The sequence below is a fragment of the Thermothelomyces thermophilus genome, chromosome 4, assembly GCF_000226095.1.
Source record: "Thermothelomyces thermophilus ATCC 42464 chromosome 4, complete sequence".
NCBI classification, from domain to species: Eukaryota; Fungi; Ascomycota; class Sordariomycetes; order Sordariales; family Chaetomiaceae; genus Thermothelomyces; species Thermothelomyces thermophilus.
Window position 1 is genome coordinate 2872223 of NC_016475.1, and position 111719 is coordinate 2983941.

Below are 111719 nucleotides of genomic sequence, written 5' to 3' on the forward strand. Positions count from 1 at the left end.
GGATGGACCATAATCAACCTCGCAAGAGAAAGCGACGCCCCGTCTGAATTGCCTCGACGTTGAGGGCCAACCCCAAACGAGCACATTTGTGGTTTCTTTTCCCCGCCCCCACAATCCGGTGCGGAGATGGAGATAAAAAACAGAAAACAGGGGAACGCCCAAACTTACTTGTAGTATATACGCTGTACAGAGACGTCACGGGCCACCGAGATGGCGCCGTGACCGTTGAAGAAAAAAACGCAGCACACGAGCTCGACTTGTGGTTGAATCCTATACCGTGTTGAGTCGAATACCGCGATGATCGAAGAACAGGAGGTTCGGAACTGTTGCACAAATAACGTCGGAGTCTGCGGAGTATTGCCGAGCTCAGACCAGGTTTGGACAGGTCCAATGCTTCGTTGGAGGCACGCCTGTTTTTCTGTCTAATATGAACCATGGTGGGAAGTGGCGCAGGGATGTTTGGCCAGAAGCCGACTCGGACCACACGCAACATCCGGCCTTCCAGGATGACGCTCGCGCCTTCTCCCCATTGCAATTCTTACGCTACCGAGTGGGTGGTGGTCCTTCCCCGTTTCCCCATCCCTTTCCCGCGTTTTGCATTCTGCAACCACACCAGTCCCATCAGTTCCTCTCAAGCTCCCGCCGTCTTGATTCTTACCGCTTGGTTCTCTGACCTTATTGCACATTGCTTATCTCCACTCCGCTCTTCCCACATTTCTCTTTGGCCCTTCTGGTCAGATATCGCTTTTCCATCCTTGTTTTCCCTCCCTTTCGTCACGGGATGGCCTGTACGTCTGCACTTGCCCGATCCTGAAACATCGAGAACCACTCCCGACACGTGTGGGCAGGCGCCAAGCCCAGAAAGTCGAAAGATCCAACCTGGGTCCATCTTCAGTCTTTCTACCTCTAGGTACTACACTACAGTACCGCCATCACCCGCACAGCTCGCGGCCCACTGCTCGCATTCTGGTGGCTCTGTGGCCGTCATCACCAATCCAGCCTGGCCGCCCTCTAACCCCACTCTCAGGTCCCCAGCGCATGCGCGTTGGTTCGGGTGCACAGAAGTCTGCTGTTCGAACTAGGTCAGAGGGAAGTAGCAGATCGAGTCCCGACACTCCGGGCCACCTTTGTGTCTCCTTTGGTGCCGTGGTGCTCTAGGCTCGGTGAGTGGGTGGCGACGACTGCAGGGTGGCAGTCGTTTGGACGTGCTCGAGGATTGTGTTGCGAACAGAGAACCCGTCCTTCCCTTCCTTACACAAGCACAGCTCATAGGTACATACATACCGTACCTTAGCTACCCGAGGTGCCTAGAACTTCCCTGCACCCTTATCCGTGGCGACCCTACTACCTACGGGTGAGATCAACGTGGGCGCCCAAGTCTTGCTGTTTCGCGTACCAGGACGGGCGCTGGCATCTCCGGCTGGGAACGGGAACTCGGCCATTTTGTCACTGACCGACAACCCCGCAATACCTTGTTTGGCAGTATTTGGCTCCCAATCTTCCCCGTCTTGCTCCTCCCATCCCCTTCTCCCCCGCTCTCGACGGGGCCCGCGAGGTGGTCTATCCTCCGCTACACTGGAACGTCTCCGTTTCGATACCCCAACTGGCCCGGAAGACCCTCGCTTCTTGCGCAATGTTGCCGCTCCAGTCAATCGAGGCATCACCCCCGTCACACCGTACCGAGGAGAATGGGGAAACTCGGCAGCAAAAGCCCAAGGTGCTGCCGTGCAAATATTGCAGCAAGCGCTTCAGGTCAGTGTCTATCAGAGCCAGCCCCCCGTCCGGACCCTCTATGCCGTATATTGGCTTACATTGCCGTCCCATATTAGACGCGTGGAGCATGTCCAGAGACACGAAAGAACCCATACCAAGGAAAAGCCCTTTGCCTGTCTCTGGCCTCGTTGTGGGAAGACCTTTGGGCGACGGTGAGCGAGCCCTGTTCTGTCCTTTTTTGCCTTTCTGCACTCTGCACCCCTTCGTGTTTCTTGCCCCAGCCTCCGCATGGGATCTGAACCCCGGCCTTGTCTCGCACAGCTTCTCCAACTCCCCTCTTGCTACCACATAGGACGCAGGCCTTACACTCTCCTCCCTCCCACCGCTCCATATCTTGCCAATCTTCATCTCCGACCTCACCCATCATCATCTGTTTCAAGGACGACGGGCCGACCGAGGCCCATTTTGTTTTCCAAGTTGCTTTTTCGTTTATGTATTTCTCGCTCGTGATGAACATATGCTTATATGGACATCAGGGACTTACTTGTCCGCCATGAGAAGCTGGTCCATCTCAACGAAGGCAGCGGCAATAAGGATGGCACCCGGTCACGAAAACTCTCCTCGGCAGGAGTTGCTCCTGGCCCAGCCGAGGCCCAGGTCGACACCGAAATGCTCGGCATGCCGCAGCAGCAACATCAGCAGCAACGGCAACAACAACAACAACAGCAACAACAGAAGCCACGGCTGGTGCACGATCAGTACCGGACGGACCACGTTCAGCAATCTGTAATGTCATCGCTACCGCCCGACTCGCGCCTTTCCGCACGGGCACCCGCCTGCAATCTCGATCTCCTCTCGGATGCTGCTACCCATCTCGCGTCCGGTGGGGAGGTCAACAGCATGCAACCGAACATGATGCAAGGGCTCGCTCCGCCGCCGGCAGACTTGGGGCCGGTCAAGGCGTACCAAGACGCGATGCCGTACGGAGACCGACCGCGAGACCAAGATCCCGGGGCGTTGGCACCGGGCTATCCAACGCAGCCACCACCTCCGGTCTTTGACGACTATAACTTGTTCCTCGATGATTATGCAACCTCTTCTCACTTCCTGCCGCCATCGCTCGAAGCTGAGCAGGGTTTCGGTATGTGGTCGCGCCCCTCTGCAGCTGAACTGGGGCGAGGCCTGTCGAAGCCTCCTTCTGCGTTTCCGTCTAGGTTTCCCTCTCTTGCCCCCGATATGCGCGATCCGAACGGAGAATCGTCAAGAATTCACGAAGATGGGACACGAGCGCCGATCTGGAGGATATCAGCAACGGACCACACGGTCATTAGGAACCGGTTGGACGAGTTCTCCTCAGCCCTGCCTAGCGACTTTGTGTTCCCTTCGCGACACACATTGAGCAGGTTCCTCGAAGGCTATATCAGTGGCTTCCACGAGAACCTCCCCATCCTCCACTTGCCCACACTGTCTCCGACCGACCTGTCGCCCGAGCTGTTGTTGGCGATTCTGGCTGTAGGCGCGCAATACCGTTTTGAAACGAACCGTGGTCATGCACTGTGGTATGCTGCAAAAGCTGTAGCACTCGAGCAAATTCGACGACGGCATAGTCACGAGGTCCACGGGCTGCTGCCCACGCCAGCCGCCTACAGCCCGCACTCCACACGCCCGTCCCCCAGCGCTGGGTTCCGACATTCTTTCCCTTCCGTACATCAAGACCGCCCGATGACACAGGACACCCACCGCGAGCCATAGTAAGCTCTCGCTCTCAGAAAACCGAACTTAATGCTCCGAGATGCTGATATTCCATTAGTTCCGCAAACACACCCCAGTCGCGGCTCGAGACCATCCAAGCCCTCCTCCTTCTTTTTGCCGTCGGCCTCTGGGGAGCCAAGGCCATCCTTCACGAGGCGCTATCCCTGCAAAGCTTGCTTGCGCTTTTATTGCGCGAAGAGGGCTTGAGTGCGGAAGCTAACCAGCAAACCACCGACTGGGAAACGTGGATCCGGTTCGAGGCAAGCACACGAACCAAGCTCGTTGCCTACTGCTTCTTCAACCTCTGCAGCATCGCGTACAATACGCCGCCGCTGCTCCTGACGTCCGAGGTTAACCTGTGTTTGCCGAGTCCCTCACGGCTCTGGAGGGCTGAGAATGCCTGGCAATGGCAAGAAGCCAGGCAGTCACATCCCAATACCGAGGTCTCGCTGCAAGAAGCCTTTGCAAGGCTACTCCACCGCCCTCCGCAGCCCCCTACGCCCCCGCTTACATCGCTGGGCAGCTACGTTCTTATTCACGCCTTGATCCAACACATCTTCCTGTTGAAGCAGACCTCTTTCTCCAGCATGACGCCGTTTGGGATACAAAGGGGGCTGAAAATGGAGGACGTGGAAGATATCAATCAGGCTCTCCGCGCGTGGAGTGTTAGCTTTGAGCAGCACCGCCAGCTTCGGGCTAATGAGCTAGCGGCACATGGAGCTGGGGAGACCTACGCAGAAGGAGCGGTAGCGTTCAACTCGACAGCGTTGCTAAGGCTGGCGTACATCAGACTGCACACCGATCTGAGTCCTAGTCGGAGTCTCGAGACGCGAGACCATGTCATGATTGCGCAGGCGTTTAGCGATGCCCCGCTACTGGTACGAAGCCCGCGCCTCTGTCGCGCAGTGGTCCAGGCCATCCACGCCCTGTCGATGCTCGTCAAGATGGGAGTGAACTATGTGGCTAAGACCAAGTCGCTGGAGTGGAGCATGCAACATTCTTGTAAGTTACCCCTGGCAACCTCCTCCGCGTTCGGTAGGTGTCGATCCAAAGACGTTGACTTGACATTCATCCCAGTGTGCAACTTGGAATGTGCCGTTCTCCTGTCTAAGTGGCTCCTGACCTTGGCAGCTATCGGCCCGGCTGAGCCGCCCCCATCAGCCGAGGAGAAGAATTTGCTCGAAATGGTCCGCCGCATGCTGGACGAGACCGAGTTTGCCGTCCCGATCGATCCATCACTAGCAGGATCGTCGGGCGCCCAGGGCCAGGGTCACAATCCTTCACGGTCCACGGATGCGTCCGTTACGGACAGCACCAAACTCAGACAGCTGGCCTGTGCGGTTATCCGGCTGTGGGCGGAGACCTTCAAAGGCGCCCACATTTTTGAGATTGTGCGAATCATTGCGGCGGGTCTGGAAGGGTACGCGGATATGATGGAGAAGCCAAGGGATAGGACACCCCTCGGCAGAATGGTGCCGAACCAGGGGCTCGGTTGAGCGCCGGCCGGGCCCATGATGGACCTTGATAATTGATACCCGTTGTTTCACAACGGAGCAAGACTGTCCGCGCCCATGCCGCTGGCATACTGTTCTTCCCCAACGGTGCCCCCCACCAATTAGCGCCCCGAGAACTTGAGACCCGGTTCCCGCGACTTCTCTGTATGTATGTACATACATACGTTGGAACCATGGCACGAAAGATGATGGATGCATGATGGGTTCTAATGCGCCACGCACCCTCTGGGCGCGATGCATACATACCCAACTCGCGTCGCATCGAGCATCATGAACGGAGTGGCTACCAGGCCCAAGTTGTCCGACGGATGGAGCAGAAGACGGCACAGGTCCTTAACAAAGCTGGAAGCGCTCGGCAGTGAAGAACCCAGCATGATCGATCGACGGCAACCATCTGCCGCAACATGCGGCCGTGCGATCTTTGGCCGGCTCATCTTTGAATCAAGAACACGTCCTCTCCCACCCCAGCGCCAGGGAATTCTTGGATAGGGCAGTGTCCTTGAGCCTGCGTGCGAGGGGTAACCACCTATGTATGTACTTGAGGGTTTTGGTATTACGTGCTATTGCTTCAGGGTGACGCCGACGCGGAACCAATAAAAGCACATAATACCTCTCCTCTTTTGTGTAATCTCAAGTGTTGGATTCACGAACCACAGCCTGCTCTCCTTCCCCCCATATGTATAAAGGGGGGTTGCGGGAAGTTAGATTGAGTTGGAGTGTCGCAAACCGGACTCAAAATAGTGGGATAATTAGATGCCGTACTATGTGAAGTAATCACCATTAACCCTCATTGTCGACCTCTACGCTACTCCGTATCTCTAAGATAAAAGTAATCACGATGAAGCTCGCTAAGCTATTCGACTTGCCTCGCTTTTTGTGCAGGAGGAGGTGCCTTTGCCCTTGCATAAAGAAAAAGTACATAGTTACATCACAGTAAATGAGCTGCACTCCCGGCCCATCTTATGCACGATTCCTTGCCACGGGGTAATGCTAGTTCACATCAATCCGACCTTGATTTGATACATTGACCGCCAATGCTCGATATGCCCATCCACGCTTATACAACAAGAACCACCCCCTCGTAGGTCTCCGACCGAACCAACCGACATGCCAACTCACGTACACACCTTCGTTATTATTACGCTAATACGCGACGGTCCGATAATACCCTTCCGCCGCTGCCGGCGCACTCGGTCCATCATCGCCCGCCGGCCCCGACCCGGATCCGGATCCCGGAGCGGACGACCCCGGCGGCACATAGGCCTTGTACTGCGCTTGGTGCGGTGGCTGCTGCTGTTGATGCTGCTGTCCGCCCGGCCCACTTCCCGCAGGACCCGCCGGAGGACCACTTCCGACCCTGCTCGGCAGCGTCTGACGTGCATCGTACGCGAGCCCGCTCGGCTGCAGCGGGGGCGGGGACATGGTGGATCCCGCAGGCCGGGAGGGGTCGGAGCCGCTTGCCGTGCTTGCAGCGTCGTACGGGCCGCCCGGATAAGAACCGGGCTGTGCGTGGTACGACGGGAATTGAGCGGGACCGGAGCCGTGACCGTAAGATGGCTGCCTATGCTCCGGACCGGGAGCTGACGGGGCCGGGGCCGATGGAGGAGGAACAGAGGGGGGGGCTGGGGCATTGTGGTTGGATGCCGCTGCGGCAGTGTAGGGGTCCTCGTCCGGCAGGGTGTATGTGGACGAAGGGAAAGGTGCTGCCGCGTGAGCGTTCTGCGTGGCGATCGGGGAGTCATAGACCGAGGTTGAGAGCTCTTGCGGGCCGCTTCCGTAGGTGCTCTGTGGCCGAGCAGTCGTTTGTGATGCTTGGTACGGCACGTATTGATGTGTTGGGGGTGGTGAGGCGGATGTCTGCAGTGGCGTGGGCTGCTTGCCGCCAGATGGGATCCGCTGGTCCTGGGGTCGCTGTGGGTACTGCGATTGCGGGGGCTGCTGTTGTGGTGCCTGGGACGGCGGCGGGATTTGTTGGGATGGAACCTCGGCACCTGCTACGTAGAATGGAGCAGGAGCAGCTCCGGCGCCGGGACGCTGGAAGGCATTAGGCGGAGGGGATGACGGAGGGTATTGGGCTGGCTCTGTTAATATCTACATCAGCTTTCTGTGCTTCAAACCGCCTTTCTAAAGTCCCTAGTTCCGTCGAGGTCGTACCTTGAGCAGGCGCCGGTGTATAGAACCGCTGCGGATCTTGTTGTTGCGGAGGTGGGCCGTAGCTCTGTCCCGGGGGCGGGTAGCCCTGCGGGACTTGCGGGCGCATGGCGTACTGGTGATAGGTCGGTCCTGGCGGGTGCGACATGGACGACTCCAGTAGAGCCTCATAATCTCTCCTGGCTTTAATGAACTTCTCGTTAAGCTGAGTGAAGTCGTCTGCGACGCGTCAGTAAGGTCCAAGGTCGCAATAATCGGAGCAAATACCTTTCTTTTGCGAGTACTTCTCGATCAGCTTGATGAGCTTCGGCCGGATGGCCAACGTTTGGTGATAAAGTTTCTGTGTTTCGAGAGTCAGCGTTGCAAAACATGGCAGAAGAGTTGATGATGGGGGAGAAGACGGACGGATATCTCCTCGTTATCTTCCTCCCTCGGCGTCGTGTTGCTGGCACTTAGCAACGTCAACAGCTTCTCGACGTTCTTGATCTCGGCAAACACCTCGGCCTCCATCTGGGCCTCGCGCTGCAGCTCTTCAGGGGTGGGGTCCGTGAGTTTCTCGACGTAATTGAGCGGGAAGATGCCCGTCTTCCCCTTGAGCGAACCCCGCCACCAATCCTTATACACGCTCTCCAGAACGGCAATGACGTCGCCCTTCTTGAACTCCAGCTCACCCGGCTCCGACGGGACGAAGTCGTACAGCGCTCTCACGCGGGAGACTGTCGCGGCGGTGGTGCCCGACGGCACCGGCTGGGCGGGTGCCGTCTGCTGCTGGGTCGCGGCCCCTGCGCCGGCTGATGCCCCGGCCCCTGACGTGCCCGCTGCCGATTGAGCGGCTGCCTTCTTCCGCTCTTCCTCCTGCAAACTCAGCTTGAGCGCCATCTGCAACTCCTCCTCCTCCTTTTGACGATCTAGGTCCGTCAGGTTGTTCTTCTGCGGCGCGCTGGGCGGCTGGAGGGTCGGATTGCTCTGCTTGAGGCGATAGAAGGCATCGTACATGATGCCGAGGTCCGGGTCCGACTTGAACATGTCGGACCATTCCTTCATGCGCTCGAGGATCTTGACCTTGACCTGGTTGTGCGTGTTGCGGTCGTTCGCAAGCTTGAGCAGGGCCTCGGTGAATGCGCGGCTCGACAGCTCGCGGTGCATGTTCTTGCCGCAGTTCTGGGAGAGGGCGTTGGCGACCTAGGAAGGACACAGTGTCAGTCGTCGGCGACAGCGATACCCCGTGCGGCGCTGCGCTCACCTCGAGCGTGTACAGTTGGACATTGGCGTTGCGGTGCGCCAGGCGCTTGATCAGGCTGGCTACCGACTCCTTCGGCCCGTTCGGGTCGCTCGAGACACGGTCACAGATTTCCATGATGGCGCCCCAGTCCTCGGACGTCAGATTCTCGTCCGTGGCCTTGTCTGCGGGAGGAAGAGTCCATCCATGTCAGCTGTGCACCCCGACCTGTGCGGGACGTCGTAGAAACATACTGATGGCCTCATCGTAAGGCCCGGCCGCAGCCGCTCGAAACATGGTGGCGGCTGGCTGAGTGCTAACTCGTGGGTGGTGGTGTTTGTTGGGAACCGGGAGCTCGAAGCCTTAGAGAAATCAAGTGACGGATAGATGAATGAATGGGAGGATGGCCGCCCGGCGTTCGAAGCTCTGACGTCTGACGTTCTGTTGGTTGGTTGCCTGCCCCGCTCGGTCGGTACGGTAGGTAATGTAATTTCGCAGGTAAGGTATGTACCAAATACCCAAGACTCCTCGAGCAGGAATCCGGGCTTGAATCTGGAGAGGGATGCTGTTATTTGCGTCGGCACGCGGAAAGCCGAAGATCCAGTACTTCAGGGCTGCAGGTCTGGGGTTGCGTGAGCGCAGAGAGAGAAAGCAGGATGCTACGCAGAAATGATGAATTGGACGGCGGATGATGGAACTTCCGTGGAAACATCAGCGGGCAGGGCCCTGCCGCGTACTGCGTCGTTGGTGACTCCCTCGGTTGCCCCGCACCTACGCTACTGTTGAAAGCTGCCCAGCTCCCCAGCTCCGCGAACCCCTGTCAGCTGCCACCGCCATGCACATCATCCCCTGTTGGGGGGGGGGGGCGCATCGACACCGAAACCTGTCTCTTGGCACTGCCACGCCTCGTGGTCTTCGCCGCCGAATTGCGTATGAGCTTGCGCAGCCACCAGCTAGCGCAGCTGCTGGCTACGAAGGTACTGTACATACATACATACATACCGTCTCTCGATAGTTGCCTTGTACTCCGTATTTCCATTTGTTTTCAGTTTATTTATTTTCTTCTGTGGAAGATGGTACAGTACAAGCCATTGGTTAATCATGCCTCTGCGATCTGAGAGCCTACTAGTACATGGCCCCCATCAACGAATATCAATGGCGCGCAAAGACACACCTGACCTGACTGACCTATGCCCTTGGCTTTGGCTTAAATCACTCATCCTTCCTCCTACCTCTACCTGGAATGGTGCGCAGTTTGTCCGACCAATAACCTGGGCAATGTGAAGCTGCCCGTAGGTGCTTCGTACATTGAGGCACTTGGGCATACCTGGGCAGGTACCTATGGGCCAAGAGTTTGAGCCGGCGGTACAATACCCCATATCCGGCGACAGTGGAAGACAGCCTGGAAGACAGCCTGGAAACTCAACGGAAGTCGGGAGTAGGCAAGAGTAAAGGAGTCTATTGACAGCAACGTATGCACATGTTACCTTATTCCAATACTCTCCCTCTCACGATGAGGGGGTTGGGGGCATTGGCTACTCTGTACTCTGTACTATGTACAACACAATCAACTAGCCCATGTCCAGGCCTTTTTCTCTCTTATAGAGGAAAACAAATAGAACTGAGCTCGGCCAATGTACAACAATTGTAATAACAGCATCTAGCACGGGACAACTCTCCTGAGAAGGTCTAGTCTAAACGAAGTTAGCCAAAAGAATCTAACACCACATTGGCCCTTCGTATTCGCCCCGTATATACAAACTCTGTCAATCAACCCCCTTCTCCCCGTTTCACGCTCCCCAAAGCCTTACTCGGCCCCTACGCCTCGCCATCCCTAATCTTGCGGAAGAAGTCCATTACCCCGGTGTAGACGACGAGGAGAATGCCGCCGCCAGGTCCCAGCCGGAGAACCTTGGGGATGAAGCCTTTGTAGAGGGCCCCGAAGCCTTCCTCTTTGGCAACCGTCGCCACGGCAGGCCAGGCCCAGTTGTACTTGGGTGTTTGGCCGGCAACCTTGACGCTGTTCTGGATACGGCTCTTCACGACATCCATGGCTAGAAATAATGTCAGTTTTCGTTCTCTTGTTTCAGGGCTAGAGGAGGTGGATGCGGGAAAAGAGAGCCGGCTGCCCGGTGGAACTCGTGCTCATTCAAGGCGCGCAGGGAGAGTTAGGATGGCTTTCACGTACGGGTATTCAGAATCGTGCCGACAGTGCCGCCAATGGTACCGGCGACGATGTCGTTGATTGTTTGTCCCGACTTCGTCTCCGCCTTGGGGAGCAATTGCCGAACCTGGAAGATGCAGCCGAAGTAGCCCGAGTTCCAGAGAATGTGGCGCCAGAGAGTAGACTCGAGGCCGTTGTACATGGCCAGCAGACCTTCGTTGCGCACCGTCTTGACGACAACATCAATCATACCGCTGTACTTGCCGGCCGAGGCCTTGTCCTGGAGGCGGATCTTGACGAGCTCGAAGGGCACCACGACGAAGGACTCAGTCGCGCCGGCCGAAGCACCAGTCAGGACCGAGAGCGACTGTGTCATGGTCTGCTGGCCAAAGAGATCCTTGTAGAATTTGCCCCATTTGTCGTTGGCCGCGAACTTGGTCGCGCGCTTGGGCGCCTCCATGAGAATGGGAGCGGTAATGCCGCGGTAGAGCCTCGAGAAGCTACCCAAAATGTCAACACCACCACCCCTTCCATGTATCCGAGTGTTCCTGACGCATACCCTTCGTTGCGGATGATCTTCTGGAAGCAGTCGAGCATGCCACTGTACGCATCGGCACCGGAGCCTTTACCGGTCTGCAGCTGTCTTTTCGGTCGTCAGCCGGGAGAGAGGGTCGATATCAAATGAACGGGAGGTGCCGTCTCACACTCTTGTCTTCACGACATCCAGCGGGTACCTGTTTGAGCGTTCAGCATTAGCAATTGAGGCGAGGCGCGCGACCTCGTCCGAGCATGGCAGGGCTTACATGACCAGGATCTATGCGCGCCCTAGGTGTTAGCGTGAGAATTGACGCCCGTTGGAGCCATTGGTCAACGTGCTTCAGATACACCGGCAATGGCGCCTGAATTGAAGTACTTGGTTAGCTGACCGAGTCTCGGCGGCTGCTTCGGGATGCTCTTGGGAAACCGCTCACCGGCCATGAACGTATAGCGGAACGGCAGCGGCGCCTTCTCCTTTGCTGACGCCATTTTGTCTTGTTTTCGGGGCGGGTTGCTACGGGGAATATGCCGCAAACGGGGGGGGATAAACAAGGAAAGAATTGAACGAAGAAAGGTAGGGTATCAATAGACTGCAGGAGAGAAGTTGTCTTGTGTCACCGAATTTCAGAAAGCCGAAAGCCGCCCGCCCCCACCCCCACAGTTTGGAGAGACGACATCGGAGACCCGGGGCCCAAGCCCCCGGCTCGGATCATTCCATGCACTATCCGTATTAACTCCCGTTCTTCCCCGGCCCGGCTAAATGAAAGCAATAGCATGTGCAAACCCTAACCCGGACGCAGCCCGATTGTCGAAAGGCGACAACGAAACTCTCAGAGCCTTCTTTTTACGTAAAGGCGATATATATGGTGTACTGTACGAAATAGGTAGCTACCCAAGCACGGGATATGAGGTGGTGGACGAAGGTAATCCGTATCAGGCGCTTTTGTCAGTGGAGTTAAAGGTAGTGTATAAATCATAACGTATGTTGTTATACTCCATTTATACATCTTGAATCAAGAAGGTAGTGTAAGTTTAAGTCCGGCTTCGCGTGCGTTTGTGACACCATGTTTGTCAAGGTCAAATTGAGACTGCACAAATACCAATACCTGTTGTTATAATTACTTCCTGCAGGTCGTTCCTCATTCGAGCCCGCTGACTGCTCTGCAAGTTACTAAGGTAAGGTAATTCAAGCATGAGGGCGCGATTTGCGATCCCATTGGTGGGTGGGAGACGCCGGGCCCAGAGCACCGGCAGTGTTAGCGGGAACGCGGGGGCTAATTAACGTTATCGCGACAGTTGCGCACACGTTCCAGGAGATATGACCAGAACCCTTCCCCCACGTCAATCGAATCGTGCCTCTCGCCCTGAACTTAGCGGACGTTCCTCGCGCAAGCCCGAGCCTATACGAACCGCGAGCATCAAGGGAAAGCAAAAATCTGGTCCCAACGAGCAGATTTCAAGTCTAATCGACCTCCGCTGCACCGTCGAGCTACCTCCGAGGAACCCGCGTCCTTGCACGATATCGCCACGCACGAAAAATTGCTGCTATCGGCCGTTCTGCGCACGAGATCTTGGGGTCCCAGCTTGACCCTTCGCGTGGGGAAGTCTTTCTCGAGCTTCCTATCGCACCTTTAAACAGGCCGTGATCCGAGAGACCACAGCGAGGTGCATCTGAAGCTCTCGAAGGACGACCCGCGATTAGCATCCGGCACATGACGCATCTGCTGTGGAAACATTACTGGGAAGACGATGTCGACGGATTTCGACGCCTTCTCGCTCCCGCAGTCCATGGCGCGCAGAGTGGTCCTCGAAATCAGAACCTGATTTCGGGTTCGGCGGTGAGTCCCGCCCACGGCACCTCGCCCCGCGGCCCGACCAAGTCGCGCAAGCTTCCGGGCTTTGGATCAGGTCCGGGTAGTAGCGCACGGCATGGACATGGTGTCCTCGGACGGAACGAGGTTAATAGTCGCGACCACGCCGGTCTGACCATCCTGCTGCGCGCCGCATCTTCGACCGCTGAAAGCGCAATATCCTTCGTGGAGGCGTTGCTTGCGCACCCGGCAATCGATATATACGTTCAGGACCCCGAGAGTGGCTGGAACGCGCTCCATCGGGCGTTGTATGCGGGGAATATCTCCATTGCCCGGCTTCTGCTGGAGAAGGAACGCAGTGACCTGACGGGCCACACTGCTTCACTCCACCGAGTAGGACAGCTGATCAAGACGAAAGACCACGAAGGCTTCAGCCCGTTCGACCTGTATCACTCGACCATCGGCGAGCGTAGTTTGAAGGACCTGGTTGACCTGGCGAAGCCCGAGAACGAATCCGATAGTGATGAGGCCGAGGTCTTTCTGGATAAGAACCGGTAAGTTGGCTCGGTCCTCGTTCATGCTCGTCGCCGTCCTTCTGCGGTCCCCAATTTGACACACAAACAGGGGTGCCAAATGTGCCAACAACGCAGCCGGCGAAGATCTCTATGCTTTCGGCAGCAACAGAAACCTCTCCCTGGGTTTCGGCGACGAGGATGACCGTCAATTCCCGGAGCGCGTGTCCCTCAAGCGTCCCGACCACCTTTTGCGCAGGTTTCACAGAGAGTTCCTGCAAGCAATTGGCGAAGAGGGAACTGCGTCACAGGACCTGACCAAGATTCCAACTCTGGTCCTGAATCGGCCGCTGCTGATTCAAGATGTGGTCCTCTCAAAGCTGCATAGCGCCGTGCTAACGGCGGACCCCGTATCCAACCTCTATGTTTGCGGCATTGGCCGTGGAGGAAGACTCGGCCTGGGGGATGAGAACACGCGGTTTACGTTTACCCCCGTGCAGGGGCCGCTTGCCGACAGGAAGGTTGTCCAGGTCGCGCTAGGCCAGAATCATTCCATGGCCATCGACGACACTGGTGCACTGTGGACCTGGGGTAACAATGCCCACTATCAGCTGGGATATGCGCTTCCCGAGCCGGCAAAAAAGGATGAGGATCCCATCAGCACCGTGCCGCGCCAAGTGTTCGGTCCGCTAAAGAAGGAGGTTATTGTGGGAATTGCTGCCTCTTCGATACACTCGGTTGCCCACACCGGCACATCGCTCTACTGCTGGGGCAAGAACATCGGTCAGCTGGCGTTGATGGACGCTGATTCCCGGTCGCTCGAGTATCAGCAAACGCCCAGGAAAGTCGCGGCATCTCTGTTCTCGTCCCCGATCGTTATGGTAACCGCAGTCGACAAGGCCACAACGGTCCTGTTGCAGAACCACACAGTCTGCGTGTTTACCGCATATGGCTATCACATCGTCAAGTTCCCCTTTGCGACTCTCGATTTGGTGGGCAACATCAAGCTGGCAAATCGCCAAGATCCCGCCTGGAACCAGATCAATTACATCACGTCTGGCGGAGAGACGATCGCTGCGGTTACGAGGCGCGGCGACTTGTTCACAATGCATCTCGATCATAAGGTCGAAACAAACCCTTCTACCGCATCGACCACGAACCCTTCCAAGATCAAGGGAGCAGTTACGCAGGCGCAGTGCATCTGGTCAGCCAGGCGAGACGGTGTTCGCTCCGTCGGGGTTGGTGAACATGGCTCCGTCATCATCAGTACCCAATCCGGGGCCGTCTGGCGGAGAATCAAACGAGCCAAAGCCAAGGACACGTCGTCTTGGACGTCGGAATCCAAGCGGAACGACTACAAGTTCCAGCGAGTGCCCTACATCACCAAGGTTGCTGCTGTCCGGGCATCCGCGTTTGGGGCCTTTGCCGCTATCCGAAAGGACTCGGATGTGATGAGGGAGCAGCTGTCAATCGGCCGCCAGTCGCTCTGGGAAGACGTGGCGCCACTGAACTGTCTTGCCGCTTTCAAGGCGTCCGAACCTAAGGATAAGAATGCCGAGGTCTGGAAGTTCTGGGGAAAGGACGACATCGGAGAGCGTATCGGCCCCGTCGCCTACGAAGTGCTCAAATCGGCCGACATTGAAAGTGACCTGGCACAGCACGTCACGTCGTGGTCGTACAAGAACGACCCGTTGGACGCAGCCGTCTGCACGTCCTCCTCGCCTGATATCCAGATACCTATACACGGTTGGCTGCTTTCCGCCCGCAGCCCCGTTCTCCGAAGTGCACTTGCACAGTTCCGAAAGGCGGGGTCATATGCTCACGAATTCTTCAACATCAGCGATGCAGACGGCAAGGCGCTGGTGTCGTTCCAAGGTCTAGACCTGGTGTCGGTTTTAAACCTCGTCCTCTTTGCATACGAAGATAAGGTCATCCCTGTATGGAATTTTACTGGACATGTTAGACCGCTGGCGTATCGGTATCGCCAGATCCGCCAAGAGGTCATGAAGCTTGCCAGCCGCTTAGGAATGAATGCTCTGGAAGCGGCAGCGAGGCTGCAGGTGGACCCCAAGAAGTCCATGGATCAGGATTTCCAGCTCGCCATCAAGGACCCTCGCTTCTTTGATGACGGTGACGCCTTGCTTCAACTCGAGGGAGCCGAGGTACCCGTCCACAGCACCTTTGTTTGCCAGAGATGCCCTTTCTTCCAGGGCCTCTTCTATGGGCGCTCTCAGGGGTTGTGGCTGGAGGGCCGTCGGGCAGCCTCCGCTGACCGGATCAAGATCGAGCTGGATCATGCGGATCCCAAAGCGTTCAAGTACGCGCTGCAGTTTATCTATGGGGACTCCGGTGCCGAGCTATTCGATCACGCTGTCTGCGACTCCCTGGATGATTTCCTGGACCTGGTCATGGAAGTCATGTCGATAGCCAACTACTTGATGCTGGACAGACTTTCGCAGATCTGCCAGCATGTCATGGGGAAGTTCGCAAATGCTCGTAATATCGCTCACCTTTTGAACGCCATCAGTCCCTGTTCTGTCACGGAGTTCAAGGACGTGGGACTCGAGTACATTTGCCTGCAGCTGGAGACAATGCTCGAAAACCACCTTCTCGACGAGTTGGATGCGGATCTGCTTCTCGAGTTAGACGAGGTGGTCAGAGACAACCAGGCCGCTCAGTCACCGTTCGTGAGGAGCGGCCGCGCCGAGATGCTGCTTCACGAGAACAACCCCTCGTTGGCCGAGGAGATTGACGAGGAACGCCAGCGCCGGATCAGAGAAATGGCATTCAAGGCGCAGAGGGAGGAGGAGAAGAAACTGGCATCCGCCTCCAAGACCAGATATGGGAGTCTTGACGACCCCGGCCCTTCCACACCCACCCCTGATAGAGCCAGGAAAGTGTCCAGGGCCGAGAGCAACGAGGCCCCCAGTCCAAGTCTCCGACCGAAGGCCTCGCAGGGAGACATGATTTTCGACATGGAAGATGATGAGGCCTCACTGGCTACTAGTCCATTGTCCAAGATGCGGAAGCCCGCCGAGGGGACACCCGATCTCGACCAGAACCCGTCAATGGGCAGCTCCTGGAAAGGCTCAGGCAAAAAGATACGCCTAAACCTTGGCGAATCGCCGGCCAGCCCAGCGACATCGCTTCAGACGCCAGTCAAGGCGGCAAAAGGATCTACTACCCCTGCGACCCCCGTGCAGAAAGGGCAGCCTTGGGGGACCACGGTTGCACCGATCACGAAGCTCGACCTCCGCGACATCATCCGGTCGGAAACGGCAACCCGGTCCAGTCTCTCTGAGGGCCTAGCAGCGCAAAGGGCCAAAGAGTCGTTGCCAAAGGCACCTCCACAGAAACTATCACAAAAGGAGAAGAAGCGGCAGCAGCAGGTGGCACAGGCAGCTCAAGCTGCACTGCTGGCGGCCAAGGCAGAGCGGCCCAAGAACGTCTGGGAGCGGCCAGCCGGCGAACTCCAGGCCTCCCCATGGAAGACAGTCGGCAAGGACAAGACGCCGTCCAAGAGTCTACTATCCCCCGACGTCACAGGGCCAATACCGATTTACCGACGCACGGCCTCCCCCGACACCCGCTTCGCAGGGCAGCGCACGCCGAGCTCATCGATCGTCGCCGGGGCCAAATCACCACAGCCCCGCACCCCAGCAGCCAACCCTAGCCACGCCGAAAAGGCCACCTCGGCAACGTCAAGCATCATCGTCCCGCATTCCAGAGTGTACATCCCCCCGGCGCCCAAAACCGAGCAGCTCCTGGGTCTGAGCATGCAAGACATCATGGGCCAGCAGACGCGCGACAAGGAGCAGGTGAAAGAGGCGGTCGCGAAGCGCTCGCTCCAGGAGATTCAGCAAGAACAGGAGTTTCAGGAGTGGTGGGACGCGGAGAGCAAGCGGATGCAGGAGGAGGAGAAGAGACGGGCGGCGGCGGCGGCAGCAGCAGCAGCAGCAGCAGCAGCAGCAGCAGCATCCGAGGCGGAGGGCGGTGATGGTGGTGGTGGAGGTAGTGGTAAAAGGGCTAGGAGAGGTAAGGCGGCCGGTAGGGGGCAAAGAGGCGGGAGGGGTGGAGGTGCTGGGAGCAGGGATGACAAGGCAGGCGAGAGCCGGGGAAGGGGAGGAGGAGGAAGAAGCGGGACTGGTGCTAGTGGGGCGGGAGGTTCGAGGGGCGCTAAGGGGAAGGGGAATGGAAAGGGGAGAGGCGGCGGTGGTGGTAGTAGTAGTGGCGGTGGGAGAGGAGGGAAGGAAGAAGGCGTAATGGGTGTTGCTGCTGGTGGAGATAAGTAATAGTCCCATCCCTTACGCTGTGCAGTAATATGGGCATACGGGTTCGAGAAGTGGTATGTATACATAGAAAGAGCCGACCGGACATGGCTGCATGGTCCCCGCTAGGGATTGGAGTTGGAGGGCCTACCTGCTTCTACTGTCTTATCAGCTTTTGTATATTCGCAGCTTCCCTTTTATTGTACATGGAGATCGAGGAGTTGCTTTCACATCATTGGCTATCTAGATCCGCGATAACTGGCAAAGCTCGAATCCGTAGACGAGCCAGCGGAGAGTATCGACAGATGCAACTAGGTCTCACATAAAGGAGATGGCACCGGTATTGATGTGGCAGGCTCAGGGACCGCCACATGGTGGCTCGACGGGAGCACCCAGTGTCGTGCTCTGCTCGCTTGGGGTTGCTCTGGTGGTTGTTGTCCACGTGTTGCTGCGGGCATTCAACGGAGGGGCAGGAAGTGCGATGATTGAAAGTGCGTCCAAATACCCCAAACCTACCTTACAGACATTGGCCTTCGTCCGGAGCTTTGATGTATCCAATTCGTCACAAGAGGCACACCATTGCACGGCGCGGATCGGATCGGATGGGATAGCCCTGCGGATTGCCCTGTTTGTCGACAAGCCGATTGCCGCGACCAACCACGCGCTCTCACCCCCGTGCTGTGTAATCGTTGCGTGGTGTGTAATCCGTACATACATACATACACGCATGCATACAGAACACGGGATCAAGCGAAGCGTTATCATATCAGATCCGGAGTCGTCTTGACCGACCAAGTGGATGAGTCGCTTTCCGCACTCACCTAGCTGCGACAGACAAACTGCCCCGAGTTGGAGTACTTTTTATTTTGTATGTGTGCCCCTACACATGGAGTACGGCCTTTGATGAACGCATTCGATGGCGCTATCGGCATAAACGCCGAAGATCTAAGTTGCAAGCTTTTCAAAGAGACTTGCCACTTCCCCGCTTGTGATAACTTCTACGGAGCTAGGCAGCTGTCACCCCATCATCAGCCTGTGCTGCCTAGGGCTGCCTCGGCGATTGATCTTGATGCTGAAAGCGAGGAAGGAACTAAGCGACGTGACTTGGTAGCTGCCTTGCCCCAACCATCCCATAGTTACATGTATTGCACATACATATGTATGTACATTCTACGGATTACATACACACAAATGCCAGGCTGCGTCGTGCTTCATTGGCGCATTGTTTGTTTGCTGAATGCATGTCCTGCATTCCAGGCTCCCCGAGCACCCTCTGGCTGCCTGCCCGCTTCAGCCACTGGGGTGACACTGCGAACCTCGAGCTCGAGTGCGGAATGTGACCAGCTTTTCTCAGAGCACTTCCAGGTTCTCCATCGGTCGCCTGAGCTTCCCACCTCAATTGCAGGTGGGATCTGCACTGCACCTTGGGTCTTGTTCTTCAGATTACGGATGAACACTTCGGTGCCTTGTTGACCATGCCAATTGTGCCGATCGTGACGTTCTTCTTTTTCTTCTTTTTCTTTTTCTTTTTCTTTTTTCCCTTTGTTTTCCCGATCTACTATGGCCTAAAACCAGTGCATCTTGCGTTGCCGTGGCTACGCATTGCACCATACAGGTGAAGCGACTGGTGTTGAGCCGATGACGGAAGATTGGCCAGCGAGCACGAGTCAGTACTGAGTCGCCGAGTCGGACATGCACAAGAACAGAGTTGACGAACTAAAAACGGTGATAGTGAACACAAGGCAAGGGGCAGCAGACCTCGGCCGCTCAGGCAGTTGTCCCTTGTCCGGTTCACGGGGATCGCTTACGTACAGCGGAGCGTTCCTGAGCGTGACTCTTGAAGTCCCGCTCTTGGCCTCTTATCTTCGCATCCGTCATTCCGCCAAGCATTTCTTACAAGCATCAGTATCAATCCTCAGGCCTACCCTTCCGACGTCGCTGGTGCGGAGCTAGAGCATCACTGGTTGCGCATTGTGTGGCCGCGCAGCTTTTGCATCACGCCCCGTTGCTGCATGTCTGTGAATAGTGCAGTACATACGTAAATACTTACATACAGTGCATGCCGACTACGTTGCGCAGCACGTAGTGTATGTATGTATGTAAATATCGAGAATATGGAATTCAAGGCGTCGGCCTAGTAGAACTCGAGGTCCAACGCATCACTTTCATCCATCCGACCGACCATTCACAGGCCAAAAAGCCCTCGCACAGAGCTTGGACACAAAGCGCATCGAACCCCCCCCCCCCCTGCACCGACTGGAGCCCCCTGAGCCGCTCGTCACCCCGGCTCTCCGGCAGCGCGCTGGGATCCCCGGTAGCCGCTGCATGCTTCCAGGTTGCCATCGGCTTGTCTGCCTTCCCGGCGAGCGTCACCGCCAACCAGCTGCGGAATCATCCCAACTACCACTTCATTCGGTCCTTAATTGTCGAACTTAGGGGTCCGCAGAGAAAGTCTGCCTTGAACAACGTCAACGATCCCCTCCCTAAGGTTCCCCTCATTCAGTTCTTTTTTGGTTATCCAGAAGGCTGCCGCCCGAACGATGGATGCGCAGGTTCGCTTGCCTCGACCACACCCTCCCGCCTAGTGACGCATTTCGACATCCTTTGTCGCCGCCGCATCCTGGACCGCCTGTCGTTCCTCGGCCTCGGCCTCGGCGAACCGTCGACCTCTTGGACCTACGGATCCGACACGTCAGAACCTCGAAAAGGCCGCTGGTGACCGTTGCGCCGCCCCGGGGGACCGATGTGAATTCCTGCCGAACGCCTCCTTTCCTCCTCCTCACCTCAATCCCCCAACCTCGCCGCAGCGATGCATCAGCAGTCCCGCCACCCCCCGCGGGTCTCATCACCCGCTTCTTCCCCCCAGACAAACCCTGCGCGGACAAATAACCCGAGGGATCGCGTCCGATCTGGTTCGGCCGCCACGGGCCTCGATGGCGGCAGCAGGCCTGAGAGCACCGAGAGCCCCGGCTCCACCCCGAGCAGGGACTCGATCAAGAAACTGGACCAGATCATCTCGGTGCGCATTTAACCATATCTCGGACGTAGGCTTGCGGGGCGATGGGCTGACTGCCGCCAGAACTTCTATGCCAAGACCGCCGTCATCATTCTCCAGTCCCGGCTCGACACGACGCCCGTTGAAGGGAAGAAGGCGGACCGCTGGGTGAGCAGATTTTCTGAGAAACGCAATCCCCTCCCTTTGGCAAACAAAAAGGTCTAACAGCGCGCTCCGCTCTAGTTCGGACTCGATACGGATGAAATCGAAGAGTTTAGAGATGAGCTCCGGTTGTATAAGCAGTCGGGGAGCTTCGAAAATCGCCCTCCGCCCATGATCATCGAGACGTATATCGACGCCTCCCGACTGACCAGCAGTCAGAGCTTGGTTGTCGTGGACGAAAACGGCAAGAGATGGGATGTGCTCGAGGCGCTGAACTCGTCAGAGTCGTCCGACGACAGCCCCAGGCGCAGCCACGCCCAGAGGCGCAACACCGAGGTGATACTCGAAAGGTGGAGGCTCGAGCTCAAGTGCCTGCCCGACGTCCCGCGAGACGAGTTCGGCCCTGCTCTGCCCACCGTCTACAAGAGGAGCATCGTCTTCATCCGGTCGCTCTTCGTCATGACCCGCATGATGCCGTGCTGGAAGTACTCGCAACAGGCGCTGGCGAAAGGGATCCATCCGGCGCTCGAGGTCAAGTGCAGGATCCTGAGCGCCGAGACCGAGTACCTCACCTACGACCCCTTGCGGCAGCCTCTCCACGACGGGAGGGACGCCGTGACGGAGTACGTCTTTACCGACCTGGAGGTGCCCGTGGGCCGCTTCTATGCCTCCGTCACGTACCGCAACGACTGCAACTTTCGGGTCGAGGACGCCGAATCGCTGCTCAGCTCCCGGTTCATGGGAGTGGATGAGAACTACTTCAGGCCGTCTCTGCCACCAAGGCGAGCAGAAAACGGAAGGCCGGATGCATACGCAGAACCGGGCTCTTTGCCGTCGCAACGCCAGGGCCGCGGATACCAGGAGGCGCAACAAACGTACGGCAGCTTGTCGACCTTTCACGGTCCGGGCCCTTTGGGGACGAGCCCGATCTCCGCGCTCAGGTCGGTGCGCCCCATCGGCTCCGATACCAGCTCCCCCTCGGACTCCCCGTCCGGGAGCCTTGGACCGCCCGACCCCCCGCATTCGTTGCCGATCCGCGGGGCCTCAGCTCGCCCCATGCCAAGACCCCACGACGCAGGCAGTCGGCGGCCGTCTGTGTCCTTCCAGCCGTTCAAGGCCGGCTCGCTCTCCGGGTCTCCCAGGATCGGCGACCAGGAGACGCCGTCGTCCCCGCAGTCCCTTACCCGCCCGGGCCTCGCCGGGCCGTCGCGCACGGGAAATAATCGGTCCTCACTCACTATGGGATCCGCAGCCTCGTTGCGCGGCGGACCTCCCGCGGCCCAGGACGTGCCACCTCTCTCGGCCTCGCCTCGACCCCCCAGCCGCTACAGCAGCAGCTTCACGCATCGCCGGAGTCGGCCGTCATTTGGCGGGCAGAGCAAAGCCGACGACGACCAAGCCAGCAGCGGGAAGCAGAGCCTCTCATCTTCGGCGCAGCCGGGCTCCGGTCTGCTCGCCGAGGCTGGTGCCATCGCCAGCTCGGGGTCGTTCGCCGCGGACGACGATAACATCTCGGACTTTCTCAAGGCTCTCGACAGCAAGAAGACGCTCAAGAGCTTCGAGCCAAACAAGAGGGGCGAGTCCCTGGCCTCCAAGCGCACGGCGGCCCAGCTCTCGAGGTTTCAGCAGATGCGCGAGACCAACAACGTCCTCACCGATTCCATGACCTCCTCAATTCAGCTACATCGCTCGTCGAGCTCGTCAAGCCGTCAGCTGGCAAACGTTCCGGGCATGGTCAACCCGGCATCCATGTCCGTCTCGTCATCTCCAGGAAAACCCATGTCGCCTCACACGCCCCACACGCCGGCCATACCATCCCGGCTCAGCGAGAACTCCATCATCGATTACCAATCCGAAGACCGGCCGCGTCCGGGCCGGAACCGCTCCGACACCACCACTCCCGGCGACCTCACCCTCGAGGAGGGGGACGACGATGGCGAGACGCCGATGGTTACCCAGCAGGACACTTCGGAGAGAACAAGACCGTCTCCGTCCTCCATTACTGACACTACCACTACCACTACCACCACTGCCGCCACCAACACCGCCACCGCCGCCGCCGCCGCTGCTGCTGCTGCCACCAAAACCACAACCACAACCACGACATCTACAGGCACGACAGCAATTGACATACCCTTGTCCCCGCGCCTTCACCACCACAGCAATAACCACGCCATCGCCGCCATTCGCCGCCCCAGCTCCGCCGCCCACCCCCACCACCAACAACAACATCAACGCCTCCACCAACAAGGGCACCGCTCCCTCGCCGGCGAAGTCGACGCCGCCTACCAACGCAGCGCGAGTGCCGAGGGCGTGCCGTCGGCCTCCCGCGGCAGGGAGGTGCCCAGCCTGAGCACCCTCCTCGCGTACCAGAGAGAGATCCCGGCCATGGCGGGAGAGGTCGCATCCGGCGGAGAGCAGAGACCGGCTGCGGGAGCGGGGGCGGGCGCGGGAGCCGGCGACGGAGCGCGGCCTGCCACGGCGGGAGGAGCGAGCGAGCGCAGGGCCCTCCTCGGTGGTGGTGGTGGTGGTGGTGATGCTGGCAGGTCGACGCCGAGGTACCGGCCTGCTTCCTCTGCCGCTGCCGCTGCCGCGCCGGAAGGAGGAGAAGAAGGCAGGGGTGCGCGGCCGGGGTCGTTTCCGTCTGTTGGTGGCGGCAGGTACGCGGGGAGCATAGAGGGGGCGGACGAGGAGCCGCTCTTGTTCGCCATGAGCGAGTTGGAGAGGGATTCGAGGAGGAGCCTGGACGAGACCGGGGCGCCGCAGCAGCAGGGCCAGGGCCAGCAGCAGCAGCAGCAGCAGCAGCAGGGGGCGGAAAGCGGGAGCGCGAGGACGAGTGGTCCGGCGAGGTACGAGCCGCCTAGGGGAGTCCTAAGAAAGGGCTGGTGATTTTTTTTTTTTTTTTTGGGGGGGGGGGGCGGGTTGATTGGTTTTGTTGTCGTCTTTTCGCTGCGTTGCTGGATTGGCTGCAGTCTTAACATACACGCCGGCTTGGCTTGCATTCATCAGATTGGGTTTCTGCGCTTGGGTTTCTTGCGCTTGGGTTGATCCGGTGACGATAAATATGCGGGCACCTGTCAACTGGGGGAGGGTGTGTGGGGAGGGAGATGAAGAGAGTCACAGATTGACTCTGGGTTGTTTTGTTTTCTTTTCTGTTTTGGCATCGGTGAAGCGCAGATAGTATGGCGACGGACGGATCGATTTTTACGTTGGGTGTCACGACGGGCTGAGGTCACTTAAGGCTAACCTCCATTATTAGTAGAGAGACGTGAGAGGTACGGGGCGTCTGGATACCGGGGCCGGGATCGGATCGGTTGGGTCTTCTGGAGCTGGGGCCGGTTGGCTTTAATATAGTGTACATACAATACATACTACCATGACCACCACCACCACCACCACCACCACCACCACTACTACTACTACTACGACGACGACGACGACGTACTAGGTGCATTCGGCATCATTCAAAACACAGGGATGACTTCCCACTCTGATGACACCAGCTTGTTGATTGCCTGACGGCTGGACCACCCCCGGGTCCTTTATTTAGTCCGAACTTGTGCGGCTGGCGGCTCGGGAGTTCGGAAGCTGAAGATCTTATGCAAGTGTCTCGTCTAACCTTTCTTCTTTCCTCACTCCTCCAACGCCATCCGTGTCTTCCCCCGAGTCAGAGTTTTTGCTTGGTTGACCAGATTATTCTGCCGATTTTGTCAGTCTCCACTGGGTTAATTATCACAATTCCTCGCGGCGCGCATATACTAATAGGCTTTTTCAAGTAATTATATTAAGACTGAACCTAAAGAGTGCATGAGGAAATGCATCTGTTTTTTCTCCAGTCCCGTTCCACCAGATGCAAACCAGTTAATTCAATCCGTTACAGGCTTCCTCTGTTAGAAAATTTACAAATTTTGCAACCGGTCAACTAACATAGCCGTTTCCCTGTTAGGAAGCAGCTCCTCAGGTTTTCAGGAATCCCTAAAGCCGCATAACCTTGTTGACATCCATCTCGGGAGTCGTCATTTGACCAGGACGTGAGGCATTCAATTCAAGATCGAGGCAGTTCTCTCCTGTTTCCGCCACACGAATTCATTCTTCTCAAATCACGTCTTAGCAACGAGGTTCATCTTCATCCTTTTGCCTGCGTCATTCTATAACATCACTCATTGAATCTCGAGGAGAGGGTAGCCGAGACACCCTCTTTGCTGCACCGTCGAGCGATATCTTCGTCAACAGACCAGGTCTCTCGCCCGTTTTCAGTCCTTCAAGCCAAGATTTTCTCTCTTTCTCATTTTTCTCGGCCCTGTGGTTTCTGACCACGAACGCCCACCCTCACAAGCCGCACTAATTAATTAGCTCAGGCTCGTACGGCCTGCTTCACCCTCTTCTCACTCCTTTCGAGTCGAGTTCTCTGACTCTCATTCCGAATGGCCCTCCCGTTCCCTTACATCAACACCACTTCTGAACTAGCATTGGCTTTTCCCCCCATGTCCCGTATCCCCTAATTGATCAAATCAGTTTTACCAAGACTAAATAAAACAATCACCTTGCTTCGGCTGCTTGGCATCATCTTTCTTGTTAATATTCCAAGGTTGCCTACATATCTTCAAGAACTCCTGGAAAGGAGCTTCAACACCCGCAGCCTTCCCCCTCAGCTCGTTAATTAATTATTTATTTTCCTCCCTCGTTCCTCTTCTCAGGTGTCTATCCTTTCATCACCACTTGCTCAGTCCGAGCGAAGCACAGCACAGCTGCTGCTCCATGAGTTTCCAACACCTTCGGGGCTTGATCTCAACGCTACTACTGTCTTCTTTCCCAAACGTCTCAAAACTATCAATACCTCCAACCAAGCACAATGGTCAACGATGAGGGAGCCCGAGGCGGACCGCCCTTTGGGAGCCGTGCCGAGGCCCGCTCATGCATCAGCCCTCAATGCAGACGGCGCGAGGGGATGCTGAAAGCGGAAATCGACAGGCTGACCGCAGAGATTCAACGACTGGAAGGACAGGCGGGACGCAAGGCAGAAGAAATTCGCCAGCTCAGTCGTGACAAGAGCGCCCTGGAGGAGGCAAACAAGGCGCTGAGAGACGCGCTGACAGCCAAACTAGAAAGGGCACGCAAACACCATAAACGTGTACGTTCAGATCCAAACCCTTAATTAGTTTTCATATATCTCACGACGGCCCTGGATCTGGAAGGAGCTGACGCGAGGGACGATGGTGGCAGACTTGGCCTGATGCCCTCCGATCATACTTGCAAAACTTCCATGCAGACCCCCAGCGGTATAGCGAAATCTATCGGCTTTGCTGCAAAGAGGAGAATATGAGTACCAGGAAGGAATTCGTGCACCCGAACCTCAAACTCGTCCCGCCTCGCGGACGGCAACTGGAGGATTCGGATTCAGAAGCTGACGGGTCCATTATCGAGAGGAACGGAGGCCCCGTGCACGCTCTTGTCGAAGACAGGGGTATCCAGGGAGACGAGGGCGGCTTCGTGCCGTTTTCTTTTGAGAAGCTGCCATGGGAGCTCCAGGCCAGGATCCTGAAACTGATCCTGCACAAACGAGACAGAATCATCCATTGCCTCTCGAGGCTGGACCCTTTTGTCCAGCCCGATGACTTCCCCGGCGCCGAGGACCTGGGCCAAACCAGGAGCGGGCTGATGAACCGCTTCTTCTGGGGCAAGAGGAACTGCAGTTTGACCCACGACGGGGTCGAGCCTAACCGCCTCCTCGCCATTCTCAGCGTCAGCAAGCGGCTCCATTTCCTCGGCGTCCACATCTTCTACGGACTCAACACCTTTGCCTTCTCCAGCCTCGGAGAGTTGGGACGGTTCTGCCAAGGTTCCGGGCCCGCCCGAGTGGCCCGGATCCAGCACGTCGAGCTCTCCCTCACGGGCAGCCAGTACCTGACCGCACCCCCGGACACCCGGGGCAAGACGCCCTTCTCGCGCCGGACCTACCCGTTGACATGGCTGGCAGACATGTACCGGCTCAAGACGCTCGTGGTCCACCTCAACGAGACGGGCAGGTTCCACACCCGACGCAAGTACGAGCACCCGACCATCAAGGAATTTGCCGCGGCGAAGACCGCGGGACAGCCGAACCAGAGAATGGCCCGCTCGCTTCGCTGTGTGCAGGGCATCGACTACATCTACTCGCTCCGCGGCCTCGACTGGATCCGCTTCTACGACTTCCAGAAAGTCCTCGAAGCCAAACGCGCCGTCCGCGTGCCCGTTCGGGACTGGTCGTTCGTCGAGGACGTGACAAACACGACCACGATGCCCAAGCCACCCCAGCGGGCCGCCCACGCGGAACTCGAGAATCTCGAGCCGCTGTTGCCGGCCGCGGAACAGAACTGGACGCCTAGCCTCGACGACTGGCAGCTGGTAAAGAGCGTCTACGTCAAGAACAACGGCCGATGTTCATAAGACGAGCTGAGGACCCAGAAAGAGAAGAAGAACCGTGATCGTGACATCAGCTCGCTCCTCAGCGCCGGAGGCGCCGCGCCACTGGCCGAGCTCACCTCGGACCCGTCCGATTCTGAAACCGAACCGACTCCTACTGATGATGGCCCGTCGGATCCCGACACCTCGCCCACTTCTAGTAGCAGCCCGTCCGACTCCGATAGCTCATCCGATTCCGACGGCCGCCCATCCAATTCCGGTCGACCCGCCTCGTCTTTGCGGCGCCGACGCCGACGTCCGGAGCCGCCGATGTTCGTATCGGATACAGAGGTGAAAACGGAGTCGGACACGACCTCCTGCTCTTCTTCATCATCGAGTTCACCCGGCGAGTCGTCATCTGAAGACTCCGACCAGGAGGAGGACCCTCACCACAATCCAGACTCGATCGATTCGGACACGTCCGGTTCCGACGACGCCTCCGACTCCGACTCCGACTCCTCTGATTCGAACTCGTTCGGTTCCAACTCGGAGGACTCGGCGACCGATCGCCATCGCTCCTCCGACAACGAGATCTCGAGCACCCTCCCGCGCAGGAGGAGGCTTCCTTCCGTATGCCGTCCCGGAAGCCCCGACCGCGCCAGCATCCTCCTCCGGGATCTTCCCTCTCGCCCCAAAGGCGCAGTCGACCAGAGCAAAACGCCCGACGGACCGTGCCCCTTCCGCACACCCCAGCAGCCCCCGGCCGCGGCCGGCCGCCTTGCTAATAATGATCTCTCCGCTGATCCTCCTCTCAGCCGTTCCGCCCCTCCCCCGTTGCTCTGGCGCGCGCCGACCGCAAGCGGCCAAGTCTCGGTCGCGCCCGGCCCTCGCGGCCCCTCCTCGGCCGCCGCCGGGACGCGCGGAAGGGGAAGGGGAAGGGGATCGTCGCCGACGGGCAGCGACGGCAGCAGCGGCCTGTTCGTGACGCCGGGGCCGTCCTCCTCCTACCGGAGACAGATCGCGCGCCGGCCCGCGCCGTCCTTGTCGATATCGACATCGCTACCACTGCCCCCTCCCCGTCGGGCTACCGCCGCCGTTAAGGTGGGTGCGGGCGCCGAGCTCATCGAGCTCACGCGCCATGACGATGATGGTGATGATGGTGATGATGACGATGATGACGATGACGATGATGACGATGATGATGATGATGATGCGGCGCAAGAAAAGGGACAGGATCGAGGCGGAATCTCCATACCGCGAAACTCGCGGAGAACCGCTAGCGGCGGGGGCGGCAGCGGGAGCGGGGGATCGGGGTTTAGAACGCTACGGGAGATATTCGGGGATGACTTGACCTCGCCTGCTTGTTCCTCTTCTCATTCCTCTTCTTTCTCGTCGTCTGGTGACGAAGAAGACGGCGGCGATCTCGAAGACGCGGAGTCGGCCGACGGCTCTCTGGATTCCACCGACGTCGATGACAGGGACGCGAACAACGTGGGAACCGTGATGGGAACGCGAAATCTATCTCCCGGCTTGGAAAGCGACCTCGGCGGTGATGCGGACAACGCTGCCGCCGCCTTGCAAGACGGTCATGCGGCTGCCGACTCGGATGGGGTCATGGTCATCGGGCTCGGTCTCCGTGGAGGTGGGGGGCAACTGAAGCGGTCACGGAGTCGGGAATCGAGGGGTAGCTCAAGGGTTGGAGGTTCGGCGGTCGTCAAACGTCCCCGCTGTTTCTGGAACTGAGCGGAAAGCCCGGGTCAGTGTCTGTCGAGGCTACTCCAGCCCCGGACGGTTGGTCGGTCGATGCCCGCGAATTTGACGAATCGGGGGGGTATGGAGTCTTGCCTTCTGCGCGTCGAGTTCGCCAGCGATTCTGAGTTGCATCGTTTTTACCCGTATCATTACTGGCTTCTCACGTTGCCAAACTCTCCTGAAAGGCATTCGAGCAGGGTGGTCACTAGGAATACCAAGAGGATTACGGGCGTTGGAGTTGCACGGAAGGATGGCTTCGTTGGTTGAGGGCATATACCCCCCTCCCTCCCCAGAGATTGCTGCTTTATTATTAATCCACCCTCTAGCTCAATCAAAGACGATCTTCTTCCCCTGAAACGGAGCACTAAGCTGTTGTTTCTCCTTGGCCTTTCGTTTTGCCTCCCAGCTCGGGTGAAGAGGCCCCGTGTCGTCCCGCTTCCTCGGAGCCGGCTTCTTCTTCTTCTCGTCGGTTGGCTGCTTCTTCTCATTGTCCGCTTGCTTCTTCTCGTTGGTCTGCTTTGTCTCGTTTGTCCCCGATGCCTTGGCCTTGTCCTTATCCAGGAGAGGATTGCGGATACCTCGTTTCCACGGCTTCGATTCCCCATTGACGGCACCCCGCTTGGGATCCCAACCTGCGTCGCGACCCTTGGCCGCCTTTTGCAAGTGCCTTGCCTTGTCGCCATACTTCTTCTCCCAAATGGCCTGTCTCGCCCGCTGGCCCCGGCGGTTCTTGCGTTTCGGGGCCACGTCGATATCGGATGCTGATTCGGAGCCGGATATATAGCCGCCCATGAGCGTAGGGAGAAATGTAGAATCTGTCGGTTTGAGAGCACCCTTCGCCTTCTTCGCCTTCTTTGGCGGGGGGGAGCGGGATTCTGACGAAGTAGAGCTCTCGGCCTCCGAGACGCCCTCGTCGTCGCTGGCCGAGCTCTGCGGGCCCTCCGCATCATCGCTGAAGCCGTCAAACTCGTCTCCGCTGCCGCTGCCGCTGCCCCCTTCCTCGTCAGAGGTGACCTCCATAGGATCCAAATCCTCCTCGTCGCTGCCGTCCTCGTCGGTTGTGATCTCCATCGGATCGAGCTCTTTGCCAGACGGTTTTCTCGTCCGGCCTTTCACCAGCACATCATCTTCCTCTTCGTCACCGCTCTCCTCGCCAGAATCCAAGCCTAGCATCTTGTCCAGCTGAGAGACCGCCTTCTCTTCCTCCTCCTCGTCCACGTCATTGTCGCCGTCCTGATCAACTCCATCAGCCTTCTTCTGACCCTTTTCCTTTTCCGTCTTTCCCGACTGCTTGTCCCGTTCTTCGCGCCCTTCCCTCTCCCCGGCTTGTTCAGCCTTCTTTTTCTCCTTCTTCTTTACCGCACCATCAGTCCTAGTCCCGTCGGTCTTGTCTTCCGTTTTCTCTTCCCTCCCCTTCTTCCCCTTCCCCTTCTTCTCCGGTACGGGCACCCCGATGCCTCTACAGACGGCCTCAATGGCCTTCTCGACCGCCCGCTTCACCTCGACCCGGTTGTACAGGGAGCTGGTCACGTTGTGCAGCGCGACCCTCTCCTCCTCGGTCACGTCCGGCTTGGGCACACCCGCCCGGATCTCCTCCGGCAGCTTGTCCGAGTGCTCGGCGATGGCCTTGATCTTGAGCAGCGACGTGCAGAGGTGCGCGTGGGCCGTGTGATGCAAGTCGAGGGATTTGAGGACCACAATCTCGTTCTCGATGCGAGCCTTCTTCTCAGCGGGCGTCTTCGGGTCGGCGAGGCGCTTGGATTGCCTCTGGCGCTCGAAGCCCTTGGCCTGTTTGAGCGCGTGGAAGATGTCGGTGCGGAGTCGGGGGACGAGGGCGTCCAGAGGGACGTCGTCGCGTTTACGCTTGGGCATTTTTCTGCTCTACTCTTTTTTTTTTCTTCTTCTTCTTCTATCGCTTTGTTTGTGACTTTGTGGAATCAATTGGCAGTGGAGGTTTGTGGTAATTCGGCGGAAAACCACTTTAGCGACGGTGGTTTTGCGGTTGCACAAGGTGTTGTTGTTTGACAAACGGGTCCATTGAAGGTTCTCCCCCCCCCCCCCCACCTGAAAAATTTAGTGGGTCGAAAGCCCGAGTTCCAACGGTTCCCCACTCTTACAGAGATGGCCTGGGCGCGCCGCGAACGAGGTCAGTCGCGTAAAGTGGACAAGGGTCAGACGCGATCGTATCTTTTAGTCGGGCGTCGATGCTCTGGAACTCTTGAATCCGGGAGGTGGAGGGGCCTACGCACGCAACCCAGCCACCGGAACATCCAACGGCTCAACAATGCGCAACGGCGTTTTACAGTATCATCCGTATCGATTTTTCTGCGAGTTTCTCTTCGAGTAGCCCCTCAGACCGCATACCTGCCTCGTCGCGCACGGTTTTTTTCTAATTGAATCTGGTTTATGTTTACCGACTGCTCCTGATCGTATCGCATCACCGACCGCTCATCCCCGTCGAGCCTCTGCGCTCGCGCGCTGATTGTAGCAAGTCTTAACCGCAAAAGAGAGAACACACAATGGCGTCTGCAGGCCGCGGAATACAATACACCATTCCAGCAAGGGAAGATTTTAATAAACTCGCCGAGGAACAAAAGACACGTATCAACGAGGCGGTAGGTCTCTCTCTCCCCAAGAGCCAGGAGCATTGCGCATGACAAAAGCCGTCCCTTCCCGTATCCCCGCCGGGTCTCTAACAATGCTTGCTCCGTCCAGTTTGACCTCTTCGACTCCAACAAAGACGGCCTCCTCTCGTACGAGGAATTCCGGTTCGTGCTGCGCGCGCTCGGGTTCGAGCTGCCCAAGCCGCAGACGTACGACCTGCTGATCCGGCACGGGCAGAAGCCGGCCAACTGGCCGCACGACCAGGAGTGCGCGCCCGTGTACCGCCTCTTCAACCTGCCGACGGCGCAGGCGATCGCGGGGACGCTGATCCGGGCGCGCGACCCGCGCGAGGAGCTGCGGCGGGCGTTCCGGCTCTTCGACACGGACGGCAAGGGCATGATCACGCAGGACGACCTGCGCAAGGTCAGCAAGCAGGTCGGCAACAACATACCCGATGCGGATATCGTGGCCATGATTGAGGAGTTTGACGCGTCCGGGAAAGGCGGGGTGGACGAGGACGAGTTTTTAAGGTTGATGATGTCCAAGAAGTAAGGGGAAGAGGAAGGAAGGGAGGGGGGGGGGGGTGGGGGGAGGGGGCCGGGGGGCGAGGGGAGTGCTGACCCTGAGGGGTTCGCGTTTCTTCTGGGGTGGTGACAAGCTTGATACCCAGGCGGTTTGTGTTGTTGAGAATGGTTCCGCTGTTGGATCAGGGGGCGGGGGCGGACGCGCTGTCCAAGAGAGGCACGATCAAGAGAGGGAGCTTCGAATTCTGGGTTACGATATACAGCACCACTGAAAAGAGCATGGGCATTTTGGCATCTAGCAATATACTCGGCTAACCACCAACACCCACTCCCCACTCCCCCGTCCCCCTCCCGCGGTTTCTGCTGCGCCGCCCTCTCTTATTTTTACCTCTTGACACAGATGATCCAGTTCACTCGGCCGACGGGCCACATGAACATCTCGCTGCCGCTCTTGACCTCCCATTTCGCGATTTCAGCCTCGCCACCCTCGGCGCCGCAAGTCCGGAGCAGCGCCTCGACCTCATCCGACGTCCGCGTCCGCAGACACGACATCCACCCGTCAAACACCAACACGGCCGGCAGGACGGGCAGCACATAGGTGAAAAGCAGCGCCAGCGGCGCCCCCCAGAGAACCGCGTAGTACGGTGCCATGATCAGCGTCCCGATGCCGAACAGACAGCACGAGAAGAAACCCGCCATCCCGCGGTCCTGCAGCTCGAAGATGCTGTTGCCGCGTCTTGTCGTCAGCCTCACGTTTGTTCCCAGGCCATATGGTAAGGGGGGAGAGGGAGAGGCGGGAGAGGGGGGGTTGGGAGAAGAAGAATATAGAAGGAAAAAAAAGGGAAAGAAAGGAAGAAGCGAAAACGACTCACCCGAATCCGTCCCCGCCCCCCTCAACAGTATCCCTCAGGATCCTCCGGGCAAGGGCATCGTCAAAGTGATGGAACGCCAAGTTGAACAGCCGGAACACCTTCTTGGTGCCCTCGGGCCCGCGGTAGCGCCGCACCAAGTCCCGCGGCACGTTCGCCGCATCGACGGGGTCGGGGACGTACGAGAGGTTGGGGGACCGGGCAGCGGCCTGGGCCCAGAGGTCGACGTGCGGGTGCAGGTCGGTGAGGACGAATTGGAGGGGCTGTTTCTCTTCTCCCTCTTGCTCTTCTTGGCCTCCTTCTCCTCCTCGTCTACTCACTTGTTCGTCACTCGCCGCCCCGCCGCTCTCTGCGGGTCCCTGGTTGGAGGCGATGGGACCGTTCAAGTGGCGCTCGATGGAGGGCGTGGGGCCGCCGCCGCCGGCGCAGAAGTCGATGAAGGTGTAGGAGTGGAGGCCTGGCGAGAGGTGGGTGCGCAGGAGGCGGGCGACGAGCTGGGCTGGAGAGGAGGTTTGCAGAAATGGGATCTAGTGGTTTGTATTTCTCTTTCTTCAGTACTACAAGACGGAACGGATAAGATAAGACTGCAAGGGGCGAGCCTGCGTACGTGTGTTGTCCATGCCGCGGTGAGTGCGGCTTGCATATAGGCGCGGAGGAAACTGGGGAACCTGTTTGTCGTTGTTTTCGATCGTGTGAGACGGCGACTCTGGGACTGAGGATAGAATCTTGTTGGAGCTCTCTCACCATGGAGAATCCGCAATCTCAAAGACATGCATCCGCGGTACCAGATGCGCCATTGCGGTTTGCGAGTTTGAGTCGCTGGTGTGTGCGACACTTAGTATCATTAATTTGAATATTCGCGAATTGTGTGGTGACCTAGATTGATCTGTGTTTCAACGAACGTCTTAGGGCTATGTTTCTGCATTAGATGACGTTGTACATACATAGGTGTGTTATACCGTTTGCTGTAGAAGCATAACTATGGGGTTGCGAATCCGAGCTGAGATCATGACAGCATCCCGCTTTTAGTGCAGCTTGGCGCTCGAGTTGGTTCTGTTTGCCAGGTTCCAGGCCCGGGCCAGCAGGGTAACGTAGTGCGTAAGAACTTACAGTACTGTACCTCCCTACGGACACTTTGAGGGTGCGGACATGGTAGGTAACTACCTTTTATATGTCAATACACTCCGAGCCTTTTAACATGACCGATTGAGTTAGCGCTCACTGTTCCAGGGGAATGAAGGCACTTCTGCGGTTTCATTTTTCATTCACGCATCAAACGTCGCCTGCCAGGAAAGCACAGAAACCGAAGCAGCCATTGGCTCGCCTAAGGTGCCTTGCAGGGGTTTCGTCGATCTGCGCCAGGCTGCCCTTCATCCTAAACGTCACAGCTGAGCCTTCATACACCACCAAAAATGCCTTTTGTTTGGTCCTTTGTACTCTTGTTTTGTCTTCCAACCAATTCGTCGCCATCCCTTCCAGGGTTCCTCTACATTACCGCTACGTACGAACTCTCCCCGACATGCTCGCTTCTGCGGCCAACAGATAGAATCCCAGCACTTCCGACAGCCTCAGCCTCAATTTTTGGGCAACCCCAATCAACCCAACGCCATGGGGCTGCTCGTCGAGTATGGGCATTACATCCTTGCTGCCGCAGTCCTGGCCATTCTCGTTCGCGCCGTATCCGCCTCCCGCAGATCCATCAGAAGAAACGGGAAACCATTGAGGTAAAGGAGCAGCATACCGCATGTTCCTGATCACCTCTGAATCTCCTGCTGAGCAACCCCAGAAACCCCCCAGACACTCTCCCGTTACTCGGGAACGGCCTCAAGTTCCTCCAGTCCCGCTGGGAGCTGTTCGGCTGGTTCGACAGATGCCAGCGCCAGTTCGGTTACGAGACGGTCGCTCTGCACGTACCAACCCTGCCTCCGGGAGTGCTCATACATGACCCTCGGAACCTCGATTTCGTCTTCAAGAGCGAGGGGCTGTTCACCAAGGGCGATTTTGTGAAGCGGCGCTCGTGGGACTTGTTCGGTCGGCCCCTTCCCAGCCTCGTCAGTGTGCCTGGAACCGCTCTGACACCAGATAGGAAACGGCATCATCAATGCCGATGGAGATTTATGGAAGCTGCAGCGAAAAGCAGGCTCTGCTTTCCTCAACACCGCCAACCTGAGGGTGCTCACCGAAGTCGCGCTTCCTCAGTACCTGGCAGAGGCGGTCAGGCACCTGCGATCCAACGTCGGCAAGGATCCTGTAGACTTACAAAATGTCTTCCACGAGATTACCACCAAACTGATGGGAAAGATGGCCTACAACGTGCGACCGAACCCCCCCGTCCGTAGGCAAAGGTATTAATATTCTCGCTGACCAAACTGCAGATGGAGATGCACGCCGACGATGACTTTTCCAAGTGCTTCGACTACGCTTCCGGTGCCACAGCAGAGCGATTCCAAAATCCCCTATGGCCTATCAAGGAGCTGTTTGCCGGGTCCGAGATGCGCAAGTCGATAAGAGTGGTCAAAGATTTTGGTCGTCGCATTGTCACGAGTGCGGTACGGGACCGAAATGAGTTGAAATCCAAGAGAGAAAAAACGGCCGACTCTCCAGACGGGGACAGCAAGCTTGACCAGATCTCAGGCTCCCTGATCCAGTCGCTCCTCGAAGCGCTCGGCGACGAGCAGATCGTCGCCGACGCCGCCCTGACCTACCTCTCCGCCGGCCGGGACACCACAGGCCAAGCCCTCACCTGGACCTTCTATCTCCTCCTCCAGCATCCGTCAGCCGTGTCCAAGATCCGGCAGGAAGTCCAAGATCTCCTGTCTCAACATGCCGCCGCCGAGGCGGAGGAGGAGGACCCGCCACATCCAACTAATAGTTCTCCTCCCACATCAGCATCTGCGCCGAAACCGGAAGTGGATCCAACCCTCTTCACGCCCGCGGCGCTCCCCTACACGACGGCCGTCTTCTACGAGGCCCTCCGCCTCTTCCCGCCCATCCCCTTCGAGATCCGCCAGGCCCAGGCCGACACCACCCTGCCCGACGGCACCTTCCTGCCCAAGCACTCGGTGCTGGTCTGGTGCCTGTGGGCGATGCATCGCTCGCGCCTGACATGGGGCCCCGACGCGGACGAGTTCCGCCCGGAACGCTTCCTCACCCGAGAAGACGGAGATGCGAAAGAAGGCGAAGTAGTAGAGAAGGAAGAGGAAATAGAAGAAGAAGAAGATGATGATGATGATGATGATGATGATAAAACAAAACAGGAACGGAAGATCGGGAGGGAGAAAGAAGAAGTAATAGCAGCTGCGGGGAGGGCTCGTCGGACAACAAAGTTCACGCTGGGCAAGAGCTCGGCCGAGTTCCCCGTCTTCTACGGCGGGGCGCGGGCGTGCCTGGGCCGCAAGATGGCCGAGGCCATAGCCGTCCAGGTCATCCCCACCGTCTTGGTCGCGGCGGGGGTGCGGCTGGAGGGCGCTTGGGAAGGCGAGAGGAGGAGCCAGCTGAGCCTCACTCTGCCCATGGAAGGGGGCTTACCTGTCCGGGTTGTGAGGATGGGGGATGGTGGTGAGAAGAAGGTGGGAGCACATGATGGCAATGATAGTTCATGACGATTATTAATTATGAGGTGTTGAAATAGCAAGGCGCGTGATATAGATGTAGGTCTGCGTTCTTTTATGTTCCACAGTGGGCTTATATTAGATCACGGTGTTTTCCTGGGTTCGTCGAGCCTGTCGGATTATCGAATTACCAGGTCGGGAGAGTTGGGGATGTGCCTTGTGACGTTCACGGCCCGTGGCCTGCCTCATCTCTGCCTGATAATACGGAATAACCAACTTGCTTCCCATTTGTTCACGTCCCAAAATTTGAATTAATAGGGCGTACTGAGCAAGCTTGGTAAGGAGTAATTAGACCCGATCCAACCTGCATCGCGGAGGCTCGTTCAATGCGAGTGTGCCTCATATACAGCCCACAGTTCTCGAAGGTTGCCTCACGGGAGCTGGTTCTCGGTTTTGGGATCCATCACAACTAGTTGTAAGTCGAATGGTCAGCTCCCATATTCTACGGTTTACACGTACTAATAATTGTCGGCTGCGAGGTGCTAATTATTGGTTGCAAAGGTACTGTACTTCGGGTAATTATCTCTACCATGAACCAATAACACCTCTAGCAACACAACAACAGTGCTCCACTGCTCTTCGTTTCGTGTTGTAAGTCTCTAGCTGCAGAAGACTGAGACATGAAAGGTGGGCAGAATGAACAAAAAACAAAAAAACAAAAAAACAAGCTTTCCGCAGCTGCGTGTTGTCTCAATACATGTCTCACCAAGTCCAGGTGACACCCATCTTAGACGAACAGCAAAGAGAGAGTAACATTTTACTGTGGATAATCATATCATGCTCCCCGAGTGCATCCAGCGGGAATCAAAGAGTGGCAAGAGATCGCCGGGTCTCGGAGGAGGGGAGGGGGAGGGGAGGTAAGAAGAGGAAAGGAAAGGGAAAGGGAGATCTGCGCTGTTTCCATCTCCCATCCAAGGGCCTCCATGGGGCAGGCAATGCCAGGTTTGGACACGCTGCACCCGTCCGGGTTTAGAGAGGGAGAGGGATAGATGCTAACGGATAGGTGGTCAGGAAATGGCAACTCGCTGAGGATGGGGGAGGGTGAGTGGGTAGTATAGGTAGTATAGGTAGTAAGCGCCTAACTGGCAGCAACACGCGGATGTCACATTGTACATACAGGCGCTGGAACCGGCGGCTCGAGCCGTCTCGTGGGAAGCTAGGGAACGATGAACCGTCTGTCGAATCGGTCTAGTGTAGCAGGGCATCCCGGAGCAAAAGACCCTTCTGCCAAACCGGAAATAAGTCACGACCAATGACGTGAAACGACCGGCAACTGAAGGCTCGGACTAACGACGGAACCAGTTTTCCTGTTGGAGCGAGGTGACTCTCGGCGACTAGTGTACAAGCAAACTCCAGGCGGACGCGGCGAGGGCCATGTGGGACAATGAACACATACCTAGTGTAGTTACCGGGTACGTTCAGTGTCCAGGGTATGTGTGAGCATGCATGAATGTATGTACAGTATACTACCTGCCGGAGTCTAGTGGATTGTGTACGTCCGTATGTATGTACACTACAGTACGGTGCATGCGCTGTATGGTGGACCGGTCGCCCCGCCAGGCGAGCCCAGAACCGCCTTGCCTTTACGGAATACGGAATAACTAGACCTAGGTTTCTCGGGATCTGGGGTCGGTGGAGGAGTGCGGCCTGTCCCGTCTGGGCGCGCCTTGCCGAAGCGACCAATTTCGGTTTCATTTGTTGTATATTGGTACCACGCGTACTCATCGACATTTCCGTCCGTCAGCAGATCGCCCTGCGAATCCCTCTGTCGGTTTCGCATCCATACAGTTCTTTCCGGAGCACGCCACTGTGTATCCGTCTCGGGAGTGCTCTCCTTAATCGACGGGTGCCGAGTCCAGCGCAGTCGCTTAGGCATCGGGAATGGGGCGCCAACGAGGTGGGCAGGGCTCGAGCACGTTTCGCGGACTCGAGAGGCCTCCAAATCACCCATTTCAGAAACAATTGCAGCGCCGAGAGTTCTGGAATGGGAGAACTCGGCCATCGTCGGGTCCAACACACCAGCGCACGGTGAAGTTGGGCCGCTGCCAAGATGTCCCGAGTCGGCGGATGTCGGGGGATCGGCAGATGCCCCAAAACGATCCACACAACGGAATACACTAGGACCGAGACGGACTGCCGGCTCAAACGGGCTGCCTTTCAATAACGGGAGAACGGGGCTGCGTGGGTACTGCCCTCCCGTGTGCGACGGGTTCTGCTGCAAGGGGAGGTCAGAGGAAGGAAGAAACCGGAAGACGACTACCTTGTGTGCCGCACCCCCCGGGGTGAATTTCAGACGCGGGTTCCCCCCGTAATAATGATCCGCTGCACTAGCCAAGTAGTGCGAAAGTCGTTTCTGGAGATCTGGGCCTCCTCAGCGGCTCCGAGCGGCCCCGAGCGGCCTTGACCTTTTTTGGTGGTTTTCGCGGCTACACAGTAACTAGTAGGGTAAACAACGCATGCGGCAGGACTGTGCCGTACTTGGCGAACAACTTCTCGGTGCTAATCCACGGGGCCGGATGACCTTTTCGGCTGCACAATCTCTGGCCTTTCGTGATCCGACACGCCCTATTAGACCGAACAGACTCTTGTCACTCCGTTTTTTTTTTTCAAAATATCGAGACTTCCCAAAATGAGCTTTGCCTTTCCCCTGTGTACACTAGTTTCTCCCTTTTGTGTCCGCGTGACACCGCTGAGTTTGAGGAGCTGGAACTTGCACCGAGCATTGCCGTGCTCAACTCCGCCAGCCAATCATTGTATACGGATCTGGGGCAATCACATGTGGAACTCTTCGAAGAACCCGGCCCAGCGGCCGGCAAGGTCATGCTGCTGCCGGGTTACGTAAAGGCCCATGTACAACGCCCCAAAACTGATGTCACTCCCTAACACGTGGGTGGGGCGAGGAATGCCGCAGGTTCTGGCCGTTCCTGTGAGGGGGATTCCTTGTGTTGGTATAGAGACGCGCACGATCAAGTCCTGTGGTAATTCTGGAAGGTCGCATCCACTTCCCTGTTCATTGTAACTCTGAATGGATCTTGGGCGAGGTTTCGACGTCTTTCAGTCCTGAGATCGGGCAATGTCGGAGTGACTGTTGGTGCATAATGATTTTGCGGCTTCCCCGCTGGCCTATGACGGAATTGCATTCTCTCCCAAGGCGGCTGCTGGTGGGGCTTGGTTAGAAGATGGCGGGGCTGCTCCTTGAAGTTGAGAAAGTTGAGAGAGGTCGCTGTCTGTTGCCTGGCTGCAATTGCCGTTGGAGTTGAGGCACGGGAGGCATCTTTTTCTGGGTGCCTGGCCGTCCCAATGTTTCAAGGCGCGCCCCGTGGCCCGGCATTTGGCGACGGTTCCTGAGAGGATGAATACGTCGTGTACGGAGTGAGTAGTCCGTACATACGTACCTATGCGGTTGATTCGCGGGGAAAGGAGAATCTGGGCCACCGGCTTTTGGCTAGCGGCGATCAGAGCATGTCACCCGCCGGGGAGAGTTTTCATCATTGCGGGGTAAAACTTTGTCTCGTCGAAAACGGGAGAACAGGGTCGCCAAGGCCATGGGCAGCCTCAAAAAGTCGCCAAGATCTGGGCAGCCCCGAGGCCCTGGTCGCCGAAGCGATACAGGATAATTGCCCTTCGGTGTCTGGGATATTTTTGTTCCAGCGGACTGATGCGGCAGGAGCCCTGCAGGATCATCGTCCAATCGCAAAGGCCCGAGCTTAAGCCCCTCGAACATCAGCCATGCTCGGTGTAAGGAGCACGCCCCTTCCTGATCAGAAGTCCTCCGACACTAATACGGATAGAGGCCGAAGCAAACACTAGTAACCGTAAATGGACAGTACCGGCCTTGTATGTACACGACTACATGGGATACACAGGTACTTAAACGAACCGTGCCATGATAAACCTATGACAGGATCCTTAGTGCAATGGGTCATGTGGCTCTCTCAGCCTCTCAAGTCGAGGCCTAGTGTAGACGTTATCGTTGCTGTTGCCGGGGTAGCTCCACTTCCCGATCGGGTCGCTGAAACCAACATCTCAGATTGTCCCTGCTTTTCCCGGCCGGCCACTGCATCGAGCAAATGAGGACGGGTTGGAGATACTGGAAGGAGGGACGAAAACCCATGGCAATGGCAGGGCACATTGATTGCATCCTAAGCACGCTTTGTGTACGACTTAACTACAGGCAGGCCTTGATCCATGCTGGGCAGAGCGTCCAGCTGTGGCTGCCGAAACGGGTTTGGGTAACGGAAGCGGCACCCGAATAGAAGGCTCGAACGGTGAAGCGAAACCAAGAGTGGCAAACCTGGGAAGGTTAATGACAACAATGATTGTGTAGGCACCTACGTACATGTATGTACATACCTATGTACGGCGGTCAGCCTTTCCGTCTGTGCACCATCCAAACACGGCGCCCAACCGAGCGTATGTCAGACCTAAGGGCAACCCACTGCACGGCGGGACGACGACGGCTCGAGTTTTGTCGCATTCGACGCACACCCCAAGATCAATTCCATCCAGAGACTGTGTGATTGCATTATCGCCGCCGCCTAGCCAGCCCGTAACCGACCTATGAGACTGGGGCGTCGCCGTAGTCCTTCCCGAACGGTGACAGGGGTGCCGTCAACGAGCTCCGGAAACATTTCGTGCCCCAGCCGCCCAATCACCGCCCGCCCGACTCGTCATCCACCGGTATCCGGGCTCCGTTCCGGCCTGGCGCACGTTCAGTTCCCCGTGGAATGCTGTCGTCACTCGTCATTGGACGTGACTTCGCTCACGGCCCCACGGCTTTATATACTCTCGCTCCTCGACCTCGGGTGCAGCAGGACGGTCTAAACGGTCTATCTTCTGCTATCAGCACTTTGACATCCCGAAGCTTTTTATCCCCTGTCATCCCCAGCAGGAAGTGGATTTGCCGTTAGCCCACATTGCCGAACTGCGAAGCCACCCGAACTCGAGCTCAGCAGAAAGCACTTAAGAACCATGAACGGCCCCGTCGCCAGAACCGACTCTCCCTACACTGATCCCTCCGTCAAAGGTCCTCGTACCAAGCTTCTTAGTAACAGATCTCCCGCCGTCGCCGCCGCCGCCAACAGTGAGTCGTCCCGGTGGCCAAGTATGCTTCCAATCCTTCGTCGTCCATCGCTGACACTGGGGCTTCACCTCAACAGTGGTCAACACCGTCAACAAGACAGGCCTCCATCCTGGTGGCATTGTGTTAGTGCCCTCACGACCCTTCGTTCTTGATACATGTTCTAACTGGAAGTGATGCAGGCCCCACCCAAAGACTGAGCTAGGTATGGACTACGAAAGCATCACCGAGACGTTTCGACGTCGATGGCGGCTCTCGGAATTGCCCTTCTAACACGTGACGCAGAGGAGGAACTCCACGAGAAAGCTCACATCGACTACACCAGAGTCGCAATCGTGAGTCCCTTCGACTATGCCCTCGTTCTCTTGGTTCAAACCACTGACGGTATCTTTCACCAGATCCCAAACCCTTCAGTCGCCGCGCTCTACGAAGATGCACTCGTATACGAGACAGGCACTGCCATCACCTCATCCGGTGCCTTGACTGCTTACTCCGGCAAGAAGACCGGCCGGTCACCGCAGGACAAGCGCATTGTCAAGGAGCCCACATCCGAAAACGACATCTGGTATGTGCTCTTCTTTGCCCCCCGTCTACCTTTGCCTTTTTACCCAGCGGTAGCAAAATCGCACTGTCAAACAGCCTGCTGACGATTTTTCGATAGGTGGGGACCCGTCAACAAGCCTATGGACCCAGAGGTAAGAACAGCAGCAGTTCCTGTCACTTTCCTTTCCCAAGAGTCCCAACCCTCGGCCCGACTCTACCCGTTGAACGCTTCGGCGCCGTTCTTGGTCCCGAGTTGCATCGAGCGCAGTTTTGTCAGGTCGACTATATGCCGTCGCTCTCAATTGCGGCCAAAATCTGGCCCAATTGCCAATGGACGTCATTTGTCCTTGGCGTTGCGCACATCACGCGAGCGATCGGATAGCCGGATGCTGCGATAGCCGGCTGCGACGTGCGGCGACATCATCGTTTGAGTCGTGCGTTTTGCCGCGGCCTGCCGGATCCCCCACCTTTGTCGCTGTCGTCATACCCTGCATCCCCTCGTCCCAATTGGGTCTCCACTTCCCCCAATAGCCGATCGTCTCGTTCCGCCCCCGCAAAATGCCCACCCTACCAATCACATGTCATTCTCGATCGTGGAACCAGTTTCGCTAACCACAAATGGTCTCGCGTATAGATCTGGAAGATCAACCGTGAGCGCGCCGTCGATTATCTCAACACCCGGAGTCGCATCTACGTCGTTGATGGATATGCCGGCTGGGATGAGAAGTACCGCATCAAGGTGCGCGTCGTCTGCGCGCGCGCCTACCACGCCCTCTTCATGCGCAACATGCTCATCCGCCCGTCACGGGAGGAGCTCGAGCATTTCCACCCCGATTACACAATCTACAATGCCGGGCGTTTCCCCGCCAACCGCTACACCCACGGCATGACCTCAGCCACGTCGGTTGCTATCAACTTCGCCGAGAAGGAGATGGTCATCTTGGGTACCGAGTACGCCGGCGAGATGAAGAAGGGCATCTTCACCGTCATGTTCTACGAGGGTCCCATCAAGCACAACATCTTGACTCTGCACTCGTCCGCCAACGAGGGCAAGGACGGCGACGTCACCCTCTTCTTCGGTCTGTCCGGCACTGGCAAGACCACCCTGTCGGCCGACCCCAACCGGCGCCTGATCGGCGACGACGAGCACTGCTGGAGCGATCGCGGCATCTTCAACATCGAAGGCGGCTGCTACGCCAAGACGATCGGCCTCTCGGCCGAGAAGGAGCCCGATATCTACAACGCCATCCGCTTCGGCTCCGTTCTGGAGAACGTCGTCTTTGACCAGGAGACGCGCGAGGTTGACTACGACGACTCGACCCTGACCGAGAACACGCGCTGCGCCTATCCGATCGAGTACATCAGCAACGCCAAGATCCCCTGCCTGTCCAACAACCACCCGTCCAACATCATCCTGCTCACCTGCGACGCTAGGGGCGTCCTCCCCCCCATCTCTAAGCTCAACAGCGCTCAGACCATGTTCCACTTCATCAGCGGCTACACCTCCAAGATGGCCGGTACCGAGGACGGCGTGCTCGAGCCGCAGGCGACCTTCTCGTCTTGCTTCGCGCAGCCCTTCCTCGCGCTGCACCCGATGCGCTACGCCAAGATGCTGGCCGAGAAGATTGAGAAGCACAACGCCAACGCCTGGCTGCTCAACACCGGCTGGGTCGGCGCCGGCTTCGCCCAGGGCGGCAAGCGCTGCCCGCTCAAGTACACGCGTGCCATCCTCGACGCCATCCACAGCGGCGAGCTCGCCAAGGTGGAGTACGAGAACTACGAGGTGTTCAACCTCCAGGTGCCCAAGTCGTGCCCTAATGTCCCGTCCGAGCTCCTCAACCCCAAGAAGGCCTGGACCGCCGGTGCCGACAGCTTCAATGCCGAGGTCAGGAAGCTTGGCGCTCTCTTCTTGGAGAACTTCAAGAAGTATGAGAGCGAGGCGACCGAGGATGTCATCAAGGCAGGGCCGGTTCTTTAAACGAACTTGGTTTTCGGGTGGTTCTTCATTTACTGGTATAGATTTCTCTTTTTCTCTCTCTCTAGCAGCATTGGTCACTGGCGCTCTATTTGGTTATCTTTTTTTTTTTTCAGCCCTCCTTATGCTCGTTTCAGCTTGGAAGAAGCTGGGATACATTCATGCGTTTGGGAGAGGCACATGTGGTTCGGTAATGGCTTGCCGCTGTCGAGTTCAGCGAGAGACAAAGTTATACATGAGTCATGGAACTTAAGGAAGTCAGTGGTGAAAGTGATGGGGAAAAATAGCATTCTGCCTGTTTCTACCGGCAGTACAGTCCTCAATTGAATTTTTTAAGAGTTTTGGTTCGATTGGCTAATTAGTTTCCTTGGTACCTTGTGTCGTATGTCGGTCGATAATTAATTATCAGATCAGTGAACTTGCAATCCTTGCAATCAGGCAACTCATCGGGGGAACAGAAAGGCCACTCGATGTGTTGGTCCGACTGCCCCGACCAACTGATTATTCTTTAAGGTATTAGTATGTACTTAAACCAGGTACTGTATTTCATATGTACGCCATCTTGCCACAGATATGCGTCTTCGAAATCGACTGCAGGAGGTGTCGCAACTTGCTGTTCGCTGCGGTGTTCTTGAGCGTGTTACTGCACTTTTCGACCGCTTTCCCCTGCAAAGGGCGGAGGAACTGAAGCGTGAGCCGGAAGTATAGTCCTGGAAACGCCGTGATTGAAAAATTGGGTTGCAGTTCCTCTGCGGTTCCGCGTTATGCTTAGGTTTCTGTTAATGCCTGACTCTGCGGAACAGTGCTGGGCAGCCCCGAGACTTGCCGCGCACGTCGCCCTTATTACGCATCGTCTGAAACCAGCTGCAACGAAGAAAGGGCCTCGGGAATGCATTTTCAGCGTGTATTACTTGATACTTCTCTAAGTATATGTAGCCGACTGGCCCCCGCGTGCACTCTGCCTTCTGTCCCTTCGAATCGATGACTCTAATTTATCCTTGTGGAAAGTGGAACAAGAGCGCTTTCTTCCTCAACCTTGACCAACTCCAACTCCGAAGCCTTTGTTCCCCCTTCTTCGATCGCAATAAGTTATTATCGACACCCGAGTCACTTAAAGGCTTGCTCCCGAGCACACAACACCACGCGTTACCATCATCATCGAAATCAACACGACTAATTAATTACACCGAGAAGAGCTGAGCACAAGGCAATCGCGTTCGCCCGCTATAATTAATTAGCACAAAACAAGATGAGCAAGCCAGCGAACAACCCTACCATCTCAGCACCGACAACGCCAGCCAGGGCCAATGAGAATGGCACCAAAACCAAAAACTGCAACAGAATGCCACCACCCTCTTCCCCCCGGTACACGTACAAGCCAGCGATCCCGTGGGCCTACGCGTCTTTGCCCCCCTCCCAGCTGACCACGTACCTCGACGACAAGAAGAAGCCGGCCAAGAAGGCGCACCTCGCCGTCCGCATCGTCCAATCCCACTTCCTCCTCAAGCTCCCCGCCATCCTGGCCGTCACCCTCGCGCTCGCTTACCTCCAGGCGGCGATACGAAACGGCCACGGCAACGACGGCAACGACGGCAACGCCGCCGCGCCCACGGCGTTCCTGCGCAACCTGCTGCACGGCCTCTGGGTCGCCTTCGCCTTCCAGGCCGCCGTCGCCGCGCCCTCGGCCCTCCTCCGCTCCGAGCTGCTCTTCGATCTGTCCGGGGCCGCCTGCTTCGTGACCGTCGTGGCGGGCGCGCTGGGCAGCACGGCCTCGGCGAACAGGGCGGGTGCGGGTGCGGGTGCGGCCGCGGGAGACTGGGCGGCGGCCGCGGTCGAGGGGGCCAGGGCGATCGGGCGGGCCGTGGAGTCGTGCGACGGCCGGGTGTGGGAGGAGATCGGGGTGGATTGGAGGCAGGGGTGGGTTAGTGCTCTGGTGTGCGTCTGGGCGGTGAGACGTAAGTTAAACACACACACACACACACTCTCTCTCTCTATTTCTTTCTCTCTGTTTCTCTCTCTCTCTCTCTCTCTCTCTCTCTCTCTCTCTCCTCTCTGCTCTTCCCTCGGGGAGACATGCTTTGGGTTGTTTGTGTGGCCGAGCGAATCGCTGATGAGAATGCCGACTCAACAGGGGGCATCTTCACCTTTGTCCGAGCGCTCTGCCGCAACGGTGACTCGCGGTTCGACGAGTTCCGCGCCAATCGTAAAAAGTTCTTCGCCGCTTTCATGATGCAGAGCGTCTGGGTGACGTTTTGCGCCATCCCCGTCGTTGCACTGAATTCAATTCCGGCTCAAGGTTTCATCGGCACTAGCTGGCAGGCCTCCGACCCGATCCTGTCAGCACTCACCAGTTCGGGCGGCATGCTTTGGTTCTGGCTCGGCGTGTGGGCCTTCTTCAGGGGCTTGATGATCGAGTGCGTGGCCGACTGGCAGCTGACCAAATGGCGCCTGGACAAGTATCGGAAGAGACATGACGAGGTCTTCTGCCGCAGGGGGCTCTGGGAACGGAGGTGAGCTTTCTTCCTGACCTTGATTCTCTGGAAGTAGCCTCGCTGACCGGGATCGTAGCCGCCATCCCAACTACTATGGCGAGTGGCTGTTGTGGTCCGGAATCTCCATGTGCTGCTCTGCTGTCCTCCTGTCGTCTGCTGCGCGGAACACGACCGGACTTGGTCTCGGTACCGCGTCGGTGCTCTGCGCCGTCACCCCGTACTTCGTGTACAAGACGTTGCGCAACATCAGCATCCCATTGATCGAGGAGAAGTATGACAAGATGTACATGGAACGCAAGGACTACCGCGATTGGAGGAGGAACAGAACATTCCGTCTCTGGCTGGACGGTTCGGGGATTATCTGGGGTTACTTTTGAGGTTTAAAAAGCCGAGTAGAGAATGGCTTAGGTCTTGCCGGAAAGATTGCACAGAGTCTCGAGAGCTTGATGGAACCAGCGGTGGGGGAAACAAAAGCAACAAACATACGGCCTTTATTCCCGTTGCCATTTTGGATTGTTGCCAACAGAGCTGCCGGATTGTTCACATAGCGTCCTGGGATAATAAGAGTCTGCGAGTTGGCTAATTAGCAGTTAGCTAGATATATACAGCGTGTTAGTATTGGCGAAGAATGATGGTGAGCACACCGTTGCGTTCCACGGCCGCTTTTACCTCTCATCTTTGCTTTGCCGTTTATCAGCTTTGGCCGTAGCTTGCCTTTTCTCACCACAGTTTGCATTTTCCCTTCCCGGCCTTTTTCATTTCAATGTTCTTTGACCCCCTCTCCCACTTTGACCTAGACTAGTTTGGAAGGCAAGCGCACACTTCTCTGCATTAAACGTAGGGGGTGGGGAGCCTCGGGGTTTGGGGGGAGGGTGGCAGATGCTATTCGAGGTATCTGGTCCACGAGGGGCGCAGATTCTCCTCACCCAGATATTCCTTCCTTACGAGAAGGTCTGTGACTCGACAAGCTCGGGTCCCTCCATCGGAACCACCAGTTCACAGACACGTTCAGGTCACCTCTCTGACCGCCCGTGCTTTCGACGCTGTGCCACCATCCCTTGGGAATCAACAGCATGTCTCGGGCGTTTACCGTCGTCTCAAGAATCGACTTGGGCGCACCCGGGCCCCATACAGCCTCGTGCCACGCCCGGCGTTCTGCGCCATTCATCATTTCCTCGTCCCGAATGGTGGCGCTGGCGCCGGGCTTCCCTAGTTCTGTTGTGACCTTCCTGAACAGCTGCTCACCGGCCTCCGGCGGCAAGAGCCTGACCGTCTTGGAGCCGACTAGCTGGCAGAACAAGTTATCGTTGGGGTCGCGGTGCCAGGGCGTGAACGTCGGTTGTAAACCGAGCCAAAGGCTGCTGCTGTAGATGTCGCATACAAAAGGAACTTCCGGGGTAGTCGGAGCCGCGAGAAGCTTGGGAGCGGCGACGTCAGGTCGAAGACGAGGGGGCAGATCCGTCAGGGGCATTTGGGCGACGTAGAGCCTCCCGACTGGTTTGCACCCTTCTGGCCTGGTTTGGTTGTATTTCAGAACGGCGTCGAACAAGGCTAGTGGCGCACTGAATTGCATGAAGTCCTTTATGAGCCGGCCGTTCTCCCGCCGTATTTGAATCTCATGAGCGGCCCACGACTCCAAGGCGTATGAAAGCGCGGGGCTGTGTTGTTTCTTGCTGATCCAATGCCTGAATTTAATCCAGGACTCATCTTCTTCGAACGGCGAGCCATCCTCTTTGCTAATGATGAGTTCATAGGGGACATTGTGGTGCAGCTCCGACCTGAACTCGGAAGACAGGCATGTCCACTTCGTCACTTCGTCTCGTACGAACCATCTGGTCAAAGCTGAAAGTTCGGCCGCAAGATCGAAGGAGCTCTCGGGATCTAGTGAAGAGCGCGGGTTGGCTTGGTGCCGGATGACAATGGCGTTGACGCGGTCTTTGGCAGTAGCCGCGATGCGCCGAAATTGCGCCGGAGTCACCTGGAAGTCGATCTCCTCGACCCGTTGGCGGAGTGCCTGTCCACGTCTTGCGCTAGCCGAAAAATGTCGTTTGGCGGCAAGCAGCCGCATGGAAGGTGCATAATAAGAGCGGGTTGTGAGGTGGAGCATCGGCAACCTCGAACCGGCGTTTGGAAAGCGGCATCGCTGACGGATTCGATGCTTCATTGGCCAGGGACCAAGGGCCTGAGCGTGTCACAGCATTCGAGGTAGAATAACGCGGTAGCACGTGCAACCGTGTGCTCTTCCTGCAGCGAGCGGGCCAAAATAGCTTCCATGGAATAGTAATCCGTACGGAGTATGGATTATTTTACGGATTATTCACTAGTGTCTTCGTACATACCTGATAAGCAGTTATGGAGGAAGTACAGTACTTCGTACCTTACTTTATCTTTGCCAATCGAGGGGTGGTGGGTGCACGGACCAAGGGCGAGCCCCATCGAGCAGAAATCGGAACGCTCAAGCTCTGGACTGCCGAGCCAAGAAACGCTGGGTCACGAACACCACCACCTCGAATTATCTTCCAAAATCAACGATCTCCATCGTGGACTGCGCAAGCCAACTGGCGCCGCACCAATAGAATCCTACTCTCGGATTGATCATGCCAGCATCATAGAACGGCCCAGCTGTCTACGCGACGGTCGAGCAAGCGGAATTCCGCACCGAATCCCGGCTGAACCCCTCCATTTCGACGGACCCCCTTCTCGCTTCCCGCACCCTACGCAACCGAATCCGAACAGTTCGCGCCAACCGTGCTGGCTGTCCAGCGAGGAAAGATCTTGTCATTCCGACCCCAGCCGGTGTTTTTTACGTGCCGCTGCGCGAAGAACTACGCTCGCTCGGGAGTGACAAGTTCTTGGTGACGATCGAGGAAGCCATCAAGATGTCGACGTCTTCTGGACCCCCAGAATCGTGGATCTCGTCATTCTGCTCCCTGCTCGGCCACGAGTACTTTGCCGAGGTGTCGGAGGAGTTCATTGAGGATGATTTCAACCTCACGGGCCTGCAGAACCAGGTCGCTATGTACAAGGAAGCGTTAGAGGTATTCTTTGCCTTGGGCCCTGCCGTTTGTGAACAGTCTGCTGATGTCAACCTTGCGCCGCCGCCCAGATGATCCTCGATGTCGAGCCGGAGGAAGATGACGACGACGATGAGGAGGAAGAGGAGGACGAGGAGGACGCCTCGGGCGACGGGCGCGAAGGCGCCGGGGGGCGCCAGAGGAGGCATCACAGCCGCGTTGCGAGTGACTTGTCGGTGATTGAATCCTCCGCCGAGATGCTCTACGGGCTCATCCACCAGCGCTTCATCTGCTCGAGAGCCGGCATCCAGCAGATGTCGGAGAAGTACGACCTGGGCCACTTTGGCGTCTGCCCGCGGACCAACTGTAACCAGACTCGGACGCTTCCCGTCGGCCTCTCCGACATACCCGGCGAAGACACGGTCAAGCTGTTCTGCCCCTCGTGCCTCGACGTCTACGTCCCGCCAAACAGCCGCTTCCAGACGGTGGACGGCGCCTTCTTCGGCCGCACCTTTGGTGCGCTCTTCCTCCTCACCTTCCCCGAGTACGACCTGTCGCGGTCGGCCGCCGAGACGGCGTCCAACCTGGGCCGGTCGGCCGAGGAGCAGGGCATGGTCAATGGCATGTATGCGCGCAACATCGCGCCGGGCCTCGGCCGTGGCAAGATCTACGAACCCAAGATCTACGGCTTCAAGGTATCCGAGCTGTCGCGCGCCGGGCCGCGCATGCGCTGGCTGCGTGACAAGCCCGACGACGTGACGGTCCTGGACGAAGCCCGCCGCTTCGCCGAGGAGCACGGTGCCGATTCGGACGACGACGACGAGAGCATGACGCACAGCCGCCGGCCCCCCACCGCGAGGAGACGCCGGCCGGGGGGCAACCCGGCGCTGCGCCAGCGTCAGGGGCAGAACGGGAGTCCGATGAATGTCGACACTAACGGTGCCGAGTCGGAGCTCTAGGCGGATGACGGGGTATCACTGCAAAGGAGCACCCGTGGGCAGGCCAAGCAAACAAGATTTCTGACGCCTCTCGGGGGATTGCAATGGTTTTCTCTTGGGGCTGTCGTTTTATCCCTGTCCTCCTTCGTCCCCTCCTAACTTAGCATTATCGGCGTTCGTGCTCTTTGTCCTTGGGCTTCTCTAAGATGGGAAACGGTATGTCATTGCAAATGGTTGGGTGGGATCGAACTTAGCCAAGACACGGACGGGGACGATAGGGTGGACGCGTAGGCTTGTTGGTGCTTGATTATTTTGTCACTCTCCTCCCTTCCGCGCCCTACAAGCGGATGAATTGTCGAATGATACTTGGATGGTCGGTTCGAACGAGCGCCAAAATGAAGTAGGGCGGCGGTGGGGCGGAGCTTAGATCTGAACTTGATGCAGTAGACTGCGGGAATGCAATTGTGGATCAATCTTTTCTTCTTTACCATGTCTGCGCACGCAAGCGCGCCGTACTCGGTAGTGTACACCGAATGGTATGGAGATCACCCTCGTCTGGATCCTGCCTTCGAAGTGAGATTGCAGGGGAGCCGCATCGAAGGTGCCGTCTGGGACCGGGCACATGCAATACCGCAGCGGGCGGTTACTCAGTAGTAGTAATAGTATGTGCCCCCCCGGCAGAACAAATGGGTCTTTGCGGGGAATGTGTCTCTGCGGGAGCCCTGTTGCAGAACCACGGACCTGCTGAAGCATCATAATTATACTGCAATCTCGTGGTGTGGCTGACCCTTCCGTTCGCCGTATGCCATACATACTGCATAGAGGCGTATTCATTGTTTCACGTAGTGCCGATGTGGTCACATTGCATGCTTCTGTGCACGTGTAATCTGCTTCATACATACAAACAGGTAACCAACTGTCTCGGTTCTCGACCATAACGTACTTGATTGGATAATCAGCTACTCCGTGGCGTCCTTGTTTCTGCCCTTGCAGTTAAGGAAGGTATGTTTTTTTAACTCGCGTTTTGCCTTGAATCTAAATAGGTATGCTTCCTACTTGGGGTTCAAGAAGTCGAATTGTATCCCGCTTACTATACAGATACACGAGCATAGGAACGTACTGTTCAGCGCATACTTTGGATTCAATGCTGCATGCTGTACGGAGGTAATATAGTGTATACACTACTACAGTACGGAGTACTCCGTACTGTAGTAGTATTCCGTGCAACTGGGAAAGGCTTTTTCAGTCCCTCCACTGAGAAGTGGAATGTCGCGTGGTCTGGATCATCAAATAGTTAACTCGAAACCGCTTCTGATTGAAGGGTTTCGGTTAAACTCAGGAGGAATACGAAGTAGAGAGGAGAAGTGGTTTGTCAACTGTGAGTCACGACAAAAGAGGTCCAGTAGGGATCTCATTCCCCGCCCTTCCAACCACACCCGCCGTAGAGTTAGGCATGCCACTATACTAGAAACGGCTAGAACCTCTCAGCTGGCGGTTAGGGTCAGGGTCAGAGTTAGCGTCAAGGCTATAGTTTTTATTGATTGAGAAGAAGTTTGAATTGATTGAAGCTTTTTTTGGATATGGAAAAAGTGCGTAAGATCGAGTGTTACTTCGAAATACTGAGCTGGTTTGTTGAGATGAATGTTGACGTTGGGGGTATACGTACTCGTATAGGTATGAAAAGTCTCCACTGGACCTCTTTTTCCATAACCCAACTAGGTATGGATAACATGCCAGGGCGTGGCAATTCAGTCCGCCGCCAGTATGTTCCTTCCCTTTTTGGCAGTTATCATTTCACGCCGTCGAATGCGTTGGAGGATGCGGCTGCCGGGAGAGCCATTGGTAACCTGTGGTATGGGAGCTGATTTCAAGCCCACCAGCAGGAATCGGGCGCACACTTAGCTGGGAAACGTCTGTTCTCGGTGCCTTCCGATCGTGACCGAGCTCAGGCTGAACAATAATTTTATCCTTGCCCGACACCAGGCTCTCCCCCCACATTCATCTCCTTTCGGATCCTGCGCCGTGCTGAAGGTCCCACATTCTCAATCTCCCATCCGAACTCCGCGGCATGACTTACCGGCTTCAAAGATGGCCCTTCTTCAAAAGTGTACGGATTACTGTACGGAGTACGGATTACTGTCTACAGATTCCCAAGTACCATAGTAGACGCTGTCATTCGCGGTATACACAAGTCATCAACGATCAATAGTACTCGTACACCGGTTACACCAAATTGTTTCGCCAGTGACCCCGGTGGCGGCTCCCTCACCTGGACGCCTCAATCATCTTTCCTTGCAGTAACATAAACGGCAACATTTGCGATATGCGCTGCGTCTCCAAGCACATCCACAGACAACCTGCACTGATGCATGCCGTGCCGCATCCACATGCAGGTTCGCTCCGCCCCGGTTTCCGTTGCATCGACCGGGATGGCAAGGAGATGTCATGGCCCTCTGGGAATATCCAATGAAGCAACCATGGCCGGGACCCTCCCCCCACATCCCGGAATGAGTCGACGGCAGCGCCTGCATTCTCCAACGTTCGAGTGTTCCCCACCCCGCCCTTTCTCGTTCAACAAATTCCTCATTAATAACCTACAAGCACCTATGGAGTTCCTAGTAGCTCCCTCGCCACGCAGCGTCGGCTCTTGGGAGGAAGTCGGACCAACGAAGCACGGCCTGCCGATGGCACTTCTTGAGATGCTAGGTAACAGGTAGTTGCTAACGCACGTCACTTGCGGAGTTTCGGCTCTGTCCGTGGGATATCCGGGCTCATATCCGAGATCCGAACACGGGATGCCCCGCGACCAACAGGTGCCGGCCGGGGAGGGGGGGGGCAATGGCATTCTCGAAAGAAGCCTCAGGGGTCCCCCCCGAGATCTGGCACCCCATCCCAGTGGAGACCGCCCGGAGAAAACTAGAACGGAGATAACTTTGTTAGCGCCCTTCGACCACGAGCCGCAACCCGGAGCAGGTGATGCTGCCATGTAGGATTGGTAATGTCCAGGATTTGCCAAGAATCCTTCTTTGTGTGTTGGTTTTTCAAGCCCCATCTTAATATTCCCTACCCCCTCCCTGTCGAGACGGAAAAATATTCCGTGCCTCTGCCCTTCCCTTCCTCCAGAGCGTCTTCGTTTCCTTCCGTCGCAAGAGCACTGCAACCAGACCGACGACGCCCGGGGCACGGAGGAGAGGTACCCTACCCTCTTCATCCGCTCTCCACTGCGCGTTATCCCCCCTCCCTTCTTTGTAACATTGCCCGACCGGCCTATACTGTTATTTTCCATAATTTTGCCTCCTTACGGGATACCGCTTTTTATTTCCTGGCTGTGTAATTACATTACTTGGTAAAGATTTTCGGAACGTTGCTTCCAGATCGGAGCGGCCGTCGATCACCGCCTGGAATCACTACCGACCCTTACGGCTCGGTAAACATCGCGGCTGCCTCTCTGGAACGCCACCATGGAGACCGTTTCGGAAAAAGCGGGCATCGAGCCGGCGGCGAGGCAGCTCAGCACCTCATCCCAGTCTCGGCCTTCCACCTCGTCGACGGCTCGTAACGCGGAGGATCTTGTTGAAGAGGCTCGCCGGAGCAACCCCAATGGGACGACTCGGGCGACTGGCATTTCCGTCCAGCAGGCCGAGGCCGACTTTGCTGAGCTCCAGCGCGAGCTCTCTCACATGTCTCGTGTGAGCCAGAGCCGTGGACGCGGAGACAAGGACAAAACCCAGCTCGAGGATGGGTCCGCCGACTCTGAGGACACGTATGAACCGTTCGATCTCGAAGCTGTTCTGCGAGGCGACCTGGACGCCGAGAGGGAAGCCGGAATCCGGCCCAAGCACATCGGCGTCTACTGGGACGGTCTGACGGTCAAGGGCATCGGCGGGCAGACCAACTACGTCAAGACCTTCCCCGACGCCTTCATCGACTTTTTCGACGTCATCACTCCGGTCATGCGGATGCTCGGGCTCGGAAAGAAGGGGACTGAGGCTACCCTCCTCAACAACTTCAGGGGTGTCTGCAAACCAGGCGAGATGGTCCTCGTCCTTGGCAAGCCCGGGTCCGGATGCACCACCTTCCTCAAGACCATTGCCAACCAGCGGTACGGGTACACGAGTGTGACCGGCGAGGTCTTGTATGGCCCGTTCAACGACAAGGAGTTCCGTCAGTACCGCGGCGAGGCCCTCTACAACGAAGAGGACGATGTCCACCACCCGACCCTCACCGTCGAGCAGACGCTCGGCTTTGCGCTGGATGTCAAGACCCCGGGCAAGCTCCCCGCCGGCCTCGACAGACGGCAGTTCAAGGAAAAGGTCATCACGATGCTCCTGAAGATGTTCAACATCGAGCATACTCGCAAGACCATCGTCGGCAACTCGTTCGTTCGCGGCGTTTCCGGTGGCGAGAGGAAGCGGGTCTCGATTGCCGAGATGCTGGTCAGCAACGCCTGCGTTCTCTGTTGGGACAACAGCACCCGCGGCCTCGATGCCTCGACCGCCCTCGACTTCATCAAGTCTCTGCGCATCCAGACCAACCTGTACAAGACGACCACCTTCGTCTCTCTGTACCAGGCCTCCGAGAACATCTACAGCCTGTTCGACAAGGTCATGGTCATTGACGAGGGCAGGCAGGTGTATTTCGGGCCGGCTTCCGTGGCCCGAGCCTACTTCGAGGGGCTCGGCTTCCTCCCCCGGCCCAGGCAGACCACCCCGGACTACGTCACCGGATGCACGGATGCTTACGAGCGCGAGTATCAGGAGGGCAGGTCCGCCGAGAACGCCCCGCACAGCCCGGAGACCCTGGAAGCGGCCTTCAGGGAGTCCAAGTTTGCCAGAGACCTGGACGAGGAGATGTCCGAGTACAAGAAGAAGCTGGCCGAGGAGGCCCAGAGGTACGAGGACTTCCGCGTCGCGGTTCGCGAGCAGAAACGCCGTGGCGCCTCCAAGAAGTCGGCCTACTCAGTCGGCTTCCATCAGCAGGTGTGGGCGCTCATGAAGAGGCAGTTCCTGCTCAAGCAACAAGACGTCCTCGCCCTCGTGCTCTCCTGGCTGCGCAACATCATCATCGCCATCGTCCTCGGTACGCTCTATCTGAACCTCGGTCACACGTCCGCCAGCGCCTTCTCCAAGGGCGGCCTCCTCTTCATCTCGCTGCTGCACAACGTCTTTAGCTCCTTCTCCGAACTGGCCGGCACCATGACCGGCCGTGCCGTCGTCAACAAGCACCGGGCATACGCTTTCCACCGACCTTCGGCGCTCTGGATCGCCCAGATCTTTGTCGACCAGATCTTCGCCGCCACTCAGGTCATGGTGTTCGCCATCATTGTCTACTTCATGACCAACCTGGCCCGGGACGCCGGCGCCTTCTTTACCTTCTACCTGCTACTCCTCTCGGCCAATATGTCCATGACCTTGTTCTTCCGCATCCTAGGGTGCATCAGCCCGGACTTTGACTACGCCGCCAAGTTCGCCACCGTCGGCATCACCTTGATGATCACCACCGCTGGTTATCTCATCCGTAAGTCATTGATTTTGTGCATGCACTCACCCCTTGCCCACCTCCCCGCCCCCCCTTTTCCTCCCTTCGGCGCGGAAGACGTTGTGGTTTGACTGACCGTTTTCCCCCCCCCATTTTCCCCAACAGAGTGGCAATCCGAAAAGGTGTGGTTGCGGTGGATTTACTACGTCAATGTTGTCGGTCTCACCTTTAGCGCTTTGATGGAGAACGAGTTCTCGAGGTCCAACATGACATGCACGGCCGAGTCGCTGATCCCCGCGGGTCCCGAATATACCGACATCGATCACCAAGTTTGCACCCTTGCCGGCTCTCGCGCTGGTACGCTTGAGATTTCTGGCAAGGATTACATCGAGAAGGGCTTCTCATACAAGCCCGGCGAGCTGTGGCGCGACTGGGGTATCGTCGCCGCCATGATTGTCTTCTTCCTGTGCCTGAACGTCGTCGCGGGCGAGCTTGTCCGACACGGCATGGGGGGCAACCAGGCCAAGGTGTTCCAGCGGCCAAACGCGGAGCGCAAGAAGCTCAACGAGGAGCTGCTGCGGAAGAAGGAGGAGAAGCGCAAGGCCCGAGGCGAGGAATCGGACACGTCTGACCTCAACATCAAGTCGGAGAGCATCCTGACGTGGGAGAACCTCTGCTACGAAGTGCCCGTCCCCGGCGGCACCCGCCAACTCCTCGACCACGTCTTCGGCTACGTCAAGCCCGGTCAGCTCACGGCCCTGATGGGCGCCTCGGGAGCGGGGAAGACTACGCTGCTGGACGTGCTTGCCGCTCGCAAGAACATTGGCGTGGTCACCGGCGACATCCTGGTGGACGGCGTCAAGCCGGGCAAGGAGTTCCAGCGTGGCACCTCGTACGCCGAGCAGCTCGACGTCCACGACCCGACGCAGACCATCCGCGAGGCCCTCCGGTTCTCGGCCGACCTCCGCCAGCCGTACGACGTGCCGCGCGAGGAGAAGTACCGCTACGTCGAGGAGATCATCGCGCTCCTGGAGATGGAGAGCTTTGCCGACGCCGTCATCGGCACTCCCGAGGCCGGCCTGACGGTCGAGCAGCAGAAGCGGGTCACGATCGGCGTGGAGCTGGCGGCCAAGCCGGAGCTCTTGCTCTTCCTCGACGAGCCGACCTCGGGTCTCGACAGCCAGAGCGCCTTCAACATTGTCCGCTTCCTCAGGAAGCTCGCGGCTGCGGGCCAGGCCATCCTCTGCACCATCCACCAGCCGAACGCGGCCCTCTTCGAGAACTTCGACCGCCTGCTGCTGCTCAAGTCGGGCGGCCGGTGCGTCTACTTTGGCGACATTGGCAAGGACGCGTGCGTGCTGCGCGACTACCTCAAGAGGCACGGCGCCGAGCCCAAGGAGACGGACAACGTGGCCGAGTTCATGCTCGAGGCGATCGGCGCCGGCAGCTCCCCGCGCATCGGGAGCCGCGACTGGGCCGACATCTGGACCGAGAGCCCGGAGCTGGCCAACGTCAAGGAGGAGATCTCGCGCATGAAGGAGGAGCGCAAGGCGGCGGGCGCGCGGCGGAACCCGGACCTGGAGAAGGAGTACGCCTCGCCGTTCTGGCACCAGCTCAAGGTCGTGGTCCGCCGGGCCAACCTCGCGCACTGGCGGACGCCCAACTACCTCTTCACCCGCCTGTTCAACCACTTTGTCATCGCGCTCCTGACCGGCCTGACGTATCTCAACCTCGACGACTCGAGGCAGTCGCTCCAGTACAGGGTCTTTGTTATGTTCCAGGTCACCGTCCTGCCGGCCCTCATCATCCAGCAGATCGAGGTCATGTACCACGTCAAGCGGGCCCTCTTCTTCCGGGAGCAGTCGTCCAAGATGTACAGCTCCTTCGTCTTTGCCGCCTCGCTGCTCGTGGCCGAGATGCCGTACAGCATCCTGTGCGGCCTCTCCTTCTTCCTCCCGCTCTACTACATTCCCGGCCTGCAGACCGAGGCGTCGCGGGCGGGGTACCAGTTCTTCATCATCATCATCACCGAGATCTTCTCGGTCACGCTGGGCCAGGCGCTCTCGGCCCTGACGCCCTCGCTCTTCATCTCGTCCCAGTTCGACCCCTTCATCTTCGTCACCTTCTCCCTCTTCTGCGGCGTCACCATCCCCGCGCCCCAGATGCCGGCCGGGTACCGCACCTGGCTGTACGAGCTCAACCCGTTCACGCGCCTCATCAGCGGCATGGTGGTCACGGCCCTGCACGGTACCCCCGTCCAATGCGCCCCCGAAGAGCTCAACGCCTTCTCGGCGCCCGCCAACATGACCTGCGGCGAGTACATGCAGCCCTTCTTTGACCGCGGCGGGCCGGGCTACCTGGTCAACAACGCGACCCAGGACTGCCAGTATTGCGCGTACAAAGTCGGCGACGAGTTCTACGGTCCATTGGGGCTCTCCTTTGACAACCGGTGGAGGGACCTGGGCATTTACGTCGCGTACATTGGGAGCAATCTGATTATTCTCTTTGTTGCGGTAAGTATTTTGTTTTCGTCTTTCCATCTGACAAGAAAAAAAAGGATCTTAGACGAGGGAAGGAAGGGAAAGGGACAGTTATGCTAATACGTGTCAACTTTGTTCAGAGTCGGTTCCTCAACTACAACAAGCGGTAAATAATTGGCCGGGCGTTCTCGTTTCGGTAGTGGCCGCAAAAGCACACAAAAATCCAAAAGCGAAAAAGCACTTTCGATTTCCCCTCGGGGTAATAAAGGGGGTAGGGGCCCCTTGCCTGTCCATAAGGTGGCCTATTATCGTGCATTCCGAGCGACCCAACAATACGGGTAATAGACTAGGCAAGCGTTTATAGAGGTTATGGGGTATTGGTTAATTACGACACTCGATTCATTATTTTTTTCATTCACACACATACTTTCTCGAGGAACGAGAGAGAGTGGCGTGGTGATTCAAAAGTAAGATAATTATTGTTATATAGCATTAGATAGGTGACAGCGAAAGATGGTATTCTGGATCAAGTATGGGGACCATCAATGTTGCTCAAGGCTTCCACACTATCTCTCGCCTCTCTGTTCGTGATCACTTGCGATGATGACCTCGACTCTTGTGGGTGGTGCTCTGATACCGTGTTTTGCAACTGAGAGATGGAGTTTCTGAGAGGCCTTGGAAGATGCTCGCAATTGCAAGTGGGGAGATTCTAATCCGTCCTGCTATCACCCGGTTTTCTAATTTCTTTCTCGCACGATCTTGTTTTTTGATTGTCACGGACGGTGGCCACCTTGTCGTCCAGACGATTGTTGTCGGAAGCTGTGGAGCTTCCAAACGTATTAGCCACGCGTTTGCCACAGCTGTATGAGGCTGTTCAACGCTTTGGCCAGTCCCTTTGTCTATAAATACCACTCTTTTTATCTCCTTTATAGATAGCTTTAACAAGGCACTCTTTCCTTCGTACAGCCACCCACTACGGGCACTGCTTTCAACGCTCCCGGAAGCTTATCACTACGTTCGGCAGTTATGAGCCCGGCGCCTTGACTGCTCCTCTGCCGACGTATCTTTAATATCAGTGGTAGCTTCTTCTATTACGAACTCTCTTACCCTGCTTTAATACGCTTTTGACGACGCATCCGTCTATTATGTCTGAGATCCTAGTTAAGACTTCTATATACCTTATAGGGCCTAGTTCCTAGAACTTGTAATATATTGAACTGTAGTTATAGGCTAAATTTGTTAATATATAGGGATTTATTAACCTTAATAATAACTATAAGCTAGATCTAGAAGTTCTATAGTGCCTAACCTATAAGTAAGCTAGAGATAACCTTATCTTAGCTTCTTAAAAGTAACTCTAAGAAGGATTATTACCTTTAATATCTATAGATTTAATATCTTCTAATATAGCTATTATAGTTAAATTCGTATAATTATAAGACTCTTTTTATAAAGATATTATATATACTATAGACGTTAATAAGTAAATAGGATAGCTATAACACTAGCTAGTATATACTATAGATCTTAAGCTTTATAAAGCTATAAAAGTATATAGGAAGAAGGATATTTGTAACGAACCCAACTCAGACTTCTTCTAAAAGGGTTTAGACAAAGGTAGATTAAGCGGGATAAGCAGGCAGGTCGTCTAAGGGATTCGGTGAAGCCAAAGGGTTTACAACAACACTAGAGTTATCTCTTACAGTAATTAGCAATGCTTAGTATAGGTACTATAATTGTGATTGTTACCACTAGTAAACTCTTAGAGTCTACCTAACAAGTGACTAGCTAGCTATATATATACAATTATCTATCCCTCTTTAATAGTTATTACTAGTACTATTTCTCCTTTTACTCTATAATTCCGTGTTATCGACGGTAATATGTTATTATTACTAGTAAAGACCTTAGTCTTGGTAGTGATAATCTTCTGATTGGTCTGTCAAGTGATTAGCTGTCGGAATGTCCTGTGTCCTGGCTATAGCCTGCTAGGCCGTCTATGTGCTTATCCGTGATACGATACCCTTCCTTTAAGGCTTTTGACCTAAAAGCCCTCTTAGGCCGTTTCAAATAGTATTAACACCCTTTGCTTGTAAGTACTACATTTTTCCTATTTCTATGTTATAGTTACTATATTAATAAAATGCTAATAGAGAAACGGAAGTCGCTTTCTATATATTACTATACTTCCCTTGCTTAGAACATTGCTAAGAACGGTTTTATCGTTATACCTTGCTCTTAGTACACGTTATAAGGCCTTATCTATAAAATAATCGTATATATAAAGCGTTATAAGGCCTATATTTGTTAAGGTCATTCTTATAATAGCTCTAGCATCCTACTTTCTTCTTATAAGCTTGTCTCCCCTTTTTTTTTTTTTTAAGTGTAATTCCTAATGTTCATTCTAGTAGATTACATTCTCTAGGAGCAATATTATATTAAGGATACTAAACGTCGTACTAAACTTAAGCTAGATAAATCTTAACGCCATCTAGAAGAAGCCTAGTATAAGTTATCCGAAAAGCTTATATAGCTCTAGTATCTTTGTTAGTAGAAGGAGTTTTTAGTAAAGAAAGGTACTAATATAGTAGTATATAGTCTATTAACCTTAGACGAGTTAGAGGTAGTTAAGCGGTAAGAGTAGTAAGAGGCGCCTACTATACCCTCGTCAGAGATTAATAATGCCGTCGATACTATTAACTAAGGCGTCGTCTTTGGTTCTATCCTAGGTTTTTCTTTAGTCGATCCAGGTTCTACTAGTAGAACTATTCCAATTTCTTAGAGCAGTTTAGGTTTTTAATAGGTTCCTATAAGTTATCTTCTAGTCTAAAATCAAGCCATTTAACCAGATACTATAGTTCCCCGTTAATAGTATATAAATCTAGAATTTCTTTAACGTCCTATTCTTCCTCTTTGTCCTCTGCTTTGATATACGTGGTAACCTTAGCGTTCTTTAATGCTAGTTCGAGAAGTAAAATATAAAAAACATCTATCTATAGTCGTATAGATGACGGTAACGATAGTTGGTAGTTAGATGTCGAAATTCGTTCTTTAATAATAAAGGGTCTGACCTTTTTGAAGTCTAGCTTTATACTTAGTCGTTTGGTTTGTAAGTTTTGTATGATTAGGTAGACTTTGTCTCCCCTCTCTAGGCGAGGTCCCTTGAGCCTATATTTGTCGTAGTAGTTCTTTATTCTAGTCTTGATAAACTCGAGTTCCTTTTTAAGCTTTTTATATAGTATGTACATTTGTTCTGCTTTGACTACTACTCTCGGCACTATAACCTCTAATCCTTGCCTAAGGTCTGCTTTATATCTATAGTTTACGAAGAATAGTATAACTTTAGTTATTTCTATTAGTGTCGTATTATAAGCGAGTTATACTATTAGTAATAGTATAACCTAGTTATCTTACTAGTAGTTAACGTAAGAACGGAGATATTACTTAATAACTTAGTTTAGTTACTCTGTTTATCTGTCAGTCTACAGGTAATATGCTATTAATAGCTTGCTATTAATGCCTAATCGTTATATTAACGCTTACTAGAACTTCGATATAAACTTAGTATCTCTATCGGTGATCTATTCTTATAGCTAAGTATATACTAATATAACTTACTAATAGATTACGTCTGCTAGCTGTTTAGCTATCTAGGACTCCTTATAGGGAAAGAAGTATGCCTATTTAGTTAGGCGATCTACTATAGTAAGAATACTATCGTAGATTATTCCTATAGCTGTGTCCTTAGATTCTAGTAGCTTCGTAATAAAGTCTATTATAATTAAACTCTATAGTTTCTTAGCTATTAGCAATGGCTAAAGTAGCCTATATAGCTTATGTCGTGCCGTTTTGCTTCGATTGCAAATGTCATAGTTTTATATAACTTCCTTAACTTGTGCCGTTAACTATAGAAAGTTATAGTGTTTCCTAACTTGTACAATAGTCTTTGTAACTCCTTTATATCCTCCGAGTTTTGACTTATAGAGTTCTCGAATTATTTATAGCTATTAATCCCTATTATAGATATATACTTTGCCTTAGTACTAGAGTTTCCTATCTCTTTCTTCTACTCTATTAGGTATTAATGGTCTAGGTATTACTTAATATTATACCTTGTTAATTCTTTCTTCTTAAAAGATTATATAACATTCTAGGAATAAGTCAAGTAGATCATCTTCTATAGGTATCTACGTTTTGTAATATAGTATTTTGTCTATTTATTCCTTAAACAATAGTAGTATTATTTCTATTCGTCCTTCTATATGATCTGTTTATTAGCTTAAGATGTCCGTTCGTACGTTCTCTTTGCCCTTCTTGTAGCAGATCTTAAAGTTAAATTCCACGAGGAATTCTACCTATTATATTTATCATCTATTAAGCTCCTTTGTCGTCGTAAAGTATCGTAAATTCTTATAGTCTATATATACTTATACTAGTTTAATCGTACTACTAAGGTATAGTCGCCATTTCTTAAAAGCTTCGATAATCGTAAGTAATTCCTTGTTATAGATTAGATAATTAAGATATAGTCTATCGAGCTTCTTTAAAAAGAAGGCTATAGGATGTAGCTTTCCTTATTTGTCTTGTTATCCTAATTGTCCTCTAATGGTATAGTCTAAAGCGTCCGTTTCTACCTTAAATGGCTTCTTAGGATTTGGTAATACTAGTACTAGATCTTTAGTAATAGCGTCGCGGATCTACGTAAATGCTTGCTTGTACTATTCTTTCTATTAGAATTTAGTGTTCTTCTTTATAAGTTTATATAAAGGTCGTACAATTGCTCTAAAGTTCCTAATAAACATTTGGTAGAAGTTTACAAATCCAATAAAGCTTTATACTTCTATAACTAACGTCGGTTATAGCCAATTCTTAATAGCTTTAACCTTTAAAGGTTCTATCCGAATTTGTCCTAGGGATATTTTATATCCTAAAAATACCGTTTTCCTAACGTAGAATTCGCTCTTTTCCTTATTAATTAATAGTTTATACGTATATAGCATGTCTAGCACTACTTTCACGTGCTTCCGGTATTTATCTATCGTCTTAGAGAAGATAAGTATATTATCGAGATAATATACCGTAAATTTATCGAGAAAGGGTTAGATAGCTTAATTAATCAGGGCTTAGAACGTTACTAGTGCATTTGTAAGTCCAAATAGCATAACGAGGTACTCGTAATAGCTATAGGGTATTCTAAAGGCCGTTTTCTACTTATTGCCTTCTTTGATCTATATATAGTTATAGGCCAATAGCAAGTTAAGATACGTAAAATATTAGGCTTCTACTAACTAATCTCAGAGCCGTAAGATTAGTAGTAACGGGTATCGGTTTTTTATAGTCTGTTCGTTAAGTTACCAATAGTCAATATATAACTATAGCTTTCTATCTTTCTTAGGCATAAATAGGACTAGGTAGCCTGCTAGCGATGTCGACAGGTAGATATATTCTCTTCGAAGGTTCTCCTCCAAATATCGCTTAAGTTCTTCGTTCTAAGTCTGGCTTATATAATAGATCTTAAAGAACTTTAGTTATACTCCTTCCTTAAGCTTAATCTCGTAATCCTATAGGCTATATTCTAATAGTCCTTCTAGATATTTTGGTTCGAATGCTAGGTATCCTTTATATTCCTTTGGTACTTCCCTAGTCTTATCTTATCTCCCGGTTTTCTAATAGTATATAAACTTGGTTCTATCTATAGCAATACTAGCGATTTCTCTTATCTTAACCTACTACTCTAATTACAGTGCTCTACATTTGTCAACAGAGAGAACAGCTATTAGCAATTTAGCTCGTTCTTTCTATTATAACGTTAGTATCGTTATACCGCTTCTTTTAAAGTCTATAGTAGTCTGCCTACTATTGTCTATCTCTTATAGTAGATCTATAAGATATGCCTTCCCCTAAGTATTATCTGCTCGTGATCCTTATATACTCCTTATCTCGCTAGTTAAATACAATTCTATTTAGGGTTATAGGTAACTGCTATTCTTCTAGCTAATATCTAGGTTATAGTCTTTATACTATAGTAACCCTAATATTATATCTTTATTATTACCTATATCTATAATACTAAATATAACTACCATAGTCTTTCCTACTATAGTAATGTCAATTAGTTCGGTCTCCTTATATACCTATTATATCGGAAATAGCCCTTTGACTATACTATACTTTTACTTTATTCTCTAAGGTATCCGTAGCTAATTTATAAGCGTCGGTGAAATCAGGTTTATCTCTGCTTTACTATCTACTAGTATAAGCATTTTGTGCTATTTCCATTGTATTATTATCCATAGTCGCTTATCTTGCCGCCGTCGTCCAAAGATTATAGCGATTTCCTATGTTTCTACCAGGAAGTCTCGATATAGTGGTCTCTTGCGCCAGTTCTTCCTATACTACGCTACCACTCGCCGCTACATAGGCGTTAATGGTTTCCAGGCCCCTCGAAGGGCCCTAACCCGTTTCCTAGATCAGTATTAACCTCTTCGGTTATTCGGCTAATAGCAGCTTTATCGATCGTACTTATTTCCGTAAGCTATTAAGTACTTATAGCTTTCTACTATTAAGTCTGTTCTACTTCTCGTCATATATACCATAGCTTTATCTAAAGCTCTCGAATTCGCGATTTCTTTTCGTCCGCGTAATAAAGGCAATCGTTGCTCTAGCACGAGTCCTATATATCTTATCCTATTCTGTAGTACCTAGGCTAGGCTCGTCTTAGAACTATCGTAATGCCTTCTAGATTACGGGCTTCGATCTTCTAGAGCAATTCGGCCACTCTATTTCCTATATTATAGACCTATTCTATAGGGCGTAAGCTTCCGTCCTCATTTCCTTGTTAGGTTGGCTAGTAATTGTTTTCGAATTTATTATAGAAGTGGTATCGGCATCTATATACTATACATTAGAACTAGGGCACTTATATATATACCTCGTATTAAAGATATAGTTATATAACGTTACCTAGGAGGTATTAGAATTCTTTCTCGAATCCTTCCTATTATATATAGACTATGAGTACTCTAATGCTATAGTAGGAGTATTTCTTCTAGTAGCTTCCCTATATACGCTTATCTTTTCCGTAGTTTATATATATAAACTAGTATTCTAGGTTCCATATATCGTTACTACGTTACTAGTCGTCAAGGTACTTAATATAGCTATTAGACCTATTATATATTATAAGCTATCCTCCTTTAATGGTTTCTATAATATATCGGAGTTCCTTCGTTTTATCCCTTATCTTATTACTCTACTAGGCAAGTTAAATCAAACGTCCATCCTATTTACGTAGTTCTATATTAAGTTAGAAAACTTTATTATAGTACCATTTGATTTATTCCTAGAGGAATAGAACATTAGGTCTAGGTCTTTTAATTCCTTAGGTATCGGTTATCTACAATCTATCCTGCCTCTATATAATCGTAAAACCCTACTACCTCAAGGCTAGGAGAATCGAAATTGGTAGTATATACTCTCCTGCCGTATCCTATTTAGCAAGACCTGTCTCTAGGTCTATAGTGACTAGTTTAGAGTATAGTGCTTATTTATCTTTACTATTACTATCGTGTCCAAGACTATTTGTATTATTGCTCTTATCTTTATAGCCTATAGCCGCTACTTTGATAATATCTTTAGTAGTTTCGTTAATAGCCGTAATTTCCTTTCTAGAGATTATCTTCTATTCTTTCTTTAGGCTTTAACATTCTTACTTATAGTGCCCTTTCTTTCTATAGTTATAATAGGTAATATTAGACTTATCTTTAGTCATCTTCTTCTAGTCTTGCTTTTACGCTATATTTATATTTATAGCTCTAGGGTATATCTTATACAAGGTACTAACGTACGCTCGCTTTTTCTTATTATTAGCCTTAACCATAGTTTTATTTATTTAACCTTATTTCTATTACTCTTATATATAAAGTCGATTATTAATTCTAATAGCCTATATAATATATTTATCTAGAGTCTTAGGCTAATTATACTTATATAGCTTATCTTTAACCTTTTCCTTCAAGCTATTATAGAATAATTATATTAATACTTTATCGTTAAGCTAAGACTTAAGTATATCCTATCTAAACTATATAATATAAAAGGCTACTAACTTAGTCTATTAGAGATTAGCAAGTCTTTCTTATATATAAATCTTCTTATCTTTATTACTAAAAACCTTCTAAAGCTCTTTTTCAAAACGGTCGTAAGATCAAAAGACTACCTATATAAACGTATCTCGGTCGTCTTCGTCTTCCTTAGTAAAATAGTTATTCTATATAGGCTTAAACTATCTAAGTGCCTTACTCTCTAGTCTCGTAGCTATATAGAGGACTTTAGCTTTATTATCTAGAAACTTATTATCATTAAGCTAGAAGTAGGATCAGAGGTTTATTAGGAATCCTATAAGGTCCTCCTTAGTTCTTCTATATTTACCAGGTAGTTCGATCTTAATACGGCTCGCTTTAGCGCTCTCGAGTGCCTTAATTTTAGTATAGGCCTCGTTAATTAATTTCTATAAGTGCTTTTCGCCATTCTCGAGTTCCTTAATTCGAGCTTAAGCAGCCTTATCTCTCTAGTCTAACTCCTAGATTCGCTAATAGAGTTAACCAAGCTAGGCAAGCAGCTATTTGGCTATAATGTTAGTAGCCATGTTAATATTAAGGTCGAAGTCACCTCCGTTCTAAACTATAATAGAACAAAGGGAGTAGTAACAACGTATAACAAATCTAACTTAGACTTCTTCTAAAAGGGTTCAGACAAAGGTAGATTAAGCGGGACAAGTAGGCAGGTCGTCTAAGGGATTCGGTAAAGCTAAAGGGTTTATAATAACATTAGAATTGTCTCTTATAGTAATTAGCAATACTTGGTATAGGTATTATAATTATGATTATTACCATTAGTAAACTCTTAGAGTCTACCTAACGAGTGACTAGCTAGCTATATATATATAATTGTCTGTCCCTCTTTAATAGTTATTATTAGTACTATTTCTCCTTTTACTCTGTGATTCTGTGTTATTAACGGTAATATGTTATTATTACTAGTGAAGACCTTAGTCTTAGTAGTGATAATCTTCTAATTGGTCTGTCAAGTGATTGGTTGTTAGAATGTCTTACGTCCTAGCTATAGCCTGCTAGGCCGTCTATATACTTATCTGTGATAATATTAACCTTATTAGGGGGATTATCTAGGTACTTTGCTCTATATTTATACTATTCATTATAATGCTCTATACGATAGTTACTATATAATATATAACTAGTCTTAATATAACTAAGCATTTAGGAGTTAATCTATAGCGCTAGATTTATAACTTTAATATTACCTTCTAATAAGCTATCTAATACGATATCTTAGAAGTATAGGGTATATAAGGACTTTATACCTTTCTTGATGCTATTACTATATATATCCTACTAACCTAGGTAGCAAATAAAAGAATAGAAATCGAGCTTACTAATGGCATAGGATAGCTACTTCCGGAGCTTAGTACCCTTATTACGATAGCCAAGATCCTAATTAATAATAATATATAACCTAAAGTCTCTTAGAAGTATAGAATCTTCTTAATAACTTATATACTAATACTTTTTATAGCTTAGAAGAGTGGTAAGGAAAGAGGTAGAGACTTATATAGAGACTCTTATAATAGTTAGCAATATAATATAAGATGTCCTTATAAGTATCTAAGATATCTATAGGATCTAGTAGACTATCATACGCTTAAGTAAACCGTCTATAATAATAAGTAACGCTTATACCTTTTTAATAAAGTATATAAGAGGATTCGTTAGGAGCTTGATAAGCTAAAGTAGGCTAGATTAAAAAATTAACTTATTACTAAGTAGGGGGAGCTATTCTATTCTAGGTAGTTAGGAGTAGAATACCCTAGTTTCCTTAATACGTTAATTATTAGCCTTTAGCTACTTAGTAAGCTCTTAACTTACTATAAGGTATTTAGTATAGTCGCTCTATAATGCTATCCTCTTTTAGAAAGTACTTTACTGGACTTATATAGCACGACCTACTTAATTAACAATAAGAAGTTCCTTTTACCTAAGACATTCGTTAAGGTAAAAGATCTTAAGTTTATTAAAGCAGGTATAATAACCTTCCCTATTAGTAAGAGGGGTACTTAGGTAATTAAGAATATTCTAGATAGACTATATAGATTATATACTAAGAGCCTAACGCTTAAGGATATTACTATTGTCAAAGGATTTTATATTAATATTATCTTAGAAGCTCTATTACTTAAGGTAGGCACTTAGTACTATAGCTTAGATTGCTTACTACGTTTCGGAACACTAGAAAATAACGTTATACTTCGTAAGTTAGAATGTAAGTATAATTTTACCTTCCTTAAATATAAGCCACTTTCCTACTACTTAAGCTTCCTAGACTATATCTTAATTAGTAAAGCAGGTATTATAAATGTTTATATATTCTTATAGAACGTGTTCACTATATGTAGTAAAAGGTCCCGGATGTAAGCGTTACCTATTATAAGAGAGGATATTAAGGATCTTTAGTACTTAAGAGCTAGCTATCTTAGATTAAAAGCGTTAAAAGCGCTTATTAATAATGCTAGAAACGTCTATACTAAGGGGATAACGTATATTAAGTGTAAGAGCTATACTCGTACTTATGTAAGTAAGGTTATCTCTAGGAAAATACTACCTAAGCAGAAGTCTATATACCCGTTTTGGCAAGTAGCCTAGGATCTATTTAACTATCCTAAAGCGATTAATAGATTACGATAGCTACTTATAATTATTAACAAGTATAGTAGGAAGCTCTTCCCTTTCCTCTTAATGACGAAGTCACTAGACTAGATTATAAGAGTTATCTAGAATTTCGAGAGCTAGGTAAGATACTAATATAGGCTTGCTATCCATAAGATTAAGTAAGATAACGATATTATAATGATTAGTTTAGCAGGGTATATACCGATATGCTATTAGACTTAGGCTATAGAAAGCGGTATTAATCTTAAACTCTTACCTTTATATACCTATAAGCCTAATAGACTAGTAAAGTAAGTAAGGTAAGAACTAATCTTACGCTTAATCAAGATACTTAATAGTGTAAATCTCCCTATAAAGCTCTAGTTAGAAAGTGTATAAGTAGTAACATACTTATATATGATAAGCCTAAGCCGTGCTTACTTGTTCTAAACTCCTAATAAGGTGCTCTATAGCTAGTTTAAATGGTATTTTCACTAGTACGAACCTAGCTTAATAATTATATTAACTAGTAACTTATACCTAGATTAGAGTAGCATCTTTATATATAAATACTAGGTATATATCCTCTATAAGGATAGGGAAGCTAAGTAATATATAAAGGACTTTAAAGTACTACTATATAGGCTAATAAGGTATCTTATAAGATATTATACTTCTAATATCTATCGCGTTTAGATACCTAAGCTTAGTAGGGTTATTATAACTTGTAACGTTCGCTTCGATGAGAAGACTTTCTACCGTCTAGGCGAAGAGTAGCCGATAGAGTTATCGCTAGCGGTGGCGAGCTAGGAAGTCAATTAATTTAATCTTGGCAAAGATTCCTAGGATACCGATTCTCTCTAGGAAGCGTTATAATAGACCTAACAACTAGTAGAAGACTCTATTATAATAGCTTAGCTACTCTTATTATAAGAGAGTCCGGCGGTAGATCGACCTCTCTAATAAGGTTAAGACTTAAGGGTAAGGGAGCTTTCTAACATATAGCCTATAAGTAAGTAATTAGTTCTAGAGACTCTTATAGTAAAGACGTAAGTAATAGATAAACTTACTAAATAGATGGAGAGCTTTAGAGGACTCTTAACCCTTAAATATACGCCTAAGCCCTTAGTGACTTGCCCTATATTAGCTAGTAAAGGGGATATCTACTAGGAAGTAGGAGGGTTTGAATTAGGGCCTTCCTAGTCGCTAGCTAGCTAACTAGATGCTAGGGAAAGCAAGGGAGCTGTCGAATCTGATAGAAGAATGCCTTCTATAGAAGAATCTAGTATATACGATAAGTAGATAGAAAAGCTAGAAGCTAGGAACGGTACTACCGATATATTATACCTAGCTAGGCTAGAGGGGTAGAGCATTAAGCGAAGTCCGGATTAGCTAATATATTCTCTAGAACATAAGAGTAAAGGAGAAGCTATTTAGTAACCTCTTATAAGGAGAGGTAGAGGTAGGAGGAGGGCTTGTAAGCCTAAGGACCCTATCTAGTCAAGTAAAAGGCTATAAAATAAAGAGAGGGTTAATTACTACTATTCCTTTATCTAGGTAATTAAGGAACTCTAGTAATAATTCTATAAGACTTACCTACCTAATTAATAGGAAGCTTATCTAGAGGACTAGAGTATAAGAATGATATATATAGTATTTGTTACTACTATATAATACAAGGATACCATATACCTCGGAGTAGCTCTAAATAAGCTATATTAATATGTTAATAATCTTACTTATATTCCTACTAACTGGCGAGACCTATATAACTACCTATTAGGATAATAGTTTAAAGACATAGCTTACAAGGAGATACGTAACTTAAAGAGCAAGGGAACGTAGAAGATCATACCGCGTAAGTAGGCAAAAGTACGACCTATCCTATTAAAATAGGTCTTTATATATAAGTTTGACAAGGACGATTTCTTAGAGAAGTATAAGGTAAGGATCTACATACGAGGAGATCTATAAGATATTAGCTTAGTAGAAAGTATATACGTAGCTACTTTAGTAGTGTAGTTATTCTATATAATAATAGCGATCACTATATACTTTGACTTGGAAGTTAAGCAGTTTGATATAGTATAAGCATTCCTTAACGCCAAATAACTCGAAGACAATCTTATCATCCACAAATTACCAGAAGGATTTAAGTAGCTAAGGAAATACGTAGAGTTACAAAGAGCTCTATACGGCTTAAGAGACTTGCTACTCTTATAGTATAAGGAGTTCTACAAAACGTTATCAGATCTAGGTATAGAACTATTAGGTAAAGAGAAGTGCCTCTTCTTAAGCTATAATAAATAAGTTATTTTGATCTTTTATATTGACGACTTCTTGGTCTTCTTCTATAAAAGTAACGCTATAACGGCTAAGCGTATAATAGAAAGAATTAAAGCTTGATACGATATCCATAAGTAGGGTAATATTAGTTAGTTCCTTGGTATTAGGGTGATTTAAGACCAACCTATATATAAGATATAGCTAGTCTATGACTAATATATTAGAAAGGTAGTAAGAAGATATAGGCTAGATATGCTTAGTATATATAAGCTAACTCCCTTAAGCTATGAAGAACTTAAGAAGTTCGAAGGGAGTACTACTAATATATGGGTTAAAAAGTATTAGGAGCTCGTTAGATTAATCCCATACTACGTAGTTATATCATATCTAGATGTTATATACGCCTGTTTAGTACTCTCTTGATACCTAACTAACCTAGGACTAGACTACTTGTTAGAGGTATAGTAAGTAGTAAAATATCTATTTAGGAGCTTTTACCTATCAATCTAGTATAGAGGCAAGTAGGCGCTAGAAAGTCTAACGCTTGTAATCGCTAGGGACGCTTTATATATAGATGATCTAGATATATAGTATTCGTTATAGGGATATATCTTCTTCCTGTTTAGAGGTCCTATTATATAGAAGGCGTTGTACTAGGATATTATTATAACGTCAAGCACTAAAGTAGAACTTCTAACGCTCTCCCTTATAGTAAGAGAGGCTATAGCACTTAAAAGGCTATTTACGGATATTAATCTTAAGCTTAGAGAACCCTAGAATATCTATTACAATAATTAGCAAACTATTCGACTAGTGATAGCTAAGAACAAACGTATTAACACTCACTTACGGTATATAGATATCTATGATATATAGTTATATTAGAAAGTAACGAAAGGAACGTTTAAAGTTATATATCTACTAACTAGTCAGATACTAGTAGATAGGCTTACTAAATAACTTAGCCGATAAGCATTTAAGCGCTAAAGAGCTCTCCTTAATCTTTAAGATATTAGTTATAGGCTTATATAACTAGGGGTTAGAAGATAAGTTAAATTCATTAAACAAAATACTACCTAATACTCTCTATCTACTACTATTAGCTATTACTAGGATTAATAGCCTTGCCCTTGCCTTTATCCTAGCCAGGTAATGACGTAGTGCCTAATATGTTATCGGACGCGCTAATACAAGTATTACAAGCTTCCTTAATCTTATCTAACTAGTAGAAGATATCATATATAGAGTAGGCAATCTTCGTAAAACGCGCGAGTTTAGCCTTATCAAGCTCGTACTTCTCTGTATCATCTATACTAGCGCGTTTTAGGTTACTCCAAAGAACTATATATAACTTCTTAAGATCCTATATATATCTATTAGCAATTTGCTTATATATTAGAGACAGAGGTTTAAGATCTAGGGACTTATAGAAGCCTTAGCTCTATCTAGTAAAGCCTTTATTAAATCCTTTACTAACTTAACGTAAAAAGTAAGACTACTATTATAGTTAAATCGAGAGCAAGGGGCTTCTCTTGCATCTTCGCGAATACCCTACCAAAACATACGAAACTACCATCGCTGGAAAGCTCTCGAAAAACGCTATCTAACGGTACCACTTTCAACTGCGCGCGAGCCGTTGCGGGTGTGCAATAGGCATCGCAGGCGTAGAAACCGGACCCGACCGCATTCCGACCGCACCTCGCGCGCCTGTCAAAATTTTCACCGTACAGACCACCTAGCGCCCCTAAACGTAACGTCGATTTAAGGCCTAACGCCAAGCTACTAAGTAGGGAGGCCTATAGCTTCGAACCAATCAAAGGGGGGCCTACCGTAGGCCTACCCTGCCCTAGATATTAAGGAGCTAAGGGGTCTCGTCACGTAACTAGTCGACCTTATACTAAGCCCTAAACAGGGCAAGGCATAGAACCTCGCTGATAGGCTCTTATAAGGCCTTACGACCACTATTATAGGCCTGGTTCTGAACCTATAGGAACTTATAGCTAAGGAGGTTAAAAAAGAGCTTAAAGAAGCCCTTAAGGCTACCCCCCGCCCTACCTAGGCGTAGGTAGCCGTAGGCTCGTAATAGGGGGTAACAGACCCCTAAGGAGGCCTACCGTCGGCTAAGGCAGTACCGTTACAGGCCTTGTAGGAGGTCATGATATAGAATGTAAGCCTACGGGAGGACCTTAAAGCCCGAACCCCGGCCGAGATAGTCTAAGTAGTTAATAGGGCTTCTAGCCGCTAGGGAGCCGTTACGGCTAGGAAGCTCCTAAGCAGGGATATAGTAGTGGTCTTCAAGGATAAGGCTACTAAGGATTAGTATTCGGTTAATAAGCGATAGGTGGCTATAGCCTTTAGAGAGGAGGCTAGGGAGGTTAGTAGGGCCTATATAGTCCTGGCCAAAGGAGTCTAGAAGGAAGAGCTATAGGGGGTTAGCGAACAAGACTTCAAAGGGGCCGTAGACCTGCACTCGATCAAAACGGTCAAGTTCCGGCTGCTAAAGAGCCCGTAGAGGAAGTGGGCCACGGTACTTCTAGGCCTACGGGACCTCGAAGAGGCCCGGAAGGCCTATAACGAGGGCGTGGTCTAGGATGCCCGGGTGCTAGACTACGAGCCCTACTAGGATGCTCTAGAGCCGAAGTAATGCTATAGGTATTAGAGCTTTGGCTATACCTAGCGGTACTACTAGCGGCCAGCCTGTTATAGCTATTATAGCGTAAAGGCCTACGGGGAGGGGGGGAAGGCTAGGGAGGCCTAGTGCCCTACCTACTCTAACTAACTCCCTTATAGGTGTACGGCCTATAGGGGCCCCTATATAGCTTGGTATAGGGGCTGCCCGAAGAAAGTCGAGGCCTAGGAAAGGGCTAGGGAGGCCTACCAATATAGACCCTAGACCTTCTAACTACCGGAGCAACCATACTAGAAGGTAGCCTTCGAGTTTAGCAGCCAGCCGGAGGATGACGACCACTACTATATAGGGGCTAAACGCCCCCGTAGGAGGCCTACCCTAGCCTAACAGGCGGCTAGGAATGCCTTGTTCGATGCCTAATAGACCCGTATCTCCTTTCTATAGCCTGGAGCCCCCTCCCTCTCGTAACCGGCCGAAGGGGCGATGGCTATGGAGCCTACTATTACCGTGCCCCTGTCCTCTGCTCTGGCTACCTCGAATGCAAATTAAGGTCCTTTAGTAGAATACCTAAGGTAATAAACAGGCCCTCGAGGTCTTACTAGAGGAGGCTAAATACGACCTACTAACTATCTAGGAACCGTAGATCAACCGGTTTACAGGGTTAACATACTGCCCCTAGGCTTCGAAATACCACCTAGTCTATAAGCCTAGAGGCAAAGCGGCTATCCTAGTAGCCAAACGATTCCTAGTCAGCTAATAGGACTATTTGGCAAAAGAGAACTAGTATAAGGTAACCTTCCTGGCCCTAGGAGAGAGGGGGTTCGAGCTCTAGTCAATCTATAATAATAAGGGGGAGTAGGCCCTCTTACGGGACCTGCTAACCCTACCTCGGCCAACCTACCCCCTAGTTCTTATAGGTGACTTTAACCTCTACTACCTAGTCTAGGACCTATTTAATAGGCTTAGCCTAGGGGCTAGGGACTTCCTTAGCCTTATAGACTAGTAGAACCTTAACCTACGTACGCCCTATGGCTAGGTCACTAGGGCACCCCAAGGGGACCAACGTAGCCGGCCTTCTACGATAGACCTATTCTAGGCCTTGGCAGGGCTAGAAGCGACCTATAGGGATATTGCAGAACGTAGGAAGTCCGACTACTACCTACAGGCCCTAAACATCTCCCTCTAGGGGACTAAAGGGCCCGTACCGGCTAGTAAAGGGTAGGACTAGAAGAGCCTAGACAAGGAGGTCACGCGGGCCGAGGCGGCCCACCTCCTACTCCGGCTTGGTAGGTAGGCATCGGCCCCGGCCGGGCCTGTTTTCCGGGGCCTGGAGGAGCTCCTATAGGCCTTCGACAGGCTTATAGAGGCCCTCGAGGAGATAGCTATGGTCTTGGCCCTGGTAAAGAAGGCTAGTACGGGTAGCAAACGAGCTCGATAGTAGACAAAGGAGGTTCGGGAGGCCCGGAAGAGGGCCAAGGAGGCAGAGAGGGCCTATAGGGGTACCCTAAACCCCTATACGCAAGAGGCACTTCGGCAGGCCCTATAGGACTAGGCCAAGACCATTACAGCCGCGAAGACCAAGAGCTAGAGAGCCACGTTACAAGAGGCAACCAACCGGCCGGACCTGCTATAGAGGCTAGAGAGATAGACAAGGCTACAAAGCCACCTACCGGTTGACCCCCTAAAGCTCCTAGCCTTCGAAGGAAGGCTTACAACCTACTAATAGAAGGCTAGAGCACTAGCCGATAAGTTCTTTCCGAACCCGGAAGTAGACCTGTTGGATATCAACGACCTAGATCTAAACGACTACTAGGAGCCGAAGTTCGAAATAAGCTAGGAGGTTATAGTAGGCAAAGTCAAGGTAGTACTAGCTAGGGCGGCCCTATAGAAAGCCCTGGGGGAGGACCTCCTCTCTATAGGCCTATTAAAGGCCTATAGGCGGCCGTTCTACCAGATACTAGCTAAACTAGCCTTGGAGAGCCTACGGCTCGGCTGTTTCCCGGCCCGGTTTAAAAGGGCTAAGACAGTAGTCCTCCGTAAGCCCGGCAAATCCCTATAGGCCTACTTTACCCTAGGTAGCTATAGGCCTATAGCGCTCCTACTAATAGTAGGTAAGGTGCTAGAGGCTATAGTTACCTAGAAGGTAACGGCCGTTACAGAGGCCTACGGGCTTCTCCTGGCCGAGCAGATAGGCAACCGGGAACATAGGTCTATGGAATTAGCCATTCGGCTTGTTACGGCCTAGGTTTAGAAGGCTTAGAGGTATAAGGCGGCTACCTCCCTCTTATAGCTTAATATCTTAGAGGCTTTTAACACTATTAACTATACCCGGCTACTAGCCACTTTACAGAGCTAGGGCTTCCTAAAGTGGTTAGTAGTCTAGGTCAGGGAGTAGCTATAGGATAGGGTAGCTATCCTTTACTTCGATAGCTAGGAAATAGGGGATATAATGGTAAGGGCCAGGGTCCTATAGGGGTTACCCCTCTCCCCTATACTATTTATCCTCTATATAGCCTCCTTCTACTAGGCCATTCGCTAGGCTAGCCCCGTAATTAGTTTAATAGGCTTTGCCGATAATACTAACCTCCTAGCCTTTGGGAGGGCTAAGGAGGCCTATAATGGTTAGCTATAGAGGGCCTAGAAGGCCTGCCTCCAGTAGGCAAGGACCCGGGGTATGGCTTTTACCCCGGAAAAGTGCAAGCTTATCTACTTTAACAGGGGCCAGAAACAGTGGTCGCGACCGCTAGAGCTCCTATAGCCCGGAGGGGGTACTACTACTATAGCCCCTTCGAAGTCGGCCAGATTCCTCGGGGTCTAGCTAGACTAGAGGCTATAATAGGGCCCCTACTATATAAAGGTAGCTAAGAAGCTAGAAACCCAGGAGTTTGCCCTAACTAGGCTCGCTACGAAGACCTAGGGCCCTAGCCTCCTACGGGCCCACGAGGTCTATACTAAGTGTATCTATAGCGCCTTAGCCTATAGAGCCTCGAACTTCTATAAGCCTACCAAGCCAGGGGGTAAGCCGGAAAGCCTTGCTAGGGAACTATCGAAGGCCTAATATAGGGCCCTTCGAGTAGTTACCGGGGCCTATAAGGCTACCCCTATCCGGTGCCTCGAAACAGAAGCCTAGGTACTACCCCTCGACCTCTATCTTAACAAGAGGCTAGCCGACTTCGAAGCTAAACTTGACTAACTACTCTTATAGACCAGGGCAGGTCTAGGGGCCGCCTAGGTCCCTATAAGGGCTCTTATCTAACAGGCCTATAATAGGCTTAGCCAGAGGTTCCAGAAGAGAAGGGCCAGGGCAAGGGGCCGGGAGCCAAAGCCTATAGCCCTAGAGGTAGTAAGGTCGACGGTCCGGTAATAGGTTTAGGAGGGCTATAGAGGGGGTCGACCCCCCCTACAGACCTTACAAAGAAGGCCACGGGCGACGGAACTAGCTATATTAGCCAGCTAGAGCAACCGTTAGAGGGCCGACTAAGCCGGTAGGAGGATATAGCGCGTATTAGACAAGGACCCTCTGTGCCTGGTTTTTACAAGGGAAGGCCTACAAAGGTACTAGGGCCTAACAAAGGCCTAGAGCTCCCTACTGGTATAGGCCCGTACAGGGGCTATTAGCCTCCGTGACTTCCTTTTTAAGGTTCAAGTTCCGGGGGTCAGTACCCCCTACTGTGCCTATAGCCAAGGGAAGGAAACTATAGAGCACCTAGTCGTATGGTGCCCGAACCCACCAAGAAGCCGAACGTAGGAATCCTAGGAAATACGGTCGTAAAGGGACCTTGACCTCGTTTTGCGGGGTATAGGGGCCCGTAACCATCGTTTGGCAAGGAGGGTTCTACGGTGGCTAATAGACCTAAGGAGGCTCCCGGAATACTACCTTGTAGGAGGGCTAGACCGGGAAGGAAGGCCTCTTTAGGGCCATTCTAGCCACTTCTCCTTTTCTTTGTAGTGTATTAGTATTCTAGATCAGGCGTTAAAGGAGGGACAGAGGTTTTTATCCGGCCTATTAGGCACGGTTTCCTTTGTATATAACTAGAGAGGCTCTGGCATGCTTATCAACATAACGGCGTAGGACTAATAATAATAATAATAATACTATTATAGTTAGTATAAGCATTATAAGAGCTATTAGACGTATAGGCAATTAGTATATATCTTCTTATATTTATAGAAACTATATATATAATAGTAGTAGTAAAGCTAGCACCGGAATGATTACGACATTTGCTAAAAGAACGTCTTACTAGAGCTAACTGTATATATATTTTATAAGGCACCTTACAAAGCTTACTAGCTACGATATCGCTATATTTAGTTAGCTCGAACGAACTTAACGTAACTAGCAAAGCATTAGAAAACTGTAAAACCAGTAATAAAATCAATCGAACAGAGATAATAGGAACACTTATAGATTAGAAGCTTTAGCATGCTTACACTTTTAAGGCATTATAGGAGTAGGAGTCGACCTGCTAGTAGTTATAGTATTTGCGGCAGGTATACCTAATAAGTCATCTATTGATTCGAGCGTAGGAGGCGTTATCCTATTACTATTACAATTAAAACTAGTAATACTATTACTACTACGGTTACAATGGCTATATTTGATCTATAGCTTTAAAGGAATCGCTTTACTATACTTGACTCTTTTAGACTTCCAAATATGGAAGGCAGGCCCCTGAAGGAGCTATCAAGGTAAGAGCGACAAAGGATATAACACTAAGAATAGTATTACTATAAAGTGTAGTTAAACGACTACTGTGTTTAACTAGGGGGTGTGTCGGAAGCTGTAGAGCTTCTAAACGTATTAGCCACGCGTTTGCCACAGCTGTATGAGGCTGTTTAACGCTTTGGCCAGTCCCTTTATCTATAAATACCACTCTTTTTGTCTCCTTTGTAGATAGCTTCAACAAGGCACTCTTTCCTTCGTATAGCCACCTACTACGGGCACTGCTTTTAACGCTCCCGGAAGCTCATCACTACGTTCGGCAATTGTAATTTATTGTTTATCTTTGTTTATCTCCCGTTCTTATTGTTTAGCATTGCAGCATGAGCTATGCCGGGGATCACTTAGGGCAGCGAGCATCTGATCATTTCAACAGATATGTTTAAAAGGGGGGAGGTGCCTTACCTAGTTGATGTCGGAAAGAATTGTATCTACGGATAATATGCGTGTTTTTTACTGATGGCACGCCAACGGTGAGGAACATGTAATTACGATTACAGAACAGAGACCTAATTAATTATTAAACGAGTAACAAGCGCAACCCGAAACCTGGACTGGGCCGCGGGATCGGGGTAAGCGTTTCAAAAAGTAAGACGTTAGCAGGAGAGTTTCCGAGGCTTCCTCGTACCGCGATAAATCAATATTTGTCATAGGTCCACGATGAGGGGATGGGTCGCGAAGTGAGGCCTGCTGCTGAGAGTTACTAGTAATGTGCACCTTGTGGGACCTTGATGGCCTGGCTGTTCAGGCTGGTCATCAAGGTGCATCAGGCGCGCGCATATGAACATGAGTGTTTCCCTGGCCCCTTCCCTCCATTCTCTGGTCCTCATCGCGTTATTCAATTTTTTTTCTTTACTTTTCTATCCTCATTTTCATCAGACAACTCTCTCGACCGCCGAGCTACGTTGTTGAAGAGTCCTCGTTGCTTTCCGAATATTCTTTTCTCACAAACCTCGGAGCATATTATGCTAGCAGCTGCGTTTTGCTTTTTCCGAGTGGCTATGCTGGCGACTAATTAACCACTGATAATAGTCTCGGCCAGTTGATAGCAACACGGTGGTATGTACTGTATGTATGTACATACAGTACAGTACATTTTAAGCCTATTCACGCCGCCTCAGCAAAGGGCTTAGAGAAACAAAAAGAACAGAGAAGAAGAAGGAGGAGGAGGAGGAGAAAAGGAGTCGACGGACAAAAGAAATCAAACAAAAACAGAAGAGATGGCAGTTCTTGGCCGTGATATCACGTTGCTCGTCTCAGAGCACGTCGACATGGACTCCCTGGCTCGTCTCATGCTCAGCTCCAGGGCCAACTACCGGCTCATCAGGGGCTACGAACGATCCATCGTGAAGGCCAAGATCGCAAGGCTGGTCCGCGATCCCGTGCTCGAACCCCCTCTCGGAGCGGTTCTGTCCTCGTCTACTCCCGACCGGCTTGGTCTGGCCCGCGAGGTCCTAAGCCCCATGAGCTTCGCCGTCGCCCGGGAGCTGGAAGCACGAGAGCGCCGCATCGCCCGTCTCCTGGGTTCCCCGGGGTCTCCACCCTCGGGCGGCCGTCCCTCGCAAATCACCGACGCCATCGGCCGGCTTGTCCTCTTCCGCGACCTCCCGCCGCGCCAGATGGAACGCCTGCTCGACGGCCTCCGGGACGCTTGCAGGGTGGCCGACCGCATCGCCGACTGCGCGGCTCCCATCCGCCTTGCAGAGGAAGATGGAGGAGATGAGGAGGAGGAGGAGGAGGAGGACGAACCCTGGACCAGCGATCTCCGACGAGACGCACGCCAGGCCGCCCTCGAGGAGCGGATCCACCTCGCTCGTCAGAGGTACATCCGCTCGCTGGGTCCCGTCCGCCTCGCCTTCCTGGCGCTCCTGACGAGCCTGGCGGGGATGCTGTACGCTCGACGGCCACCGGACCCCCTTCATCCTCCTTCTGCCCCTCGTGCTCCTCCAGCTCCCGACAACAACAACAACGACGACGACCCAGACCCATTTCGGTGGGAGCGCGTCATCGCGTTCAAGGAGGCTTTTCTCCGGCACGGCACCGTCATCCTCTGCGCTCTGCTGTGTCCTCCCGAGAAGCCCTACCACACGAACATGAAAACAGACGCCGATTGTTCTCCCCCCTCCACCTCTTCCTCCTCATTTTCTTCTTCTTCTCGCTCGACCCACCATGAACACCCCCGGAGCCAACCGACGCGGTACTATGAAGCGCAGGTGGCCGCGGTGCTCACAGAGCTGCTGGAGTACGAGGCGGGGGGGCACTGGCAGGCCTGGCGACCCGCCGACCAGGACGGCGGCGCCGCCAGGCCGATCCCGGACAGCCTGCACATGACCATGATGCAGGCGTTTCGGAGCACGGAGGAGAAGGGGGAGGAGGAGGAGGAGGAGGAGGAGGGGAAGGGGGAGGGGAAGGGGGAGGGAAAAGAAGAGGGACAAGAGGATACCGATGGCGACAGGCGTCTCGGCGCCGGCGTCGTTGCCAATCCCAGCACGGAGGAGGACGCGGTTGTAAGTGATGCATCCTCCTCACCAACGACAGCACCGCCGCTGTCACCCCCGCCGCAGATTCCGACGTTGATCCAGCCGGACTCCAGAGAAGCGCTGATACTCAGGTGGGTCAGGCAGCGGTAGCCCGGCCGAGCCCGATCTGTGTGCGGTTTCTGAGCTGGCCCCTTGGGGCAAATGCAATCTTCTTTCCCTTGATTTATTGACTGTTGGGGTCTGATCCGGGGTTGGGATAGCACCGAGGTGGCATAGTTGGTTTTCTAGAGATTTAAATTGGAGACCAGAATATACGACAGAAGTGGTTCAAATTACTAGGCAACCTGTCAAAGCATAATTACACTGGAAGTGTTCAAGTCAAAAACCTCGGAGCAACAAGCTACAATCCATGCCCAAACAAAAAACTTGTCGGGTTGAGAAGCGAATTATGTGAAATGACAAACAATTAATTGGGAGAGTATCAGGCCTAGACCGAGCGAAGCAATCGCAGAAAAACAACAGCGCAATGAGACTTAAAACCACCATTTTCCCCAGTTGCTCTCACTCGCCCCATGCCGGGACCCAAACTTCATCGTCCCTCCCTCGCGACAGTTTAGTGGATCGTCTCCGGGTTTCCGACCCCCGACGGTGCAGCCGGCTTCTGTTCCGACTCGGTTGCCACGGCCTCGGCCGGCGCAGCGCCGGGCACATCCTTCTTCTCCCCGCCCTCCGCCGGCGCCGGCGCCGCCGCCGCGGACCCCTGGCTACTGAAGCGGCCCAAGACCTTGTCCATCCCCGGGACCTTATCCAGACCGAGTCCCTTGTACAGGCTGCCGCCCGTCTCCTCCTTCTTGAGCTCGGCCAGCCGCCTGGCCTCGTTGTGGATGTCCTGGACCTGCCTCTGGCTGGTGGTGTAGAAGTCGACGATCCGCTTGCCCGTCGGGGTGTTGCTGGCCTTCTCGAAGTACGAGTTGAGCCCGGTGAGCAGGGAGCTGGCGCGCTGGGTGATGCCGTAGCTGGCGTCGGCGGCGCGGGCGTGGTCGGTGGCGTGCGTCCGCTCGTCGAGCTGGCGCAGCGTCTTGACGAAGCGCGCCGTGATGTTGTGCTGCTCGTCGAGCGCGATCGCCTTCTGCAGGCCCTGGTCGGCCACCAGGTAGCCGTGCGCCAGGATCTCGGCCAGGATGCGCGAGCGCGGCTTCTCCTCCTGCGTCAGCACCGAGGATGCGTCGCCGGCCCCGCGCTCGGCCGCCTCCGCCGAGCTCTCCTGCGGCGGCGGGGTCGAGACGTTGTCGCCCGTCACCGTGATCTCGTTGCCACCGAGCTGGGTGTGGTTCAGAAGCAGGGCGGTACGCGCGGCCGTCTCCTTCTCGAAGTTGACGGTTGCGGATTTGGTCTCGCCTTCGCTGGTGATATCGATGGAGGAAATCTTGCCGCTGTGTGATGGTTCGCAATGATCAGCAAACGTGTCTGTCCATCGGACGTTGATGTGTGCGAAGGGCCGGTTGCTTGGGAAGAAGACTTACCAAAAGCTGAAGAAATCCTTAATCTCCTTATCCTCGGTCTGCGCACCGATGTTTTTGACGTGGACTGTGGTCGCCATGGTAGTAGCTGCGGCAGGTGGATTGCTTGATGCTTGTGCGTAGGAGTTGCAGATTGCAGGTCGGTGCAGACAGAACAGGCTCAATGACTGTCGTAGAATATCCGATGAGAAAAAAAAAAATTTCGGCCAATTTATCCACAAACAGGTAGGTTAGTGGTCAGTCGTATTTGAGAATGCAGAGGGGGGAATTGCCGATAGAACGGGCGCTATTACCTTTTTCTAGTCGGGTGACGGTTTAGAACGCGCGTTGGGTGCGGAGGAGGAGCTCCTGTTGAGGGGAGGGGCGAACCATGTCGTCATCTCCTGATTGCGGGGCCGTTGAGCTAGTTCGGTGAGTGCATGTGAATGCTGGGCTGTGCAGTGGCCGAAGTTAGTTGATACCCTGGTGGAACTTCTCAGGTGGCGGTCTCCACGCAGCGGATACGGACCCCTGTTGGCTGCGCAAGACATCGTGGCTTGTCAATGCCTCCGTTCTGAGAAGTACATTCACTTTAATCGTGAATGTACGGATTACACTAGTTACTACGGACCACGAATGAGCACAGACCCTAGAAGGAACCTTATGTCAGGGTCCAGAGACCCTAGACTACTCAGTATAGTTGTATAACCATAAATTTCATTCTACCCTACTCGTGTCGAAGCATATCTCATTTCAAACTCTGCAATGCCGCTAACATTAACAAACCTGAATCACGGCCAAACGCAATTCAAACTGAAGCGCTTGGCTTAGCATGTTCGTGTTTGTCGAATTTCCTCTCAAGTTCGTCCTCCATAGGGCCCCTCGGATTTGATGTCAAATGCTGCCATAGTATTAGCTCGATGTCCTGGTCAATCTTTCTTATTTGTGGCTGCTCAAAACGAACCTCCAGAGCCACCTTGTTGACATCTTCCTTGTGTGACGCATCGTCCGTTCCCTTGCCGGACGCGGGGACATCGTGCAACTGCTTGCCCGTAGACCGCTCGGGAGGAGGTGATTGACCGCCCTCAGGCATGTTGGATATTGTGGGTTGGTAGTGGCTAGATATCGGGAGGGATATTCTCTTGGGCGCAGGATTAGTCAGCCTCGACTCGCCTGAAGCTAACGAATTTTCTTCTCGGGTGAAAGCGCGGGTTTGTTTTACGAGTTGCTGTTTGAGCTGCGACTCTGATACCAGTGTGTGCTCACATTTATACGCTTCGAGCCGTTGCTTGACATCAGTGTTCCTCCACATCCCGTCATTCAAACACATTACATCATGGCCCGTCACCAGTACCTTGCTGACTTGGCTGGGAACGCACTTGACAAGGTTCCGCTTATCGGGACCTGTGAAGCCCCACTCTTTCCTGAGGGCCGCAGTGGGGTTCGGCACCGTTGTAACCGCCCAGGTGGGGGCCTTGTCCCTGAGCCTTCCCAGGACTCCTGATTCACTCCCACACCACTTGGCAGCGCGCGAAGCCAATGGCCGCATAAACGGCCAGATTGCTCCGTAGCGGGCCATCCATTGACTGTATCTGTTTTGGCCGCAAGCTCTTGAAACACTCGTTTCCGAACCGCACTTGAGCTCGGAAACCTAGCTTTGAACCTTAACATTCCGCCATCGTTTTTGATTCTCGGGCCTCGTCCCCCGCCCTCCCACAACCCCTCCCTCTCTCTTCGTTCCACCTCTCGCTGTCGACCTTGCCATCAACTACATAGTACGCGAGTGCACGACGACAACACCATGCCCGATCTCAACTCGATCCCGCCGTCCCCACGCACCCCCGCAGCTCCACCCCATCGTTCCTCCTCCCAACAGACGTCGGCACCACCCGCACCGGGCTTTTCTTCGCTTAACGTTCTCCCCTCGAACCAGAGCGCCGTGAACGCGTCTGCTTCGTCGAGTCTGCCCTCCCCGACCCTTCTGCCGCCAACATCATTTGCAGGGCCTTCGATGGGCGACAACACTGGCGTAGGGCCAGGCCCGGGACCCCTGCGGCATCCCCGTCCCCTGACGGCTGCCGACCTCCACCTGCAGCTGGAAAAGGAACAAGAGGCAGTCGTATGTGCAAAGTTTGCCCACAGTCATGGCCGCCCGAGACTTTAGGCTAACCCCAGGATCGTCAGGTCAACCGCCTCACACGCGAGCTGTCCATTCTCCGCGCCGCACACAATGCCTCGGTTGCCTCGAACGCTTCCTCAACCTCGGCCAGCGCCTCGGGTACCGAGCCCGGCCCGTGGGGAGGAGACATGGCCCAACCCGGCCTAGGCACCAACCACTACCAGCCGATACGCCACCAGCGCACCTCTTCGAGCGCCAGCGCCCGCAGCCTGGCCGCCAACGCCGGCTCCGTGTCGGCGGCCTCCCTCGCCGGCATCTCCTCGCCAGCGCCCGTCCGTCCCGCCGCCCAGCCCCCGATCGCCATCGGCGGCGTCTCCCTCAGCAGGCAGAACAGCAGCGCCTCGCGCCGCAGCCGCACCGGCTCCCCCTCGCCGGCGCCGCCCTCCCTCTCCGGCAGCTACCCGCACCACGGCCACGAGCCGGGCTCCCTGCCTGGCTACTTCAACGCCCGGGTACCTACGCGCAGCACGCAATCGGGCGCCAGCACCTCCTCGGCACTGCCCACCCCGGCCTCCGCCACAGCCACGACGACCACCACTGCCGCCACGACGGGGGGCGAGCTGTCCCCCGGCATCTTGCCGGCCACGTCGCGGTACGAGGAGACGGCATTGCGACGCGCCGAGCTGGAGGAGTACAAGCGCGAGAACGAGGCCCTGCGCCGCCGCGTCCGGGAGCTGGAGCGTCTGCTGCGGGAAGCAATGCTCCTCAAGGAGGCCGGCGGCGTTCCGCAACAAGGGCAGCAGCAACAGCAGCAACCGCAGCAGGAGCAGGAGCAGGAGCAGCAGCACGACCAGGAAACGACCAGGCAGAGGGCCGTTAGTGCGGCCAGCGCTACGCGCAGTGCGGTTGGGGTAGGGGTGCCGGATGAGGAGGTCCGGGTCGGGGAGAGCGCGGCCAGCAGTGCGGTTGGGGCCGGCAGGGGTCGCGCGAGGGCGAGGGAGTGAGCCTCCCGTTACTTTTTATGTCACGCCTTGAAACTGCCCTCGGCCTCCGTTTTTTTTTTTTTTCCTTTGCTTGGCCGCCTCGTTTTATATTTTCTTTCCTACTTTAATGTCTTTCGTCTGTCTTCCTGCTCTGTTCTTCCCTTCCAACCACCCCAACCAAACTTACGGCGCGGCTTGGATTAGGACTAGGTTAACTACTGGTAAACGGGACAAATTGAAAATCTGTTTCATGGTTCAAGTCTATATTTCTTTGCCAGTCTAATTAAATACCCTAGCCAATTTGCTTGCGCCGCGAAACCCGTACATTCCAGGTATGTATGTACGCCAAGTCCCTCCTATGCTAAGTACTATGGTACTCCGTATGTATTATGGGTAAGTTTGACCCCCTGACCTTGTTGGTATTACAAGGTATTACTAGGAACCTAAGTTGAAGAGTGCACCAAGCTTTAGAGCTAGAATTAAGACACCATAACTACCATTAAACCACATTACTAGCAGATAGATAAGATGAAATGCGTATCCTAGTTGCAATAGTTTCCTAGTTATCTGCTTTTTTTCTAGGAGTTTTACCAACTTCCTGACGTAGTGGTTGTAAATAGGTGGCGGTACTGCCCGGAATGTGTAACCAGGGAGTTTTTCTATAGTGCCCTGGTCGGTACCTGGGCAGGGGGTGAAACTTTGGCACCCTACCACACTAAGTGTCAGAAGCTAGGGAGCTTCTAGAGCTCCAGCTATAAGCAATGTAAGCCACCTTACAAGCTCGTAGACGTACGGATCATCTTTCTTTTGTCTATTTATATTGCTCTTTCTCTCCTTTATAGATAGTTTAACAAGGTACTCTTTCTGTTCCTTCCTTACTACTACTCTTAATGCCTCCTATATACTTATTTGAGCTTGTAACTATATTTAGTGATTATAAGCCTAATACCTTGACTATCCCTTTGCTAAACTAGTATTAAATTAACTAGTTAAGAGCTTACTCCTTTATAAATATATATACTCTGCTCTTATTATTACTCTATAATATATTTAATTATAATGGAGGGATAGAGGTTTTTATCCGGCCTGTTAGGCACGGTTTTCTTTGTATATAATTAGAGAGGTTCCGGCGTGCTTATTAGCATAACGGTGTAGGACTAATAATAATAATAATAATATTTAATTATAATTAAGTCCTTAAATAAGTACTTTATATATCTTATTAATACTAATAGCTAGCCTTCCTAATATAGTACTTTTAAGTTAAAGGCCAGATTTCTAAAGATTTAGAGAGAGGTTAATCTAGAAGATAATTATAAACCAAGTAAATAGATATTAAAATACCTAACTTATAAATAAGTATTAGAGAATATTATTAAAGTAGTTTAAAAGTAATATCTTAAAGTGCTTATACTAGTATTAAGACCTTTTAAGATTTCTCTCTTTATGATAGATACCTTTACTTTAATTAGTAATTATATACCTACTATAAAAGAGATTAGTAAAGAGCTTTCGAGTCTAAATAAGTAGTAAAGAATCGATATTACACTTTTTACTAAGAACTCTAGGAATTATATAACGTTTTAGAGCTAGATTAAGAAGACTATAGAACTATATCTCTATTACATTACTAGAGATAGAAAAGAAAGGGGTATAAATAATAACTAGGCTATAGTATAAGCGCTTTAGGATATAATTACTCCCTTAGAAATAGGTATATATATACTAATTATAGCTCAGTACATTACCTACCTAGATACTACTAAGCACTTAGGAGTTAATCCTTAATACTAGCTCTAAGAGTTTAGTATCATATTTAAGTAAGTGCTCTAGTATAATATTCTAGAGATATAAGGTGCCTAAGGAATCTTTGCCTTCCTTAATGCTATTAATATATAGATTTTACTAGATTAGGTAATATATAAGAGAAGAAAAGCCAAAGTAGCAGACATATTAGGCAAGAGTCTTTTAGAGCTTAAAAAGCTTATATACCTAGTAGAGATCTTTATCATTATTATTATTATTATTATTAGTTCTATGCCGTTATGCTAATAAGCATGCTAAAGCCTCTCTAGTTATATACAAAGGAAACCGTACCTAATAGGCCAGATAAAAACCTCTATCCCACCTCTAACGCCCAATCTAAAGTACTAATACACTACGAAGAAAAGGAGAAGTAGCTAGAATAGCCCTATAGAGGCCTTCCCTCCCAGTCTAGCCTCCTTACGAGGCGGTATTCCGGGAGCCTCCCTAGGTCTATTAGCTACTATAGAACTCTCCTTGCCAACCGATGGTTACGGGCCCCTATACCCCGTAGAACGAGGTCTAGGTCTCTTTACGACTATATTTCCTAGGATTCCTATATTTGGCTTCTTGGTAAGTTTAGGCACTATATGACTAGGTGCTCTACAGTTTCCCTCCCCTGGATATAGGCATAGTAGGGGGTACTGACCCCCGGGACTTAAACCCTAAATAGAAAGTCACGGAGGCTAATAGCCCCTATATAGGCCTGTACTAGTAAGGAGCTCTAGGCCTTCGTTAGGCCCTAGTGCCTTTATAGGCCTTCCCTTGTAAAAACTAGGTATAGGGGGTCCTTATCTGACACCCGCTATATCCTCTTACTAGCTTGGTTAGCTCTCTAACGGTTGCTCTAGCTAGCTACTATAGCTAGTTCTATAGTCTATAGCCTTCTTTATAAGGTCTATAGGGGGGGTTGACCCCCTCTATAGCCCTCCTAAACCTACTGCCAGATTGTCGACCCTGCTACTTCTAGGGCTATAGGCTTTGGCTCCCGATCCCTTGTCCTAGCCCTTCTCTTCCGGAACCTCTAGCTTAGCCTGTTATAGGCCTATTGGATAAGAGCCTTTACAGGGACCCGGGGGGCCCCCGGGCCTATCCTAGTCTATAGAAGTAGCTAATCAAGTTTAGCTTCGAAGTTAGCTAGCCTTTTGTTAAGATAGAGATCAAGGGGCAGTACCTAGGCTTCCGTTTCGAGGTACTAGATAGGGGTAGCCTTATAGGCCTTAGTAACTACTTGAAGGGCCTTATATTAGGCCTTCGATAGTTCCCTAGCAGGGCCTTCCGGCTTACCCCCTAGCTTAGTAAGCTTATAGAAGTTCGAGGCCCTATAAGCTAGGGCGCTATAGATATACTTAGTATAGACCTTGTAGGCCTATAGGAGGCTAGGGCCCTAGGTCTTTATAGCGAGCCTAGTTAGGGTAAACTCCTAGGTTTCTAGCTTCTTAGCTACCTTTATATAATAGGGGCCCTACTATAGCCTCTAATCTAGCTAGACCCCTAGGAATCTAGCTGACTTTGATAGGGCTATAGTAGTAGTACCCCCTCTAGGCTATAGGAGCTCTAGTAGTCGTGACTACTATTTCCGGCCCCTATTAAAGTAGATGAGTTTGTACTTTTCTAGGGCAAAAGCTATACCCTAGGTCTTTGCCTACTATAGGTAGGCCTCCTAAGCCCTCTATAGCTAACCATTATAGGCCTTCTTAGCCCTCCTAAAGGCTAGAAGGTTAGTATTATTAGGAAAGCCTATTAAACTAACTATAGGGCAAGCCTAGTAAATGGCTTAGTAAAGAGAGGCTATATAAAGGATAAATAGTATAAGGTGTCACGGAAATATACATATAGATACCGCCTAAGCCACTAGCACAAACAGGCTAATCAAGCCAAAGGAATGATAGACCAATCAGGACAGGATCACACTTAGCAAGAAATAATCTTAGCAAAGGATCACTAGCTTATAACATAAGCTAGGTAAGCTAGTATAGAAGATCACCACAACTACTAATAATCCTAGGATTATATATATATATAGATAGTCACTCGTTATAGTAGACTCTAAGAGTTTACTAGTAATAGCAACTTATAATCACAGTACTTATACCAAGCATTGCTAATTACTATAAGAGACAACTCTAGTGTTATTATAAACCCTTTAGCTTCACCAAATCCCTTAGACGACCTACCCGCTTGTCCCTCTCAATCTACCTTTGTCTGAACCCTTTTAGAAGAAGTCTAAGTTAGGTTCGTTATATATTACTATTACTCTCTTTATTCTATTATAGTTTAGAACGGAGGTAACTTTAACCTTGATATTAATATAGTTATTAATGTTACGGCCGAATAGCTACTTGCCTAGCTTAGTTAACTCTAGTAACGGATCTAGGAGTTAGACTAGAGAGATAAGGCTACTTAAGCCTAAATTAAGGAACTCGAGAACGGCGAAAAGTACTTATAAAAGTTGGTTAACGAGGCCTATACTAAAATTAAGGCGTTCGAGACTGCCAAAGCGAGCCATATTGAGATTAAACTACCTAGTAAATATAGAGGAACTAAGGAGGATCTTATAGGATTCCTAATAAACTTTCGATCCTACTTCTAGCTTAATAATGATAAGTTTCCGGACAATAAAGTTAAAGTTCTTTATATAGTTACAAGATTAGAGGGCAAGGTACTTAGATAGTTTAAGCCTATATAGAATGACTACCTTACTAAGGAAGACAAAGACGACCAAGATATATTTATATAGGTAGTCTTTCGATCTATGACGAACCTAACTCAGACCTCTTCTAAAAGGGTTCAGACAGAGGTAAACCAAGCAAGATAAGCGTATAGGTCGTCTAAGGGATTCGGTAAAGCCAAAGGGTTTATAACAATACCAGAGTTATCTCTTACAGTAGTTAACGATGCTTATTATAAGTATTGTAATTGTAGGTTACTATTACTAATAAACTCTTAGAGTCTACTAAAACGAGTAATTATTTACATGTATATATACTTCTATTAGTCGCTTATAGTCCCCTTCTAGCCTGCCCTAGGATCGCCTTTGGTAGCTAGCTATCCTCTACTATCCTTCCCTTTTGGCAATTGTTTGCCTATAGTAGCCTGTGCTCCTTAGCGATCCCGTGTCAGCCTCGCTCTGTGCCCTTCTTGATTGGTAGCTCGTTTAGTCTGCTACGCCCTACCGGGTTGCGATATATGGTTGGCTTGTGACACGATGCTCCCTCTTTAGGGCTTTCGACCTGAAAGCTTCTTATAACTTATTTTAAATACTACTAATACCCCTTCTTTTCTCTATAGGTAACGTCTTTTTTTGCTAGCTTCCTTCTGTTATAGCTAATTATATTCCTAGGAATCGTTATAATCTTAAGCGTAAATGATACGTTATTACGATTAAGATTAAGTAAGAGGGTTACAAGGTTACTATACCTTACGAGCGTTATTAGAATATGAAGCTATAAAAGTATTATATAATAATAGAGGGTTTAAATAAGTATTAGAACTATATTTATATAGGTAAGAAGTATAGTAGCCTAAATATTACAAATGCCTATAGGTTCCTTATTATTTTCCTTTATAGTCTTAGGTTACTAACTGTCTTAGTCCTTTTAAATTTGTTAGAGTAGGAGAAGGTTTCGAAAGAGATTACTAAGACCAAGGCACTTCTTGCTTAGATACTAAGCCGTTTGAGTTAATTACGTTGTTTATAGCAATCCCTACGCGATCGTGGTACCGAAGTTTTTTGTCGTAGCGTAGCTCGTCTAGAGGAGGAGGAAGAACTAGATATTCCTCTGCCGATGTCGGAGATATAGACCCTTACAGGTTAAGCTTAGGCGTTAGGCGCTTTTGACGTGTTTGATTAGGAGTTAATTAGTTTAGATCCTAGTCCTAATCCTAGTAGATTCCCCTCTTTTTCTATTAGGAAATAGGCTTTAGAACCGGTTTTTATAGCTAGTTAAGATTATACTAATAGAACTACTTTAGTTTCTCAAGGTAACTTAGGTTCTTAACTAGTTCCTATAAGTTGTCTTCTAGTCTAAAATTAAGCTATTTAACTAGGTACTATAGTTCTCTATTAATAATATATAAATCTAGGATTTCTTTAATATCCTATTCTTCCTCTTCATCCTTTACTTTGATATACGTAGTAACCTTAGCGTTCTTCGGCGCTAGTTCGAGAAGTGAAATATAAAAAATATCTGTCTATAGTCGTATAGATAACAGTAACGACAGTCAGTAGTTAGATGTCAAGATTTGTTCTTTAATAACGAAGGGTCCGACCTTTTTAAAGTCTAGCTTCGTACTTGGTCGTTTGGTTCGTAGGTTTTATACGATCAAATAGACTTTGTCTCCCCTCTCTAGGCAAGGTCCCTTAAGCCTATATTTGTTATAGTAGTTCTTCATTCTAGTTCTAACAAACTCGAGTTCTTTCTTGAGCTTCTTATATAGTATATACATTTGTTTTGCTTTAACTACTACTCTTGGCACTATAACCTCTAATCCTTGCCTAAGGTCTGCTTTATATCTGTAGTTCGTGAAGAATAGTATGACTTTGGTCGTTTCTATTAGCGTTATATTATAAGCGAATTACGCTATTAGCAATAGCATGACCTAGTCGTCTTGCTAGTAGTTAATATAAGAATAGAGGTATTGCTTGACAACTTAGTTTAATCGCTCTATTCGTCCGTTAGTCTATAAGTAATATACTATTAATAGCTTACTATTAATGCCTAATCGTTACATTAACGCTTACCAGAACCTTGATATAAACTTAGTATCTCTATCGGTAATCTATTCCTATAGCTAAGTATACACTGATATAACTTGCCAATAGATTACATCTACTAACTGTTCCGCTATCTAGAACTCCTTATAAGGAAAGAAGTATACCTATTTAGTTAGGCGGTCTACTATAGTGAGAATACTATTATAGATTACCCCTATAGCCGTATCCTTAGATTCTAGCAGTTTCGTAATAAAGTCTATCATAACTAAACTCTATAGTTTATTAGCTATTAGCAGTAGCTAGAGTAGCCTATATAGCTTATATTATATTGTTTTACTTCGATTATAGATATCGTAGTTCTATATAACTTTCTTAACTTATACCGTTAACTATAGAAAGTCATAGTGTTTCTTAACTTATATAACGGTCTTCGTAACTCCTTTATATCCTCTGAGTTTTAACTTGTAGAGGTCTTAAATTATTTATAGCTATTGATCTTTGTTATAGATATATACTTTGCCTTAGTACTAGAGTTTCCTATTTTTTTCTTCTACTCCGTTAGGTACCACTAGTCTAGGTGCTACTTGATACTATGTCTCGTTAATCCTTTCTTCTCGAAAGATTATATAACATTCTAGGAACGAGTCAAATAGATCATCTTCCATAGGTACTTACGTTTCGTAATATAGCGTTCTGTCTATTCGTTCCTTATATAAGAGTAGCGTTATTTCTATTCGTCCTTCCATATAATCTATTCGTCAGCTTAAGGCGTCTACTCGTACGTTCTCTTTACCTTTCTTATAGCAGATCTCAAAATTAAATTCTATAAGGAATTCTACCTATCGTATTTATCGTCTATTAAGCTCCTTTGTTATTATAAAGTATCGTAAATTCTTATAATCTATATATACTTGTACTAGTTCGATTATACTACTAAGGTATAGTCGCTATTCCTTAAAAGCTTTGATAATTATAAGTAATTCTTTATTATAGATTAGATAATTAAGATATAGTCTATCGAGCTTCTTTAAAAAGAAGGCTATAGGATATAGCTTCCCTTGTTCGTTTCGTTATCCTAACTATCCCCCAATAGCGTAGTCTAAAGTGTCTATTTCTACCTCAAATGGCTTCTTAGAGTCTAGTAGCACTAGTACTAGATCTTTAGTAATGGCGTCGCAGATCTATATAAATGCTTACTCGTATTGCTCTTCCTATTAGAATTTGGCGTTCTTCTTAGTAAGTTCGTGTAAAGGTCGTACGATCGCTCTAAAGTTTCTAATAAACATCTAATAGAAGTTTATAAACCCGATAAAACTTTATACTTCTATAACTAACATTAGTTATAGCTAATTCTTAATAGCTTTAACCTTTAAAGGTTCTATCTGAATTTGTCCTAGGAATATCTTATATCCTAAAAATACTGTCTTCCTAACGTGGAATTCGCTCTTTTCCTTGTTAACTAATAGCTTATACGTGTATAATATGTCTAACACTACTCTTATATACTTCTGGTATTTATCTATCGTTTTAGAGAAGATAAGTATATTATCGAGATAATATATTATAAATTTGTTAAGAAAGGGGTAGATAGCTTGATTAATTAGGGCTTAGAACGTTGCTAGCGTGTTTATAAGTCTAAATAGCATAATGAGGTACTTATAATAGCTATAGGGTATCCTAAAGGCCGTTTTTTACTCGTTACCTTCTTTAATCTATATATAGTTATAGGCCGATAACAAGTTAAGATATATAAAATATTAGGCTCTTGCTAACTAATCCCGGAGCTATAAGATTAGTAGTAACAGGTATCGGTTTTTTATAGTCTATTCGTTAAGTTACTAATAGTTAACATATAACCGTAGCTTTCTATCTTTCTTAGGTATAAATAAGATTAGGTAGCCTGCTAGTAATATCAATAGGTAGATATATCCTCTTTAAAGATTCTCCTCTAAATATTGCTTAAGTTCTTTATTCTATATCTAGCTCATATAGTAAATCTTAAAGAACTTTAATCGTGCTCTTTTCTTAAGCTTAATCTCGTAATCCTATAGGCCATATTCTAGTAATCCTTCTAGATACTTTGGTTCGAATGCTAGGTATTCTTTATATTCCTCTAGTACTTCCCTAGTCTTGTCTTATCTCTCGGCTTTCTAATAATATACGAACTTAGTTCTGTCTATAGCGATGCTAGCGATTTCTCCTATCTTAACCTACTACTCTAGTTATAGTGCTCCGCATTTATTAACGGAGAGAATAGCTATCGGCGGTTTAGCTCGTTCCTCCTATTGTAACGTTAGTGTTGTTATACTGCTTCTTCTAGAGTCCGTAGTGGTCTGCCTGCTACTGTCTATCTCTTATAGTAGATCCGTAGGATATGCCTTCCCCTAAGCATTATCTGCTCGTAATCCTTACGTGCTCCCTATCTCACTAGTCGAATACGACTCTATTTAGGGTCGTAAGTAGCTACTATTCTTCTAGCTAATATCTAGGTTATAATCTTTATATTATAGTAATCCTAATATTATATCTTTATCGTTACCTATATCTATAATACTAAATATAACTATTATAGTTTTCCTTATTATAGTAATATTAATTAGTTCGGTTTCCTTATATACCTATTACGTTAGAAATGGCCCTTTGACTATACTATACTTCCGCTTTATTCTCTAGGGTATCTATAGCTAATTTACAAGTATTGGCGAAATTAGGTTTATCACTGCTCTACTATCTACTAGTATAAGCATTTCGTGCTATTTCTATTATGCTATTATCCATAATTGCTTATCTTGCCGCCGTCGCTTAAAGATTACGGCGATTTCCTATATTTTTGCTAGGAGGTCTCGATATAGTGGTCTCTTACGCTAGTTCCTCCTATATTACGCTACTACTCGCCGTTATACAGGTATTAATGGTTTTCGGGCCCCTTAGAGGGCCCTAACCCGTTTCTTAGGTCAGTGTTAACCTTTTCGGTTGTTCGGCTAATAGTAGCTTCGTTAATCGTACTCATTTCTATAAGCTATTAAGTGCTAGTAGCTTTCTACTATTAGGTCTATTCTACTTTCTATCATATATACTATAGCTTTATCTAAAGCTCCTAGATCTACGATTTCTTTTCGTCTGCGTAGTAGAGGTAGTTATTACTCTAGTACAAGTTCTATATATCTTGTCCTATTCCGTAGTGCCTAGGCTAGGCTCGTTTTGGTACTACCGTAATGCCTTCTAGATCGCGGGCTTTGATCTTCTAGAGCAATTCGGCCGCTCTATTTCCTATATTATAGACCTATTCCATAGGGCGGAGACTTCCGTCCTCATTTCCTTATCAGGTCGGCTAGTAATTGTTTTCGAATTTGTCGCGAAAGTAGTATCGGCATTTGTATAATATACACTAGAACTAGGGCACTTATATATATGCCTCGTGTCGCGGGTATAGTCGTATGGTGTTGCCTAGAAGGTATTAGAATTCTTTTCTAAATCCTTCCTACTATACGTAGACCGTAGGTACTCTAATGTTAAGGTAAGAGTGTTTCTTCTAGTAGTTTTCCTATATATATTCGTCTTTTCCTCGGTTCGCGCGTATAAACTAGTACTTTAGGTTCTATATATTGTAGCTAAGTTGCTAATCGTCAAAATACTTAGTATAGCTATCGGGCCTATCATATATTATAGGCTATTCCCCTTTGATAGTTTCTACGATATATCAGAGTTCTCTTATCTCGTCCCTTATCTTATTACTCTACTAGGCAAGTCAAATCAAGCGTCTATCCCGTTCGCGTAGTTCTATATTAAGCTAGAAAACTTTATTATAGTACTATTCGATTTATTCCTAGAGAAATAGAATATTAGGTCTAGGTCTCTTAATTTCTTAGGTATTAGTTGTCTACGATCTATCTTGCCTCTAGGTAACTATAAAACCCTACTGCCTCAAGGCTAGGAGAATCGAAATTAGTAGTATATACTCTCCTACCATGTCCTATTTAGCAAGACCTATTTCTAGGTCTATAGTAACTAGTTCGGAGTACGGTGCTTGTTCGTCTTTACTATCGCCGTCGCGTCTAAGACTGTCTGTGTTACTATCCCTGTTTTCGTAGCTTATAGCCGTTACTTCGATAATATCCTTAGTAGTTTCGTTAATAGCTATAATTTCCTTTCTAGAGACTAGTTTCTAATCTTTCTTTAGGTTTTAATATTCTTATTTGTAATGTCCTTTCTTTCTATAGTTATAGTAGGTAACGTTAGATTTATCTTTAGTTATTTTCTTCTTGTCTTGCTTCTATACTATATTTATATCTATAGCTCTAGGATACGTTCTATATAAGGTGCTAATATATATTCGTTTTTTCTTATTATTAGCCTTAACTACGGTTCCGTTTATCTAACCTTGTTTCTACTACTCTTATATATAGAGTTAATTATTAATCCTAATAGCCTATATAATATATTTGTCTAGGGTTTTAGACTAGTTATACTTATATAGCTTGTCTTTAACCTTTTCCTTTAAGCTATTATAGAATAGTTATATTAATGCCTTATTATTAAGCTAAGACTTAAGTATATCCTATCTAAACTATATAACATAGGAGGCTATTAACTTGGTCTATTAGAGATTAGCAAGTCTTTCTTATATATAAATCTTCTTGTCTTTATCGCTAAAAACCTTCTAAAGCTCTTCTTTAAACTAATTATAGGATTAAAAGACTGCTTACGTAAACGCGTCTTAGTTATCTTTGTCTTCCTTAGTAAGATAGTCATTCTACGTAGGCTTAAACTATCTAAGTACCTTACCCTCTAGTCTTATAGCTATATAGAGGATTTTAGCTTTATCGTCTGAAAACTTGTTATTATTAAGCCAGAAGTAGGATCAGAGGTTTATTAAGAATCTTATAAGATCCTCCTTAGTTCCTCTATATTTGCTAGGTAATTCGATCTTGATACGGCTCGCTTTAGCGCCCTCGAGTGCCTTAATTTTGGCGTAGGCCTCGTTAACTAGCTTCTATAAGTGCTTTTCGCCGTTCTTAAGTTCCTTAATCTAAGCTTAAGTAACCTTATCTCTCTAGTCTAACTCCTAGATCCGCTACTAGAGTTAACTAAGCTAGGCAAGTAGCTATTCGGCTATAACGTTAGTAGCTATATCGATATCGAGGTCGAAATTACCTCTATTCTAAGCTATAATAGAACAAAGGGAGTGATAGCAACGTGTAACAAACCTAACTTAGACCTCTTCTAAAAGGGTTTAGACAGAGGTAAACTAAGCAGGACAAGCGTACAGGTTGTCTAAGGGATTTGGTAAAGCTAAAGGGTTTATAACAACACTAGAGTTATCTCTTATAGTAGTTAACGATACTTATTATAAGTACTATAATTATAGGTTACTATTACTAGTAAACTCTTAGAGTCTACCAAAACGAGTAATTATTTATATATATATATACTTCTGTCGGTTGTTTATAGTCCCCTTCTAGCCTGCCCTAGGATTGCCTTTGGTAGCTGGCTATTCTTTACTATCCTTCCCTTTTGGCAATTGTTTGCCTATAGTAGCCCGTGCTCCCTAGCAATCCTATGTCAGCCTCGCTCCGTGCCCTTCTTGATTGGTAGCTCGTTCAGTCTGCTACGCCCCACCGGGTCGCGGTATATAGTTAGCTCGTAACACGATCCTATAACTATTTTAAAGAAGAGCTTTAGAAGGTTTTTAGTAATAAAGATAAAAAGATTTATATATAAGAAAGACTTGCTAATTTCTAATAGACTAAGTTAATAGCCTCTTATGTTATATAGTTTAGATAAGATATACTTAAGTCTTAGCTTAATGATAAGGCATTAATATAATTATTCTATAATAGCTTAAAGAAAAAGGTTAAAGACAAGTTATATAAGTATAATCGGCCTAAGACCCTAGACAAATATATTATATAGGCTATTAGAATTAATAATCGACTCTATATATAAGAGTAGTAGAAATAAGGCTAAATAAACGGAACTATAGTTAAGGCTAATAATAAAAAAAAGCAAACATATATTAGTACCTTATATAAGATATACCCTAGAGCCATGGATATAGACGTAATATAAAAGCAAGACTAGAAGAAGACGACTAAAGACAAGTCTAATATTATCTACTATAACTACAGAAAGAAAGGGCACTATAAGTAAGAATGCTAAAGCCCGAAGAAAGAGTAGAAGACAGTCCCTAGAAAGGAAATTACAGTTATCGACGAAACCACTAAGAATGTCATCAAAGTAACGGCTACGAGCTATAAAGATAGGGATAGTAATACGGACAGTCTCGGATACGACGGTAACGGTAAAGACGAACAAGCACTATACTCTAAACTAGTTACTATAGACCTAGAGATAGGTCTTGCTAAATAGGATATAGCAAGAGAATATATACTACTAATTTCGATTCTCCTAGCCTTAAGGCAGTAGGGTTTTACGGTTATATAGAGGTAGGATAGATTATAGATAACTAATACCTAAGGAAACAAAAGACCTAGACCTAATGTTCTATTCCTCTAGGAACGAATTGAATAGTACTGTAATAAAGTTTTCCGACTTAATATAGAGCTATACGAATAGGATAGACGCTTAACTTGACTTGCCTAGTAGAGCGATAAAATGAGGGATAAGATAAGGGAACTCTAATATATTATAGAAACCATTAAAAGAGAATAGCCTATAATATATAATAAACCTAATAGCTACGCCGAGTACCTTAACGACTAGTAACTTAGTAATGACATACGGAACCTAGAATACTAGTTTATATATATAAGCCATGGAAAAGACAAGTATATATAGGAAAGCTATTAGAAGAAATACTATTATCTTAGCATTAGAGTACCTATAGTCTATATATAGTAGGAAGGATTCGGGAAAGAATTCTAATACCTTCTAGGCAATACTATATAACTATACCCTTAATACAAGGCATATATGTAAGTGCCCTAGTTCTAGTATATGGTATACGAATGCTAATATCACTTCCGCGACAAATTCGAAAACAATCACTAGCTAACCTGATAAGGAAATATGAATAGAAGCCTCCGCCCTATGAATAGGTCTATAATATAGAAAACAAAGCGGCCGAATTACTCTAGAAAATCGAAGCTCGGAGTCTAGAAGGTATTATAGTAGTTCTAAAACGAGCCTAGCCTAGGTACTACGGAATAGGACAAGATATATAGGACTTGTGCTAGAGTAACGATTACCTCTATTACGTAAACGAAAAGAAGTCGCGAATTTGGGAGCTTTAGATAAAGCTATAGTACGTACAATAGAAAGTAGAACAGACCTAATAATAGGAAGCTATAAGTACTTAATAGCTCATAGAAATAAGCACGATCGATAAAGCCGCTATTAGCCGAACAACCGAAGAGGTTAGTACTGACCTAGGAAATAGGTCAAGGCCCTTCGAGGGGCCTAGAAACTATTAACGCCTGAGTAGCAGCGAGTAGTAGCATAGTATAAGAGGAACTAGCGTAAGAGACTACTATATCGAGACCTCCTAGCAGAAATATAGGAAATCGCCGTAATCTTTAGACGACGGTAGTAAGACAAGTGACTATAGATAATAGTATAATAGAAACAGTATGAAATGCTTATATTAGTAGATAATAGAGTAGAGATAAACCTAATTTCGCTAACACTTATGAATTAGCTATAAATATCCTAGATATAAAGCAGAAGCATAGTATAGTTAAAGGGCCATTTCTAATATAATAGGTATATAAGAAGACTAAACCGATCAATATTATTATAGTAAGGAAGACTATAGTAGTCGTATTTAGCATTATAGATATAGATAATAATAAAGATATAATATTAAGGTTACTATAGTATAAAGATTATAACCTAGACATTAGCTAGAAGAATAATAGCTACCTACAACTCTAAATGGAGTCGTATTTAACTAGCGAGATAGGGAGCATACAAGGATCGTAAGCAGACGATGCTTAAGGGAAGGCATGTCCTACGGATCTACTACAAGAGATAGATAGTAGTAAGCAGACTACTACAGACTCTAGAAGAGGCGGTATAATAATATCGATATCGCGATAGAAGAAACGAGCTAAACCGCCGATAGCTATTCTCTCCGTTAACGAATGCGAAGTACTATAATTAGAGTAGTAGGTTGAGATAGGAGAAATCGCTAGCATCGCTATAGACAGAACCAAGTTCGTATACTATTAGAAAACCGAGAGACGAGACAAGACTAGGGAAGTACTAAAGAAATATAAAGAATACTTAGCATTTAAACCAAAATATCTAGAAGGATTGCTAGAACACGGCCTATAGAATTATAAGATCAAGCTTAAGAAAGGAGTATAACTAAAGTTTTTTAAGATTTACTATATAAGCTAGATATAAAATGAAGAACTTAAGTGATATTTAGAAGAGAATCTTTAAAGAGGATATATCTACCTGTTAATATCATTAGTAGGCTACCTAATCTTATTTATACCTAAGAAAGATAGAAAGCTATAGTTATATATCGACTATTAGTAACTTAACGAACAGACCGTGAAAAATTAATACCTGTTACTACTAATCTTACGGCTCCGAGATTAGTTAGCAGGAGCCTAATATTTTATATATCTTGACTTGCTATCGGCCTATAACTATATATAGATTAAAGAAGGCAATAAGTGGAAAACGGCCTTTAAGATACCCTATAGCCATTATAAGTACCTTGTTATACTATTTAGACTTATAAACGCGCTAGTAACGTTCTAAGCCCTGATTGATCAAGCTATCCGACCCTTCCTTAACAAATTTATAGTATATTATCTTAACGATATACTTATCTTCTCTAAGACAATAGACAAACACCAGAAGTATGTAAAAGTAGTACTAGACGTATTATATACGTATAAACTATTAGTTAATAAGGAAAAGAGCGAATTCTATATTAGGAAAATGGTATTTCTAGGATATAAAATATCCCTAGGATAAATCTAGATAGAACCTTCAAAGGTTAAAGCTATTAAGAATTGGCTATAACTAACGTTAGTCATAGAAATACGAAGCTTTATTAGATTCACGAACTTCTATCAAATGTTTATTAGAAACTTTAGAGTGATTATATAACCTTTATACGAACTTATAAAGAAGAACGCTAAATTCCAATAGGAAGAATAGCACGAGTAAGTATTTACGTAGATCCGCGACGCTATTACCAAAGATCTAGTACTACTACTACTAGACTCTAAGAAGCTATTCGAGGTAGAAATAGACGCTTTAGACTACACTATTAGAGGATAATTAGGATAATAAGACAGACAAGGGAAGCTATATCCTATAGCCTTCTTTTTAAAGAAGCTCGATAGACTACGTCTTAATTATCTAATCTATAATAAAGAACTACTTGTAATTGTCGAAGCTTTTAAGGAATAATAACTATACCTTAGTAGTATAATTAAACTAGTATAAGTATATATAGATTATAAGAATTTACGATACTTTATAATAATAAAGAAGCTTAATAGATAATAAATACGATAAGTAGAATTCTTTACGGAATTTAACTTTGAGATCCGCTATAAGAAGGGTAAAAAGAACGTACAAGCGGACATCTTAAGCCGACGAACGGGTTATATAGAAGGACGAACGGAAATAATACTACTATTATTTAAGGAACGAATAGATAGAACGCTACATTACGAAACGTAGATACCTATAGAAGATAAATTACTTAACTTGTTCCTAGAATGCTACGTAATCTTTCGAGAAAAAAGGATTAATAAGGCATAGTATTAAGTAGTACCCGGACCACTAGTATCTGATAGAGTGGAAGAAAAAGATAGGAAACTCTGGTACCGAGGTAAGGTATATATCTATGACTAGGATTAATGATTACGGATAATTCGAGAACTCTACAAGTCGAAACTCGGAGGATATAAAGGAGTTATAAAAACTATTATATAAGTTAAGAAATACTACGACTTTCTATAGTTAATAGTATAGGTTAAGGAAGTCGTATAGAACTATAATATTTATAATCGAAGCAAAACGGTATAATATAAGCCGTATAGGCTACTTTAGCTACTGCTAATAGCTAACAAACTATAGAGCTTAGTTATAATAGACTTTATTATAAAGCTGCTAGAATCTAAGGATACGGCTATAGGAGTAATCTACGATAGCATTCTTACTATAGTAGATCGCCTAACTAAATAGGCATACTTCTTTCCTTATAAGGAATCCTAGATAGCTAAATAGCTAGTAGACATAATCTATCGATAAGTCGTATTAGTATATGCTTAGCCGTAAGAATAGATCACTAATAGAGATACCAAGTTTGTGTCAAAGTTCTAGCAAGCGTTAATATAACGATTAGGCGTTAATAGTAAGCTATTAATAGCATATTACCTATAGACTAACAGACAAACGGAGTGACTAAACTAAGTTATTAAGTAGTATCTCCATTCTTATATTAACTACTAGCAAGATGACTAGGTTATATTATTACCAACAGTATAACTCGCTTATAATATAACGCTAACAGAAACGACTAAAGTTATACCGTTCTTTACGAACTATAGATATAAAGCAGACCTTAAGTAAGGACTAGAGGTTATAGTGCCAAAAGTAGTAGTTAAAGTAAAACAAATATATATACTATATAAGAAGCTTAAAAAGGAACTCGAGTTTGTCAAGACTAGAATAAAGAACTACTATAATAAATATGGGCTTAAGGGACCTTGCCTAGAGAGGGGAGACAAAGTCTACCTAATTATACGAAACCTATAAACCAAACAATTAAGCACGAAGCTAGACTTTAAGAAGGTCAGACCCTTTATTATTAAAGAACGAATTTCGATATCTAACTACCGACTATCGTTACTATTATCTATACGACTATAGATAGATGTTTTTTATATTTCACTTCTTAAACTAGCACCGAAAAATGCTAAGGTTGCTATATATATTAAAGTAGAAGACGAGGAAGAAGAATAGAATGTCGAAGAAATTCTAGATTTATATATTATTAATAGAGAACTATAGTATCCAATTAAATAGCTTAATTTTAGACTAGAGGATAACTTATAAGAACTAGTCAAAAATTTAAACTACCCTAAGAAACTAGAATAGTTCTACCGGCAGAACCTAGATCGACCGTAGGCACTAGCTCGGACAAAACGGCCAAGTCGGCCTCTAACAAATCCAGGCCTAAAGAAGACTAGTTAAACGGGACGTTAGCACCCTAGGACCGTACGTTACTAATAACACGTGCCTCGGAATCCTATACCCTCCGTTCTTCTGCTTCTATTTCCTCTAAAGACTATATACCTCGACGAAATAGCTTGGAACCCTGCTCCTTTAAGAAACGTTTCTAGTGACAAAGACAAGCTAATCGACCGATAGCCGTCTAAAGTTAAGTCTGAAGAACGAAAAGGGCCTCTTTAGTATTAGCCTCTTCTTATTCTATACGTTTTTGTTTAGATATAATCTTCGTTACTATAAAAGATTAGCTATAAATATTAAGGCAATAAACTAGGTTATAAATAAGCAGACGCTATATCGGAACTATCGTAAGAACGACCCTAATATATATACTCGCTATAGCAAGAAGAGCCTAACGCTATACGATAAGCCAAGTTCTGCTTAAAACACTATAAACACGGTATAAGGTCTATGCCAAAAGAATTAATAAAAGAAGTAAGCGTGGCGTGTTATTAGGATTTCGAAGATCGGCGCTTAGAGATACGATCTACCATCTCATTAGCTACTAGTAGTACGGAAAAAGGGAAAAATTACGAGGTATACGTAGAAAAGGATGTTAGTGCTATTTGAAACAACCTAAAGAGGGCTTTTAGGTCGAAAGCCTTAGAAAGAAGGTATTATATCATGGAAATATATATATAGATACCGCCTAAGCCACTAGCATAAACGGGCCAATCAAGCCAAAGGAATGATAGACCAATTAGAATAGGATTACACTTAGCAAGAAATGATTCTAGCAGAGGATCACTAGCTTACAACATAAGCTAGGTAAGCTAGTATAGAGGATTACTACGACTGCTAATGATCCTAGGATTATATATATATATAGATAGTCACTCGTTATAGTAGACTCTAAGAGTTTACTAGTGATAGTAACTTATAATTATAGTACTTATACCAAGTATTGCTAATTATTATAAGAGATAACTCTAGTGTTGTTATAAACCCTTTGGCTTTACCGAATCCCTTAGACGACCTGCCTACTTGTCCCGCTTAATCTACCTTTGTCTGAACCCTTTTAGAAGAAGTCTGAGTTAGGTTCGTCATATAAGGGAGAGAGGTAACCCCTAGGGGACCCTAGCCTTTACTGTTATATCTTTTATTTCCTAGCTATCGAAGTAAAGGATAGCTACCCTATCCTATAGCTACTCCCTAACCTAGACTACTAACCACTTTAGGAAGCCCTGGCTTCGTAAAGTGGCTAGTAGCTAGATATAGTTAATAGTATTAAAAGCCCCTAAGATATTAAGCTATAGGAGGGAGGTAGTTACCTTATACCTTTAAGCCTCCCAAACCTAAGCTATAATAAGCTAGATAGCTAGTTTAGTAGACCTATATTCCCAGTTGCCTATTTATTTGGCTAGGAGAAGCCTATAGGCCTCTATAATAGCCGTTACCTTCTAGGTAACTATAGCCTCTAGCACCTTGCCTATTATTAGTAGGAGTACTATAGGCCTATAGCTACCTAGGGTAAAGTAGGCCTATAGGGGTTTGCTAGGCTTATAGAGGACTATTGTCTTAGCCCTTTTAAACCGGCCTAGGAAATAGCCAAGCTATAGGCTCTCTAAGGCTAGCTTAGCTAGTATCTGGTAGAGCGGCTACCTATAGGCCTTTAGTAGGCCTATAGGGAGGAGGTCCTCCCCTAGGGCCTTCTATAGGGCCACTCTAGCTAGTACTACCCTAACTTTACCTACTATAACCTCCTAGCTCATTTCGAACTTCGGCTCCTAGTAGTTATTTAGATCCGGGTCGTTAATATCTGATAGATCTACTTCCGGGTTCGGGAAGAACTTATCGGCCAGGGCTCTAGCCTTCTATTAGTAGGTTATAAGCCCTCCTTCGAAGGCTAGGAGCTTTAGAGGGTCGACCGGTAGGTAGCTTTATAGCCTTGCCTACCACTCTAGCCTCTATAGTAGGTCCGGCCGGTTAGTTACCTCTTATAACGTAGCTCTCTAGCTCTTAGTCTTCATAGCTATAATAGTCTTAGCCTGGTCCTATAGGGCCTGCCGAAGTACCTCCTACATATAAGGGTTTAGGGTGCCCTTATAGGCCCTCTCTACCTCCTTAGCCCTCTTCCGGGCCTCCCGAACCTCCTTTGTCTACTATCGAGCTCGTTTGCTACCTATACTAGCCTTCTTTACCGGAGCCGAGACCGTAGCTATTTCCTCGAGGGCCTCTATAAGCCTGTCAAAGGCCTATAGAAGCTCCTCTAGGCCCTAGAAGATAGGCCCGGCCGGGGCCAATGCCTACCTACCAAGCCGTAGTAGGAGGTAGGCCGCTTCGGCCCGCGCTACCTCCTCGTCTAGGCTCTTCTAGTCCTACCCTTTGCTAGCCGGTATAGGCCTGTTAGTCCCCTAGAGGGAGACGTTTAGGGCCTATAGGTAGTAGTCAGATTTCCCACGTTCTGCGATATCCCTATAGGTCGCTTCTAGCCCGGCTAGCGCCTGGAATAGGTCTATTATAGAAGGCTGGCTACGTTAGTCCCCTTAGGAGGCCCTAGTAACCTAGCTATATAGTGTATATAGGTCAAGGTCTTACTAGTCTATAAGGCTAAGGAGGTCCCTAGCCCCTAGGCTAAGCCTGTTAAACAGGTCCTAGACTAGGTAGTAGAGGTTAAAGTTACCTATAAGAACTAAGGGGTAGGTTGGCCAAGGTAGGGCTAGTAGGTCCTATAGGAGGGCCTGCTCCCCCTTATTATTATAGACTAACTAAAGCTCGAACCCCCTCTCTCCTAGGGCTAGAAAGGTTACCCTATACTAGTTTTCCTCTGCTAAATAGTCCTACTAGCTAACCAGGAAGCACTTAGCTACTAGAATAGCCGTTTTGCCTTTAGGGTTATAAACTAGGTAGTATTTCGAAGCCTAGGGGCAGTATATTAACCCTGTAAAACGGTTAATCTATAGCTCCTAGATAGCTAGTAAGTCGTATTTAGCCTCTTCTAGTAAGACCTTAAGGGCCTGTTTATTACCTTAGGTATTCTACTAAAGGATCTTGATTTACATTCGAGGTGGCCAGAGCGGAGGCCGAGGGTATAGTAGTAGGCTCTGTAGCCATTACCCCTTTGGCCGGTTGTAAAAAGGAGGGGGTTCCAGGCTATAGAAAGGAGATATAGGTCTGTCAGGTGTCGAATAAGGCGCTCCTAGCCGCCTACTAGGCTAGGGTAGGCCTCCCGTAGGGGTGTTTGGCCCCGGTTTGATAGTGGTCGTCGTCTTCCAGCTAGCTGCTAAACTTGAAGGCTACCTTCTAGTATGGTTGCTCTAGTAGTTAGAAGGTCTAGGGTCTATACTGGTAGGCCTCCCTAGCCCTCTCCTAGGCCTCGACTTTCTTTAGGCAGCCTCTATACTAGGTAGTATAGGGGCCCCTATAGGCCGTATACCTATAAGGGAGTTAGTTAGAGTAGGTAGGGCACTAGGCCTCCCTAGTCTTCCCCCCCTCCTTGTAGGCCTTCACGCTACAATGGCTATAACGGGCCGGCCGCTAGCAGTACCGCTAGGTATGGCCAAAGCTCTAATACCTATAGCACTACTGTCACGAGCTAACCATATACCGCGACCCGGTGGGGTGCAGCAGGCTAGATAAGCCACCAATCAAGAAGGGCACGAAGCAAGGCTAACACGGATCGCTAGGGAGCACAGGCTACTACAGGCAAACAATTGCTAAAAAGGGAAAGATAACAGAGGATAGCTAGCTACCAAAGGCGATCCAAGGACAGGATCGAAGAAGGCTATAAGCGGTCAAAAGGAATATATATACATATAGATAGTCACTTGTTATAGTAGACTCTAGGAGTTTACTAGTAGTAACAATTACAATTACAGTACTTATACTAAGCATTGCTAATTACTATAAGAGACAACTCTAAGTGTTATTATAAACCCTTTAGCTTTACCAAATCCCTTAGACGACCTGCCTACTTGTCCTACTCAATCTACCTTCGTCTAAACCCTTTTAGAAGAAGTCTGAGTTAGGTTCGTTATACGTTATTACTACTCCCTTTGTTCTATCATGGTTTAGAACGGAGGTGACTTTGACCTTGATATTAACATAGCTACTAACGTTATGGCTAAATAGCTGTTCACTTAGCTTGGTCAACTCTAGCAGCGGATCTAGGAGTTAGACTAGAGAGATAAGGCTACTTAAGCTCGAATTAAGGAACTCAAGAACCGCGAAAAGTACTTATAGAAGTTAGTTAACAAGGCTTATACTAAAATCGAGATGCTTAAGACCACTAAAGCGAGCCGTATTAAGATCGAATTATCTAGCAAATATAGAGAAACTAAGGAAGATCTTATAGGATTCCTAACAAACCTCTAATCTTACTTCTAGCTTAATGATAATAAGTTTCCGGATGACAAAGCCAAAGTCCTCTATATAGCTACAAGACTAGAAGGTAAGGTACTTAGATAGTTTGAGCCTATATAGAATGACTATCTTACTAAGGAAGACAAAGATAACCGAGACGCGTTCACGTAGGCAGTCTTCTAATCTTACGACCGTTTCGAAGAAGAGCTTTAGAAGGTTTTTAGTAATAAAGACAAGAAGATTTATACGTAAGAAAGACTTACTAATCTCTAATAGACCGAGTTAGCAGCCTCTTATGCTATATAGTTTAGATAGGATATACTTAAGTCTTAGCTTAACGACAAGACATTAATATAACTATTCTATAACGGCTTAAAGGAAAAGGTCAAAGACAAGCTATATAAGTATGATTAGCCTAAGACTCTAGACAAATATATTGTATAGGCTATTAAAATCGATAATCGACTCTATATACGAGAGTAGCAGAAACAAGGTCAAATGAACAGAACTATAGTCAAGGCTAACGACAAGAAAAAGCGAGCGTATGTCAATACCTTATATAGGACGTACCCTAGAGCTATAGATATAGACGTAACATAGAAGCAGGACCAAAAGAAGACGACTAAAGACAAGTCTAATATTACCTACTATAACTATAGAAAGAAAGGGCATTATAAGTAAGAATGCTAGAGCCTAAAGAAAGAATAGAAACTAACCCCTAGGAAGGAAGTTATAGCTATTAACAAAATTACCAAGGACGTCATCGAAGTAGCGGCTATAAGCTACAAAGATAGGAGCAGTGATACGGACAGTCTTGGACATGACGATAATAATAAAGATAAACAAATACTATACTCTAAACTAGTCACTATAGACCTAGAGATAGGTCTTGCCAAATGGGATATAGCAAGAGAATATGTACCGCTAGTTTTGATTCTCCTAGCCTTGAGGCAATAGGATTTCACGGTTATGTAGAGGTAGGATAGATTGTAGATAACTAATACCTAAGGAATCAAAAGACCTAGACCTAATGTTCTATTCCTCTGGGAACAAATCGAATAGTACTATAATAAAGTTTTTTAGCTTAATATAGAACTATACAAATAGGATAGATACTTGATTTGACTTACCTAGTAGAGCGATAGAATAAAGGACGAAATAAAGGAACTTTAACGTATCGTAGAAACTATTAAAGGAGAACAGCCTATAATATATAATAGGCCTAATAGCTATGTCGAGTATCTTAATAGCTAGTAACTTAGTAATGACATATAGAACCTAGAATACTAGTTTATATACGCGAACTATGGAAAAGACGAACGTATATAGGAAAGCTACTAGATAAAATACTCCTATATTAGCATTAGAGTATCTATAGTCTATATACAATAGGAAGGATTTAGGAAAGAATTCTAATACCTCCTAGGCAACACCATATAACTATACCCCCGATACAAGGCATATATATAAGTGCCCTAGTTCTAGTGTATAGCATATAAATGCCAATACTACTTCTACGACAAATTCGAAAACAATCACTAGCCAACCTAATAAGGAAATGAGGACAGAAGCTTACGCCTAGTAGAATAGGTCTACGATATAGGAAATAGAGCGGCCGAATTACTCTAGAAGATCAAAGCCCACGATCTAGAAAGCATTACAATAGTTCCAAGACAAGCCTGGCCTAGGCACTACAGAATAGGACGAGACACGTAGGACTCGTGCTAGAGTAACGATTACCTCTATTACGCAGACGAAAAGAAATTACGAATTTGGGAGCTTTAGACGAAGCTATAGCACGTATAACGGAAAGCGGAACAGACCTAATAGTAGGAAGCTACAAGCACTTAATAGCTTATAGAAATAAGCATGATCGACGAAGCTGCTATTAGCCAAATAACCAAAGAGGTTAGCACTAACCTAGGAAACGGGTTAGGGCCCTTTAAGGGGCCCGGAAACCATTAATGCCTGTGTAGCAGCAGGTAGTAGCGTAGTATAGGAGGAACTAGCGTAAGAGACCACTATATTGAGACCTCCCGGCAGAAATATAGGAAATCGCTGTAATCTTTAGACGATAGCGGCAAGACAAGCGATTATAGATAATAGCATAATAGAAATAGCACAAAATGCTTGTACTAGTAGATAGTAGAGCGGAGATAAACCTGATTTTGCCGACACTTGTAAATTAGCTATAGATACCCTAGAGAATGAAGCGGAAGTATAGTATAATCAAAGGGCTATTTCTAACATAATAGGTATATAAGGAGACTAAACCGATCGATATTACTATAGTAAAGGAGACTATAGTAGTCGTATTTAGCATCGTAAACATAGGTAATAATAAAGATATAATATTAAGGTTACTATAATATAAAGATTATAACCTAGACATTAGCTAGAAGAATAGTAGCTACCTACGACCCCGAATAGAGTCATATTCGACTAGTAAGATAGGGAGTATACAAGGATCGCAAGTAGACGATGCTCAGGGGAAGGCATATCCTATAGATCTACCACAAGAGACGGATAATGGCAGGCAGACCACTACAGACTCTAGAAGAGGCAGTACAACAACATCGATATCGCGACAGGAGGAACAAGCTAAACTGCCGATAGCTGTTCTCTCTATTAACAAATGCAGAGCACTATAATAGGAATAGTAGGTTAAGATAGGAGAAATCGCTAGTATTGCTATAGATAGAACCAAGTTTGTATACTATTAGAAAACCGAGAGACGAGATAAGACTAGGGAAGTACTAAAGGAATATAAAGGATACCTAGTATTCGAACCGAAATATCTAGAAGGGTTACCAGAATACGGCCTATAGGATCACGAGATTAAGCTTAAGGAAGGAGTATAACTAAAGTTCTTTAAGATTTACTATATAAGCTAAATATAGAACGAAGAACTTAAGCGATATTTAGAGGAAAACCTTTGAAGAAGATATATCTACCTATCGACATCGCTAATAGGCTACCTAATCCTATTTATACCTAAGAAAGACAGAAAGCTACGGTTATATATTGACTATTAGCAACTTAATAAACAGACCGTAAAAAACCAATACCTATTACTACTAATCTTATAGCTCTAAGATCAGTTAGCAGGAGCCTAATATTTTACACGTCTTAACTTGCCATCGGCCTATAACTATATATAGATTAAAGAAGGCGACAAGTAAAAAACGGCCTTTAGGATACCCTATGGCCACTACGAGTACCTTGTCATGCCATTCGGACTTACAAACGCGCCGGCAACGTTCTAAGCCCTGATTAATCAAGCTATCCGACCCTTTCTTGACAAATTTGCGGTATGTTATCTTGACGATATACTTATCTTCTCTAAGACAATAGACAAATACCGGAAGTACGTAAAAGCAGTATTAGACACGCTATATATATATAAACTATTAGTTAACAAGGAAAAAAGCAAATTCTACGTTAGGAAAATGGTGTTTCTAGGATACAAGATATCCCTAGGACAAATCCGGATAGAACCTTTAAAGGTTAAAGCTATCAAGAATTGGCTACAACTGACATTAGTTACAGAAGTACGAAGCTTTATCAGATTTGTAAACTTCTACCAGATGTTCATTAGGAACTTTAGAGCAATCGTACGACCTTTATACAAACTTACTAAGAAGAATACTAAATTCTAATAGGAAGAATAATACGAGTAAGCATTTACGTAG

At 49.2% G+C, this 111719-nt stretch overlaps 23 protein-coding genes across 23 annotated transcripts; 14 read left to right on the forward strand and 9 right to left on the reverse strand.

Annotated features, from left to right (window-relative positions):
• Nucleotides 1-1358: 1358 nt before the first annotated feature.
• On the forward strand, nucleotides 1359-5087 carry MYCTH_2307033 (uncharacterized protein). The gene is made up of 5 exons (XM_003664275.1): nucleotides 1359-1752; nucleotides 1830-1925; nucleotides 2250-3464; nucleotides 3524-4467; nucleotides 4543-5087. Exons 1-5 carry the CDS (start codon nucleotides 1634-1636, stop codon nucleotides 4959-4961), a joined length of 2793 nt encoding a protein of 930 aa, XP_003664323.1. The 5' UTR covers nucleotides 1359-1633; the 3' UTR covers nucleotides 4962-5087.
• A 2318-nt stretch (nucleotides 5088-7405) lies between these two features.
• MYCTH_2307037 (uncharacterized protein) lies at nucleotides 7406-8781 on the reverse strand. The gene is made up of 3 exons (XM_003664276.1): nucleotides 8604-8781; nucleotides 8374-8534; nucleotides 7406-8312 (listed from the first exon to the last, which is right to left on the reverse strand). Exons 1-3 carry the CDS (start codon nucleotides 8644-8646, stop codon nucleotides 7485-7487), a joined length of 1032 nt encoding a protein of 343 aa, XP_003664324.1. The 5' UTR covers nucleotides 8647-8781; the 3' UTR covers nucleotides 7406-7484.
• Nucleotides 8782-9972: 1191 nt separating this feature from the next.
• On the reverse strand, nucleotides 9973-11620 carry MYCTH_2081554 (uncharacterized protein). Its single transcript, XM_003664277.1, has 7 exons — nucleotides 11485-11620; nucleotides 11390-11412; nucleotides 11317-11327; nucleotides 11218-11247; nucleotides 11073-11156; nucleotides 10538-11013; nucleotides 9973-10403 (listed from the first exon to the last, which is right to left on the reverse strand). Exons 1-7 carry the CDS (start codon nucleotides 11537-11539, stop codon nucleotides 10168-10170), a joined length of 915 nt encoding a protein of 304 aa, XP_003664325.1. The 5' UTR covers nucleotides 11540-11620; the 3' UTR covers nucleotides 9973-10167.
• A 733-nt stretch (nucleotides 11621-12353) lies between these two features.
• MYCTH_2307043 (uncharacterized protein) lies at nucleotides 12354-18052 on the forward strand. Its single transcript, XM_003664278.1, has 2 exons — nucleotides 12354-13415; nucleotides 13486-18052. The coding sequence occupies exons 1-2, from the start codon at nucleotides 12763-12765 to the stop codon at nucleotides 17663-17665; spliced, it is 4833 nt and encodes a 1610-aa protein (XP_003664326.1). The 5' UTR covers nucleotides 12354-12762; the 3' UTR covers nucleotides 17666-18052.
• Nucleotides 18053-20450: 2398 nt separating this feature from the next.
• MYCTH_2046198 (uncharacterized protein) lies at nucleotides 20451-23069 on the forward strand (the record flags this gene model as incomplete). The annotated part of the gene is made up of 3 exons (XM_003664279.1): nucleotides 20451-20660; nucleotides 20721-20855; nucleotides 20880-23069. Coding segments are annotated over 3 exons (2535 nt in total), but the record flags the coding sequence as incomplete, so codon positions are not given.
• Nucleotides 23070-25242: 2173 nt separating this feature from the next.
• MYCTH_2307045 (uncharacterized protein) lies at nucleotides 25243-26035 on the forward strand. Its single transcript, XM_003664280.1, has one exon. It carries the CDS (start codon nucleotides 25651-25653, stop codon nucleotides 25951-25953), a length of 303 nt encoding a protein of 100 aa, XP_003664328.1. The 5' UTR covers nucleotides 25243-25650; the 3' UTR covers nucleotides 25954-26035.
• Nucleotides 26036-27310, forward strand: MYCTH_2307046 (uncharacterized protein). The gene has a single exon (XM_003664281.1). It carries the CDS (start codon nucleotides 26118-26120, stop codon nucleotides 27222-27224), a length of 1107 nt encoding a protein of 368 aa, XP_003664329.1. The 5' UTR covers nucleotides 26036-26117; the 3' UTR covers nucleotides 27225-27310.
• On the reverse strand, nucleotides 27311-27952 carry MYCTH_2307047 (uncharacterized protein). The gene has a single exon (XM_003664282.1). It carries the CDS (start codon nucleotides 27842-27844, stop codon nucleotides 27626-27628), a length of 219 nt encoding a protein of 72 aa, XP_003664330.1. The 5' UTR covers nucleotides 27845-27952; the 3' UTR covers nucleotides 27311-27625.
• A 1138-nt stretch (nucleotides 27953-29090) lies between these two features.
• MYCTH_2307048 (uncharacterized protein) lies at nucleotides 29091-30958 on the reverse strand (the record flags this gene model as incomplete). Its single annotated transcript, XM_003664283.1, has 1 exon — nucleotides 29091-30958. A coding segment is annotated over exon 1 (1541 nt), but the record flags the coding sequence as incomplete, so codon positions are not given.
• Nucleotides 30959-31139: 181 nt separating this feature from the next.
• MYCTH_2307049 (uncharacterized protein) lies at nucleotides 31140-32113 on the forward strand. Its single transcript, XM_003664284.1, has 2 exons — nucleotides 31140-31546; nucleotides 31647-32113. The coding sequence occupies exons 1-2, from the start codon at nucleotides 31451-31453 to the stop codon at nucleotides 32085-32087; spliced, it is 537 nt and encodes a 178-aa protein (XP_003664332.1). The 5' UTR covers nucleotides 31140-31450; the 3' UTR covers nucleotides 32088-32113.
• A 14-nt stretch (nucleotides 32114-32127) lies between these two features.
• Nucleotides 32128-33672, reverse strand: MYCTH_2307051 (uncharacterized protein). The gene is made up of 3 exons (XM_003664285.1): nucleotides 33536-33672; nucleotides 32932-33455; nucleotides 32128-32783 (listed from the first exon to the last, which is right to left on the reverse strand). Exons 1-3 carry the CDS (start codon nucleotides 33569-33571, stop codon nucleotides 32444-32446), a joined length of 900 nt encoding a protein of 299 aa, XP_003664333.1. The 5' UTR covers nucleotides 33572-33672; the 3' UTR covers nucleotides 32128-32443.
• A 553-nt stretch (nucleotides 33673-34225) lies between these two features.
• On the forward strand, nucleotides 34226-36769 carry MYCTH_2307054 (uncharacterized protein). The gene is made up of 4 exons (XM_003664286.1): nucleotides 34226-34652; nucleotides 34715-34959; nucleotides 35015-35241; nucleotides 35304-36769. Exons 1-4 carry the CDS (start codon nucleotides 34537-34539, stop codon nucleotides 36528-36530), a joined length of 1815 nt encoding a protein of 604 aa, XP_003664334.1. The 5' UTR covers nucleotides 34226-34536; the 3' UTR covers nucleotides 36531-36769.
• A 1242-nt stretch (nucleotides 36770-38011) lies between these two features.
• Nucleotides 38012-38591, reverse strand: MYCTH_2307057 (uncharacterized protein). The gene has a single exon (XM_003664287.1). It carries the CDS (start codon nucleotides 38539-38541, stop codon nucleotides 38053-38055), a length of 489 nt encoding a protein of 162 aa, XP_003664335.1. The 5' UTR covers nucleotides 38542-38591; the 3' UTR covers nucleotides 38012-38052.
• A 2768-nt stretch (nucleotides 38592-41359) lies between these two features.
• MYCTH_2315623 (uncharacterized protein) lies at nucleotides 41360-44553 on the forward strand. The gene is made up of 7 exons (XM_003664288.1): nucleotides 41360-41622; nucleotides 41699-41744; nucleotides 41802-41824; nucleotides 41905-41954; nucleotides 42018-42184; nucleotides 42281-42314; nucleotides 42797-44553. Exons 1-7 carry the CDS (start codon nucleotides 41511-41513, stop codon nucleotides 44138-44140), a joined length of 1776 nt encoding a protein of 591 aa, XP_003664336.1. The 5' UTR covers nucleotides 41360-41510; the 3' UTR covers nucleotides 44141-44553.
• An 800-nt stretch (nucleotides 44554-45353) lies between these two features.
• On the forward strand, nucleotides 45354-47006 carry MYCTH_2144392 (uncharacterized protein; the record flags this gene model as incomplete). Its single annotated transcript, XM_003664289.1, has 3 exons — nucleotides 45354-46092; nucleotides 46269-46647; nucleotides 46706-47006. Exons 1-3 carry the CDS (start codon nucleotides 45387-45389, stop codon nucleotides 47004-47006), a joined length of 1386 nt encoding a protein of 461 aa, XP_003664337.1. The 5' UTR covers nucleotides 45354-45386.
• A 545-nt stretch (nucleotides 47007-47551) lies between these two features.
• Nucleotides 47552-48736, reverse strand: MYCTH_102510 (uncharacterized protein; the record flags this gene model as incomplete). The annotated part of the gene is made up of 1 exon (XM_003664290.1): nucleotides 47552-48736. One exon carries the CDS (start codon nucleotides 48734-48736, stop codon nucleotides 47552-47554), a length of 1185 nt encoding a protein of 394 aa, XP_003664338.1.
• Nucleotides 48737-49366: 630 nt separating this feature from the next.
• Nucleotides 49367-50702, forward strand: MYCTH_2307068 (uncharacterized protein). The gene is made up of 2 exons (XM_003664291.1): nucleotides 49367-49667; nucleotides 49736-50702. Exons 1-2 carry the CDS (start codon nucleotides 49509-49511, stop codon nucleotides 50600-50602), a joined length of 1026 nt encoding a protein of 341 aa, XP_003664339.1. The 5' UTR covers nucleotides 49367-49508; the 3' UTR covers nucleotides 50603-50702.
• Nucleotides 50703-53491: 2789 nt separating this feature from the next.
• On the forward strand, nucleotides 53492-59145 carry MYCTH_2307069 (uncharacterized protein). The gene is made up of 3 exons (XM_003664292.1): nucleotides 53492-56098; nucleotides 56225-58572; nucleotides 58680-59145. The coding sequence occupies exons 1-3, from the start codon at nucleotides 54043-54045 to the stop codon at nucleotides 58707-58709; spliced, it is 4434 nt and encodes a 1477-aa protein (XP_003664340.1). The 5' UTR covers nucleotides 53492-54042; the 3' UTR covers nucleotides 58710-59145.
• Nucleotides 59146-77776: 18631 nt separating this feature from the next.
• Nucleotides 77777-78079, forward strand: MYCTH_2042312 (uncharacterized protein; the record flags this gene model as incomplete). Its single annotated transcript, XM_003664293.1, has 2 exons — nucleotides 77777-77922; nucleotides 77953-78079. Coding segments are annotated over 2 exons (273 nt in total), but the record flags the coding sequence as incomplete, so codon positions are not given.
• A 2042-nt stretch (nucleotides 78080-80121) lies between these two features.
• MYCTH_52892 (uncharacterized protein) lies at nucleotides 80122-81531 on the forward strand (the record flags this gene model as incomplete). Its single annotated transcript, XM_003664294.1, has 1 exon — nucleotides 80122-81531. One exon carries the CDS (start codon nucleotides 80122-80124, stop codon nucleotides 81529-81531), a length of 1410 nt encoding a protein of 469 aa, XP_003664342.1.
• A 129-nt stretch (nucleotides 81532-81660) lies between these two features.
• MYCTH_2315625 (uncharacterized protein) lies at nucleotides 81661-83137 on the reverse strand. Its single transcript, XM_003664295.1, has 2 exons — nucleotides 82905-83137; nucleotides 81661-82814 (listed from the first exon to the last, which is right to left on the reverse strand). Exons 1-2 carry the CDS (start codon nucleotides 82979-82981, stop codon nucleotides 81995-81997), a joined length of 897 nt encoding a protein of 298 aa, XP_003664343.1. The 5' UTR covers nucleotides 82982-83137; the 3' UTR covers nucleotides 81661-81994.
• Nucleotides 83138-83559: 422 nt separating this feature from the next.
• On the reverse strand, nucleotides 83560-84216 carry MYCTH_2307074 (uncharacterized protein). Its single transcript, XM_003664296.1, has 3 exons — nucleotides 84147-84216; nucleotides 83845-84021; nucleotides 83560-83781 (listed from the first exon to the last, which is right to left on the reverse strand). The coding sequence occupies exons 2-3, from the start codon at nucleotides 83971-83973 to the stop codon at nucleotides 83689-83691; spliced, it is 222 nt and encodes a 73-aa protein (XP_003664344.1). The 5' UTR covers nucleotides 83974-84021; nucleotides 84147-84216; the 3' UTR covers nucleotides 83560-83688.
• Nucleotides 84217-84384: 168 nt separating this feature from the next.
• On the forward strand, nucleotides 84385-86401 carry MYCTH_2307076 (uncharacterized protein). Its single transcript, XM_003664297.1, has 2 exons — nucleotides 84385-84999; nucleotides 85065-86401. Exons 1-2 carry the CDS (start codon nucleotides 84682-84684, stop codon nucleotides 86001-86003), a joined length of 1257 nt encoding a protein of 418 aa, XP_003664345.1. The 5' UTR covers nucleotides 84385-84681; the 3' UTR covers nucleotides 86004-86401.
• The last annotated feature ends 25318 nt before the right edge of the window (nucleotides 86402-111719 follow it).

Coding starts and splice junctions, on each gene's coding strand:
- MYCTH_2307033 (XM_003664275.1), top strand. CDS start 1,634: ATGTTGCCGCTCCAGTCAATCGAGGCATCACCCCCGTCACACCGTACC. Junction 1,926..2,249: donor GGGAAGACCTTTGGGCGACG/GTGAGCGAGCCC, acceptor TATGGACATCAG/GGACTTACTTGTCCGCCATG. Junction 4,468..4,542: donor GTGGAGCATGCAACATTCTT/GTAAGTTACCCC, acceptor CATTCATCCCAG/TGTGCAACTTGGAATGTGCC.
- MYCTH_2307037 (XM_003664276.1), bottom strand. CDS start 8,646: ATGTTTCGAGCGGCTGCGGCCGGGCCTTACGATGAGGCCATCA. Junction 8,535..8,603: donor GCCTTACGATGAGGCCATCA/GTATGTTTCTAC, acceptor TTCCTCCCGCAG/ACAAGGCCACGGACGAGAAT. Junction 8,313..8,373: donor TCCAACTGTACACGCTCGAG/GTGAGCGCAGCG, acceptor TGTCCTTCCTAG/GTCGCCAACGCCCTCTCCCA.
- MYCTH_2081554 (XM_003664277.1), bottom strand. CDS start 11,539: ATGGCGTCAGCAAAGGAGAAGGCGCCGCTGCCGTTCCGCTATACGTTC. Junction 11,413..11,484: donor CCGCTATACGTTCATGGCCG/GTGAGCGGTTTC, acceptor ACTTCAATTCAG/GCGCCATTGCCGGTGTATCT. Junction 10,404..10,537: donor CGGCACGATTCTGAATACCC/GTACGTGAAAGC, acceptor CATTATTTCTAG/CCATGGATGTCGTGAAGAGC.
- MYCTH_2307043 (XM_003664278.1), top strand. CDS start 12,763: ATGACGCATCTGCTGTGGAAACATTACTGGGAAGACGATGTCGACGGA. Junction 13,416..13,485: donor GTCTTTCTGGATAAGAACCG/GTAAGTTGGCTC, acceptor ACACACAAACAG/GGGTGCCAAATGTGCCAACA.
- MYCTH_2307045 (XM_003664280.1), top strand. CDS start 25,651: ATGGTCAACGATGAGGGAGCCCGAGGCGGACCGCCCTTTGGGAGCCGT.
- MYCTH_2307046 (XM_003664281.1), top strand. CDS start 26,118: ATGAGTACCAGGAAGGAATTCGTGCACCCGAACCTCAAACTCGTCCCG.
- MYCTH_2307047 (XM_003664282.1), bottom strand. CDS start 27,844: ATGCTGGCGCGGTCGGGGCTTCCGGGACGGCATACGGAAGGAAGCCTC.
- MYCTH_2307049 (XM_003664284.1), top strand. CDS start 31,451: ATGGCGTCTGCAGGCCGCGGAATACAATACACCATTCCAGCAAGGGAA. Junction 31,547..31,646: donor AGACACGTATCAACGAGGCG/GTAGGTCTCTCT, acceptor TGCTCCGTCCAG/TTTGACCTCTTCGACTCCAA.
- MYCTH_2307051 (XM_003664285.1), bottom strand. CDS start 33,571: ATGCAAGCCGCACTCACCGCGGCATGGACAACACAC. Junction 33,456..33,535: donor CCGCGGCATGGACAACACAC/GTACGCAGGCTC, acceptor ACAAACCACTAG/ATCCCATTTCTGCAAACCTC. Junction 32,784..32,931: donor GGGGGCGGGGACGGATTCGG/GTGAGTCGTTTT, acceptor ACGCGGCAACAG/CATCTTCGAGCTGCAGGACC.
- MYCTH_2307054 (XM_003664286.1), top strand. CDS start 34,537: ATGGGGCTGCTCGTCGAGTATGGGCATTACATCCTTGCTGCCGCAGTC. Junction 34,960..35,014: donor GCGCTCGTGGGACTTGTTCG/GTCGGCCCCTTC, acceptor GACACCAGATAG/GAAACGGCATCATCAATGCC. Junction 35,242..35,303: donor TGGGAAAGATGGCCTACAAC/GTGCGACCGAAC, acceptor ACCAAACTGCAG/ATGGAGATGCACGCCGACGA.
- MYCTH_2307057 (XM_003664287.1), bottom strand. CDS start 38,541: ATGGCCGAGTTCTCCCATTCCAGAACTCTCGGCGCTGCAATTGTTTCT.
- MYCTH_2315623 (XM_003664288.1), top strand. CDS start 41,511: ATGAACGGCCCCGTCGCCAGAACCGACTCTCCCTACACTGATCCCTCC. Junction 41,623..41,698: donor CGTCGCCGCCGCCGCCAACA/GTGAGTCGTCCC, acceptor TCACCTCAACAG/TGGTCAACACCGTCAACAAG. Junction 42,315..42,796: donor ACAAGCCTATGGACCCAGAG/GTAAGAACAGCA, acceptor TCTCGCGTATAG/ATCTGGAAGATCAACCGTGA.
- MYCTH_2307068 (XM_003664291.1), top strand. CDS start 49,509: ATGTCGACGTCTTCTGGACCCCCAGAATCGTGGATCTCGTCATTCTGC. Junction 49,668..49,735: donor TGTACAAGGAAGCGTTAGAG/GTATTCTTTGCC, acceptor GCCGCCGCCCAG/ATGATCCTCGATGTCGAGCC.
- MYCTH_2307069 (XM_003664292.1), top strand. CDS start 54,043: ATGGAGACCGTTTCGGAAAAAGCGGGCATCGAGCCGGCGGCGAGGCAG. Junction 56,099..56,224: donor CACCGCTGGTTATCTCATCC/GTAAGTCATTGA, acceptor TTTCCCCAACAG/AGTGGCAATCCGAAAAGGTG. Junction 58,573..58,679: donor TGATTATTCTCTTTGTTGCG/GTAAGTATTTTG, acceptor AACTTTGTTCAG/AGTCGGTTCCTCAACTACAA.
- MYCTH_2315625 (XM_003664295.1), bottom strand. CDS start 82,981: ATGGCGACCACAGTCCACGTCAAAAACATCGGTGCGCAGACCGAGGAT. Junction 82,815..82,904: donor AAGGATTTCTTCAGCTTTTG/GTAAGTCTTCTT, acceptor ACCATCACACAG/CGGCAAGATTTCCTCCATCG.
- MYCTH_2307074 (XM_003664296.1), bottom strand. CDS start 83,973: ATGCCTGAGGGCGGTCAATCACCTCCTCCCGAGCGGTCTACGGGCAAG. Junction 83,782..83,844: donor TCAACAAGGTGGCTCTGGAG/GTTCGTTTTGAG, acceptor ATACTATGGCAG/CATTTGACATCAAATCCGAG.
- MYCTH_2307076 (XM_003664297.1), top strand. CDS start 84,682: ATGCCCGATCTCAACTCGATCCCGCCGTCCCCACGCACCCCCGCAGCT. Junction 85,000..85,064: donor AAAAGGAACAAGAGGCAGTC/GTATGTGCAAAG, acceptor CAGGATCGTCAG/GTCAACCGCCTCACACGCGA.